The sequence below is a fragment of the Leptosomus discolor genome, chromosome 2 (genome assembly GCF_034619465.1).
Source record: "Leptosomus discolor isolate bLepDis1 chromosome 2, bLepDis1.hap2, whole genome shotgun sequence".
Lineage (NCBI taxonomy): Eukaryota > Metazoa > Chordata > Aves > Leptosomiformes > Leptosomidae > Leptosomus > Leptosomus discolor.
In genome coordinates, this window is record NC_141392.1 from 120,940,291 (window position 1) to 121,080,175 (window position 139,885).

Below are 139,885 nucleotides of genomic sequence, written 5' to 3' on the forward strand. Positions count from 1 at the left end.
ATGACCTTGAATGTGTTTCTATAGCAGAAGGCTTCACAGACCTTCTTTTCCCTCAATAAAGGAGATGTGGTCAACCTGGAGGACATGACTGTGAAGGACTCAGGAATTTCTATGTCCTCTCTCTTAGAAATCAAGCTAGAGGAAGAGTTTCCGCTCAGAGAACATGAGTGTCATCCCAGGAAGCTAATTTGAAAGCACGAAGGCAAAAAAGCTCAGACTGTAAGCTTTTTATCTTAACGGTTGCCTTCTCCATGGGCAAAAGAGCACACCCTTCCCTCTTCATCTCAATCCCCACAAAATCAAAAGGGGAAGAGGTTCAGAAGAAAGTTTCAGACAGTGCTTTTGAACCATTATCTTTCACCCTTTTCTGGCTGTTTGCCTTTAGCTGCAATTCCAATCAGACGACAAACTCCACCGAGTCTCACTTCCACAGCAGGAGACACTCTTCCCCACCCGCATTTCCCAGCGGAGGCACATCGTAAACATCTCCTCCGGACACACATCCACAGCTGACAGGCCACCACACCTCCCTTCTTTCCCTGCCGTTGCTCAACGCAGTTCATCCTTTAGCATAACCACTTTCACAAAAAGACCATGACAAATCCTTCTTACTCCCCACACCCCATGCCACATCACCCCTCAAAAGACCACGTACCACAAGACCCAACAGGCAAAACCAACATCTTACAGATGTTCCCACACTAAAGAATGCAGCCCCAGCAGAACACACTGAAGACACCTTCCTCTCCCTCCATGAAAGCCCTACAAACACGGCGCCCAACACTCCATCATCATCTCCCCAGGCACCAGGCCCACTCGGCTGGCACTGCACGAGATAGGTTATAAAACACCATGGCCACAGTGCACAGCCCATATGCTAAAGTGGCTCTCTGGAGAGATGAAATGGTGTGCCCAGCCCTGGGGAAAATGTTCCTCAACCACAGGACACTCCACCAGCTGCCCTCAGGGCTAGAAACAGGCCTGGCTGGTTTACCAGCATGGCAATAGGCACTGACTCCCTCCTGTGTCTGCCCCTGCACTGTCACTCATTCAACAGCCAGGCCAGCTGTGAATGGAGCTGACCTTTCCTATGGCTTGGAAAGTGCAAAGGACAAAAGACAAAGCTGGAGCTTGACTCCTTTGCCCAAACATAGGCATCTCCAGTCATCTGAGAAGTCCTAGGGTATCTGAGAGACATCTGCACGGGGTTGGGAGCTACAGCACACGATCTTCTGGAGACCTGAGGGTCAGCCTGGGCACTCAAGAGCATCTCAAGCGGCCTTAGGCACCTCAGGGTAGGCGGCTGAACCAGTCCCTGGAAATCTAGAAGAGAAGATGGATCAGGAGTTGTTGGTTGTGACTGCGGTTGTAGTCACCAGGTTGTGACTGCTGGTGCCTGAGTATTGTGGCTGGGTGCGAAGATGTCTCTGTTCTGTCAGCTCTTCTATCACCCAGTGACACCTCTCCCCCCTCCTCAAGAAGGGGAATTGGGAAAAGGAAAGGAGACCTCTGGGTTGAAATGCAAATAGATGTAATAAAATAATTATTGAAAAACCTAATATTAGTACTAATACTAATACTAATATAAATTACACAAACTTATACTCAGACCACATAGTAGCCACGTAGCCCTGGCTTTTGGTCCTCGTATCTTTAGCATCTGGTGAACTTGAAGCTGCTCAAGACCTTGATCCCTGTGGAGAACCTCGTACCATCGCTGGCCACGAACTAAAACAAAGTGTCTTACCGACTCTGTTCTCACCAAATTGGGTCCTGCAGTTTTCTCAAAAATGCAGCTTTCTTGAACAGAAAACGGATTCTATGATTCTATCCCAGCAAAATCAGGACAGAAGCACACCTGTAACCATGGCATTCCAGAAGGACCGGGTTTGGGTAGTGGAGGAGAACCAGAGGGGAAGGGAGGCAGACACATAAAAGGGGTCAGAAGTCAATACAAGTGCCTGCCCAGTGCTGGCGTGGCATGGAGAACTGCTTTGGGTCAAATTCAGAATTGTAAGATTGTGAAGTGAAACAGTTAAAAATCCTTTGGACATGCAAAGTGTTGGTGAGCAGAAGGATGCCTCAGGACCAGTCCCACAGCATTCCGATGAGCATAGGTGTAAAAATGGCTGGGGACACTGCTGAAAATAAGGCAGTGCTCTCAATGTCTTGGCAGCCACAGATGTCTGACAGCAGGAAGGAGGGAGCAGCTTTTCCCTTCTGCTGGGCCAGCAATGGTAGGTACAGGCTCCTAGACCCACGTGTCCACTGAAAGGTCCACATCCACGTCTGCCCTGCAGCCAGAAGCAGTAACTACACCCCACTCCCAAAGAAAAGAGAGGCCACACCAGAGGCTACAAGCCCCTATGGAGACTCCTGGCTGACTCAGGACCAGAAGCAAAAAAGGAAAAGCCACAGACCTCACCAGAGGGAGCAGAACCACAGTCCCGGGTGCTTTCAGCAGTCAGTTAGGTGCAAAGCCAATTCCTTCTCAGACAATACGGGCAATTGTGGTCATTTCTGTAGATCTCTATATTTCAGTGACTTGATTTGAACGTCTTCAGCAGCCTTCTGATATTTGAGATCTGATACATGGGAGCACACAGAGAGACAAAAGCACTTCTACCTGTTCCCTACTAATGACAGTATTTACAGTACATCACACAGCGGTGTTCTTGTGGCCATCTGCTGCTCCTGTTCATCCACACTTCACCCTGCACTTGCATCTTAGGTCTGCCAATGTCTTTGTTCTGCATTGCGAGTAGGCACTAGCATCAGACAGGCAGGGCACACTACTGCTTCCCCTGGGTTTTTTGATTTTTCTTTGGAGCGGAGGATGTATAGTTCTCCAAAGAACACGGTGGGTTTCTCTCAAAGTCTTCTTTCTTGAGTTCCCAGTCTTCATCTCTCTGGTCTAAGGGCATTCCTTTCATTGCTGCTGTCCTGCGATAGTTTCTGCTCTCCACCTCTGCTCTGGAGAAGAAAGCAAGAGAGAATCTTCAGATGCTGAGCACAGTACGCTCACACCACCGTTCATGAGCAGCCCATCCACAGGAGCGGGGAACCGTGTATTTGTGTGGACAAAACACACTGTTTTGCTGGCAATACATCAGAAAAGACCGAGGCTCATCCCAAATCCGCAGCATTCCTCCCCCCGGGTGACCAGGCACTGACTGGGAGGTGGGCTGGAGTGGGAAACCTTTGCTAAGGATCTACAGTGAGATCAAACTTTTGCCACTGGAATTGTAATTTTAACCATAAAAAGCTCTCAAAGACTGACCTTGGGAATCTGTGTGCTTTTAAATGGACTTAAGCACATTGAATGCAGTTGCACACGGTATATTAACTCACTGCAATCGCAACATTTTCAGTTTCTTTTTTTTTTTTTTCTGCTGCTCATTCAGAAGTACTAGAAATTCTTAATGCCAGAACACCAGATCTGAAGATGATGGAATTTGGGAGGACTTCTACATAGCTATTCTTTAGAGATGAACTTTTAACCTCGGAAACCATCTAAACCTAACCCAATTCAGCCCTGAAATTGGGCTAAACTTTGCATTCCAATCCAGAACTAAACGAAACTAAATTCATCCCCATTTCTGTTTTGGTTTTTTTTTTTTTCCAAATAATAGTTTGAATTGAGCAATGTCATAGAAATTAGGCTGTGCTGCAGAGGTTCAAATTTTGCATGGGAAAACATTACGTAGAAGATACCATTTTCCCCAGCCCACTATCTCCGTGTGTAAATGATTCCCAACTCTCCTCTGGTTGCTGGGGCTTTTAGCTGTGGTTTTCAATTGTCTCCATGGTTTCACCTGTGAGAGACCTGTGGATGTCAGACACTGAACCATCCTCCATCCAGGCCCTGGGATTTCCAAGTCAGCAGTGAATTAGCTCTTGGCATCTGTGTTTTACCAAAGCCCTCATTTATTTTGGTGACGTTCATATCTTTTCTATTACACAAACACAAGCCCAGATCTTCCATGAAGGACACTGCTCAATCTAACCTGAACATAGTATTCACTGTAGTTTTCCTTAGAGCCTTGAAGTATCAATGGTTTTTCATTACACTTCCCATTGCAAACAACCAAAGAAAACTAAAAATCACTTTCACCAAGTCAAAAATGTTCCTTTGAGCAGCAGAATTTGTTTTTATCATCTCAGCTACGGTTTGCTAATCACAGCTCTTAGATTTTCTTTTTCCTATTGAGTGTTATTAACTTCCTCTTTGCAGTCTTTGCACATGCCTGACATGGACACTGTCAAATATATTGGGAAACAAATCATCATTTATCAGCAGCCCTGGTTATCAGGGGAGGTCCCAGATGACTGGAGGCTTGCCAACATGACACCCATCTAGAAGAAGGGCCAGAAGGAGGATCTGGGAAACTACAGGCCCAGCAGGTTGACCACGGTACTGGGGGAGATTATGGAGTGGTTCATCTTGAGGGCACTCACATGGCATGTGCAGGACAACCAGGGACTCAGGCCCAGCCAGCATGGGTTCATGAAGGGCAGGTCCTGCTTGACCAGATGACTCTCCTTCTACAACCAGGTGACCTGCCCAGTCAATCAGGGGAAGGCTGTGGATGTCACCTACCTGGACTTTAGCAAAGCCTTTGACACCGTCGCCCACAGCATTCACCTAGGAAAGCTGGCGGCTCATGGCCTAGATTGGTGTAACAGTAAGCCGCGATAAAAAGTGGCTGGACGGCCGAGCACAGAGAGTTGTGCTGAACACAGCAAAATCCAGCTGGTGGCCGGTCACAAGTGGTGTCCCCTAGGGCTCAGTTTTGGGACCGGTCTTGTTTAACATCTTTACAGATGATCTGGATGAGGGGACGGAGTGCTCCCTCAGTAAGTTTGCCAGTGACACTAAATTGGGTGGGAGTGTTGACCTGCTCAAGGGTAGGAAGGCTCTGCAGAGGGATCTGGACAGGCTGGATCAATGGGTCAGGGCCAATGCTATGAGGTTTAACAAGGCCAAGTGCCGGGTCCTGCACTTGGGTCACAACAACGCCCCAGCAGCGCTACAGCCTTGGGGAGGAGTGGCTGGAAAGATGCCCGGCAGGAAAGGCCCTGGGGGTGCTGGTCAACAGCTGGCTGAACATGAGCCAGCAGTGTGCCCAGGTGGCCAAGAAGGCCAACAGCATCCTGGCCTGTGTCAGCAATGGTGTGGCCAGCAGCAGTAGGGAGGTGATTGTGCCCCTGTACTCGGCACTGGTGAGGCTGCATCTCGAATGCTGGGTGCAGTTTTGGGCCCCTCACTGCAAGAAGGACATTGAGGTGCTGGAGCGTGTCCAGAGAAGGGCAACAAAGCTGGTGAAGGGTCTGGAGAACAGGTCTGGTGAGGAGCAGGTGAGGGAACTGGGGTTGTTTAGTGCTCTCTACAACTACCAAAAAGGAAGATGTAGTGAGGCCAGGGTTGGACTCTTCTCTCAAGTAACTAATGACAGAACAAGAGGAAATGGCCTCAAGTTGTGCCAGCGCGGATTTAGATTGGATATTAGGAAAAATTTCTTCACCGAATGAGCGGTTAGACATTGGAACGGGCTGCCCGGGGAAGAGATGGAGTCATCATCCCTGGAAGTGTTCAGAAGCTGTATAGATGTGGTGCTTAGGGACATGGTTTGGAGGTGGGCTTGGCAGTGTTAGGATAATGGTTGGACTTGGTCATCTTAGAGATCTTTTCCAACCAAAATCATTCTATGATTCTATTCTAATCATTATCTGCTACCAAGGGCCAGAGACCTCTTTCTGTACACTTTTTAATATATGTCTGTACACATATAGGTATACACACACATATATGCCCTGGGTTTTAATAGCACAAGCCTTTGGTGCAGTTCCAACGCTCAGCACCGCACAGAAGCTGGCAGCAGGCACGGGCCATGGGTCTCTGTACTGGCTCGGCACCACCCTCGGCAGCTCTCACAGCATCCAGGGTAAAGCCCTTCTGGCGCAGAAAAAACCTGATGCAAATGATGTGTTGGTTCCTCAGAAGCAGCTGCCTTCTGGAGGCTGTTTCCTATCCTTCGCCTGCCCATGCAAAGCTCACTGAGCTGTACGGATCCTCTGTAGCAGAACATTCCTAATATTTACATGTTAATCACATTTACATTTCAATACACGCAAGATTTCCATGTTGATGCAAACAGTCCTCAGCACAGCGCAGCAGCTCAGCCCAGGCAGACAGATACGTTCACGCAGCCAGCAACACCTGGGGTCACACACGCACAGTGCAAGGGTGATGGTGGTGCTAGAGGGGCCTGAAGGGGGATTTAGGAAGGACTGGGATGCTCGTAGCCCTGTTTAGATATGCACGTCAGCCCCTCATTTGGCACAGGCTGTCGTCTTTTTAAAACCTGCCCTTTCTCTCTTTTTGCATGACAGGCAAATGTCCGAAGCGGACCGTGACGCTCTGTAACAAAATACCCCTCATATTTACATACCAACTCCACAGACACCGTGAGCAGAGGGCAGGCCCACTCTGTGCTGCACGGCATTGGTGTGCAGACACACACTTCATTTGCTGTCTGCAGCTTCTATCGGTACTGCCCATCTCCCACCAGCGCCGCACAGCACTGCCTGACCACGGACATCACCTCTGGGACCTTCTGCACACCTGAAGGAGCAGAAGGTAATGGCGATTATACTACGAACGCCAGTGCTTCCTCCTAGTGAACTCCACGTTTGCTGATGTGAGGAGCTGAAACTCTCGTGTGAGGGTGAAGGCATCCACTGTGGTTGTAAATTATAGTGGCTGGGCTACAAAAGAGGCTTCCTGAGTGCCAGTGATAAACTCTTGGCTGCCCACAGGCTGCATTATGGCTGTGAGGTGATCATACAGGCTTTGTGTGTCTTATAAAATGACCAAGGCGTGGGCATTCAAAACAACTTCCCGGTTCCTAAGTTCTCCCAGCCATGCTCCTGGCTGAGTCAGGCCAGCACGCGGCTCTGAAAGAAAATGTTTCCACCCTAAATCAGTCATCCCCCTCAGAAAACCCTCCATCAGCTGCATGAGTCACTCTAGGTGGTTCAGACTGGGGTATCAATCACTCTGTCAATCATGCTCCCACCCACCTCCACCAGTGCAGCTGCTTCTGCCTGCCATGGGCATCACCCCTCAGCATCATCCAGGCAATTCCCCTGCCCTTGCTGTCACCTCACTCCCACGGCTCTGCTGCACAGCCAAGTGCACGGCAAATGCTACAGACGCGGCAGGACTCGATAAGCCGCAGTTAATGGTGAGATTAGTGTAAAAATGACAGTGTCAAATAGGTAACAATTTCTAGAAATGATTAATCGAGGGGAACAGCCCTGCAGACATTTCACTCTCCAGGGAAGACAGTATTTACCTCTTGTGATACAGAAGCTAAGCAAGCCAAGACCTGAGAACAGTATAAAGAGAAAACCCTCCTCTGGAAAAAAAAAAAGCCTCATTCTCAGACAACTGGCAAACCTGAGCTTAACCCAGCTGGGTTAAGGTAGTAAAAAATCTATTAGCAAGGCTTAGGTATCACCTGCTTGTTGTTTAAATTTCTTTAAACTGAAGGTCTAAGGGCAATCAGAGCTGATTCTTCTGTGTGGAAGGAAGGTGGGGAATAGTGAGGGCTTGCAGCATGTCGGCTCCACAGGCAGCAAGGCCTGAGCTGTAAGGCTTCCTGGATGTGAAAGGTCCCACTAGCTTCCATATCAGCCAGAGCTTAGAAACAGGAACCTGTGCCTCCCCTAGAAGTTTTCTGGGCTCTGTACAGGGGCATTTTGCACAGTTTGGTTGTCTCTTCCTCTGTAAGGACAGCGACACTGTGTCAAGACAAAGGTAGGCATGGAGCATTTCAGCAAGAACCAACAAGTTCTAGAAGTACAGCCAAAGGACAGCAGCACCTACAGAGACGTTTACATGGGTTAATAAAAGGTGGTATTTGGTCAGCACTGGCCACCTCAGACGTTTGCCCAGTCACCATGTCTGATTTCAAACTTGGCAGCTCTTGTGCTGAACTGGCAAGCTGGAGACTTTGAGTTGAATATGTGCCTACAAAAAATTCCATGATTCATACAGTGCCAAAGCAGTCTTGAGAATGTGGCAGCGGTAAAAAAGATGGCAATTAAAGACTATGGTGGGACTGTAAATTCACAGAGATCCCAGGGGAGGAAAAGCCTTTAGGTCCTCTACAGCACCTCAAGTTCTGGTGTTCGCAGGTTTCTTGAGCAGTGTATTCAAATACCAGGTAATGTGTGGGACTACGATTTGCATTGTACAAGTTGGTTAGCCTCCAGTGGTCCCTCCCACTGCTTTAGAGAGGTGCAGGTATGGGACACAGCTCAAAGCTCTGGAGGACAGCTTCTGATCCAGAGAAACAAATTCGCAAGGATGAAAATATACATGAGCCAAATCAGTGGCTGAAAAACAGGAATGGTAATTAGGAACCCTTTAATTAGTCTCTGCATATGGTGCCACAGTGATCACCATGAACAGGTAAGGCAATAAGGAGTTTTCCAAACTTTGGAAGTAATATGTGGCCATCCTATTAACAGATCAAACCGTATAATCTGCAATAATTATGTAATAAAAGGATGGCTCTGTTCTTCACTACAAGAAAAGCCAAGTGAGATATGTACAATAACATCAACTACTAAAGAGCTGGTCTTAAGCAATTCAACCTGTGTATTCAGTATTCACCACTCTAAGGGATTAATACTTTTTAGTTCTTGCTTTAATTTCCATTGCTTACTAATCACTCTGTAATATCCTTATGAAAAAAGTGATGTCACGAAGTGGTATCAATTTTGAAAACACACCACGGCAAACCACAGAAGGCAGTGGAATAAATGAATGTCTTCCTGACGGCTTCCCTGTGACAAAGACCCATATTTGCTTATCTACTACTCATGCTTGATGGCTTTAATAGGCTTTAGACAGAAAGATAAGTAACACACTGTCCTGGGTTACAGTGTAAAATGTGCCAAAAGGAAAAAAAAAAATATTCCATTGCCATCTTCAGGAGCTGTTGAGACCAGGTGGGGCGGTGCTCCCTGCCTCCCCCCTCTGGACCATCTCCTGTCAATGGGCACAACAATGCCTTATCGCCTGACCCATAGATAACTCGCTCCTGGGCTATCTCCTGTTAATGGCCCATCAAGGATCTGCCTCACGACTCCCCATCCCATTGTGAGATGCTCCGCCCGGGGAGGGGGGGGAAGGAGCCAAGCAGTCCATGCCAAATAAAAACGGAGATTTTGAACACCCTAGCAGCCTTTCTTCCACTGGATTCCCAGAGGAGCTTTTCCCCCCACTGGAGTTCCAGAGGACAAGAGCTACCTGCCGACCACTGGACCTTCGGAGGAAGACCAGACTCTTATACCTGATTGCTGCTTCCACAGAACTACACCCATCACTTCAGGAGGACTGCAGCCAGCATCTTATCGGACTGCTACTGCCACCCTAACAGGGTGTCAGGTTGTATTCCTGACTCCGTCAGTGTAAACCAGTGGGTTGTTTGTTTTTCCCTGCCTTGTGTTATATATATATATATATATATATATATTAGTAAAGAACTGTTATTCCTATTCCCCATATCTTTGCCTGAAGGCCCGTTAATTTCAAAATTATAATAGTTTGGAGGGAAGGGGGTTGCACTCTCCATTTCAAGGGAGGCTCCTGCCTTCCTCCACAGACACCTGTCTTTTCAAACCAAGACACACACTCATATTCACTCTGGCCCTTTATATGGCAGTCAATTTAATTCCCATTGCTGGAGTCCCGTCAGCTGCCACAGTGGGACCAGCCATCGCTACTCACGTTTCTAAGAACCTGAAGCAGTCTTGGTGTCCGTAGATTTCTGCGAGCCTCTTGGGAGTGTCGCCAAAGAGGTCAGCGGCGTCCATGGCGGCATGTAAGGAATGAAGAGTGCGAAGCACCCCCAGTCTCCCCGACTCAGCAGCAAAGTGAGCTGCAGTCCAGCCCACGTCGCTCCGCAGGCAGTGCCGGGCGCCATGATCCACGAGGAGCTTGACCAGCTCTGATTGCCCTTGCGTTGGGCAGCAAAGCAGGGAGAGAAGAGGCACCTGCATTAGACTTTATATCTTCAGGCCGCACAAGACGGTCACACACAGTTGATCTTAATTCCCTCAGTCATGTTACAATGGATTTTACCCACAGCCTGGCCAGCTGATTTATCAAATAAATTACACCTATTAGAAAATACTGTTTTTTTTTCCAAATTACACTGCTTCCAGAAAGACTTTACAACAAAACCAACAATAAAATCAAAAAGCTTTCCACTAATTTCTGAATAGCATGTCTCAATTAGTCACTGACCAATAGGCTATTGACTATTTCATTGCTTCATTTTGGTTTTTAGTTCAATGCAAAATAAAATTTAAACATTAAAAAACTGGAAAACTTGTGAACAGCTTTACTAAAACAAAGCTTTGTTTGATAGGAGATAGAGAAATTACTTGTTTTCATTCACTGTCATATTTTTCTAACTCGTGGAGTTGCTCAAGGAAGCAAAGAAAGTTATTTCTGCCCCACTTCACACTGCCTTGACTGAGCTAGATCGTTCCCAATGGCACCTAGGCCATGCCAGTCTCTCATCACCATTTTCTTAAATAACTTGTTTCCCTTTGCTGCTGCCCAAATGAACAATAATCCATCAGGGCAAACGTAAAACATGTAAGTGTAAACCAGCAAATCACACACTTGATTTCTGAGCAAAGATGGGTGCCATAATGTGAGATCCCAATGTGTAACAAACACCCTTGCACGGAGGAGTACAGCTCCAGCTTCCTGTTTTACTCTGTGGACAATTATACATTATATATTGTTGCATTCATCTCTCTCTTTTCTGGTCTGCAAAGGGATATTTGACTTTTTAACAGTCATTTCTGATGGTGAAGGACCAAGTGGGAGCTGGAAACACCTCTGGTCCTGTGTTATTCATTTAACTAGGTGGCATAAAGGGAAGGAAATGTAAAACTCACTGTAATTATTTTGTTCTATTTGGTTTGATAAATCATTGGTATAAATACAGTGGGTTTGACTTTCTGCTCATTTGTGCAGGTGTACATGAGAAATAACTCCTCGGCACTGTATGAAGTCACCCCTTCGAAAAGTAATGTGGGGGACAAGCAGGCATGCTGTATGTACGTATTGTAAACTGTAAATTGTCACATGATGGGAATAAAACACTAAAAAACCACTTTGATGGTAACTCCGAAAAGTATTTTGGAGGCAAAGTTCCCATTAAAACTGGTATTTTTCTCTTTTTTGCTCATTAAAGACAAAATGTTCAGATACAAGCTATGACTATCGCCAGCATTAATTGCCCTCATAGCAAGATGTAATTACAATCAGCATCACTTCTTATGACGCTGGTTTGCAGAGGTAACAGAGCAGGCGGTGCTCTTACCTATTGCAGCAGCCCAGTGCAGTGGGGTTCTGTCATGCCAGTCGACATCCTTGTGATTTGGGTCGCAGCGCCCTGTCCTCAAAATCTCATCCACCAGGTCGTAGTCCCCCAAAGCCACAGCTGCATGGAGCTCTGTCATGCTGCACGCTTCAGAAAGGTGCCTGGTAAAAGAGTGATGGTTGTTTAGTGGGTGTTCACTGATGTATCCGCTTTCCTCAAGAGCAATTTTAACAGATCAAGCAGCATCTGGATTAAAAATGAGACATGCACTGTGAGAAATCAGGATTTATCCAAAAATAAGGAAAAAATAATGAGAGGAAAAAGAAAATTATAATTTATCTTCAAACCAGCGATCACAGACTGATGGTGACGTTTGGTTTGCAGTCATGGAAATCTGGAGCAAAGTGGAGCCCTTTATATAAAGGACTCGTAGATAAAACCACGCTGCGTTTTTCAAGGATGTTGCTAGAGAACAGCCAGCTCAGGCCAAACATTTGCCATTGGTTTGTGGGTACTCACTTACCATGGAAACTGGCTCCTCCCTGGCCAAGGCTGCAGATCTGTTCTTGGTAACGTTTCATTGCAATGAGAAAGAAATGTCTGCGCAAGTATCTTCTGACGTTCTTTGGTGCAAATAATCGAGCTATGGCATGTTTCTTAAAAATCTCATCTCCGTAGCTGTGCTTTGCACTTTCCAATCCCATACAACAGAGCCCCATCACAAAACACAAGCAGATCTTCGGCCCCTGCAAGGCTGTGGCTCTCAATAATTATACCTGTGCTAGGGGATATTTCCTAGTTGCTTTGCTGGCAGGGAATTTAAGCAGCTTGCAAAGATCACTACGCTACCCCATCATCCTGAGGATGGAAACATTGCAATGTTTTCTCCAGTCTGGCCAAATCAATGGGGAGAAAACTTAAATTCCTCTATCTACGTCTGGTCTTGAGCTAGTTAGTCCAGTACCCTTATAAAACAGCAGAGTTTTAGGATATGCTCCAACTTTTGCATTGCATTTACTTCATGGAGTAATTTTCACATATTGAAAAGAGTGTGATTTCCATGTTCAGCATGTTGGAAAGGAGCAGCATCAGAGCTTGCAGAGGCTGATGGAAGGGCAGGTTTGCAACCCTAGGGGTTACATCCTGGCAGCCAGAGGTGGATGGGGCCATTTCCCTGCTCCCACAAACATCTTAACCACGTCCCAGATCCAGGCTGGAAGGACAAACCACAATCTCTACTGCTTTCTTGTAAGAAAAAGATGAGATACAAAGGTCAGAGGGAATCACAGCCTGATTCAGCAGGTCCCCTGACTTAGGTGGTTGCACTGCGTAGACCAGATCCAAGAGAAAGACCCATACGTGACTTTTACTGAGTTTGACTCCTGCACATCCGGGAATATCTGAATATATTTTAAAATACCATAAATTTTGGAGTTCCTCAGTAGGCCACAAAAGTGTCATTGGCTTTGGCATGTTTCTGTTACTTCAACCACTCATGCACTGCCTCCTCCTCCTCATTGCCTCCTACTAACTTTGAAGAACTTGTTCCTTTAGATTAAGCAGAGGTCTTCAGAGCTGTCCTCCAAGACCTTTCAACAGCATTAAATCTATCCTGAAAATGTTACGCTTTAATGCATCCAGCCTGTCACTGAAACGAGTACTGGACAAAACGGCTGTTGTGGTTTAACCACAGCCAGCAGCTAAATACCATGCAGCAGCTTGCTCACTCCTTCCCCCTCCCGGTAGGATGGGGTGGAGAAAGGAAAAAAAAAAAGTAAAACTCGTGGGTTGAGACAACAATGATTTCATAACTAAACTAAACTAAAATATAATAATAACGACAATAAAAATTTATAATAATTGTAATGAAAAGGAATATATTAAAAAAAAAAGGGAGGAAAAAAAAACACAGGAAAAGACGAATGATGCACAATGCAACTGCTCACCACCCACTGACGGATGCCCTGCCAGTCCCTGAGCAGCAGTCAGCTCCCTGCAGCCAACTCCCCCCCAGTTTATACACTGAGCATGATGTTCTATGGTACGGAATATCCCTTTGGTTAGTTTGGGTCAGCTGTCCTGGCTGTGCTCCCTTGCAGTGTCTTGTGCACCTCCTTGCTGGCAGAACACGGGAAACTGAAAAACCCTTAGCTTAGGATAAGCACCACTCAGCAACAACTGAAACATCAGGGTGTTATCAACATTAGTATTCTCACACTAAATCCAAAACACGGCAGTATATCAGGTACTAGGATGAATAACTCTAACCCAGCCAGAAGCAGGACAAGTACAGAAAAAAATAAATAATCTTGGACCTTTTCATACAACTTTCTTACTCTTTTCCAAGGAAATGCCAACAAAATTCAAAGTTTAAAAATATAACTTAAATTTCAAGTACCTTTGTACTCTGCTAGTTTCAGATCATACCCACACATAGACATGCAAGGGGAGAGGAAAAGAAGCCACTGATCCCACCCCGGGAGCTCAGCAGCTCTCCAAGGAGACAGTCCATGGGTGCAGCTTCATAAGCAATTCAGGCCAAACCAGATTTTACCTTCTCTCCCTCCCGTGCTGGATCAATCTGTTGATGTCTCAGAAAACTAATCTTTTATTATTGGTGCTGGTTTTAGGGTTAAGTCCCTAAACTCGCCATGACCAAGGGGGGCAAAGTGGGGGGTGGGGCCTGCGGTTGATCCACCTGAAACCACTCAGGAAGCTGCACCCAAAAGTGGGACCAGCTTCCTTAGGGCATTGTTATCCCCTTCTCATCAGGCCAGAACAAAAGATTGTGATTTTTATGGAGAGACTTTGAGTAAAATGTCTCCCCTCCTCGCCCAGCCGTAAGCGCTGCCGCTCCTCCGCGGGATGCGGCAACCTGACCGGGGGGATTTTCTTGTGGGGATCCTGGTGCTTGGTCAATCCCTACGCCATCACGCTGGGCAGCGCCGTGAGGAAAGCCAGAAATTCACAGCCACATGCAAACGAGCCCGTATCTAAACCCGGCCCTGCCCTGCAAAGGAATAGCCCATTATCTAAACAGCCGCAGGGTCCTCTGGGGTGTGCAGTGGTTTTGGGGATGGCTCCATGCCAGAAACTTGTTTTCCAGGCCCGGGGAAGGTCTCTCCCAGAAAGATTGTCTCATCTGAAAACTAAGGCAAAGTTTGGTCCCTCCCCTTCGGGGAGAGCCCGGCAGTCGGTCTGCCAGCGAGACAGACGTCCTCCTGCGGGACCAGCCGCCTCTCGCCTGGCTCCCGAGGGCCGTGGGCGGCCGAAGGGTCCATCCTGCTCCTCCAGCCAGTGGGACGGGAGCGGAGGGCAGCCGGGACACCGCACACCAGGTACGTGGAGCACCGGGTGCTGCTAAAGTGGGGAAAAAGGGTCTGGGGAGGGCACAGGGAGGAGCGTCGGTGGCACGAGGGGGATTTTAAGGAGCTGCGTGGTTTCTGCGCAGCCCCTTGCTCAGCTTGCCAGTGCTCCCGCTCCCTGGCTTCAGCCTGCTCTTCCCGAAGCATATCCCAAATCCTCGAGTGCTCATGCTCCTACACTTCCTTCCTTCCAGCCCCTTATCTGGCCCCAAATCCCCATGTGTCCCTGCGGAGGGGTGGGATTCGCTCCTGGTAAGCTGCGGGGGGGGGGGGGGGGGGGGGGATACGATATGGTGGACATGCCCTGTCCTTGCTGTGTGTACGGCCAGCGTTCCACGAAAAGGTGAATTGAGTTTTCCCACAGGGAAAAGTAACCCAGCTCCTGACAGAGACATGCCCAGTGTAGGGATGGGAAGCAGCAGCTCCAGGCTGCAGCAGGGAAAACTCAGACTAGATGGAAGGGGAAAAAAAAAAAAAAAAAAAAAATCACAGCGAGGGTGATTAAACTCTGTGTCAGGCGTCCAGGATTGAGACATGCAAAACCGAGGCATATGTGCCCTGCTTTCAGCAGGGGTTTGGACAAGGTGACCTCCAGGAGTCCTTCCCAACATAAATTCTTCTGGGAGGCTGAGAGGGACGCAGACCAGGAGGTTTTGGGTGCTCTGCCAGCAGAGCATTCATCTCCCCCAAACCCAGCATCTGCAAGGGGGACACTGCACAGGGCCCTGCGCCCTGGCTGCTGTTAGAGCCAGCGGGGAGAGAGATGGTGGTTTTAGGATGTGGTTCCTGCTGGTGTGTTTTAAGCCAAATGAACTCAGATATAAGTAACAAGGTGGTGGGCTGTAACGTTAGTCAGACAAACCTGCCAGGAGAGCCTGCCTGGACTTTACCCCGTGACACGACCATCTGAGCCTCGCCAGCGGCAGCAGGTGGTGGCTCTTCAGGGTAGGAACGGAGGGCAACCCCACTGACATGATTTACAGCAGCCGAGAAGCTGTTGTGACTTACTGCTGGGGACACGTGGGATCCTCTAACGGGCAGCTCTAGGAGGAAACTGGAGATGCTCAAATCCCCAACTTCAGCCATTGTTAGTAGTTGGCCTCTCCTTTTTCTCTGCTGGGAGCCAAACACTTTATCTCTTCAAAATCTGCTAGTATCAGGGGGGAAGGGACCTTTCTGCAGTGGAGTTGTGCTTGCAGAGAAGTGAAAGGGAATGTTCCCACTGTGGGAGGTACACTTGGATTTAGCCCTTGGATCCAGAAGCTCCACAGCTTATGGGTAGTGTGAACCCAAGTGCCTCCTCCTGCTGACTCCAAAGCTGCTGCCACCCAATGTCCCCACCACACAGCAGACAGGTTTTCCACCACCCAGGTCCTGCTTCAGGCCCAAATCAGCAAGCAAAGTGTGAGAAGAGGTGTTTCAATGCCTAACACAGGGCATTTAAGAGCAGGGACCAGAACTGGGGCTCTCTGGTAAATGCTGTCATAATGCTTAGGGTTACTTTTTCTCCCAGACGCAGTGAGTGTTGAAATGTTTTTGTATCTGGGATCGGGACTAAGGTTATCCCATGCCCCGGTGATGAGAAATGGCTCTTTGGCTCAATCTCCAGTGCCAAATCAGGCAGGGGATGTACTTAAAACAGATTACTCTGAGCTTAAGGGGACAATGGTCCCATAAATTAATTCTCCATACGCTGAGGAATATTTTACTGGGGAGTGCTACTGAGACGAGCACGTGGAAATGCCCTGAGACATGACAGGGAGGCCCTGGACTAATCCAGGATGCAGAAGCATCACCCAAAAGGCTGGGAATCACCAGCTCCACCTTTGCTTATCTCAGTCTCCACATCCCATCTCGAGAGGGGGGATGCACCATCCTGCCCCAGCCTCACATGCCGCATGTGCTATCACTGAATTACTGAGGTCAGCATCACCTCTGCACTAAGCCACACCCAAATGTCGGATGGAAGCAGCCTTCAAAACAGGCAGTATGTTCATTTACTGGAAAAACAAGTGGCCCAGATCAGTGGAAAAATACACATTTGTGTTTTGGTGACAGACTCAGCCGTTTACATTCTGCTACACAAAAGGTGACAGTATGAAGGACTCTTTCCTTCAGCTCCCCCACATTCCCCAGGCTCAGCTCCCCGACTTGGGCACCCTTCAAATAAAGTACAAGACAAGGTCAGGGAGAAAAAAGAAAAAAAAAAGAAAAAACAAACAAGGAAAAACACACCCCTAAAACTGTAGGGCCTGGTAAAACCTCCCTTACCGCTGCCCACTATCCAAGTGGGAACTGCTCGCTGTTTGCTCTGACGGCTCTTGCACTGCCCAGAGCCTCCCACGGCCCCTTCCTCCCTCACTGGAGAAGCTGGCGCCTCTCAAGCCCCCAGCTGCTGTGGGGGACATTCATGGAGGCAGCAGAGATTGGGTTTTGTCAGGCATGGGGAGAGCTCACCCTGACACCAGCACCACCATCCTCTGTCCTCCTCCACCAGTAAATTCCCACAATCTTCGTGGAGATGCTGAGCCATCTGAGGAACAGCAAACCTACTGAGAAGGTGCTGGGAAGAAGCACAGCAACACCCACAACCCCATCCTGCTGCTCCCATGTGCATAAGGTCTTCCGCTTCAAGCCCCTGGAGCGCTGGAAGGGAAAGTTTGCAGGATCTGGCTGAAAAAGCACAATGCTGGATCGCCAGCTCACACGGACACTGCTGACACTGGATCCAGCCTTGGCATTTAAAACAAGCCTCTGTGTTTATCCAAGTGCCGGAGAAGGCTGTCGGAGCTGCTTCCTGCGCCCTTTCAATCCTTGGCTCTGGGGCTGCTGCGGGAACCGCCCAGCCACAGCCACAGCACGTCAGCTCCGGCAAACAGACTCAAACCCACGAACTAAAGCAAAACCACCACTGAACATGAGGAAGCCATCACTTGCCTGACTGCATTTGTGAGCAAGAACACGGGCGTGCTGCTGTCAGATGCAACTTCCACTTTCAGACTGAGATGACGCCCTGTTTATCGCATCTGAAGTGAACCCGTTTCTTGTCCGAGGCGTGTGCGGACTCCAGCTGTTAAAAATTTAGGAGCAGGACGCTCATCTCAGGTCTCAGCTACTGCACAACCAGCAGGGCCACAGACTTCCAGACTTAAGACTCACACAGACATATAAAGACACGACCATATAGATTTCTGAAAAAGCACGTAAGGATTTGGTTTCCAGCACCGCAGGAGGACAGCAGCGGTGACGGATGCTGTTATCCCACAGCATCCACAGGGAAATCAATTAGCTAGCATTGCCATAGTATAATTTAACAGCCTACAGGTTTTTGGATTGCTTCTCTCCTGCTACAGAAGATGCTGGAGGTACATAGATGAACGATGAAAACTTAGTTTAGGACAACAAAAAAAAAACAGGCTGGAGGTTTGAGATTCTCTTTTCTGCTGTTCCTTCAAGGGCTGGACAAACTGGGCAGAGCAGCAGTTTAGTATCTGTGTAGTAAAACACCCTGCACATAGCACAACACCCTGCACATAGCACATCACTGTGCTGTTACTTAAATTCCCCCAAAAGAGTAATGAAGAGTGAACGCAGCATTTTTACCTGCCCTGACTTAGGCATCTTCTGAATTTCCCAAGAAACAGTGACACTGTTCTAGATGAAAGCTGTGCAGGTGTTTAAGAAAAGTCACACTTCAGGTGCAAAATGTCTTTTCAATTTGTGTTTCTTACCATAAGCAGGGTGCACGCCCTGAGAAAAAGGATTTTAAGGTGTTACAGGTGATGTCTTACTGAAATAAAATCAAGTATAAACAGAAGTAGTTAACAGGATAAGTAAAGGAGTTTCCCCACCGCCTTTGTGTCCTCAATATCTATTATTGCTTTAAAAATTAATGCTCTGCTTAATACGTTTGGCTTGAGACTGATGGGGATTTTAATGTTTAGTTTGCATTTTAAAAACCATTTGATGACAGTTTCTGGTCCTGATTTGAGAACCCCAAAACACCCCTCACCTAAACACCTTTCCCATTCAGAAAGGCCACACTAAAGCACCCAGACGCAGAGCGGTGGCTGCAGCTGAACTCCAGCCCTTCGGACTTGGGATGTGCAGTCAGAGCTCTGCTCCTAAACCTACTGCCAATCCCTTTGCAGCCCTGATAACGGAAAGAAAGCATTTCTAGCAAAAAAACACTTTATAACTCAGTAACAGCCTTGTAGCAATCAAAAAAAAAAAAGTTACATAAAAAGTTACATTAAAAAAATTACAAAGAGGCTTACTGGAATATTTGAAAACCACAAAAAACCCTCAGAGAAACTACATCATAGAACAGCACATACATTTCTTTAGTAACTTAAAAGAACTGAAATAAAGAGCAGAAAAACAAAAAGAAACCAAAGGAGAACAAAGTTCCCAACAGCCCCAGAAGGCCTGAGGCTCCCCTCAGGTACCAATTTTTCTCCGATTATGTGCTAAATGCAGAAATTCCCCCCAGATTTGCAGCAATGGTTAGGACAGGTTTCACCCCAATGCCTCCCCAGTTAGACCCTGCTCCATAAATGATGCCCAATTGTCAGCTGGAACCCCACACAGCAAAGATTCTGAACTCTGAGTATCAAACTTCCCTCTATCACTTCACATCAAAATGAAGGTGGCTTTTTTTTTTTTTAATTCTGTTTTTGGCTAAAACTTTTACAGTTCCAGAAATGCAATACTGGACCTCCTCGTTTACTGCTAACCCCAAACAACCCCTGCATTTCCCTCCCCCCCCCCCCCCCCCCGTGTACACATTCTTCAGTATCAAGAGAAAACCCTCCCAGGGGCAGCTCCTCCGGTAACTGCACACTCACCAGCTGAAAGAGAAACCGGCTGCGCAACCTCTTGGAAAAGCAGCCGTGAAGCTGCCAAACTCAGTCCTAAACCAGCCGCTCAGCCGGGCTTAAAACCCCTTCCAGCAGCTATTATTAGCAGCCAAGCGCTTAAACCCAACTGCACCCTCTCCTGCGATCAGAGCCCTCTCAAAGCTACGGGATAGAAGCACGACGGAGCCGGGTGATGGGATGTTTCCTCGGGGCGACGGCTGTGGAAAGGACGTTTCTCGGCGGGGATGAACGGAGCCGCTAGCCGGGGAGCCAGGAGCAGAGCCATTGCCAGAAGGGAGTACGTCTGCTCCTTGCTCCCCTTCCAGGCGTGTTTGGCGGGGGGGGGGGGGGGGGGGGCGTGTAGGAACCTTGCGAGGGTGGCACCGCTGTTTGTCCATGGCCGAGGGGAGGGCAGGGCAGCGCGGCGCGGCGCGGGGAGGGCGGCGCACCCCTAGGCGGCCAGGTCGAAGTCGTCGCGCTCCTGGTTGTAGTCGAGCACCTTCTGCCGGAGGCGAGAGGCGTCCACCCAGGTGATGAAGTCCTCCACGGCGCGGGGGATGAGGAGCGCGGGGTCGGTCACCACCTCGGGCCCCACACGGACGTGTCCCTGCTCCACGAAGGTGACGGCGTGGCGCAGGTTCTGGGCCATCCGCAGCTTCACCAGCAGGCAGGGCAGGCGCCGGCGGCAGAAGGCGGCGGCCGAGAGGCTCTCGCAGACGGCCAGCGACCTCCGGCAGCTCACCAGCCCCAGCCCGTACAGCTTCTCCAGCAGCGCGGAGGCGCAGCGGGCGCGGAAGGCGGCGCTGGCCGGCCCCAGGTCGCGGAGGCGGCGGGCCAAGGCGCGGACGGTGCGGGCCAGCGCCTTGTACTGCACGTAGTCCTCCCGCCGACCCAGCCGGTAACGCCGCAGCGCCTTCACCTCGGCCAGGCTCCCCCCCGCCGCCTCCCAGCTCACCAGCTCCAGCCGCCGCAGCAGCTTCTGCTCGTGGTACTTCAGCTTCCGCACCATCTTGGCTGCCCACGCCGCTCCCGGCGAGCCCTTCCGGGGAGGAGCGGCCGCGCTCCGCCCCGCCGCCGCTTCCCCCGGCTCAGCGGGCCCGCCCCGGCCCGGCTGCCCCCACCTCCGCCTCCCCTCTCCGCCCCGGCCTGGCCGGGGGAGGAGCGAGCCCGCCCAGCATCTCTGGCGGCGTTAGGGTAGCCCCGGGTCCCTTCCACGCTGCTGCCGGGAGAGGGGGAGAGATAAAGCCCAGCCCGGCTGCCGGAGCGAGGGGCAGGGGAGGCCGCTCACTCCCGCGGCCTGGTCTGGGGATGCGGCCGCTTCCCGCCGCGCTCCGCTCATCCCCAGGGCGAGCCCGGCTCGGAGGTGACACTCCAGGTATGGGCCGGGGACGGTCAGGCCTTCCCGACAAGCCCTCCTGCCCGGGCAGCCCGCCCTTCTCTCTGCAGAGATCATAATCCAGGCTTCGTCATTCCTCTTGGAAAAATGGCTCCGGCGTTGTTTTTCTCCGTGACGTCCTGATGACCCCCCCAGATGCGTAGGGCAGTTTTGTTTACCGAGGAGCTGCTAAAACTTCCCTCTCTGCCGTCCGTACGAGGAGGAGCAGCTGTAGGTCGTAGCTTGGGACTGCCTTCGCGTCTGACACACGCCGCTCTTGGGCTTGTGCTTCCCTGTTTGTGCCCAAGAAGTGAGATCTGACCTCCCGGAGTGCCACCACAGCGTCCCCAGCTAAAGTCCCCTGCCTTTGTGTTTACTGCACAGTGTTGTCTGATCCTTGGGATCTGGGACACTGCTCCAAGGAGATTCCCCAACAGAGCAGGTGGTGAGGTTGGTGACTCGGGATTTCAGATCTCCAATTCCCTTAAGCAGATTCTTGTATCGGCTCCACCTTGAATTTCCTACTCGCACTGAATTTTTTTCAGGGTAAGTGATGTGGTCACACAGGCCCTGGCAATCTCTTGATTTGCTTTGTGTTTTTCCCCAGGTTTGTGGGTGAAGGCAGCAATGGAAATGGAGAGCAGCAGCACCGAGAAGTTTTATAGGATCCCCGAAGGGAAGGGGCCACACTCGGTTGGATGTACGGACCTGATGACAGAAAATGCAGTTGAGGTAAAGCTGTCGGTTCTTTCTCCTTTGAACTTAAGTTACAATGTTAGTGAAACAACTTGCTGTAGTTTTACAGATGAATCAAACAGAAGGTCTTGCCTGTGTGCAGGGATGCTCCATGGCTGACACCCACAGCTGAGCTGTCTGTCTTCTTCATCCCAATGTAGCGTGTGTACTGGGCACTTACCAGATGGATGTAACCTGCAAGCCTTCCCCATGGCTACTTCCTCCCTCCTCCAAATATCCTGCCTTCCTTATGTAGGATACTGCAGAGAAACTGTGTCCTCCTGGGACCCACGGGGTTCTTCCCATCCACCCCATTGCTCCCTTCTGTGTGGGGCTCCTGGGGAGCTCCACACGCAGCCTCCATGACTGTAGCTGTTCTCATCACAAAGATCCCAAGGGGATTTGGCAGGGCTGGGTGATGAGGGTAGGTTGTGTTTCAGCTGCAGGGTAAAGCATGAGATGCCTTCTCAAAATTTTATCTATGTGAAAAAGAACAGGATGTCAGTTTTGCCAGTGGTTAGCACAGAGTAAACAGCCAGCTAGTGAGCTCGCTTGTCGGTTTCCCTTTCAAATCCTCTTGCTTTTTAATTTTCCTGTGAGAATATGCCTGCATTTATACTGTGGTTTTACTCCTCGGACTAGCCAGGTATAGTGGAACTTCTGGTCAGTTTATAGTGGTTTTTCATGTTTTCCTTTACCGAGCTTACTCTGTATCAGCACAAAGAAGCAATTGGTTTCTCTTTGTAATCAGCCCGTGTGTTTTTCTTAGATAAGCATGCTGTGTAATTATAGTTTTCTCAGGCATTGATAATGAACCTCTTTCCCTTTCTGGTAAGCAGTTAGTCACCTGGGGAGGTTCACAGGGACTATTCTGAGATCAAATTAATGCCATCAGCAGTATGGATTATTTCTTCCTTAATGGCCTTTGTGTCAAAGATTGATTTAAGTTTGATGAGTAAATAGAAACAAGCTTCATTAAACAAGCTTTTGGTACACGCTGTGTATGAAACCAGTAAATTAGTATTCAAGAAATAAGACTTTATTCCAAAGCTCACGTTCTTTGTGGCCCTAGACTTAACTTGGTAAAACAAAAGTATAGCTGGAGCAAGACAGTGAATTTGAATAGTGTGTCGCAAATTCCCTTGCAAACCGGGAAGTAAGAATGCAAATTGCACACAGTTCATCTGCCGGGAGGTCTGCTTTAAGGTGTGCCGCTGCTTTAAGGTGTGCCGGCGGGTATGTTGCTGCTGTCTGCACAGGAAGAATGCTGTCAAGGGGGTATGGAGGGGCCACGTGAATGTGGAAATCTTGGGTGGTTTCCTGGAAAACCTGGAGTGCAGACAGTAAAAGAAGATTCAAACTGGTGGTATGGAACGGAGGCAGATAAAACATGGGCTAACAAAATTGTGTTTAGAAAGATGGACCACTACAGACTTGTAAACACCTTGATGAGGAGGAAGAGCAGTATGCTGCACTCCTTTGCTGTGCAGCTGCCCAAGAGCTTTACTGACAGCCTTTGGCTCAGTTTAGCCAGGAATGCTGTAGCCACATTGAGACCACGTACCTGCCTCTGCCTACATCTCCTCTGCTGGACCACACTTCCCAAAACTACTCTTGGGGTAAAATTTGTCTTGCCAGCCTAGTGGAAGAATATACTTCTAGGAGGGTCCCTTTTTCTCCCCAGTTTAGCAAGCTGAACTGGGTAAGTAACAGCTCCATGAGACTCCCTGGTGCAAGGAAAGCCATGACTGCTCCCAGCTGGAAGGGTGCAGGGGACACAGTCACCCCTGTTAAACTGATCAATCTGCATCATCGTACCATTCCCCGGAGGGAGGCAGAGGGAGGAAGGCAGAGGGGAAGACCCAGCAAGATGCAGAAATGGAGCAAATAGGTTGTGTTTGTAATGACTGACTTAATGAAATGGAGCATTTTGAATGAGCCATGGAGTAACCTAGAGAAGGTGACGTATATCTCCACCTGGCTGCCAACAGTCATGCTACTTTAAATTCATTGCAGGGACAAAAAGGGAGCGACGTAGGATTGGCATCAAAGCCTGAATAGGAGAATAATTTTCTTGTGAAGTTATCTTAATTCTTTTGAGGTGTCATTCTTGCATCTGAAGCCCTTGACGTGAATGTTTTTATCTTTTTTTTTTTCTCTGCCATACATACATAAATACCAATCTTTCTTTTTTTTTTCCTCCCCTCTTAATCCCAGGGAAGCTTCTTGCGCCTGTATTATCCATCATGCGATGCCACAGATAAAGAAGAGGCACCATGGATTCCGGATAAAGAGTACTATCAGGGACTGTCTGACTTCCTTAATATGTACCGAGTTGTAGGAGAAAGGCTTTTCCAGTACTATGTTGGTAAGACTGGTTTTGGTTTTATTCCTTGGTTAGTGCAAGGGCACGAGCTCTGTATGCAGGTTGTTGCCTCGTTGCTCCGTGAGCAGCGTGTTATTGCTGCAGGACTGAAAAATAGTTTTTCCCAGAGAAGGATATTTGTTTGGGATGGGTTTGTGTAGTGGGGCTTGATGCTGAACGTGACCCAGTTCTCAGGCAGACCCGCAGTCCCTGACTGTTATGAACAGGAGCATCTGGGCAATTTGCTGTAGGAAGAGCTTGTGTGAGCTGCGCCTGTGTGTCGGGATTTAAATCCCACAGGGAAATGTGCAAATCTGCAAGGGTCAGATGGACACTTAAGGTCCGAATACCAAAAAGACTCGGATGCCTGACTTTCCTTGAAAATCTGTTCTCGCAGAGTTTAAGAGATATGTAGGCCTTGTGCTAGGCTGTGAACGGGAGGAGAAGGAAAGTTATCTTCTGCCAAGTAGAAAGTATTTTCAGACTCAGATCTGTATTTGTCTTCTGTATTTGAAGGATGAGATTTGGTACCCTATCTTCAGGTGACTGCTCTGAAATCAGTGGTCACTAGATTATTGGGATCCCTCCCACAGGAACAAACGCTTTCTTACAATTTCAATAATAATGATACATGCTTTGATTTTTATCTAGGTTCAGTGACCTGTCCTGCAAAGTCAAATGCTGCTTTTAAGGTGGGAGAAAAATACCCACTCCTCATTTTTTCCCATGGACTTGGAGCTTTTCGGTAAATATGCAGTTTGTTGAGAAATTATTTTTGTTGTCTATGGTGACAGCAGTCTCCAAGGATGGTTCTGAACAGATTTTCAGTAGGGGGGTGAGATCCCTGTGGAGTTGAAACAGATTTGAAGTACAGGCTGCTGTGTATCAGTATGACCCCACTGAAATCAACAGCAGTAAATAAAGGCAGGGTTGATGTATTTATTTGTGTTTTCCCTTTGTATTTTAGGGGTGAAGGTGTTTACCACTCCATAGGCATGTTGTGAAGATTAGCTAGTTCATTTTTGGACAGATTTTTGAAGATGCAAAGTGTTGTATGTGCTACCTTTTAAAAATCATTAGCATTTTTTCTTCTGAATAGACAGTGAACAGTTACAAGGCCTTGCAAACAGGCTTTGGTGCCTGGCATACCAACCCCTGCTCTACTGGCTAGCAAATTCAAACAGAAGAAATACTGAATGGAGGCTAGCGCATATACAGTGTGGTCAACATGTAGAGAGCAGTGTGCTTGAGGTGGTTATGTATGCACATGTCTCACCAGAGTGTGGTTTTGATTGCAGGACGATCTATTCTGCTATTTGCATAGAGATGGCTTCTCAGGGCTTTATAGTGGCTGCTGTGGAGCACAGGTGCGTATACTGCAGGTTTTTGGGTTCTGATGGAAAGAAACTTTCTCACATCGAAAAGAATGTTATTTATTCTAAAGAAGAACTTATCGTTTTGTTTTTTTTTTAAAGAAAAACTAACGTGTCTTCTTCAGCGCTGCCCACACCCCCTGTTTCTCTAGCTCAACTCTTATCTAAGCAAAGGGAATTTGCTTACATAAGACCTTGAATGCAGAGTCCCAGGGTAGATATCGTTGGTCATTCTTCAGGCATGCTATTTTTCTCTCTCTTATTGTTAGAACTTGGAGAATGTAAAGGAGGTGGGAATTTTGGTGGGGTTATTGCATTATTTAGAAAGTCTGTCTACACTCAGTTGCGACTGCAGCAGCACTGGTTGGTAGCTGGATCTCTCGAGATAAGTGAAATCTAAAACTTCTGATGACTTCACACCCAATGGAATACAACCCCAGAAATAACCTTTTGTTGATATTACAGAGACGAATCTGCTTCAGCAACGTATTATTGTAAAAAAAAGTCCATTTCTGAACCACAGGAAGAGTCTACATCAAACATGGAGAAGGAGTGGATCTACTACAGGAAACTAAAAACTGGAGAGGAAGAGCGGTGTTTGCGCCATAAGCAGGTACTCCTCCCTGGTCTGCGCTCTAGGAAGCGAGGCGGGAGTGGTGTGTTTAGGACTAACTAGCAGGCTCTTTCCCTTGGCCGTGTCTGCAGTCGTCTGCCATGATTCAGGGGATACATAAAAACGCATCAAGTTCTATGTTACTGAAGGTGGGAAAGCCAACAACAGCTTTCTTCAGAGCATAACCTACTTCCTCAACAAAGCTTTCTCCTGAAGTTGCGCTGTCAGGCTTAGTCAGCTGTTTCTCCTCTGGTTCCACTCAACTTTTGTTTCTTCTCTGTGTCTTCAGACTTTTGCTGCCCAGCCCAGTCTTTAAGGACACGTTGCATTCGAATGTTTGCGTGGCCTTAGGCCTACTTCAGCTTTTGTTTGCTGTTGGATAGCAAGATGAATCATGGCTGCTCCGAGGGGGATGTTGCTTCCTCATCTTCACTGTACATGAACGTGGTTTATAGCAATGTGAACAGTGCAGACTTCCTGATTATAAGGAGCACCTATGCTAGATGTGATGTGGCCGCACTGACGAGCGCCTCCAAGCATAGACTTGACCTTTAAAATATGGGAGTGTTTTCTTCTGGCTAATGCAAACTCAGCCAGGGAGGTGTTTCTCTTATCTCCCTGGGCCATACAGACAGCAGTACAAGTGTAATTTCCTGTGTGCGTACAACATCCTACTTACGAGTCTAAATATGTAATGTCTGAGCTTGCAAATAACCTCCAGAAGCCGTTGTCTGCAAATTTCACTAGTGGAGAAGTCAGGAGATAAGGGATTTATTTGAAATTCAGTGATGCACAGACATTTGCTGCCTGCCTACACACTGTGGTTCCCAAGGGCGCTACTTTTCTGTGGTTCTTTTTAAAGATTTTCTTTTACTGGCAGTACCAAAGTCAAAAACACTTCTTATGCTGAACAATGAAAACCTTTATTTGCAACAGCTTCACTACAGTTTTCAAGAATGTGTATTTATATAAAATGAGACGGGCTTCTTGGCTTGCTCTTATTTAGGGTTTATCCAGTGTAAAGACTCTTTCAAAGCTATTGTGCAGATGGGGCAAGTGATGTAATGACATTTGCTCATCAAAGTGAGCAGGAGGAGGAGCAGCGAGTCAGCCTTCCTTCTAGTGGTGTAACTTCAGCCTTTACACATCCCAGCAACACCTTCTCTGAGTAGTGACAGGACGAGGGAGTTGAAGGTCTTTGGCGCATGTTACAGGGATAGATTCCTCCACGTGCAGAGGATCTACGCAAGAGTTTCAACTCTTTGGACCTCAAAAGTCAGCTTTGTTGTTGGTCAGACCTCGTCAGAGTGCTGTTTTACAGTTCCATTCTGCAGTTCAGAATAGTTGTTACTGTGTCAGACACTCTGGGGAAACAAAAACCAGACTAGGCCTTGTGTCCAAAGGGCTGGCAAGCCCAGCAGTTGTCTGATACTTCCTTCCACTGCTCGGCCCCAACTTCTCTTTCTCCCCAGGTGCAGCAAAGAGCGCAGGAGTGTATCAAAGCTCTCAATCTCATTCTTAAAATCAATTCAGGAGAGGAAGTAATGAATGTATTAAATTCAAACTTTGACTGGAATAGCCTAAAGGTGAGTGAAAGGCTGCGGCTGCATTTTGTTAAATGCCTAATAATGCTTCTGGTTTCCCTCTTCCATTGCTAAACTGGTTCCTGTAAACTATTGTGAAGATCACAGCGTAGATCTATGAACCTATTCTCAGGTCATCCCAAGCTGGATAGACAATAATGGAGCTGAAATTATGCTCTTCCTACTTCAATAGGATCTATTGCCTAAAAAATTATTCCCTTTAACAACAACAACAAAAAAAAAAAAAAAAAAAAAAAAGTTTGGACAAGAAAGTCTCTTACAGCACCTGGATTTTTTTGACAGGATTCTGTTGATACTAGCAGAATAGCTGTGATGGGACACTCTTTTGGTGGTGCTACAGTTATTGAGAGTCTCAGCAAAGAAATGAGATTCAGGTAAGTATGCAAAACCAGGCTAGAGACACTTGGCACTGGAGAGGTCCGGAGCAGGGGACCTTACCTAAGATCCCTCAACTGCTTATTAGCTTTTGAAGGAAAGTTTTGTTTGGCATGTCTTGTTTTCTCAGGTCATGCCTCTTTCTGCTGTGGGGATGTGGTAGAACATAACAGCTGTATCATACTATTATATCATGATACTGTGGGACCCTGCAGAAGCTCCTGTGCCCAGCTGCACGTGGCAATGGAGACCAACAAATGCCATAATGGATTAATTCTCTTCCCCCACAGTAGAAAACATTTTGAAACAAAATGATTCATTAACCTGTTTACCTGTTCAGTACATTGAGTTTCTCTTTCCCATGTCTCCTGCAAATGAAAGCGTGCTCCTAACTTCCGTACAAAGCTTTCTGCTGCTGTGACAACATCCAGTTGTTTGACAGGTGTGGCATTGCCCTCGATGCATGGATGCTTCCAGTCAGTGATGACATTTACCAGAACAGTGTCCAGCAACCGCTGCTTTTTATCAACTCTGAAAAATTCCAGTGGGCTGATAATATCTTAAAGATGAAGAGGCTCAGCTCCAATGACACGAACAAGAAAATGATCACTATCAAGTAAGTGTTCAGGACCCACCATTTCTGTGGTTGAAGATGAATCTTTAATCTCTTGCTGGAGCTGTTCAGTTACATGTAACTGCAGACAGAGTCACAGTCAGTACTTCCTCGTGGCCCAGGTTTTCACCACATGATTGAATCAGCAGTACGTGCCCCACAGTGGAGACAGAGACCTTTCTCAAAGCAGCTGGTAACCCTAAGATACTCTGAGATGTGCATTCCTGCCCTGGGGCACAAGTTTTGCTCCTCACGCATCATCTGTGTTCAAACACTTTAAATAGCCTTCTGGGTGCAGTTATGCACTCGCCTAGTGACAGCACTGCGTGCAGGGGAGAGGACAGCTCTGTAATCAGAAGGGCCTGTATCAGCAATGGTGTGGCCAGCAGGAGCAGGGAGGTGCTCGGCACTGGTGAGGCCGCACCTCGAATGCTGGGTGCAGTTTTGGGCCCCTCACTGCAAGAAAGACACTGAGGTGCTGGAGCGTGTCCAGAGAAGGGCAACGGAGCTGGTGAAGGGTCTGGAGAACAGGTCTGGTGAGGAGCGGCTGAGGGAACTGCGGGTGTTTAGTGTGGAGAAGAGGAGGCTGAGGGGAGACCTTATCGCTCTCTACAGCTGCCTGAGAGGAGGCTGTAGTGAGGTGGGGGTCGGTCTCTTCTGCCAAGTAACTAGCAATAGGACAAGAGCTATGCCAGGAGAGGTTTAGATTAGACATTAGGAAAAAATTTCTGGACTGAAGAGAGCGGTCAAACATCGGCACAGGCTGCCCATGGAGGTGGTGAGTCACCATCCCTGGAGGTTTTCAAAAAATGTGTAGATGTGGCCCTTGGGAACATGGTTTAGTGGGCATGGTGGTGTTAGGTTGACGGTTAGACTTGATCTTAAGAGGTCTCTTCCAACCTTAATGACTCTGTGATTCTATGATCAACCAGAGCAGAGACAACTTGAAGTTTTGCCAAGCCTACTCTTTATTGCCATTGCAATTGTAGTGACTTTCAGTGAGCATATACAGAACTTCCTCCCTTCTGTGGTTCGGACAGGATTTACTGCTAATCTTGCACACTTACGAGATTAACCTGTCTTACCTTCTGCTAAAGAAGACAGCGTAAGATGCGTGACTGTCTTTGGAGAAGCCGGTGCAACCCATGGCATCTTTTAAACCTGTTGATGATTGTTCTATCTGCAGGGGATCAGTGCATCAGAGTTTTCCTGACTTCACCTTTGTGAGCGGAGAAATCATTGGAAGATTTTTCAAATTGAAAGGAGAAATAGATCCAAATGAAGCTATTGATATAAGCAATCATGCTTCATTAGCCTTCCTGCAGAAACATTTGAGTGAGTATGTTTACATCAAAGCATGAAGTTAAATGAACACTTAATTCCTATGCAGCTTTTTTATATAACCATGCTGTTCAAAAGTGTGTCAGAAGAGTTTAAGTAGAAAAACCAGAATCTTTATCTAGAGGTTTGTTAGTTACTTTTGTAATCTAAGCAATTCAGAGGAACATTGCAGTTTTGTTCTAATACATAAAAACCCAGAGTGTCATTTTTCCCTCTAAAACATCATTCCTCCCCTACTTTGCCAAGTTGATTCATCTGTCCTATAATTTAATTTTTCAGTGTAGCTTTACAAGAAGCTGACTACCTAATTCATTACCGCTTGTTTTGGTTTTTTTTTCCCCCCCATTTTATAGGTCTTAAGAAAGACTTCGATAAGTGGGATTCTCTTGTGGATGGCATAGGACCCAATGTTATTCCTGGTACCAATATTGACTTATCTCCAGCTGAACCTGAATAAGGAATACAAAGAAGTACTGAAAATGCCACAGACATCGGGACACTAATGTTGGCCAGACATTGCTCAGACATGCAGTATCGCTGGCTGCCTACACAGCTTTTGGAGTGTGGAACAAAAAAAAAAAAGATAAGGCATTAGGTTATATTGTCATGAAAATGTAGAGAGATTTTAATTCAAATAAGTGGGATTCTCTGGAATACTGCAACAGGGTAACTTCTGCTCTTTTCGGCAGCTGGGGGGAAAAAAATATCACTTGATGGTAATTTAAATGCTCTTTCTGGTTTTGACTTGATAGAATCAAGTTTGCAGAGAGAGAGAGATTATGCTCCAGGGAATTCAACTGAAGTTCTGCTCACCAAGCTTTAAGTCAGTTTGCATCCAGCAAGCCTTTTTTGCAGTGCAAGAGAAAAGAAATCTTTAATTTGTTAAACTACTTAGTGTTTCAGTTGTGCTGTGACAACAGTTGAGAGTTGGAGCAGGATTTTGCTCCTTCTGGTCAGAGGTGCCAGTGGAAGGTCGTCTTCAAAACTGTCTTATTTAGTAAAAGCCACACTAAAAGCTGCAGGAAATAGTTTAAGATAACAGCAGAGAACGATGTTTGTTCAGGCACAGGACTTCTCCTATGAAGTTAATGCACTTATATTTAAGATCTGTGTTTACAGACACACTCAGAGGAGGTTTCCATTCCAAAAGCTGCTGATATGGTCCCTTGTGTTGTAACAACTGTAATTCCCCTTAGGCAAAGCTCAAAGCAGTGCCTCACTTGTTAATCTCTGTATGACCACTATCACTCAGTCACAGTGTTGGAGATGAAATGACAGAAGAGAGGTGTCAGTTCTACCACTTGCTTAAAAAGTGTACTTCATCCTTGATGATCACCTTGATGACTCTCATGGTTGTAATAGTCTCCAGACACTTGTCTTTGTCCAGGTACTAGCGTTGCTGTCTGTATCTGTCAGTAGAAGCAGTTGACTATGTCCTTGGCTGAAGAAGGCTCTGCTTTTTAGAGCAAAGTTCTTTAAAGCTGCCCCATGGAAGGGTGACTTCTAAATGAATAAACCTTGAAAAAGGGGGACTACCTTTAGCCATAGCCTGTTTGTTTCAAAATCAGGTTACAAACCAAACAACTGAAGCAAGCAGTTAAGTGTGTAATTAAATATTTATGTAATCTGTGATCTTAACATGAGATTGCAACAACATCTAAGACTTGTTTGTCAGAAATTAAATTCTCTCCAGCCTATCATCGTGTATTGTCTCTATTAAGGGAATCAACATGCAAGTGTTTCTCTTACTGAGTGAACACTACTGACACTAGAGATCCACTGTGATACTGAGCCAGACTATTACATTGTCAGAGATCTTGGGTTTCTAAAACGTTACAACAGTGTGAAAAATTCATACCCTCTGCATAGGAGGAAGCATGGAATAGGACTGGAAAACAGAAACTCCTTTTCAACACGTGAGGTGGAGAGTAAAAGGTGAGGTAAGCTGCAGCTGTTTTACCACAAAACCATTTGATTAGTCTGCTTCATATTTACAGGAAAAGCTTCATCTTTCATTAGTGCCATTAAGGCCATGTCATAAAAACAAGTTCTATTTTGTACATGACTGTGTGATGTTTCAGAGCATTCAGCATGGCTCACAGTGCCCTGGAGAGCTGTTTAGGGTCAAACCAGAACCATCAAAGCTACATCTAACTGCAGTACAAGGTACTCTGTACGCATACAGCATTTGGGCTTATGCACAGGGAAAGAACACAAGTCATTAACACGACCATGATCTGCATATGCCAGACAAAGCTTTATTCCAGCTTCTTCCATTGCTTTATAATGGCACCAAGTGCAAGACTTCAACCCAAAACAACTGTTTCCCTACAGACAAAAACTCCCCTGCCTGCCCCCATTAAAAAAAAAAAAAAACAAAACCAAAAAACAACAACCCTCAACTTTTCCTAGGGGAAAAAAAAAAAAAGAGAACAGACATTTAACAATGCAACTTTTCAAAAAGCAAACATCAGAAAGCAGTATTGTGCACCCCAGTAGCCTACACAGCAACTCAGAAGAAACCTGTGTTCAAGAACCACCCACCAGCAGCTAGACACAAGTTAGTGCGCACACACACTCAGTAAGGAATGCCAGTTGAGAGGCAAATTCTTATTTAACTAAAGCAAGTCAGCGATGAGAGGCCAAGCTGACAATAGCCTACCAACAAGCACTGCTCCTTGACAGGGAAGTATGGTAGTGACAGGCACTTGCTCAGTTAGGTAGAAGAAACACTCAATGCTTGGCTTGTATTCTTGTTCCCACAAAAACACATTTTCATGGGAACGTTTGTGTACACAGGTCCTTGTTCAGCTTCACGTGGTGAACGTGCCACTTGGTTTCAGGAACGTTGCAGGACATGAGAATCTTCAGTTAAATCTGAACTGCAGCCAGTTTGCTTTTCTACAGGGAAATAAAAACAGATTAGACCCATCAAGAGGTTTCCATAAACATGTATAAATGCATTAATATCTAAAGTCACAGCTCTACAAGGCTTCAGACTAAATGTCATCAACTTACTGGACCATATTAAAACTTACACAAAGTTATCATATAAGGATAAGACAGTTGAAACAATGGAACTGCCCAAGAAGATGAAGCAAGCAGTGCTCCCAGATTTCAGTTACAATTTCAAGATACTCCATCCCTCAGCGAGCTTAGCAAAGCCACTGCAGGAGTTTTTGCATCCTGTGGATCAGGTACCTTCTACTCAAACTGCCTTTCCAGACAGCAGCCCATGTGTGCAGCACGATCCAGTTCTGCACCACATGGTTGCATGACCTTAGCTCATGTTTTCTGTGCAGTTACTGAGAGGGTGCATACACCAATACTGTGCAAATTATTCAAGAACACAGACAGTGGGCAAATTTGGGCAATAATAATCAGCAACCAAAGAGGGGAAAACCCCCCTAAAATGAAGTAAAACTGTAAAAGTATTATCAAAACCAGAAACAGCAAGATCAAGAATAATTCTGCATTTGAGTGATGCAATTGTAGAAGGATTTGTGGATTCACCAGTTTAACATTTTAACCAAATTTTTATCTACTTTTTTTTGCCCAACAGGTAACTAGATCTCTCTTGCAGGCTTCATTATTTGTTACTTGTAAACCTGTCAGCTTTCAGTACAGTTGTACTGAAATACAATTACCAATTCAATCACTGAAAACACAAACATAACGCTATCTTTGCTTAAGCTCAGTTCAGTCTCCATCAGGCAACCACTGGTCAAACACAGGAACAAGTTGCCCAGAGAGGTTCTGGAGTCTCCGTCCTTGGATAGATTCCAGACCTGAAAGGAAGGTCCTAAGCAACCTCATCTAGCTGACCCTGCTTTGAGCACCTCCAAAGGTCCCTTTCAACGAGAACTGCTCTAGGATTCCATAGATTATAGAAATAGTATATAATCGGAAAGAACCTGTACTATTTTCTTTGGTACACAGAATAGGCATTCACCAGTAACACTTCAAAATTTTGAAGTACCAATAAAGATGCGCATGTGCTACTCACAAACCATCCTTACAACAACTAAGATGGTATTATTATGGGTTTAGATTCATAGACCAAGATCTATTAAGGGACTGGGGCATTCAAATCCCAAACTACAATGCTTAGTAGAGTCTGCCTAGCAGTCACTCAACCTTGCCTCAGAAATGTGAGCAAGAATAACATGCCAGTGGCCAATGTTCAAAATCCAACCAAAATCTATAACTTAGGTGTACCACCCCAGCGTGTCCAAGAGGCTCAATCCACTAGGCTGAATAAATAAATACTAAATTGATTTCTAATCAAAACAGAGTAACAGCTTTCACTGCATATATTCACCATTAAACTGACAGTACGTAAGCTAATGCTACTAAATAAGTTTCAACAGTAGTACAGTAAATACATAAGCTCAAATAAAAAAAAGTGTTTCAACTGTATTTTCTAAAATAAAGCATTTTCTAGAAAATTAGGAAGCATCCAAACACCAAGTACACAACCTCTTTGGGAGGTTTAAGGCAGTCTTACCTTGAAGTAAGGACTCCTCTGGTAAGGACTGCAAGCTTTCTCTTGCAGGGGCTATTGCCTAAACAAAAGGGAATTCTGTTAGGAAGCTGGCACTAGTGCGAATATGGTTTTCCAGTGAGGTGTTTTCTTTAATACTAGACTGACTTTTTACACCAGCACGGCTGGGCTCTGATGTACCACTGTTTTCCCCCCTTATAACTCATTACAGAAGCCTTCTGCCCACTTTTTGCTTTCATGCAGAAACTGCATGTGAAGAATGAACCGGAAATTCATTCCGTTATTGTCAGCAGCACAGCTGACGACCTGAGTTTTGGGTTCCAGACGTGAGGTTTTCATTGTTGGTACTTCATGAAGAACCTTACTATCATTTCCTAATTACTTTGTAATAGAAGTATTTTCCATTAAGTACCAGTTAGTTACGTGCTGTACTAGCATGATCTGTCAAAAGCCGTATCATCAGCATTGTTCTACAGTTCTTGATTAATAGTAGTCTTCCAGTAACGCTCCTTCCTTCAAGCTGTTTTCATTAATCTGTTCCCAGACTGAATTCACAGTCCTCAAGCTGAATGGCTGACAGTTTCTAAATCTATATAAATAGTTTACATAAATTATATCAGTTATACAATAGATTTATACAAGTTTCTAGTCTCCATAGAGATCTGTTAAAGAAGGCAGGCAAATATGACATCTTAAAGAAAAACACTGTGCTTCCAGCCATTGGCATGAACGCACACTTTAGATTCAGGCTACTTTGCCTTTCTGTTCTCATGCTGACACAGGAAGAATCACAACTAAACTCAGAGCACCCTTTCTAAAAGGCAGTACTGTCCTGCCCAGTCTACTACCACACCACCATACCTCAGATGATCCGTCAGCCCAGCCAGGAATACCGTTCCAGACATTCACAGGATCCACAGTCTCCTCACTGCCACTGGAGAGGTTCAAGACCTGTACAGACAGAGCCAAATTGTATCTAGCACAGCAGTGGATCCTGAGAATACACAGAGGAAATAAGACATAGTAGCAGGAAAACACAGCTGAGGACTCCCTGCTTTCGAGAAGGCTTTCAGTCTGGATCTTGCAAGGAAGAATAACTTAACATCTCATAAAGCTGAGTATCACTATTGAATCTGCTCAAGGCCCTCCTGGGATTCTAACCCAAGTATGGTGAGAGAGGAAGGCTGGAAATACCTACTAGATCAGAACCAGCAGGAAATGATGAACGGGGATATCACTATGTACCTGACACTAACATCCATCTGAATACAGCTGAGGTTAGCTTCAGGTACCCAAAGAATCTACTAGCAAAAGAGCTGGCTTCCATGCTCAGGCACTCCATCTTCCAAAAAGTTACTTTTATGAAATGATCTTTTGGATTTGCAACCTTAAATTACAACTTAAAGGCCCTTTTATGTAAATACAATGTTTGTGCACATGTGTACATACACACACACACTCTCCCCCTGGAGAAAGACTTCTCCGTGATCTCATAGCTTGAACAGCAGTACTACAAGACAGACCATTAGATTATAATCTACTGTTAAAGTCTCACCAACCACTAATTCAATACACATTTCACTGAAGTAGGAATAGTTGTGTATTCATTATTAATTACAGTATAATTTAAGTTTCTTCCCAAATTTCTATTGTTCTAGCACCAACTCCTCAAATCAGTAAAAGAATGCCAAGTTTCATGACCGTTCAATGGTAACACAGCTCCATAGCAGAACATTAACTTCCAGGCCAGATAGAATCACACACGTATGAGTATGTAACTCAAACTGGAGCCAGATCCTTCAACCTTCCCAGTCAGTGCAGGGGAATAAGATGTGAAGGAAACATCAAGTCTTGACATATAGCATCCACTATACTTTGAGTGGAGTTTGAGACACTGCTGTTGCTATGTAGCCTCCAAGCCCAGAATCGGCCTTTGCAATGCTAAGGCTTAAATTATGTAATAGACTTCTGTATAATATTCAAAGTTTGGAGGAAGACCAAAGAGGGACCAGATCTTAAGAATGCAGAAAGAGTATTAAAACCATACTTACCCTGGTACCTTTTTCAGATACGTCCAAAATGAGAGCCTCGCACCATTTTAGAGAAGTCCACACCACGCATTTGGAACCAACAGCAAAGCCCTTCAGATTACAGGTATACTCACTGTGTTCTAGAAAAATGATGACACATCAATAAAGCAGGAAAAACACCCAGCACACAAAAACAACCCCTCCAAAAAACTCAAATGGTTCACAACCCTGCTCCCACACTCCCCTGCCCCCTCCAAACTACTTAATAAGTATCTGAAAGTTAAAAATTTGTCATCCTGAACAGTCTTGAAAATGCATTTCATGTTCAGAAATAGCTTTCCACTCATAAAATCATTAAGCTGTCAAAGTAAGATTAGTTGCTGTTAGACTGTCACAATATCCATGAGCTACTACACTTAGTCTGATGTCCTTAGCCCAAAGTATGCTGACGTTAACACTAATATAGTAACTTATCAGGGAATAAAAGTCAGGTTTCTACAAGAAAGCTGTTCTCATGTTTGAATGTGCACATTTTGATTATTTAACTCCTTAAAATCAGGTACTTTACCTGTACTGCAGTCAGCCAAGTTCTCATTTTGCTTTTCTCGTACTTCTTCATCCCCAGGCTTACAGTCTGAAAACTGCACATCTGTATTTCCACATTCTTTAAATAAGTCAGTCAAGTCTTGTTTCCTCCATTCTTCCACACAACAGTCATCTTTCTTCTTCTGCCACTCCTTATGTTTCTCAACTTTGCAGTCACATGATTTTACAGTGCAAACAGGCCCCCGATTGGTTAAGTCTGTTGTAGGAAATGAAAATTGACTTCCACTATTTGCAGAACTCTGCAGTGCAGCGTGTTCCAACCCTAATGAGTGCTCCTCCCCATCTTCCCGAGACGGCTGCACATCAGGCAGCAGCAGTTCCAGAAGCTGCTCGATTTCGGCACCTAGCGTTGACAGCATGTCGTGGGTCTTCAGGTTCAGTAGTTTGTCGGGTCTATCACCCAATGAAGACAGCCTTAGGGGAGAAGAGTCTACTTCCATCCAATCTTCTTGTATAGCTTCTGCTTTATGAATTCCAGACAAATTCAATTCCAGTTTATTTGATTTCTCTCCCAAAGAAAGCTGGACATCAGATGGAATCGGCTCTACTGCCTTCTCTTCATTGCTAACTGAAGGCACCAAGTGCTCCCTCTCATTAAGTGATGGTAAGATTTCAAGCAATTTCAGAGCTGCCAATTCCTCCATCTCCTCATTCGCAACTGGCAGCTCAAACGATTCCCCTTCCAACACTTTCTCTCTTGCTTTACTGCCGGAAGCTGTCTGCATTTCAAGTGACTCTGTTTCCAGAGCTTCTTTTGTTTCTCCACCAAAGGAGGACTGCACTGGAAGTGCCTCCAACTCCAGTATGAACTCTTTTATATCATACAGAGAGTGCATTTTAAATTGATCCAGGTCTACTAACATCCCCGTTTCATCACTTGAAGATGACTCTACCTGAAGCACGGGCAATCTTGGCAGTTCTTGTTTGTTACCTAGGAAAAGACTGGCTGCTGAAGCACTGCCTGTCAGTTCTGCTTGCACCTCAGCATCCTCTCGAAACAGTACTTCAGATAATTCTTGTTCTGCAGCTTTCATTTCACTCCCCAAAACATGAAGACTGGAGGTTTTTGTTGGTTCTAGTAAGACATTGTTATCGCTCTCTCCTTCAGAGAGAGACATCTCTTTATCAAAGCTGCTTTGATGCTCAGCTGTTTCACATCCATCATCAGCCTTCCCAGACATACACTCAGCAGCTCCCACTGACATATTTGCTTCTACAGTAACTAAACACTCAGAAGTTATACCCAGGAAAGGTTCAGAACAAAGTAAAGCACTTCCACTTTGTTCTTGAGCTATTCCACAAACAGCAGTAGTTTCTCTTTTGAGACAACCCACATCATTGTTTGAACATCTGTTTTCCTTCAAGAGGTTCTCGAGGTTTGAGAAAGCTTTCTCACTAGTTCCCTTATTAGCCTTCCAAAAAGACTTCATCTCTTCATTAATACTCTTGCCAGAAGCTTCCAGCTTGACAACAGACAGAGGGACATCAAAAGCTTTATCTTCTTGAGTGTCTATTACTTCAGCTTCTAACAAGAGGTCTTCAGTCATATCATAAAACTTCTCTTTTGCTTCACTAAGCCATGAGCCCTCTGAGGAACTGAAACCTGACAGACAGCAAGCAAATGCTTGATTAGGTACTTCAAGCAAATCCCCTGGAATCTGTCTGACCATTGCCATACTGACAACTTCCTCACTTCCATAATCCACATGTTTCACAACTACGTTGTCACCTTCTATGCTGCTGACTTTAGCTCTGTAGAACTTGCCATCTTGACTATATTTTGCTAGACAAATGTCACCGCTTTTAATACAAGATCTGCAATCGTTCAGAGAGTCTAGTCCAAGTTTGTCAGCTTCCTCTATTTTTTCCTCTATGTAGTTCATGTCTTCTGTATCAGCACCACAACTCCAAAAGTATTCTGGACCATTTACCACTGTGACATATATTTTTACAGTCTGACCTGCCTCTGGAAACTTCCAGACAAACGATTTACAATCACTTACACAGGAACTTTCATTTTGTGCCTGAGGAGGCAAAGGCTTACACACAGGTATCACGTCACTGTTCTCTCCTCTATCAAGTATTTCCCCTGAACAAGGTGTCTCCCTACTTACAAGATCTTCATCAGCTAAATCCACTGTTATTATACCTTGATGGTCACTGAGAATAACTTCCCATTTATCCTCAACCTTCTCTACAAACTCACACGTTAACAGAACCTCACTTGTTCTCTTGGTGAAGTTAAGCACTGCGTTCTCTGCCCAGTCTGTATTTTTTCCGCATTTAAGTCCACCTAGGAAGCAGTGAATGCTTATTGCTGGAATAGATGACAAGTCTTCAGGGAGTCTGTGTGCTTGATCAACGTTAATTACTGAAGTATTACCATAATCAATATATTGTATACTTAGCAAATTGTCAGAAGTCTTCTCTTTCACTACAGCTCGATACCACAGGCTGTCTTCTGAATAAACAGCACTGATTAAGTCTCCTGCTTGAAAAAGTTGTCCACAAGGATTCTTTGCTTGTGTCCTATTGTTTAAGCTTTCTGAAATGCTGTTAAGCTGGGCCTCCTCACTTTCTAGCTGAACATAAAAATCCAGCGGATCATTTACATGAGACACACACACTAACACTTTAAGAGCTGGCACTATCTTCGGTTGCAGTAGATCAGATATATTTTCAAGCAATACACACCCGACTTCAGCATCAGATTTAGTATCTGACTGCGTATCCATCTGGATGGAAGGCAGAGACTCCTCCCCTGCTTTATTTAACAAAACTCCATCCTTTTTACTGCTCAGCACTTGATCAGATTCTAGTAATCCAGCTGCCAGATGTCCCTTCGCAGCAGGCTGGAAGAGGTTTACATCTTCTTTTCTGAAGTGCCTTTTGCTATTTCCCCCTTCTCCCTTGGCTTCAGATTTGCACGTTTGTCTTTCAAGAGGCCCACCTGCATTTAAAGAGAACTTGGCAGCCTCATTCCTTTCATTCACATCTGTATTTCGAGAGCACAAAGTTTCATTTTCTACATGCTTACACAGTCCTCCATTGTTTATTAATCTTAACTTCTCGTTCAGTTTTGCATTGATTTGAGTATTACCATCAAACAACTCAATCAACAGTTTACCATCGGATTCCTTTCCTACTACTACTGCTTTTAATTGCCTTTCTAGGACAGCTTGCTTAAACCATGTTGTAACTTCTCTGGGAACGTAAGATACATCAGATAAGGAACACTTTATGGCCTGCATTGGCAAAAGCAAGATCTCGCAAGCATCACTGGGTAAAGGAAGCAGATGATCTTTCTCTATTATCTCTGTGTTCCCAAAATCCACAAAGAACACTTCTGTATTAGGTTTTGTTTTCATAATTACGCCCCTGTACCAGTGATCATCAGTATACTTTGCTAGACACAAGCTCCCAGACTTTTGCAGGGTTTTTAAGCTGGTCATTGTTTCACTTAGGTGACCGATCTTATCGCTAAGCTGTGCTAAGACATCGGTACTTCTTTCAAGTTGGCAGTAAAACGTCCATGGATCCTCAACGTGCGTAATATAAACGTCTTCCTCACTCCCAATTTTGATACCATGCATAGAGTAATAGTAAGAATGAAGCTGAACCGAGGATACCAGAGGCTTTTGAGGAGATAAAGGTCTGGCCACACCTCTCTCTGTCAGAAACTGGCAAGCGCTCTGAAAAGGTGTCATTAAATCTACAATGTTAAACAGCTCCTTATTGTTTATCGAAGCCAAGGCAAATATTGTACATTTCATTTCAACCTGAGAAGACGAAGCATCGATAAACTCCTGAAAAGCCTGAATCGCTTCTGCATCCCAAGCAAAAGGATTCTGACCATTTGGATGGATGACGTTGTAAAGGCTGCACCTGAAAGCCTGAGCCTCTAACCTAAGAAAGCGTTCGTCAGTTGAGCGGAGGTTTGTTAGAGAGACCAGCTCTCTGTTGCCATAGTCAACATATATGACTTCTACTTTTCCTGCAGAAGGAACTTCACGAAGAATTAAAGCCCTGTACCATTTTTCATCCTCTGAGTACTGGGCTAAACATACAGAATTTGGCCAAGCATGTGGGTGGGATGAATTTTTACAATACTCCTGAATTTCAGCCATTAATATCTTAAGGTCATGGCAATTTCTACTTAACTGACACCAAAAATAACTCGGATTTTCAACATATGACACAACTACATTAACTGTACTTCCCACTTCTAATTGACCTCTAGAAGAGGAGCTTGGCTGCAATTCCACATAATTCTGTCTCCCAGAGATGGGCAGGTTTTCCTCGCCCTCATACTTCTGAGCAGGAAGAGGATCACTGCTTTCAGAATTGTGAATGGCTGCAACATGGTGCTCTTTGACCGTCACAGATGTGTAAGGATTAAGTGTTCTGCCACTTCTCTTTAGATCAGACTTTTCTCTGAGCCCCTTCTCCGCATTTATTTGGTTTTCCTCCCCAGCAGGAGCTGAGGACAAGGCCTGGCTCACTGCCTGATCAGATGATTTCTGGAGAGTCTCAGGTATTTCACACTTCTGGTGTTCAGCATACCCTCCTTGGGCCATGAGTTTACTTACGCTTTTCTCTCCTAATTTGGACTGGTCAAAAATTTCAACTGCGTATTTGTCACCCTGCACACTCAAAAAATGAACCTTTAGTCCCTTGTTCAGTACAATCTCTCTGAAGGCAGACACAGATAATTCACTCCAGCTCCCTCTCAGTGGAGAGACATCTGCCAAACAACACTTCAGAGCTAAAGCAGGTAGTTCCCTGAACTGAGGGAGCAGTTCCTTCACTGCAGACCAACCCACAGTTTCTGTATTGCCTCTGTCCACCATGTGTATTTCTACCCCACTGTCCAGTAACCTGGTGATCACTGCTCGATAAAAAACACCCTCCTTCCCACTGGCACAACAAAGGGATCCAGGCTGTAGGACCCACCCAGCACCACCCAGATTGATGGCATGGGAGTAAAAATTCCACATGCTTTGCCTCAGCTGCCTGAAGAGCTGACGATGCTCATGGAGCTGCAGCCAGAACTCAGATGGGTCTCGAAGGTAGGAGACACGTGCGTCGTGGAACACACCCAACTTCAGCTGCATACCAACTACAGGAGCAGAGGCCAAATCTCTGTCCATTAAAGCAACAGGAGGGGCTCCTGGTGGCAATTCCAAGCCTTCAGCTGTGGATTCTTCTACTTTCACCTGCTTCTGAGCCTCAGTTTTGCTGACTTGTGTATGGTTGCTGACCAGGCAGCAAGCCTGCACCCCAAAAAGGTGGTTCAAATTGATGCCATTTTCCCCATACAGGCTCACATAATAGAGATGCTCGAAGGAGTTAAAGGCTTTGATGTGAGCACTCACTCCTTTGCCTAGCACCAATGCTTTCAGTGCATCGATCTGCAATGGGGACCAGCCACAACCCTCATCTGAGACACCCTGAAGAGCACATGCATAAGTCACCACAGGCATGCGGAAACACTCAACAGGCAAATGGCGCAGGTTAGCTCTGGTCACAGTCTCAGTCCTGCCATAGTCCACAAAGATCACTAGAGCCCCTTGCTGGTCCTGCTCCCCAGCAATAAGCTCCAGCAGGAGTGCACGGTACCACTTGGCATCTACGCCACGGGCAGCACAGGGTGAGCCCACTTTGGGCAACAAATCCTGCTCCCACTGGTCGTAAGCATGGCCCATGGTATCAGAAAGGCAACGGATCTCCTGGGACATGCTCTGTAACTGGCAGTAGATGTGGCGTGGGTCAGAGACATGGGTCACTATGACAGACTCTGTCACGCCCAACTGAAGCTGTGGATAGAAGTAATTCAAGGCAGCTGACACAGGCTGATACGGGAGCAAAACACTGAGAAGCTGTGGCACTGCAGAAGTTGCAAGGGAGCACGCTGGAAGCTGCAGCTTCAGCAGGTTGCTGAAGTGGCAACAAGTCAGGCAGCGCCTGAGCACCTGGTGGAACAAACTGGGAGCAACCTGTCTGGCCAGGCCCAGGTGATGCATCTGGGCCACGAGCTGGGGCACCTCAAGCACTATGAGCTGCGGCGTCATCACCTCCTGCACCACACCAAACACCTCCTTGCCATGCAGGCAGCTAAGGAACTCCACAGCCTCCACCGTCCAGGTGGAGACTACTGCATCCTCACAGGCTGCCACTCCAGGACCCCCAGAGGGCATGACATCGGCTACAATACAGCCCAGCACCTCCGGGGGCAGGTGGAAAAGCTCCTTGCAGCCCCGTGCCAGGTAATAAGCAGACGTGACCACCGTGCAGCCCTCATCAAGCAGGAACACGCGGTAGTGCTGGCCGTGGCGACCCACCACGCAGCAGCGGTACCAAAGCCCCACCACCTCCACCAGGCCCATATCTCCAGTGGACAGCTCAGCCCCCCTGACCAACGGCCTGCTGGGATCCGGGGCGGCCGCCAGCCCCGACCTCGCCGCTGCCGCCTGGATCTCACGGCGGAGGCGGGTGTAGTCGGCACTGCGCTCACCCAGCAGCCCCCACAGCCGCACGACGGGCACCTCGGGGCGCAGGCCCACCGCGCAGACCCGCAGGGCCACGGTGGCGCCGGGGCAGGGCACCCCCGGCCCGGAGGGCACCCCCGGCCCGGAGCTCATCCCCGGCCCGGAGCTCATCCCTGCGCCGCCGCCTCCGCCACCCACACGAGGCGCAACAGCCCCCTCCGCCCCCGGCCTCATAGGGCACGCGCCCCCCACCTGACCCTCCCGGAACTTTTACGCGGCTGCCCCAGTGGTCGAGTCCATTTTGATCCCCGCGGGGGGGGGGGGGAAGGGGGAACAGGAGGTGCGGAGCGGGCTAATACATCGTGCCGTCCCTGCTAAACCGAGACTGCTCGGAGGCGGCACCAAGAGGAGGGTTATCGTCGGGGCACGCTGGAGCCGCGGGGCTCAGCTCAGAGCCCGCTGGAGCTGCCCTCTCCCAAGGTGGAGCGCTCCACGCCGGCTGTGGGGTAGTGGAACGGCCGGGGGGTGGGATGAAGGGAAGAGCCCCCCCGAGCCCGCTTAGCCTCCATTGGCTAGAGCAGGCGCCAGGGGCGGGGAGTGCGTGCAGAGCTTGGCGACTATTGGCCAGTGCGGGGGCGGCAGTGTGAGGGCGGGGTGTGGCGCTCGGGGCGGCGGCGTTCCGTGAGGGGCCGGGCGCGGTGCGAAGCTATCCGCAGCCGGGGCCGGTCGGGGGCCGCGGGTATCCCGCGCCGGACGGCTCTCCCCGGCCTCACGACAGCCAGCCTCCCAGCGGGGCGGGCTGGGCCCGCAAGGCCGCCCCTCAGCCCGCAGCGCTGCCGCAGGCCCGCCTCAGGCTCCGCTGAGGTGGAGGTCGCCCCCCCCGCCCCGTCTGTCACCATCCGGTCGGCGCCCTCCGTATGGGGCCGGCCCGTGGCAAGGGACACCGGCCTCCGCCAAATCGTGGCTGGCTGAGCCATCTGCAGCACGGGGAGGGTGACACCGGGCTGAGGGACAGCAGGGTGCGGGGCTGGCCTGTCTGCGGAGGGGGCAGCTGCAGGCAAGCGCCGCCTCTGAGGGCCTCGGGAAGCGGCAAGCGTGGGTGCTTTAGTGGCCCCCTCCAGAGAGCTCGAGCCTGGACTGTCACACTGCTCCATTTCAGCTGTTCAGCTCTGCGTGATTTCTCCTTGGTTTCGGCCCCCCTTTTCCCAGGCAGAGCTTTGAGGTTTTGGTGGGGCAGACGTCAGAGGTTTTGATGCCTTCCAGCCTTTAGGGACAATGTCAGAAGTGGAGGTGTGAGGAAGAGAAAGGCCCAGGACTTCAGTGAGCCTTTCTTAGGCCACAGGAAAGTCCAGCCAAGGAATGATGGTGCCATTCTGAGGTTAATTCTTGGCTTCTGAAACTGAAGCTGGTAAGACTACATAAATAGGGCCAAGTGCTTCACAGGGTAGAAACTTCTGCTTGAAAAATCTGGAATTACAAAACACTAAGTAGTGGTGCAAAAAGTGCAAAAAAGTTCTTATTCAAGTTATTTATTTATTTTTTTAAATACAAGATACTAGTAGTCAGCACTGTTACCCATGTCTTTAGTGTTTCACAGTCAAAACAAAAAGAGCTTTATTAAGAGTTAAACCAGTTTTTCACTACATGACTTTTAAAATTACTTTTTTTAACTCACTAGATCAGATACTTCTGCATATCCATCATCAGGATATCTGAGTAACAGGATTGCAGGAGGATGTAACTGAAGAAGCAGTTTTGACTCCTGGTTTATAATCACTGGTGATGGTGTGCAAGACAGAAAGAACTCTGGTTTCTCAGGCTGACAACTAGAAAAATAACAGTATTTCTGAACAAAAACTTCTGACCCCTTAGTAATGGTGAGATGGTTTTTTTCCAAGCTGGAATCACACACCCAAGTGCATGCAGCCACAACAGATCTACAATACAATCAAAAAGTACAAGTGCAAGCCAACATGATGCCCAAGCTGTATTTAATCAGAAACTGGCACATTGAGGATTCTAGTTGCAAAGACTAGTCTAGAAGAAATCCGGAGTAGTTACTCAGAGAGCTAAGTCTCGTGCAGTCATTTCCTTACTAGCTATTGCTAAATCAAAGCCGGCTTTGTTCTGTCTCCGTTATGATTGCTTTTATACTGCATTTTTGCCTCCTGATTGCCAAAGATAAGCCCAGTGACAAGCAGCAGCAATCCCCTTTCCTATGAAATCTGGAAAGCTTTAAGTTTAAGAAAAAAAAATCACTGATGTTGAAACGTTTTGTGGTTTTGAAGAGAACATTGTATTTCTGTTTAGATTTAAAGTGGGCAGAGTGTGTATTCCCATGGAAAAGTGGTACCTTAATGACCCAGTCTGCCACGTCAGCACTGGGACTCTCGAAAGACAAGTAGTTCAGCTCGGTCCTATGGGCAGCGTGTGTATTGAGTCCTTCGAGAGGGGCAGAGCGAGCCAGGCTTTTGATTCCCTGGGCACAGGACTGCGTTTCACTCGTGGATAATACTCAGGTGGTTGAGTGAAGAGGTCAGGCGGTCTCTGGGAAGTAGGAGGAACAAAACCCACCTTTTGTGCCAAGCAAATTTGAAATCAGGTAAATCTTTTTCAGATTCTAGCACTAGAGGCTTGGTTTGCTGAGGCGTCAGACTAATGAGAGGTAGTTCTTTATGTGCGTGCAAATGTAATAATAACCAAAATTCCCCAGTAATTTTATGGGCTGCTTAGGCACAGAGGATGTTCAGTGCTGCGTTGTTCACCCTGCTCTTGGCCCTAACAATAGGAATCATCTCTATTATCAAACAAGCAAACAGTATTATATTCTAGTTGCTTGCTAGATTTTTTGTTACCTCTGTTTGCTGCTCCAGAAAGCTGATGCTGGCTGCCAGTTGAAGTATTACTGTGATAATTTTATCCTGTGGATAACTTCCATTTCATATCGCAGCCTGGCGAGCCAATAGTATCCTTAAGACATGACTACTTCTAACCAGTGAGGACTGGATTTGGGGCAGCAACCTATACATGTGATCCTACTGCTGATCTCCTACACGGATTGGTTTCCTGTGGGGTCGGGATGTCTTGTGGAATGAGAATTCAACTTTCTGATTCATCTTTGGTTTGTGACTATTGAAGTGGCTTCGTGATTTTAAAAAGAGCTGACTCCACAGATCCGTCTGATTTGCTCATATGTAAGCCAGAATACCAGTGACCAAGGAGCCTGTGAAAGCAAACACTGAAGTTAGAGGCTTAAACCAGAAGTGACCCAATAAAAAAAAAATATATTCTTAAGGTCAATCTATTATGTCTTTCATACAAAATCAAAGTGTTGCATATGGTTAGTGCTACCCAGTCCTTCCCAAGACACTTAAAACTTTTTTTTTTAGCTTGCCAGCCCGTAAATGTTTGACTTGGAACGTTTCATACTTGGGGGCTACATCAGGCCGAATGCTTTTTTAAAAAAATGTTAAAGGCTTTTCTTGTTCTAAAAACTTAATCAGAAAAATTACACAGTTCTCATATCTTGCACCCATTTAGCTGAGATGCTCTAGTTTGGGGTTTTTTTGGCAATAGATTGGCATTTGGCAAAAGGCTGCCTTGTGCTTAAGAAACGCCTTTTCCGGCTCCTCTGAAACACCCGCTAAACACTCCCAAAATTACAAGCCTTTGGGAAATCTGAGTTGGCATACGCTCCATGGAAATTTTTACCTTAGTAGTAAACTCGCAAAGATCCCATCTATGTGCTCCGGCTCAAGGACTGAGCAACCAAGCAGAACCTTCCTACAGATTGCTCTTAGCAGAGGCTGTGGCCACTGCTGTACTCGGTTAAACTAGAGGAAGGAGGCTTTTGCCTTCGATCTAGTGCTCAGTCTGGTAAATTAAACAGTGTCAAGACCTTGAAGCCAGCTGGCAGAGTCTAGATGTAGCCATACTGTTCAGTTCTTACAGACTTTTGAAAAAAATTAAAAAAAGTGGTCACATCTGGATTTGCTATTGGGAGTTGACTCTTGCCCAAACTAAGAGTCTCCCAGGCTCCAGTGCTGCCCGGCTTAGTTGTACAGGTGCAGCTTTAACGGCTGGCAGCATGCAGGAGAAAGCTGCCGGCCTGAATCCGAGAGGGGCAGAAGTGAGACCTGGGATGGAGCAGCAACAGAGCAAAGGGAGTCCAGGGCTAGGAGCACGCAAGGAGAGTTTAGGAAGGGAGAAAGGAGGGAGCCTGCAACGGTAAAAAAAGCAAGGCAGATCACTAGCAATGAAGCAGGACAGCATTTTCCAAATTAAAGAGATGCAAGAGGCAACGTGGGGACAGTGACATTGCATGCAGTTATGTCATCCACTGCATTCAGCAGTGCTAACTGCAATTAGATAAATCAAGAGACCCAAATAGTTTGGGAAAAATGTTGACACAGAAAGAACTCTTTACAGTTTAATGCCACATTGCTCAACTGTCTTGTTAAGGGAGTTTGAAAGGCACTTACCATTCGCATCCAGGTTGGAATAAAGCCTTTGTATAGAGACATAAACCCTTCACCCTGTACAGTTTGAACCAAGCAGTCCATGGAAGACTTATACAGCAGACCTCTGGCAGTGTGCAAGGAGAACAATTACTGTTAGGATTACAAATACGCAATTAAAAAAAATCCACGCCCCACACATCCCCCCTGAAAATTAATCTGTATCAGATACATTTGAAGGAGCAAGAGCTCTTTTGTAAGCTCACAGGAGTCTCGTCAGAACTGAAGTCCATTAAGTAACTGGATATTCTCAGGTGGCCATCACAACAACCGCCCCAGACATGCAAAACTAAAGCAATAAAATGATCATCGAGTGGATGAAGAGCAAATTACAGAGTTAGCACTTCACTCCCAGTGAAGTCTTGAGTGAGACTCAAGGTTTCAGTTTTCTACAGAAAAGTTAGTCTCTGAAGTGGCTGTACCTTCCCTGCCTGTCTCTTGGCTGGTTCATTATCCGGGTTTTGACCACGTCAGCAGGAGTTCCCAGAACAGCAGCTACCAGGCCAGAACAGCAACTGTCAACAGAAAAGAGGAAACTAAGATTTATCATGACAATTTAAGCATCATGCTTCCAGTTCTAATACTATAGAATATAATTTAAAACAGTTATCATAAAATCATGAGTAATAGCTCCTAACTTAACATAAACTTGATTTAGGAGGAGGCTTGCTAATATTGCTGTTGCTCAGATGTCCTCCCAGCACCAGCTTCCCTCGCCTCTGTGTGCAGTTCTGAGGCAGGGATAAAGGACCCACAATAGGCAGTTTATGATACTGTTTATATAAAGCAGATTTCTTCCTCATTTAAGGCAGTAAACGAGCTTGTTCTGCGGAGTTTATATTGCTTATTCTTAGGGTTTGCTAAATTTAAAACTAGGTTAGATAAAATAGACATTCTATAAAAGTGAAAATTCCCGTGCTTTCACAGATGTGTGAAGTGTTTAAATGCATCAGCAAGGCACTTCAGGTGGGGGCAGTTTTGTAGCAATGGTTGCATCCTTTGTCTTTTGTACAAAGATGTCCCCTCAGGCAAAAAAAAAAAAAAAAAAAGTTGTTATAAAGGTGCATTTTATCAGCAGCGTCACGACCAAAGAATAGGGGCTTCTGCTGGCACAGAGAGGCAGATCAAGGCAGCGAGGCTGGAAATGCTCTGCAGCAGAAAAGGGGTAATCAGGGAACAGGGCACCTGGCAACACTGTGAGTCACACTGTTGTCCACAAGCGGCGTGTTCAGAAGCAGAAAGTGTTTCACTGAGTCGTAAGTGGTCAGATCTGTAAAGAGGGTAATGAGAAAAACCAGCATTGTCAGAAGTAAATGGTGTTTGTGACGTTCATTGCTGACACAGGATGGAGGCTTGGCAAGGCCTAAATCTGCAGTGCAGCCCCTCCCATTGGCACAGCTGGGGCACTCTGCCCCCAGTTCCTGCTGACCGTTGTGGCACCCAGGTCCTGCCGTTAGACGTGTGAGTACGCGCTGCCTTCTACTACCATTTTCTCTGAAAATCCTACCAAGGATAAAATGGATCCCAAATGGAAAATTCTGCAAAATAACTCATTAACCCAACCCAGAAATGCCACGATAAAGACAGCTGTACCTCTCCCACCTCTGTGCAAGTGTTCTAAAAACGTTAGAAACGTTACACGCAGAAAAAACAGATGATGTCGTGGAAGTTATAAGCAGATGTGAGTTATGGCATCAGGGCATCTGAATGAAAGACAAGTGATCTGAAAGTTCTTGGCAGATGTGGGTTACATTTCCAATGTCCTGACCTTAAAAGCCCAGCCTAGCAACCGGGGTGACCCTCCCAGCGCTTTGTAGTGCTTTACGGTCCAAACCTACCCAGTGGAGATCATTTCCCACTTGTAAGAGGGTTTGCTTGTTAAGGTTTACGTGCCGAGATTGCCCGTTAACGTTGTGTATGGAGAGACATGCCTTAGTTAATAGTAACTCTGTAGCCCTCATTTAACAGCTCCTGCTGCAAACATTATCCATCCAGTGATTCCTCTACTGCTACTTAGCAAGATGTAAGCATACACCACCTCTGATTTTCTATCTTTAGAGAGATTTTTTGGTCACGCTGCTAACATATCCCTCTGCTGATTGATGTAGGAATTAGTAGCTCTCATGACAAAGAAATTTAAGCATGCAAAATAAAAAATTGTGAAGGTGATGCTATAATGTGTGCCACTAAGCACAGAGCAAGTGTTCATGGTGGGCGCCCACGGGCAGTATCTTTTGGTCCCAAAGACATCTCCTTCCCCACTTTGTAAACAGAACCTCGGGAAGGAGAGCAAAGACTGTCCAACATATCCTAGCAGTTTTGGAGAGGCGCAGGAAAGCTCTGTCTGTGTGTGGAAGGAGTGAGTGCTTCTTGGATCAGCCGAGCACACAGGCAGCCACGTCACCTTATAACCCTCAGTCCCCGCCGGAGCTACGCTGTAGGTGTACCTGTCTGCAGCTCCAGCACACCATGCCTGGGCTGTGGACCTTGTTGATCTGAACACTGACCCATGGACTGTCAGCGTAGCTCGACCTTGGACCGTTCTTATCACCACGGACCTGCTGGTGACCACTGAGCTGTGTCTGACCCTGGTGACCCTCACCAGATCTGATGCTGGCTCAGCTTCCTGGTTTGGCCTCAGACATACCTCATCACCACCCACTTTCCTGAGGATCTGGATCTCGGTGGAACCTTGCTGGCTCTGCCCTGCTCACCTTGCTTGGGCACCAGGGAGCCGGGTCTTGGCTGGTGAGGTCCCTGCTCTGCTGGCCGTGGGACCCCCTCAGCTCCCAGCTCACCATCCCTGAGGCATAAACTGTTATTTTTAAGCAACATGATTTCCACAGGAACAAAATGCTCAAGGCACAAGTCACCTGCAGTGTGCTTCAAACAGGTCCCCAGTGTAGATAACCAAGAAATAAAGACCAGGGGAGTAGCTGACCTCTCCTTTCTTAAGGCTTAGATGCGGCCTTAAGCACTGCAGACCAAGTTGTGAAACTTACCTCCCATGTTCACCAGGGCAGCTCTCTGGACATTGGGCACCCATCCAGCCCAAAGCCCCCGTATTCCTCCTTCAGACAGGATCTTCATAAATGCGTGGTGCACTCCTCGAAACCTGAAATCAATATGCAACTGGTAAGTAGAGAGCCCAGCTACGGAGAGATCTTTGCATGTTCCTGTGCCTTGCTGCACCAGGTCCTCGCACAGGAAAGGCAATTTATACCTGCAAGGATCTGGCCCTTCGGATCCATTTTTTGATCTGTTTTTGGATCCACTTTTGACTTTCATGCCACAGTATTTTACCAAACTTACCGGTTGTACCGATAAGCAGCAATTCGGTCGCTAATGACAGACAACCTTCGCTCCCACAGCTGGAGTGCAGTGCTAAACGGACAAGACACTAAGTGGTGCCAGCAGTTTCGGATGCAAAGAGCAGCGTGTCCTGGTATTTGCAGGAGGATCTCAAGCCCTGCTACCTGCAAGTGACCCAACCCTGCCCGGTGTCTGTGCATCCTGGGTGAGCCATTTCCCCCATCCTTTCTTCCAGCTTCCCTTCCTCAGAAAGCATCCTTCCCCCCCTGCCCCCTGGCAGCGCGCTGGCATGGACGTGCTGCACATGTAGGGTGGGCGAGGGTTTGTGATCTCTGGGACCAATACACCAGAACAAGGAAGGCGAGTATAAATGGAGTAAGGAGGAATTCTCGGATCCCCAACCCTCCTGGCTGCCCAGAGCCATCCTGTGCCCCCCAGGCACTGCTGTTCCCCCAAAAGGGCTCCGACCAGCTGGGGAAAGGGGGTGGCAGAAAACAGAAGGAACCGCACCCTCGGCCACAGAGTAGTCATTAACGGGAAGAAAAAAAACAGCTTCGAGAGGAACCAACCGTAACGGCTTTCCTTCCAGCTTCCTTTTTCCTTCCGTCTGCATCTGCACCTTCACCAGATCAGTCGGGCTGGCGAAAAACTGTCCGATGGCACCCGCAGACATGCCGCCAATTACAGCTTTCCTGCCAAACAGGGAGAAAAACGCGCAGCAGAAAATCTCACAAATAGCAGTGCACGAGCTGAAGGGTTCAGCAGCACAACCCAGGCGAGACAAATGTAAATGGTTATTCCTTATAGTAACAGCCAAAGTTAAGGTACTAATTGTGACGACTGCAGGTAGTTAAGGTAGTCAATGATGCATCTGTCAATTTTAAGAAAGGGTTAAAACTTGTCTGGGGTAAAAAATCCAGTTATTATATATCACCAAGAGGCTCTGCTTCCTCTCCAGATTCCATTATGCTCCTCACTTAAGGTTTAAAGGCAGAATGGCAAGGTACACGAGTAAGGGATGGTGCTCCATGTATTGTCATCACTGAATGCCAATCTAAAACTCTAAACTACTTGCTGATATACGATTTTTTTTTTTTTTTAATCTCTCATTGCTACTAGATGTGTCATGTTAATTTTCTGGTTCTACTTACTTTAGTAGAACCTGAAATTTTGATATTATACCCCTTCCCATAGCACCAAGCATGACAAGTACTTGATCTGTATGAGATTTTATAAATCTTATCTTAAAACCAGTTATATTTTGGACCCAAGGTTTAATTTTGGAGTAAATACTTGATATGATACTATCTATGATTATAAAAGTACATTTTAACAATAAGGATTTGACAATTAGGAATTACCAATTTTTGCAACACTTCTGTAAAAATCTGCTCATTCCCCACAGACAATGACTTAGTTCTGTGGCTGTATGCCACACGCATTGTCAAAAAACAGGAGTGAAGTTTACCTGTGGCCAAACTAAGCTTGCAAACCAAGAACTTTGGTTTTGCTTTTTATAGGGATCACTTGTCTCCTGAGGAAGGATGCACAGATTTAACTTAGGCTGACGTCTGTCATACACACATGAACAAAATAGCATTGATTCCTTCACGATCTGCCTCTTCAGTAGCCAGGGCTAAGATACAACACCAAGATGGGGAAAGCTTCCTATTCCCCTTGCTTAAAATCCAATGGCATCATTTCTTGCCCAGGCAGTATGGCAAGCAGCAAAGCAGCAACGCGTTGCCATACTGCTCCTGCGCAACACCTAGCGGGGCCCATCCCTTCAGCAGCTGGACGTCTGAGCTGTACCACCCCTCACTTCTTTCCTGCAAAGCTCCAGAGGACATTTGAGCTGCCCATCGTACCTTTGGAAACGTATCATCACCCCGTGCAGAGCTAATCGAGCTCCCAGGTGACCTTGGAGCTGAGCAGGGCCCAAGCTGCAAGTCCAGCTTGGCTGAGCTGGATCTGGTTTGCACGTCTCAGGCAGCTGTAGGGTTAGTCACAGTTACTCGTGCTGGTGTCGGGTTTGTACAGTTGCTCACGGCTTCTCCAGCAGCCGTTGCACACAGCTGTAGGGTCAGCCACGACTCACCTGCGCTTCCCAACATCCCCCAGCCCACGTGGAAATAAAGGAGCTGCCACTACATCACAGGCCTTGAGTCATGGTGAACCCGCCCTGCCTCCACTGTGGTTTATCGTGTTTCTCCATCTCTTTTGTAGAGTATCCTTATTAATCATAGTCCTAGTTAAGCCTCTGAGAAATTTATTCCAATATTTCTTAGGCCTCTTCCCAGCTGAATGAAAAGGTACTGCTCTGAAACTAAAATTAGAAAGTCCGTATCAATGCTTAAACGCCTACTTTATAATTACCCTCTTTAGGGTAAGTGAGCCCTGAGGAAAAGACAGGTCTTAGGGGTGCAGGACTCCTGCAGTAAGGACAATCCCCGAACAGGCAAAAGTGTAAATATGCAACATTACCAGAAAGGAAAGCTTTCATCCTCAGCCCTGCCAAGCACAGAGTCACGGAGGTGTTCGTATGCGACCATCCGAACGCCAGAGTACACTGTGGAAAACAAAAGCAAGAGATGGTTCTTGGGTCTGACACTTCTGGAGGTCACACTGTGATAGAGAGGTCAAAAGATTGGTTGTAAAACACTGCAGAGCTCGCCTGGGTGAGCTGGTCACTGCTCTCACGTTGGTGAAAGCAAGAGGGCTGCCTGGTAGCAATGCTGGAGCCAAAACATTTTAGCACCAGAGAATCTCTCTGGCTGAGCTGAGTCTGAGTCTGCCAGGAGGCAGCATGGCTTATGCCCACATGCTGAGGAGATGTGACTGCATGGCTTCCCTCTCAGCTGGTGCCCAGCACAAAACCCCCCACAAGTGCTTTTGAGGTTTATTGCTGTCACCGTATTTCCAAGTAGAACACAGAAAGCTGTTACCTGTGGCCAAACCACTAATGCATTTCTTCCTCCTAGCGCTTGCACCCTTATCTTTTTTCCCCAGCCCGTCCCCACTTCCCTCAAATAAAAGCTACTTATTGTTCTGAGGACTCTGAGTGCCTGCTTGCACTGAAGACCTTCCTGCAGAGACAGCAGGGGAATCATGTTTTGTTTTCCCAGAAGCCAGTATAAGGCTGTGAAGGAATGGGCAAGAGGAGGAGGAGACGCTATTGAGCCAGAATCCCATCTATTTCAAAGTGGGATTGCAGGGTAGACTGAAGGAGTCCTCGCAGATATATTTAAAACACAAGAAGATACGGCAAACTCCCTCCAAAAGGCTGTTGGCCACAGAAGGCAGGACCCAAACTTATCCCATCGTGAGCAGATAATCACCTATGTGGCGGTAGACAGCCGGCGTGGCTCCTTGCCAGAGCTTCCGTAAGCCCTCCTGTTGCACGATGCCAGCCGCGGTGCGCAGCATGCCGCGGTGAGGGGCCGCCTGGCCGGTGGCAATTCCACTGCGATAGATGGCAGCTTCACCTTGGACCTGCAGCCGAGTTTTTGTGAGGTCCAGGGGAAATGTCACTAAAGAGAAAGAGGAGGCGATTTGTGGAGAACAGGAGATTCACATCCAGATCTGTTCAAAGTGCCGTTGGGCGCGGGTAACCACAATACGTTCCCGTCAAACACCAAGTCTTGCTCCCTTATTTCTTTTTTCAGGTTAGTTATGCAATACTCATACTTGCCAAGGGGCTCTGGGTTAAAAATCCTGTTCGAGTTACTCCCCCTGAATAAAGATCAGTCAAAGCTCTTAGCGAGCATGTGGCCTCTCCAATTCTGCCCAGCATAGCAGTGGCACGTGTAACAGTCAGGAACAGCCCCACAGTGGCCATCGTAATGCAGAGACACATAAAGATGAGCATCTATCCCATGAACCACCCTAAACCATGCTGCTTTTCTGATGCAGACACAAAAAATCACATTTAGCCTGTTATTTCTCTCACTGAAATAACTGGGGGCCAGGGATGATGGTCCAGCTGGATCTCAGCTTCCCGGGACTGCTCCTGAAACAGGATGAGTGCATATTTGCTGCCCCTCATTTCAGTTCTGGGCCAGAGGTGTCACCCTGGGGGTGGACCTTCCCAGGCTGTGTGAGGTGGCGAGCGCCCAGGAGCAGGCGTTGTCTTTGGTTCACTGCCTCTGCGACACACCACGCTACAGGGTCGTTCCAGAGCAGGACTCAGAGGTACTAGGGGAATGCAGTCACCTCTCAAAGCTTCAGCAGATTCGCAGTCTATTTGTGCATTAACTTTGGTATTCATGTTTAAAGATTAGCAAAGATGGAGAAGTTACAAATCATTAGAGCAACGCAACAGATTTGCTTGCGGAAATGATATAGAATATGCTGAGAAATATTCCAAATAAGTTACTGATCACAAAGTAGTGCTACACAGATGCCAGGGTGCTTCTTTCCTGCATTTCAGCAAGCATTCTACTACACTCCGTTTTTACAGACATCTCCACTGTAACCAGAAACGTAAGATTAAATTTTTCTCTGATCAACCTGCATTAGCTATGAAAAGCAAATTCCTGACAAAGTCAGCCCCTTGCTGTTAACTTAGGTAACAGATCGTCCTGCCTCTTTAGTCTTCTTCCAGAAACCCAGCAAACGCAAAGCTGAAATTAGTCACAACTGCTCTGTGTTACCGACTGCAGTAACTGCTTCGGTCTCAGAGGCAAAGATTCCAACCTGAAAAACCCCTCCCTCCAGCCACAGGCAGGTGGCATAAAATACTTTCAAGGCTTCAATTATTGAAAAGTCACAACGAGCAGAGTGGAATGAACAGATTTGCTGGAGCAGAAAAGCCAGAGTAAACACCGGGGAAGAAGGTGTCTGGGGACTGAAATTCCCCCTGCCCCCTGTAAGTAAATTTTGACCCCCTTCCCTCTCAGAAAATCACAGTGAGTTGTACCTAGTTCTGCCACAGCTGCTGCACAGGCTGACAGAGCGAATTTGCTGGCTCGGGGCCATCTCTCTGGAAGAGGTAAGCTCTTCTCTTCTTCTGCAGGTGACATCTAGCGTCTAACATGAAAGAAGGCTAACCAGCCACCCTGCGAGGGTCTGGAGCAAAAGCTTAGCTCTGTTCTGGGTCATTTAGGAGACAAATTGCTGAAGGTCATGTTTCTCCAGCGCCAGCAGGAGGAACAGCAGCAGCCCAAGTGCCTCCCGCAGAGCTGCAAGGTCCTTGTGCAGTGACGCAAGAGACTCCTGCGCAACAGGCTCCTGGGAATGTAGTCTGTCACCAAGGCTGCGCTCTGCCAGGAAACCAGCAGTGCCGGTACAGTCACACGCACAATTTTGCCCGTTATCTACCCTAAAAAAAAAAAAAAAAATCATTAATGAGACCTCAAGATTGTGCGAACACGTGTGGGGTCTGTTTGCTTGGTGGGGTGCTGTCATTGACAGCAGTGCCTCGGGAGCCCCCAACTGCGTCCCCGTGTGAAACGGCTGCACGGGCATCCGAGACACGGATGAACTGATCCAGATGTGGTTTAACACGAGCTGCATTAGCAACAGCCACACGCCGAGCAGGAATGCCAGAGTGCTGGACTGCTGGTAGCAATTCGTGTCTCCTGGGGATTAGACGCAGGGCAGTGCAGTTTGAGCAGGGGGCCTGCAAACCTGGGAAGACAGAAGCCGATCTCTGCCCATGGGAAATGTGAAAGATTTTCCTGGCGGAATGCTGAAGCCCTGTTAATTGTGTGCCAGTCCTAATTTCTCAAAGTAATGTAGGCATATTTAGGTTCTCATCATGAAAAAAAGGGTAAGGCATGTACTGTTCCAGAGGAGCTTTTCATTTATCATTAAGGCTCAGTTGAATCGTTAAGTTAATTGTTAGCCGTTAATCAGTAATCCTTAGGATTTGAGTATTTTTTAGGACATAGAAACTTGTCCCCGAACACCTCCCCCCACCCCTGTCTGAGTGCCTGACATTTTGGTGTATGGTCCCCATCGCAACAATTCAGATAAGTGAAAGGAGCATTGCAGGTGAAATTCAGCTGAAGTCAAATGACTTTATGTCCTTGCTCACCAGTAGTTGGTATTAAATTGGGTCCTTCTTTGGGTTAGAATTCATGCAGTGATAAAACAAGGTACTGACAAAACCGTGATTAAAATGGGAAGAAAGCACACTGCAGTTTAATGCAAACATGCCTGGCTGCACTGAGGGTACGAGTGGTTCAGAGCCTTGTTCTGGTCAGTTTATGCAATCTGTTGTTGGCACTTCTGTGCCTCCCTCAATAGCTGTTCTCTGGGCTTGGGTCAGCTTGTGCCACTATGTGTTAGCCTGTATATCATGGATTTGTAATTTAGGTTGGAGAGGACCTCTAGAGGTCATCTAGTGCAATCCTCTGCTCAGAGCAGGGATAACTCGAGAGTTACATCAGGTTTTCCAGGGTCTTGTTCAGTCCCCTGAAAACCTCCAAGGATGGAGATTTCACAGCCACAGCCTGCTCTGGTGCTTAACCACTTTGTGAACGTTTTTTCCTTATATTCAGCCAGAATTTCCCCACGTATGTCCATTGCCTCTCATCCCTTAGATATACACCTTGCGGGACAGTCTACTCTGTCTTCTTTACAACCATGCTTTAGGGGGTGGAAAACAACAGCTAGATCTCTCCTTAAAGTAAACCCTGCAACATTGTGGCTCCCTGTGGAGAGAGCAGCTCTCCACAGCCGTTTTTAGTCTGGGGAAATAAGTTCTTTTCTTTAGCCAAGCTGATTTGGGGATGATGGTGAGGAAAAATTATCTCTTCCCACAGGATCTTTGAAATGAGCCTGACCTGGAGGCAGACGCTTGTGTGGACAGCTCTGTGATTTGCAGAGCAGAGAAGGGCCAGTGCTCACGGAGGCCCATCAATAGCTGGAGCTTATATATCCCCAAATCCTGAGGGAGACAGCTCCGGCAGAGAGGAGCCTTCCTATGTATTTATTTCAGTTTTCAGTGAGACAGCGTTTTCTAGTTTCTGTCCAAAGCCGGTTTGATCAAAGGCTACCTATGCAGGGAGGTAGCTTGGACTTCAGATATGATGGAAACACAGCAGCAGGGTCTGGGAGGGCTGTGTGCTGCAGGAGAAAGGCAGCCAAACTGCCTCGATCCTCTCACCTGCTTCCATCAGTGGTGACTGTGTTAGTTTTCACTGGAAAGACCATTAGCTATTACCTGCCCAGGACTAGGTCCTAGTCTGAGGAAAGCTTGTTAGTGACGATCGCACCATTGTACTTGTGTCCATCTCACAATAGTGCCTTTCAGGAGTGTCTCGTGTCCTTCACCAAATCATCCCCCAGAAGCAGAAGCTAAACCAAACGTCCAAAACAAACACAAAAGCCTTTGATGAATGGCTTCACAGAGGGTTGAGGGCTTGTCTTACCTGTATACATAGATCAATTTAAACGCACTGCTCAGGCTGTGCTTGTAATGAAAATACACTCCAATATTACAAGGCTTTAGCGCTCTTACCACTTTACTGCTTCGTAGGAAAAGAAAGAATTTAATGGATAAAATAAAACCAGGAAATAAACATACAAGGAGCTGTGATAGCTAAACATGGAAATGTGATGGTATCAGAGGTAGAAGTGATTTATCTGTTTCTTGCACACAGTTTGTGAAACAGAGATCCACATCCTACTTGTTGGCATTTGGGCTTGTTCTTCTGCACCTATGACCAACGCAGGTAACATCCCAATATATTTCAGCATGACTGTTTAATGAAGGCCATAAATCTGTTTCTCACAGCTCTTAACCCCCTACTATCAGGTGTGTTTCTGCTGTGCTACTTTTACTGTACTGCCTGTCTGCACAGGTACAGAGGTTCCTGTCTGTGCACCTATTCCTGTATAGGAAGGGAGTTAAACTGGATTTGTGATAAGCACTTTTAATGGAATAATCATGTTTATAAAAAAGTAGTGTACAAATTGTGCACCATGCAAACGGTGTGGTGTTCCCATGGTGCCTATGGTTCCAATGGTAGCGATGAACTATATGCCTCTCCTAGTACAATACATAAAGCTGGTGAGTGGATAAGGCCTCTGGGTTAGTAACTATTGAAATATTATAAATATTGAAATATTATAAAAATATACACGAGGACAAGTTCAAGGACAGTCCGGCTCTATCTCTTACTCAGACACCAGCGAGGTTTTATTCTGGTGGGATTTGGAAGCACAAATATGAAGAGAATGGGGCGGAATTAAGTAGGTAGGGTTCAGGAGGAAGAACATGGGGAAACAGTTTTGCGGGCAGAGCCAGAGAGGCTGAGACTGATTAAAGAGGAAATTCATGTCTGAAGGTGGTATTTGAGTGAAGGGAGAAGTGTAAGATGTGAGGGGCAGCTGGATGCTTGTCTGTGGAACAAACAGATGAAGAGCTAGAAAGGCTGAGCAGGGCTTGTTCAACCAAGGAGCCTAAGCCTGAGGATCAGGTCCTGGGATGAGCAGCAGAAGAGATTTGGACAAAGAGCCAGAGCAAAAGAAGACAAAATCACACACACACACACACACAAACCAGTTAAGGTTGGAAGGGACCTGGACACTGGCTAGTCCAACACCCGGCTCAAAGCAGGGTCACGTAGATCAGGCTCTCAGGACCGTTTCCAGCTGGGTTTTGAGTGTCTCTCAGGATTCTCCAGCCTTTCTGGGCAACCTGTTCCAGTGTCTGACCACCATCATGATAAAAAAAATAATTTTTAGTGGAATTTGCTGTGTTGGTTTGTGCCCACTGCCTCTTGCCCTTTCACTGAGCACCACAGGAAGGAGCCTGGCTCCATCCTCTTTTCACCCTGCCTGCAGGTCTTCATGGACACTGATAAGATCCCCCTGAGCCTTCTCTTCTCCAGGCTGCAATGTCCTAGCTCTCTCAGCCTCTCCTCAAAAGACAGAGGCTCCAGCACCTTTATGAACTTCTCGGCACTTCACTGGGCTCACGCCAGTCTGTCCATGTCTCTTTTGCACTGGAGAGACTAGAACTGGACCCAGTACTCCAGATGGATCTCTTCAGCACTGAGCAGAGAGGGAGGACCACCTCCCTTGTCCTGCTGGCAACGCTCTTCCTAATGCAGCCCAGGGTGCTAATGAGTGCAAAGGCATATTTCTGTGGGGGATCTCAGCTGGACTGAGGCCCCTGGGCAGGACGACTTGTACCTTGAGAGGATTCCAGTCTACCCGTGAGAAAACAGACAGGAGCGAGAAGAGCTGCAGCTGCAAGATAAGCAAGTCCTGAGAAAGTGTCGACTACAAGACAAAGCAGAAATGTCCTTTTGGCAGAAGAGATGAGTTATAAAGAACTGTGCAAATAACAAATGATAAGACTGTATAACAATTCTGAACCGATTAGAAAGAGACACGTCTGGGAAAGAGAGTACAAATGAACAGGCAATAAAGGCTTTGGTTCTACCCGGCTTTAAAAAGATTTGTTGTTTTGTCATTTTCTCCGTCTCAACTGCGAAAAAGAGAGACACGTTGTCCCATGGTCAAGGTGGGAGGTGATGGTTCATTAAGGACTTGAACATCAGTCGATATTCTCATCCTGCTAGGGTTAAAAGAAAAGATACGGCTCGGACACAGAGAGGGAACCACTATTCCGCATGCCGGACCGGCATGTCTTTCCAATGGTAACATCCAATACGGCTTTCCATCAGAATATCCCCAAGTTAAACCAAAAAGGTGCAGGAGAGTGTGTGGTTCCAAAATCCCATTTATCCTCAGTAGAATCGTGACATCGCCACACTGGAGCCGCTTTTATTGTCAGGCTTTCTAACGGGGAAATGGAGTCGAGGAACACCGCACTTGAAGGCAGATCTCAAATGATACCTACGGAGCGCACTCTCCTGGGTAGTGTCCTATGTTCTATCCCAGGAATCAAGAGCCTTATTTTCTCACCCTTTCCAGGGATTCCTCCAGCAGATACACGTATACCTTGCAAGAGTCCTTCAAGATTTTAAATGCCATACAGTTTTGACAGTTTCGCCATTTCCTGTAGCACGTGTAATGATTTGTTTACGCTTCCATAAAGCACAAGAGCATTTAGGAGGATTCCTGTTATCAGAAAAGGGTTTAAACTGGGGCCTGCTCGAGGACCACATCCACATGGTGTTTTTCAAGTTAGGTACGTACGGCCCTGTAGTCCAGGGTAGCTGAAGGCACCAAGCCAGGGTAACTGTTTCAGTAGCAGGAGTTTCAGAATAACCTGGTATCTGTATGGGGGAAAATGTGGGATCGAAGGGACAATCTATACACTGTCATCTTTCTCGCCTTTTCACGAGAGAGGTTTTTCCAGTGACCGAGGCCGTCCAATTTCCCGGCTTCATCAAAAAGTCTGGCCACGCCAATTTAGTCAAATGGACTGTGAGATTGAAATGGGGTTCAGTCACACGGCACGTGCCAGAGGTCCTCCAACCTGGCCCAGTCATAGATCCATTCAGGGAGAGGAGACCAGCGTTCTCAGATTCCATCCCCAAAGAGTTCCGTTTCCAAACGCTAGTATGAATTTTATTTCCTTCCTGGCATTTCCAAATGTCCCTCTGGTACCCCCAGACAGACACATTTGTGGTTGGAAGCTCCAAAAGAGAGGATACATCCACCGGAAGATTAGACCTTGCTCTGAGGAGGGAGGGAGTGCTATACAAAGGCCCTGATCTGTGGGATTCCACATACGAATCCATCAAGCAGTTCCCATGCAAGATTTAGAGATCTAGGATCTACACTTCCTCGTCTCTTTACATTGGGTGGAATGTAAAAACAGGATACACAAAATTATCCACCTTCTATACAAAGCAACATTACAACACATTCTACTACTACTGCTGGAAAGTAGAGCAAAAATAAAAAGGTTCTGCCTTGTCCAAACTGGGTTTTCTGTCGCCTTACCTGTGGAATTAGAGCAGAAAGACTCGGTTCCTAGCAACTGTGTTAAAAAGAGGGCACAATCCATCTGGTGTGGATTTTGGGTTCTTTCCCATGGCCATCGGTGGCTAACCGCGAGTAAACGCCTAGAGGTGTTGTTAAGGTTAGGGGTACTCGCCCCACAGTAGGAAGATCCACCGGGACATGGGTATACTGGGGAGAGAACCCCGTACCCCTCCCCCACACCACTCCCCACTGCCACCGTTGGGGTCACAGAGCCGTGTTGTGTTGACCCGGCGCTGTCCTGGCAACGGCCCCAGTGCCTTCAGGGACGGTGCTGGGCCAGCACAGAGAGGCACTGGGGAGAGTCGAGCTCTTGCCCAGTGGCACTGACTGGCACCAGGACCCCCTTGGCAGCTTCCCGCGGGCGGGCTGGGCACTGTCCTGAGCCCCACCAGGGTGTCCCACCGGAGATCTCTCCCGGCCTCAGCAGGATGGGCCAGCTGATCTGCTGCCTTGGCTCCAGGTGAGCTCCCCCCGCAGCAGCTCGGGGACACGCCGGCACAGCCAGGCCCCGCAGCAGCCGCCTTTCTCCTGCCTGACACCATCTGCTCTGCAGGGACGGCCCTGACCCTGAGCAGCCCTGCATGCCTGTGCCGGCATCGCCCCAGCCGCTGCTCCAGCACCGCGTGCGGGTGACCCAGGGCCGCGCGACGAAGAAGAGGGACCTCCTCCTCTACAGCGGTGCCTTGGTCATCGCCAAGCCCAGGTAAGACTCGCGCAGCCCAGCTGCCTTTTCTTGCAAGCCCTGGCCCTGGCAGCAGGGCAGGGACACCCAAGGAACAGCCCCAGGCCCCAGCACCCTGCTGCTGGATGCACCCATGGCCGTGCCCGTGGCAGGTGGATGCCAGAGGGGAGCCCCCGGGCTCGGCCACCTCCACATCACTCCCTGCTGCTCCTCTCTGCAGGCGTGGCAGCGGCCCCCGCCCACAGCTCTGCCTGGCCCTGGGCCTGCTGCAGGTGCTGAGCAGCACCAGCGGGGCGGCTGGGGATGCCGCCGAGGAGGAGGAAGGCGAGCCCACCAACTCCCTTGTCCTCGTCTGGCCCTCTGGCTCCTGCCTCGTCACTTTCCGGTGAGTCTTGGTGCCACGTGCCGGGACAGGGCTGGGCAGCACCTCTGTCCTGGCGCACGGGGCTTTGTCTCGCCTCCGTGGCCGTCCCCACGGGGCAGGGCTGTGCCGGCAGCCACCTCTGCCCGCAGGCTGGGCAGCGGCGGCTGCTCAGGCTGGTTCTCCTCTCTTTCTGCAGCTCCCGGGCGCTGAAGGAGCTCTGGGTCAGCGCGCTCTGTGGGTAAGCCCTGCCTGGCACTGCAGCCTCGGGGGGCCGTGCTCCCCTCAGAGGCTTGGCTCCAGGCGTAGCAGGATGATGCGGAAACACCGCTCCCCAGCTGGGGAGAGGTGCCCCCGTGTCTGCATGGGGGCAGCTCTTGAGCGGGCAGAGCTGGTGGAGCGGCTTCGGCCAGCTCTATCCAGCCAACACTTGCCCAGCCCCATCCTCACCACTGCCGCTGCTCTCCGCTCCACTGCCAGGCAGGACGCGGCTCTTTCGGGGCACTTTGGCAGTCATCCCCAGGCTGGCAGAAAAGGGAAGAGGCGGCTTGGGGCTCACACGGCTCTTCCTCTGCCTCTTCCCCATGCACAGGCCACCAGAAGGAGTGGAGGGAGCCCAGGTGACCCAGCTGCCCTCCATCAAGCTCCTGCTGAAGGAGCTGAGGCACCGCAAGGCCGTGAGTGCCCCTCCTGTGTCCCCTCTGCCCCCACAGCCTGCTCCGGCCCAGCAGCAGCTGCGTGGCTTCTCACCTTCTGCTCTTTTCCCCTTGCCCAGGCGACGACACTACGCCCCAGCAGCCTGCAGAGGCTGGTCGAGTGCCAGGCAAAGGTGAGCGTCGCTCGGGGGGCGATCTCGCCCATCCTCACCGCTCACACGCTCTCAGGGGCTGATGCAGCTCGCTGGGGGCCCTTTTTGCTTCAGGGCTGCTTGCTGAGCACAGGGCATTTCTTGCAGGCTGGTGCAGAGCAGCCGCCATCTCCCAAGCCCGCCAGCAGCCAAGGTGGACTTGGCCACTCCTCTGGTGAGTTGAAGGAAGACGAGGGCACGGTGGCCCCTCTCTCCTCCTCTTGCAGGCAGGCACTTGTGCTGCACTGGGGCTGCTACTGCCCTGCTTGCAGGGCATGGCCATGCCCACTGCACTGCAGCAGCAGTGGGCTGATCCCCCGGTGCCCCTCCTTCCCAAATGGCACCTCTCCTGTGCACTCCCTGCCCAGGGGACAGCACTGAGAGGCTCCGGGAGCACTCGCCTGCTCCTTCTCACGCAGGGGGTTCTGCTCTCTTTTCCTTGGCAGCAGGCGGGACCCGCAGGAGGAGGAGGGGGCTGCGCTGGCCCTTTGCGCGGCGAGGAACCTCGGTCGCCGCAGAGGTGCCCGGGCCGTCGGGCTCTGGTGGCAGCGAGCGTCTCTTTGGCCGGCCCCTGGCAGCTCTCTGCAGCCAGGACGGCACGCTGCCCCAGCCCATCCAGGTAAGCGAGCCTGGCCAGCGGGGCCCCATCCCTCGGGCTCCTCTGGAGAGGTGGTGTCCCCAGCAGAGGGATCCCAAGTGGCGCTCAGGGACAAACGGGGCTCCTCCCTACAGGCTCACCCACCTCCAGGCGCCCCTGCATGCTGCCCCAGCGAAAGCACAGCTGTCCACACATGCCCCAGCCAAGCACCTGGCCTCCTCTGTCCCCTGCAGGACCTGCTGGCTCTCCTGCATGAGCATGGGCCATCCACCGAGGGCATCTTCCGACTGGCGGACAGTCAGCGTGCCGCCCGGCAGCTCAGGGAGGCCCTCGACAGCGGAGCGGAGGTCCACCTCCACAGCCAGCCTGCGCACCGCCTGGCCGTCCTCTTGAAGGTGAACCCTGCTGACCTGGAGGCCGGCAGCTCCTGGCCCTCTTGGTGCTGATGGGCACCTGCGGGAGCAGCCCCTGAAACCTGCTCACCTGCTCGCGAGCCAGAGGGCCGGGAATGCTGCCTGTGCTCCCAGCAGCAGGGCTCAAAGCCTCACCCAGAGCCCTTGGCATTACAGGACTTCCTCCGTGACATTCCCTCCAAGCTCCTCGAGGTCGAGCTCTACCAGGAGTGGATGAGTGCCCTGCAGAAGACCAGCAGGCAGGAGAGGCTGGCCGGACTGAAAGAGTAAGTGTGGCAAGCAGCCTGCCTGCTCCGCAGGGACTGGCAGAGGCCGGCACTTGCCTGCAAAGTGATGGCCTCCTTGAAGAAGCTGTGTTTTCTGCCGGCCACCTCCTGCTGATCTGGGGTGGGGTTTTAGCGGGGGAGTGGCACAGGAAAGCATTGGCCTCCTTGGAGCTCTTCCTGAAGGCATTGGGGGATGCTCCAGGAAGGGACACGTGCCAGCAGAGCAGGGAGGGAGGTGGGTGTATCTCAGTGAAGGCAGCCCCTCCGCGGGGGAGCAGGTGTGGCCAGGGAGCCTTCCCTCAGGTGTGCTTGGCTGAGAGCAGCCTGGGAGACCTGTGTTGCCAGTGCCTGCCTAAGTAACCTGGGGTTCCTGCTCCCTCAGGGTGGTCAGCAAGTTGCCCGAGGCCAACCTCCCGCTCCTCAAGAGCTTGCTGGCCCTGCTGCAAAACATCAGCAGAAATGCAGCCACCGGCAGGATGACTGCTGGCAACCTGGCCGTCTGCGTGGGGCCAAACCTCCTGAGCCCAGCCGAGGAGAACACGCTCCCCCTGGAGGTCCTGCTGCAGGCGACAGGGAAGGTACGCTGTGTTTCCCAGCCGGCTCCAGCCTGCCGGGCCCAGCCGAGCTTTGCTGTTCAGAGGTACCTGGCTGCCTCCTCTCTTCAGCAAATGCTCGTGGGGCAGCTGCAGGGAAGAGCAGCCCCACAGCCGCAGCTTTCTGCGCAGAAGGGAGCAGCAGGAGTGGGAAAGGCTGCTTGACCCGTTTCCAGCCACCCAGGTGCAAACCCATGGTTTGCTGTGTGCAGGTGACAGAGCTGGTGGAGCTCCTCATTGAACACCGCGGGGAACTCTTTGGGGAGGAGGTGGCTGGCCTTGCCGGCGCATCGACCGAGGACTCGCCGGCAGAGGTATGTCGGGGCTGCAGAGGGGGCGCAAACCGCAGAGGTACGTCAAGGCCACAGACAGCAGGACAACAAAAGCCTCCCACCTCAGGAGGCGCTACTGCTGCCGCAGGGGCCAGCAAGGGCAGGCAGCAGCCTTCGTCTCTGCAGAAGTGCAGAGCACGGCTGACGCAGGTTGGCCATGGCACTTGGGGCGGGGATCCCACCCGAACGGGCTCCGCTGAGCTGAGCAAAGCTGCCCCGGGGATCTGCCTTTCACAGCTACGGGAGCAACTGGGCAGGTAGGTCCTCGCCATCTGCTCACTTCCACATTTCCATTGCAGGTTCCTCCAGGCACTCCAGAAAGCACCGAACACCTCAAGAGCTCGTCTGAGGAGAGGAGGTAAGACGACCCAGCTCTGATTAAGAGCCAAATTGGTTCAAGTTGATCATGGCTTTACCTCTCTAACAATCCTATCGAATGGAAAGGGTGCCCAGCTCGCCACAGCGAAGAAAGCGAAGAAGGGAAGAGGAGGGAAGTGATGGGCAGCCAGACGGCAAGAGGAGAAAACTAGACAGAGAGCTCTCAGGGCTGGGCAACTGAGGAAATCCAAGCAGGCAAGAAGAACGAGGAGCCCAGGTGCGTAGCAGACCCTGCCGTCCATCTTTCAAAGTTCGGGACACTGCTCTGAGTATAGCCAACCTCTCCGAGGTGCACAGAGATGGCCCCAGACAGGAAGCACGCCCCTGCCCTTGGGAGAACCTGTACGTCAGGAGAAACAGACCACTCCAACTTTGGCAGTTTTCATTCTGCTCCTGTTGAAGCTCTGCTTCTGCAAGGCTGAGCAGACACCCCAGCAAGGTCACAAGACTCACGATTTTGAGCTCTTTGACCCACCACCTGCTGAAAGAGGCACAGGCCCGCTTTTCTCTTCGTGTCACCTGGCAATCCTAGCACTGGCTGCTGCTGTCTGAATGCCAAAGACACAGCAAGGACTTGTTCCGAGTAGCTGTAGGCACTGAGAGAGATGTTGGCACTTGTTAAAAAGCTCACGTTTCACCGGAGATTTTTGAGGGAAGAAAAAACCAACCAAACAGTAAAAAAGAAGCACGTTTGGCCTTCCAACGTGGGTTTGGAGCAACAGACAGTGCGGGATGCTGCTGCTTGGGTTTGGGAAAGGGCCACTTACTTCATGGCTCCCTAGGGGCTGCCTGCCAAGCCCTTCTGCCGGGCAAGGGGGCAGTGCACGCCTCTGTCATCTTGCGGTGCTCTGAGGCTATTGCCGGTGTTGAGAAGGGGCCAAAGCAACCCTCTAGTCACTGCCAGCAAGGGTTCTCTCTCCTGCCGCCAACGACCCCTTTCTTGGTGGACTTCCCAAAGAGCAGGGAACAAAGTCACTCCCGTTCCTTCCCCACGGTTTCATCAGTGCCTTCTGACTCTGTCCTTGTAGGTGCCGAGTTACTTTGGCTGCTTGGGTTCCCCAGACGAGCTCTGATGCCCCGTCTCCGAGGGGCGCGACGCAGCCCCAACACCACCGCACTGGAGGCGAGGAGAGGGCTACCGTGCCTTTCTGCTTGGGCCGGCACCTCTCACTCACGCACCGCTAAGCCGGAGCAGCGCTGCACTGCCCTCAGAGCCATCGCACCCCTCGCAGGAGGCCTTGCTGCTCACTCATCAGCTCCAGGAGCAAATCCCCACCAGCTGGCACATCTCCCCAGGGGGGGAGCTGGCACCTGAACTTCAGATTCTATGGAGCGTGTGACACCTGGCGGTGCGTAGCATCGGGGACAGACATGAGGGACATGCTGGACATGGGCGAAAACGTCGGATGTGGAGACCTTAGTGCGGGCTTTCTTGCCGTTTCCCTGCCATTCAGTTCCCTGCCTCTGTGGTTAAGTGAGAACTGCAGATCACCGTTGGTCCGGAGCTACTAACTGGAGTCAATGGTGCTGTTGTACACGCAGCTGCCTCTTTGCTTGTGCGTACACAGACTTGGAGTCGCTGATAAATCATTGGGATACAAAGTTGTGTCCCATTCTCTTTTCCGTAGCACGCATGTCCCAAAGTATATCGCAACCAAAGCACTTCAGAAATACAGGAATATGGAAATGCTGTTGGGAAATGATAGCAGGCATCCCAGCCATTTGCAAACAAAGCTGTCTCCAGTCTTGACTACTGGCAGAGTGATTTGCCTGTAGTAGGACTGAATGGCCAATACGTGCCTGTTCCCCTTGCCTTTGCTGCAATACATGGTATGAACTGTCTGCAGTCGTGAGCATTTCTTCATTTGTCCTTCTTTCTAAAATTGCTTACTATTTCTTGACAAAAATAAAGTGTCAAATGTATACCTGGCCAGTCTCAGTATTTGGATGGGGCCCTTCCCTTCCCTTCCCTTCCCTTCCCTTCCCTTCCCTTCCCTTCCCTTCCCTTCCCTTCCCTTCCCTTCCCTTCCCTTCCCTTCCCTTCCCTTCCCTTCCCTTCCCTTCCCTTCCCTTCCCTTCCCTTCCCTTCCCTTCCCTTCCCTTCCCTTCCCTTCCCTTCCCTTCCCTTCCCTTCCCTTCCCTTCCCTTCCCTTCCCTTCCCTTCCCTTCCCTTCCCTTCCCTTCCCTTCCCTTCCCTTCCCTTCCCTTCCCTTCCCTTCCCTTCCCTTCCCTTCCCTTCCCTTCCCTTCCCTTCCCTTCCCTTCCCTTCCCTTCCCTTCCCTTCCCTTCCCTTCCCTTCCCTTCCCTTCCCTTCCCTTCCCTTCCCTTCCCTTCCCTTCCCTTCCCTTCCCTTCCCTTCCCTTCCCTTCCCTTCCCTTCCCTTCCCTTCCCTTCCCTTCCCTTCCCTTCCCTTCCCTTCCCTTCCCTTCCCTTCCCTTCCCTTCCCTTCCCTTCCCCTCATCCCACTCGGTGGGTTTCAGGGCAGGTCAATCTTTTCAGTCATACAGAAAACACATCAATCATACACAAGACACAGACATAAATCTGCAAAACAGGTTGCTTAAGGCAAAAATGCAAACTCTCCTTCACGCCACCCCGTCACTTAAACAGCCGTTTTGCAGCCGTGGTCTTCAGCTCTGGCGGGATTGCTCCCATCTTCCTTGGGCGTGGTGATTTCAACAGAGCGAATAGAGGGGAAAAGTGAAGAAGGATTTCCAGAAATCATAGTCCTGCCTAGAGCTAACCCTACCATTAACAAGAAGAACCCGAGTCAAATAAGAAGTCCCAGATTTGTCAACCATTGTTTCCAGCCCGTATATCCCAGAGACAGAAAGATATTTGAGATGCAATCTCTTGGCTGTAAGTATTGGAATAATTCCCCAGGCTCCTTTGAAATGTCTAAGATTTCAGCTCTGGCTTGTTCTAGGATAGTAGAAGCATTATCAAGAGGAATTCAACAGTCCTCCTGCCTATCATTCAACACTCCAGAAAATCCACCTTCTTTCAAGAGTAACATGTCCAAGGCCAATCGGTTTTGTAGAGCCATTTTGGATCCCCCTTGCACCTGTTGGTTTAGCTCCTTGTGGTGATTTGGTTCTGGCCAAAATGCCAGGTGCCCACCAAAGCCACTCTATCACTCCCCCTCCTTAACTGGACAGGAGAGAGGAGAGGAAAACAAAATAACAACAGCCTTGTGGGGTTGAGATAAGGACAGGGACATCACTCAGCATTTACCGTCACGGGCAAAACAGACTCCCTTTAGGAAAAATGTCATTTATTGCCAGTGAACTCAGACAGGAGTAAGGAGAAATAAAACCAAATCTTCAAACACCTTCCCCCCACCCCTCCCTCCTTTCCCGGGCATAACTTCGATCCCGATTTTCCTCCCTCCTCCCCCCGCCAGCGGCACAGCGGGGAAAACAGGGAATGGGGGTTGGGGTCAGTTCATCACACTGTAGTTTTCTGCCGCTTCTTCCTCCTCAGGGGGACGATTCCTCTCACGTTTCCCCTGCTCCAATGTGGGGTCCCCCTCAAGGGAGAAAGTCCTCCATGACTTCTCCAACGTGAGTCTTCCCACGGGTTCAGTCCTTCATGAACTGCTCCAGCGTGGGTCTCCTCTGTGGGGTGCAGTCCTTCAGGAGCCGACTGCTCCAACATGAGCCCCCCTCGCGGGCTCTCTGGCAGCAAACCTGCTCCAGCGTGGGCTTCTCTCTCTCCACGGGCCACAGGTCCTGCCAGGAGCCTGCTCCGGTGCAGGCTTCCCACGGGGTCACAGCTTCCTTCAGGCATCCACCTACTCCGGCGTGGGGGCCCTCCACGGGGTGTAGGCAGTCATCTGCTCCACCGCCCACGGGCTGCAGGGGGACAGCCTGCCTCACCGTGGTCTTCACCACAGGCCGCATGGGAATCGCTGCTCCGGCGCCTGGAGCATCTCCTCCCCCTCCTTCTTCACTGACCTGGCTGTCTGCAGGATGTTTCTCTCACCTATTCTCACTCCTCTCACTCGCTGGAATTGTTGCTGCGCAACAACTTTTTCACTCTCTTAAATACCTTGTCATAGAGGCGAAAAACGCTGTCGCTGATGGGCTCGGCCTTGGCCAGCGGCGGGTCCGTCTTAAAGCCGGCTGGCATTGCCTATATCTGACATAGGGGAAACTTCTAGCAGCTTCGTACAGAAGCCACCCCTGTAAGCCCCCCGCGACCAAAACCTTGCCACAGAAACCTCTTACACTGTGGTTCTACAATCCCATTTATCCTCAGTAGAATCGTGACATCGCCACACTGGAGCCGCTTTTATTGTCAGGCTTTCTAACGGGGAAATGGAGTTGAGGAACACCGCACTTGAAGGCAGATCTCAAATGATACCTACGGAGCGCACTCTCCTGGGTAGTGTCCTATGTTCTATCCCAGGAATCAAGAGCCTTATTTTCTCACCCTTTCCAGGGATTCCTCCGGCAGATACACATATGCGGAGACGCGAGTTTGGAGAATCCACGAAAGACTCAATATGAGTTATATCAGGAAGCTCATTGTATTGTGCAGATGCACTTTCTTATAGAGCATAATTTTCCAAAGTCATCATGACTTGCAATTTTTCATAAACTCCAATTGTGCTATACATACATCAGTCATCTGCTTCTACCTATCACTTTACTTTTAATTCTAATGTGTTCCGCCTCACACGGATCTTAGCTTCTAATTCTTCTATTCTGTCCCTCAAGGTCGAAGCGTCCTTGAGGCCTGCTATGTTAGTTTAGACAAACTGCTCAACAGAGTTTTCCTTGTGCAGGCCCTCTAGCATTCCATGCCTGTTTTCAGCGAGCCACGCTCCCACAATTCCCCCTTTTTCGTTTTGTCCAAATAAAACTCTGTGAACGAGACTCGATATGCCTTTCTGCAGCAAATTCCATACAAAGCCTAACCCTAGCAATAGCAATATAATTACAGTAAGCCATCGTATGCCTTCTTTGATTAAGCCTAGTAACCAAGGGGAGAGATTTCCAAAGATGTTTGCAGCCATGAGTTGAACAAATTCATATCCTTCTGAATCTTTTGGCTCTGCTCCTTCAGCCACCGCAACTGCTGATGAATCGATTCTCCATGATCGCTCAGGTTGAAGCAACACAGCCCTTGGACATCTTCACACCCATGACCTTGTGCCAGAAGCAAGAAATCAATAGCCGCACGGTTCTGCAAGACCGCATGTCTTAAGCTATTTTGATCTAATAGCATCTGTTCTAGGATTGGTGTAGTTACATTCCACTGCTTTTCTGACCAGCAAGCTAATTTCTCTATTTGCTTGCCTTTTTTTGTTTGTTTGTTTGTTGTTTTTTGTTGTTGTTGTTGTGAAAAGAGGCAAAGTGCGGTTAACAAAATATCTTCTATATCATGATAACAATAACACTGCGTCTCACTCACTCACGCATTCAAATATTGATAACCAGTTTTTACACAATCACACAAGGAGCTCCTTTACACCATTCACACAAAAGACACAAGAAGACACCTGCAAACGTGATTACTACAATAGCAACCACAGCACCAAGCAGACTAACCCCATTCACGTAGTTAAATATCAGTGCGAGTGGTGAAAATACACATTGACATCAATGCCAATCGGTGCACAGTGTGAACATGTAGCAAATTACAGAAACAGACCAGAAAGAATACCTTTTTCCATAGATGGACCATGTCTACCCCTGCAGCGAGCCAGGTGAGTCAGGGAGCCCCTCCGAGAAAGGGTCCCGGGGCACGCCTAGGGAGTCCCGGTCCTCATTGGCTCCTGCAGCCGGACAGAGATTGTCGCATCTGGGTTGTCAACTGAATCTGAGAAAACTCAATAACAACTACGTGTTATCAAGCAGGTATTCTCCATTCTCCATTGCACTTCAAGAAATCTGTCAAAGGCTTTTATATCTTTTAAAGATCCCCCTTTTTCGGGGTTTGTTTGTTTGTTTTTGTTTTTTTTTTTGTTTTTGGTTTTTTTTTTTTTAGAATATCTTTACAAGGAACTTGAGAGCTCTTTCACACTGAATACTGCTTTTCAAATTACACAACTTTATAGGCAACCTGTAAATGAATCCTGAATTTCTTTGCCTGCTTTAGATAAAATGTCTCATATTTTACAGCCAGCTAACATCCAGAATAAAAATAGCATTATGAAGCTTTCTTTTTGACCAGACACATACGGATCATAAGACAGTTTAAAAAATAGTTTTAAAACAAGGACCTGCTTTGACCCTATTGCAATGACTGAAAAATTAAGCACTTTTTAAACCTGCCTGGCAAGCACAAACCTACGGCGCAATTAGAATTTGGTACGCGGTGTATCTGCGGAAGTTTGATTTACAGAGGGACTGAAACGAGTTTACATTGGCTCATAAAGCGACCCGTTGTCCCGCAATTGAAACATCTCTTTTGCTTGCCTCCCTCCTTTCTATCTATGAGGGGTTGAACAGCACTGTATACAGCAGCAGCAAGTAAGGACACGGTACCATTGGTGCGTTCTATAACTTCAAGCATCTCAGCTACTTGTGCATCTCTGGGTAGGGTACTTAAAGCTTTTCTTGTTGTATCATTAGCATTCTCAAAGGCAAACGTTTTAAAAACCTTTTCCTTCATTCCTCATCCAAATCTGGATGACTTCTAATAACCTGATATAAACAATCAATAAAAGAAGGAAAACTTTCTCGTGGACCCTGCTGAATGTTGGCAAAGGAATATACCTTTCCTGGTTCCCTGATTGAAATCATTGCTTGGTAAGCTAACTGCTGTGACAACTGTAATACCTCTCCTATAAAACCTTGTTGTAAAGACGCGCTCGCAAAAGGACCTTGGCCTGTTAGCATTTGTGCTTGTACCCCATACAACGGATCCCCTTGCTGCCTTGGTCGTGCAGCCTCCTGGTCACAGAGTTGTTGCCAGGCCTTGGAGAACATAAGCTGCTGAGAAGGGGACAAAAGAATGTTAGCAATCTGTTGTGAATCAAGTGGTAACAAAACACCTGCTGTAAAAATAGATTGTAATAATTGCTGAGTCTAACTAGATTGAAGCCCATAGTGTGATACTGCTAAACGTGCTTTTTCAAGGATTTTCCAATCAAACGGTTCCCATTTTCTACCTCCTGCCTGATCTGTAACAATAGGAAAGGCAGAAGGAAGAAAATTTCCTTCAATTAGGGCATCACGAATAACTCCTTTCCATCTTCGTCCTGCTTCTTGTTCATTTAATAGTCTATTTGACAATGAAGTAGTTGGCACAGGCATTTGCGACAAAGGCGCTGGTAGTGATGACGGTACAGCAAAAGGATTATGAGTCGCAGCGTTTTCTGGATTCTTCTTGTTGCTGTCCGCTGCGATATTGAGTTCCGATAGTTTGTTTATGAGTTGCTGTAGGACTTCATCAAGCAGTTCCTTTTTCTGCTTTTGTTTTGACATGGTCCCTGGAGAAAAAGAGTCTTCCTGTAAGCGGGTCTTTGTGACCTCGGGGATAAAGGCGGGATTCTAGGCGGGTCGTTGTGACTTCGGGATAAAGGCGGGATTCTAGGCGGGTCGTTGTGGCGTCAGGATAAAGGCGGGACTCTACTGGTTCACGTACTTGTCCCTTTTCTTTGCCCACGCCCTCTTGTAGTTTTTCTGCGTTCTCTTCCGAATCCCTTGTTACTGCGATCGGGTCGGCGCCATGATGGCGCACCTCCTCCTCTGAGAGCGAGGTCCCCGCGGAGGCCCCTCTAGCCCCCGAACTCGCGGTCTGTGTCTGACCAGGGTGAGATTCCGTAGTCGTTTCACGACGAGGCGCGCACCTCCCTTTTCTCTCCTCCTGCCTGGTAACTACGTGAGTCACCGCTTTTCCTCCGGCTGTTAAAAACTGTTAAACCAGTTTTTCACTACATGACTTTTAAAATTACTTTTTTTAACTCACTAGATCAGATACTTCTGCATATCCATCATCAGGATATCTGAGTAACAGGATTGCAGGAGGATGTAACTGAAGAAGCAGTTTTGACTCCTGGTTTATAATCACTGGTGATGGTGTGCAAGACAGAAAGAACTCTGGTTTCTCAGGCTGACAACTAGAAAAATAACAGTATTTCTGAACAAAAACTTCTGACCCCTTAGTAATGGTGAGATGGTTTTTTTCCAAGCTGGAATCACACACCCAAGTGCATGCAGCCACAACAGATCTACAATACAATCAAAAAGTACAAGTGCAAGCCAACATGATGCCCAAGCTGTATTTAAGCAGAAACTGGCACATTGAGGATTCTAGTTGCAAAGACTAGTCTAGAAGAAATCCGGAGTAGTTACTCAGAGAGCTAAGTCTCGTGCAGTCATTTCCTTACTAGCTATTGCTAAATCAAAGCCGGCTTTGTTCTGTCTCCGTTATGATTGCTTTTATACTGCATTTTTGCCTCCTGATTGCCAAAGATAAGCCCAGTGACAAGCAGCAGCAATCCCCTTTCCTATGAAATCTGGAAAGCTTTAAGTTTAAGAAAAAAAAAATCACTGATGTTGAAACGTTTTGTGGTTTTGAAGAGAACATTGTATTTCTGTTTAGATTTAAAGTGGGCAGAGTGTGTATTCCCGTGGAAAAGTGGTACCTTAATGACCCAGTCTGCCACGTCAGCACTGGGACTCTCGAAAGACAAGTAGTTCAGCTCGGTCCTATGGGCAGCGTGTGTATTGAGTCCTTCGAGAGGGGCAGAGCGAGCCAGGCTTTTGATTCCCTGGGCACAGGACTGCGTTTCACTCGTGGATAATACTCAGGTGGTTGAGTGAAGAGGTCAGGCGGTCTCTGGGAAGTAGGAGGAACAAAACCCACCTTTTGTGCCAAGCAAATTTGAAATCAGGTAAATCTTTTTCAGATTCTAGCACTAGAGGCTTGGTTTGCTGAGGCATCAGACTAATGAGAGGTAGTTCTTTATGTGCGTGCAAATGTAATAATAACCAAAATTCCCCAGTAATTTTATGGGCTGCTTGGGCACAGAGGATGTTCAGTGCTGCGTTGTTCACCCTGCTTTTGGCCCTAACAATAGGAATCATCTCTATTATCAAACAAGCAAACAGTATTATATTCTAGTTGCTTGCTAGATTTTTTGTTACCTCTGCTGCTCCAGAAAGCTGATGCTGGCTGCTCGTTGAAGTATTACTGTGATAATTTTATCCTGTGGATAACTTCCATTTCATATCGCAGCCTGGCGAGCCAATAGTATCCTTAAGACATGACTACTTCTAACCAGTGAGGACTGGATTTGGGGCAGCAACCTATACATGTGATCCTACTGCTGATCTCCTACACGAATTGGTTTCCTGTGGGGTCGGGATGTCTTGTGGAATGAGAATTCAACTTTCTGATTCATCTTTGGTTTGTGACTATTGAAGTGGCTTTGTGATTTTAAAAAGAGCTGACTCCACAGATCCGTCTGATTTGCTCATATGTAAGCCAGAATACCAGTGACCAAGGAGCCTGTGAAAGCAAACACTGAAGTTAGAGGCTTAAACCAGAAGTGACCCAATAAAAAAAAAATATATTCTTAAGGTCAATCTATCATGTCTTTCATACAAAATCAAAGTGTTGCATATGGTTAGTGCTACCCAGTCCTTCGCAAGACACTTAAAACTTTTTTTTTTAGCTTGCCAGCCCGTAAATGTTTGACTTGGAACGTTTCATACTTGGGGGCTACTTCAGGCCGAATGCTTTTTTAAAAAAATGTTAAAGGCTTTTCTTGTTCTAAAAACTTAATCAGAAAAATTACACAGTTCTCATATCTTGCACCCATTTAGCTGAGATGCTCTAGTTTGGGGTTTTTTTGGCAATAGATTGGCATTTGGCAAAAGGCCGCCTTGTGCTTAAGAAACGCCTTTTCCTGCTCCTCTGAAACACCCGCTAAACACTCCCCAAATTACAAGCCTTTGGGAAATCTGAGTTGGCATACGCTCCATGGAAATTTTTACCTCAGTAGTAAACTCGCAAAGATCCCATCTATGTGCTCCGGCTCAAGGACTGAGCAACCAAGCAGAACCTTCCTACAGATTGCTCTTAGCAGAGGCTGTGGCCACTGCTGTACTCAGTTAAACTAGAGGAAGGAGGCTTTTGCCTTCAATCTAGTGCTCAGTCTGGCAAATTAAACAGTGTCAAGACCTTGAAGCCAGCTGGCAGAGTCTAGATGTAGCCATACTGTTCAGTTCTTACAGACTTTTGAAAAAAATTTAAAAAAGTGGTCACATCTGGATTTGCTATTGGGAGTTGACTCTTGCCCAAAGTAAGAGTCTCCCAGGCTCCAGTGCTGCTCGGCTTAGTTGTACAGGTGCAGCTTTAACGGCTGGCAGCATGCAGGAGAAAGCTGCCGGCCTGAATCCGAGAGGGGCAGAAGTGAGACCTGGGATGGAGCAGCAACAGAGCAAAGGGAGTCCAGGGCTAGGAGCACGCGAGGAGAGTTTAGGAAGGGAGAAAGGAGGGAGCCTGCAACGGTAAAAAAAGCAAGGCAGATCACTAGCAATGAAGCAGGACAGCATTTTCCAAATTAACGAGATGCAAGAGGCAACGTGGGGACAGTGACATTGCATGCAGTTATGTCATCCACTGCATTCAGCAGTGCTAACTGCAATTAGATAAATCAAGAGACCCAAACAGTTTGGGAAAAATGTTGACACAGAAAGAACTCTTTACAGTTTAATGCCACATTGCTCAACTGTCTTGTTAAGGGAGTTTGAAAGGCACTTACCATTCGCATCCAGGTTGGAATAAAGCCTTTGTATAGAGACATAAACCCTTCACCCTGTACAGTTTGAACCAAGCAGTCCATGGAAGACTTATACAGCAGACCTCTGGCAGTGTGCAAGGAGAACAATTACTGTTAGGATTACAAATACACAATTAAAAAAAAAAATCCACGCCCCACACATCCCCCCTGAAAATTAATCTGTATCAGATACATTTGTAGAAGCAAGAGCTCTTTTGTAAGCTCACAGGAGTCTCGTCAGAACTGAAGTCCATTAAGTAACTGGATATTCTCAGGTGGCCATCACAACAACCGCCCCAGACATGCAAAACTAAAGCAATAAAATGATCATCGAGTGGATGAAGAGCAAATTACAGAGTTAGCACTTCACTCCCAGTGAAGTCTTGAGTGAGACTCAAGGTTTCAGTTTTCTACAGAAAAGTTGGTCTCTGAAGTGGCTGTACCTTCCCTGCCTGTCTCTTGGCTGGTTCATTATCCGGGTTTTGACCACGTCGGCAGGAGTTCCCAGAACAGCAGCTACCAGGCCAGAACAGCAACTGTCAACAGAAAAGAGGAAACTAAGATTTATCATGACAATTTAAGCATCATGCTTCCAGTTCTAATACTATAGAATATAATTTAAAACAGTTATCATAAAATCATGAGTAATAGCTCCTAACTTAACATAAACTTGATTTAGGAGGAGGCTTGCTAGTATTGCTGTTGCTCAGATGTCCTCCCAGCACCAGCTTCCCTCGCCTCTGTGTGCAGTTCTGAGGCAGGGATAAAGGACCCACAATAGGCAGTTTATGATACTGTTTATATAAAGCAGATTTCTTCCTCATTTAAGGCAGTAAACGAGCTTGTTCTGCGGAGTTTATATTGCTTATTCTTAGGGTTTGCTAAATTTAAAACTAGGTTAGATAAAATAGACATTCTATAAAAGTGAAAATTCCTGTGCTTTCACAGATGTGTGAAGTGTTTAAATGCATCAGCAAGGCACTTCAGGTGGGGGCAGTTTTGTAGCAATGGTTGCATCCTTTGTCTTTTGTACAAAGATGTCCCCTCAGGCAAAAAAAAAAAAAAAAAAAAAAAAGTTGTTATAAAGGTGCATTTTATCAGCAGCGTCACGACCAAAGAATAGGGGCTTCTGCTGGCACAGAGAGGCAGATCAAGGCAGCGAGGCTGGAAATGCTCTGCAGCAGAAAAGGGGTAATCAGGGAACAGGGCACCTGGCAACACTGTGAGTCACACTGTTGTCCACAAGCGGCGTGTTCAGAAGCAGAAAGTGTTTCACTGAGTCGTAAGTGGTCAGATCTGTAAAGAGGGTAATGAGAAAAACCAGCATTGTCAGAAGTAAATGGTGTTTGTGACGTTCATTGCTGACACAGGATGGAGGCTTGGCAAGGCCTAAATCTCCAGTGCAGCCCCTCCCATTGGCACAGCTGGGGCACTCTGCCCCCAGTTCCTGCTGACCGTTGTGGCACCCAGGTCCTGCCGTTAGACGTGTGAGTACGCGCTCCCTTCTACTACCATTTTCTCTGAAAATCCTACCAAGGATAAAATGGATCCCAAATGGAAAATTCTGCAAAATAACTCATTAACCCAACCCAGAAATGCCACGATAAAGACAGCTGTACCTCTCCCACCTCTGTGCAAGTGTTCTAAAAACGTTAGAAACGTTACACGCAGAAAAAACAGATGATGTCGTGGAAGTTATAAGCAGATGTGAGTTATGGCATCAGGGCATCTGAATGAAAGACAAGTGATCTGAAAGTTCTTGGCAGATGTGGGTTACATTTCCAATGTCCTGACCTTAAAAGCCCAGCCTAGCAACCGGGGTGACCCTCCCAGCGCTTTGTAGTGCTTTACGGTCCAAACCTACCCAGTGGAGATCATTTCCCACTTGTAAGAGGGTTTGCTTGTTAAGGTTTACGTGCCGAGATTGCCCGTTAACGTTGTGTATGGAGAGACATGCCTTAGTTAATAGTAACTCTGTAGCCCTCATTTAACAGCTCCTGCTGCAAACATTATCCATCCAGTGATTCCTCTACTGCTACTTAGCAAGATGTAAGCATACACCACCTCTGATTTTCTATCTTTAGAGAGATTTTTTGGTCACGCTGCTAACATGCCCCTCTGCTGATTGATGTAGGAATTAGTAGCTGTCGTGACAAAGAAATTTAAGCATGCAAAATAAAAAATTGTGAAGGTGATGCTCTAATGTGTGCCACTAAGCACAGAGCAAGTGTTCATGGTGGGCGCCCACGGGCAGTATCTTTTGGTCCCAAAGACATCTCCTTCCCCACTTTGTAAACAGAACCTCGGGAAGGAGAGCAAAGACTGTCCAACATATCCTAGCAGTTTTGGAGAGGCGCAGGAAAGCTCTGTCTGTGTGTGGAAGGAGTGAGTGCTTCTTGGATCAGCCGAGCACACAGGCAGCCACGTCACCTTATAACCCTCAGTCCCCGCCGGAGCTACGCTGTAGGTGTACCTGTCTGCAGCTCCAGCACACCATGCCTGGGCTGTGGACCTTGTTGATCTGAACACTGACCCATGGACTGTCAGCGTAGCTCGACCTTGGACCGTTCTTATCACCACGGACCTGCTGGTGACCACTGAGCTGTGTCTGACCCTGGTGACCCTCACCAGATCTGATGCTGGCTCAGCTTCCTGGTTTGGCCTCAGACATACCTCATCACCACCCACTTTCCTGAGGATCTGGATCTCGGTGGAACCTTGCTGGCTCTGCCCTGCTCACCTTGCTTGGGCACCAGGGAGCCGGGTCTTGGCTGGTGAGGTCCCTGCTCTGCTGGCCGTGGGACCCCCTCAGCTCCCAGCTCACCATCCCTGAGGCATAAACTGTTATTTTTAAGCAACATGATTTCCACAGGAACAAAATGCTCAAGGCACAAGTCACCTGCAGTGTGCTTCAAACAGGTCCCCAGTGTAGATAACCAAGAAACAAAGACCAGGGGAGTAGCTGACCTCTCCTTTCTTAAGGCTTAGATGCGGCCTTAAGCACTGCAGACCAAGTTGTGAAACTTACCTCCCATGTTCACCAGGGCAGCTCTCTGGACATTGGGCACCCATCCAGCCCAAAGCCCCCGTATTCCTCCTTCAGACAGGATCTTCATAAATGCGTGGTGCACTCCTCAAAACCTGAAATCAATATGCAACTGGTAAGTAGAGAGCCCAGCTACGGAGAGATCTTTGCATGTTCCTGTGCCTTGCTGCACCAGGTCCTCGCACAGGAAAGGCAATTTATACCTGCAAGGATCTGGCCCTTCGGATCCATTTTTTGATCTGTTTTTGGATCCACTTTTGACTTTCATGCCACAGTATTTTACCAAACTTACCGGTTGTACCGATAAGCAGCAATTCGGTCGCTAATGACAGACAACCTTCGCTCCCACAGCTGGAGTGCAGTGCTAAACGGACAAGACACTAAGTGGTGCCAGCAGTTTCGGATGCAAAGAGCAGCGTGTCCTGGTATTTGCAGGAGGATCTCAAGCCCTGCTACCTGCAAGTGACCCAACCCTGCCCGGTGTCTGTGCATCCTGGGTGAGCCATTTCCCCCATCCTTTCTTCCAGCTTCCCTTCCTCAGAAAGCATCCTTCCCCCCCTGCCCCCCGGCAGCGCGCTGGCATGGACGTGCTGCACATGTAGGGTGGGCGAGGGTTTGTGATCTCTGGGACAAATACACCAGAACAAGGAAGGCGAGTATAAATGGAGTAAGGAGGAATTCTCGGATCCCCAACCCTCCTGGCTGCCCAGAGCCATCCTGTGCCCCCCAGGCACTGCTGTTCCCCCAAAAGGGCTCCGACCAGCTGGGGAGAGGGGGTGGCAGAAAACAGAAGGAACCGCACCCTCGGCCACCACCCTCGGCCACAGAGTAGTCATTAACGGGAAGAAAAAAATCAGCTTTGAGAGCAACCAACCGTAACGGCTTTCCTTCCAGCTTCCTTTTTCCTTCCGTCTGCATCTGCACCTTCACCAGATCAGTCGGGCTGGCGAAAAACTGTCCGATGGCACCCGCAGACATGCCGCCAATTACAGCTTTCCTGCCAAACAGGGAGAAAAACGCGCAGCAGAAAATCTCACAAATAGCAGTGCACGAGCTGAAGGGTTCAGCAGCACAACCCAGGCGAGACAAATGTAAATGGTTATTCCTTATAGTAACAGCCAAAGTTAAGGTACTAATTGTGACGACTGCAGGTAGTTAAGGTAGTCAATGATGCATCTGTCAATTTTAAGAAAGGGTTAAAACTTGTCTGGGGTAAAAAATCCAGTTATTATACATCACCAAGAGGCTCTGCTTCCTCTCCAGATTCCATTATGCTCCTCACTTAAGGTTTAAAGGCAGAATGGCAAGGTACACGAGTAAGGGATGGTGCTCCATGTATTGTCATAACTGAATGCCAGTCTAAAACTCTAAACTACTTGCTGATATACGAAATTTTTTTTTTAATCTCTCATTGCTACTAGATGTGTCATGTTAATTTTCTGGTTCTACTTACTTTAGTAGAACCTGAAATTTTGCTATTATACCCCTTCCCATAGCACCAAGCATGACAAGTACTTGATCTGTATGAGATTTTATAAATCTTATCTTAAAACCAGTTATATTTTGGACCCAAGATTTAATTTTGGAGTAAATACTTGATATGATACTATCTATGATTATAAAAGTACATTTTAACAATAAGGATTTGACAATTAGGAATTACCAATTTTTGCAACACTTCTGTAAAAATCTGCTCATTCCCCACAGACAATGACTTAGTTCTGTGGCTGTATGCCACACGCATTGTCAAAAAACAGAAGTGAAGTTTACCTGTGGCCGAACTAAGCTTGCAAACCAAGAACTTTGGTTTTGCTTTTTATAGGGATCACTTGTCTCCTGAGGAAGGATGCACAGATTTAACTTAGGCTGACGTCTGTCATACACACATGAACAAAATAGCATTGATTCCTTCACGATCTGCCTCTTCAGTAGCCAGGGCTAAGATACAACACCAAGATGGGGAAAGCTTCCTATTCCCCTTGCTTAAAATCCAATGGCATCATTTCTTGCCCAGGCAGTATGGCAAGCAGCAAAGCAGCAACGCGTTGCCATACTGCTCCTGCGCAACACCTAGCGGGGCCCATCCTTTCAGCAGCTGGACGTCTGAGCTGTACCACCCCTCACTTCTTTCCTGCAAAGCTCCAGAGGACATTTGAGCTGCCCATCGTACCTTTGGAAACGTATCATCACCCCGTGCAGAGCTAATCGAGCTCCCAGGTGACCTTGGAGCTGAGCAGGGCCCAAGCTGCAAGTCCAGCTTGGCTGAGCTGGATCTGGTTTGCACGTCTCAGGCAGCTGTAGGGTTAGTCACAGTTACTCGTGCTGGTGTCGGGTTTGTACAGTTGCTCACGGCTTCTCCAGCAGCCGTTGCACACAGCTGTAGGGTCAGCCACGACTCACCTGCGCTTCCCAACATCCCCCAGCCCACGTGGAAATAAAGGAGCTGCCACTACATCACAGGCCTTGAGTCATGGTGAACCCGCCCTGCCTCCACTGTGGTTTATCGTGTTTCTCCATCTCTTTCGTAGAGTATCCTTATTAATCATAGTCCTAGTTAAGCCTCTGAGAAAACTATTCCAATATTTCTTAGGCCTCTTCCCAGCTGAATGAAAAGGTACTGCTCTGAAACTAAAATTAGAAAGTCCGTATCAATGCTTAAACGCCTACTTTATAATTAGCCTCTTTAGGGTAAGTGAGCCCTGAGGAAAAGACAGGTCTTAGGGGTGCAGGACTCCTGCAGTAAGGACAATCCCCGAACAGGCAAAAGTGTAAATATGCAACATTACCAGAAAGGAAAGCTTTCATCCTCAGCCCTGCCAAGCACAGAGTCATGGAGGTGTTCGTATGCGACCATCCGAACGCCAGAGTACACTGTGGAAAACAGAAGCAAGAGATGATTCTTGTGTCTGACACTTCTGGAGGTCACACTGTGATAGAGAGGTCAAAAGATTGGTTGTAAAACACTGCAGAGCTCCCCTGGGTGAGCTGGTCACTGCTCTCACGTTGGTGAAAGCAAGAGGGCTGCCTGGTAGCAATGCTGGAGCCAAAACATTTTAGCACCAGAGAATCTCTCTGGCTGAGCTGAGTCTGAGTCTGCCAGGAGGCAGCATGGCTTATGCCCACATGCTGAGGAGATGTGACTGCATGGCTTCCCTCTCAGCTGGTGCCCAGCACAAAACCCCCCACAAGTGCTTTTGAGGTTTATTGCTGTCACCGTATTTCCAAGTAGAACACAGAAAGCTGTTACCTGTGGCCAAACCACTAATGCATTTCTTCCTCCTAGCGCTTGCACCCTTATCTTTTTTCCCCAGCCCGTCCCCACTTCCCTCAAATAAAAGCTACTTAGTGTTCTGAGGACTCTGAGTGCCTGCTTGCACTGAAGACCTTCCTGCAGAGACAGCAGGGGAATCATGTTTTGTTTTCCCAGAAGCCAGTATAAGGCTGTGAAGGAATGGGCAAGAGGAGGAGGAGACGCTATTGAGCCAGAATCCCATCTATTTCAAAGTGGGATTGCAGGGTAGACTGAAGGAGTCCTCGCAGATATATTTAAAACACAAGAAGATACGGCAAACTCCCTCCAAAAGGCTGTTGGCCACAGAAGGCAGGACCCAAACTTATCCCATCGTGAGCAGATAATCACCTATGTGGCGGTAGACAGCCGGCGTGGCTCCTTGCCAGAGCTTCCGTAAGCCCTCCTGTTGCACGATGCCAGCCGCGGTGCGCAGCATGCCGCGGTGAGGGGCCGCCTGGCCGGTGGCAATTCCACTGCGATAGATGGCAGCTTCACCTTGGACCTGCAGCCGAGTTTTTGTGAGGTCCAGGGGAAATGTCATTGAAGAGAAAGAGGAGGCGATTTGTGGAGAACAGGAGAGTCACATCCAGATCTGTTCAAAGTGCCGTTGGGCGTGGGTAACCACAATACGTTCCCGTCAAACACCAAGTCTTGCTCCCTTATTTCTTTTTTCAGGTTAGTTATGCAATACTCATACTTGCCAAGGGGCTCTGGGTTAAAAATCCTGTTCCAGTTACTCCCCCTGAATAAAGATCAGTCAAAGCTCTTAGCGAGCATGTGGCCTCTCCAATTCTGCCCAGCATAGCAGTGGCATGTGTAACAGTCAGGAACAGCCCCACAGTGGCCATCGTAATGCAGACACACATACAGCTGAGCATCTATCCCATGAACCACCCTAAACCATGCTGCTTTTCTGATGCAGACACAAAAAATCACATTTAGCCTGTTATTTCTCTTACTGAAATAACTGGGGGCCAGGGATGATGGTCCAGCTGGGTCTCAGCTTCCTGGGACTGCTCCTGAAACAGGATGAGTGCATATTTGCTGCCCCTCATTTCTTACAATAGTGCCTTTCAGGAGTGTCTCGTGTCCTTCACCAAATCATCCCCCAGAAGCAGAAGCTAAATCAAATGTCCAAAACAAACACAAAAGCCTTTGATGAATGGCTTCACAGAGGGTTGAGGGCTTGTCTTACCTGTATACATAGATCACTTTAAACGCACTGCTCAGGCTGTGCTTGTAATGAAAATACACTCCAATATTACAAGGCTTTAGCGCTCTTACCACTTTACTGCTTTGTAGGAAAAGAAAGAATTTAATGGATAAAATAAAACCAGGAAATAAACATACAAGGAGCTGTGATAGCTAAACATGGAAATGTGATGGTATCAGAGGTAGAAGTGATTTATCTGTTTCTTGCACACAGTTTGTGAAATAGAGATCCACATCCTACTTGTTGGCATTTGGGCTTGTTCTTCTGCACCTATGACCAACGTAGGTAACATCCCAAAATATTTCAGCATGACTGTTTAATGAAGGCCATAAATCTGTTTCTCACAGCTCTTAACCCCCTACTATCAGGTGTGTTTCTGCTGTGCTACTTTTACTGTACTGCCTGTCTGCACAGGTACAGAGGTTCCTGTCTGTGCACCTATTCCTGTATAGGAAGGGAGTTAAACTGGATTTGTGATAAGCACTTTTAATGGAATAATCATGTTTATAAAAAAGTAGTGTACAAATTGTGCACCATGCAAACGGTGTGGTGTTCCCATGGTGCCTATGGTTCCAATGGTAGCGATGAACTATATGCCTCTCCTAGTACAATACATAAAGCTGGTGAGTGGATAAGGCCTCTGGGTTGGTAACTATTGAAATATTATAAATATTGAAATATTATAAAAATATACACGAGGACAAGTTCAAGGACAGTCCGGCTCTATCTCTTACTCAGCCACCAGCGAGGTTTTATTCTGGTGGGATTTGGAAGCACAAATATGAAGAGAAGGGGGCAGAAATAAGTAGGTAGGGTTCAGGAGGAAGAACATGGGGAAACAGTTTTGCGGGTCAAGGTGGGAGGCGATGTTTCATTAAGGACTTGAACATCGGTCGATCTTCTCGTCCTGCTAGGGTTAAAAGAAAAGATACGGCTCGGACACAGAGAGGGAACCACTATTCCGCATGCCGGACCGGCATGTCTTTCCAATGGTAACATCCAATACGGCTTTCCATCAGAATATCCCCAAGCTAAGCCAAAAAGGTGCAGGAGAGTGTGTGGTTCCAAAATCCCATTTATCCTCAGTAGAATCATGACATCGCCACACTGGAGCCGCTTTTATTGTCAGGCTTTCTAACAGGGAAATGGAGTCGAGGAACACCGCACTTGAAGGCAGATCTCAAATGATACCTACGGAGCGCACTCTCCTGGGTAGTGTCCTATGTTCTATCCCAGGAATCAAGAGCCTTATTTTCTCACCCTTTCCAGGGATTCCTCCAGCAGATACACATACACCTTGCAAGAGTCCTTCAAGATTTTAAATGCCATACAGTTTTGACAGTTTCGCCAGGTCCTGTAGCACGTGTAATGATTTGTTTACGCTTCCATAAAGCACAAGAGCATTTAGGAGGATTCCTGTTATCAGAAAAGGGTTTAAACTGGGGCCTGCTCGAGGACCACATCCACATGGTGTTTTTCAAGTTAGGTACGTATGGCCCTGTAGTCCAGGGTAGCTGAAGGCACCAAGCCAGGGTAACTGTTTCAGTAGCAGGAGTTTCAGAATAACCTGGTATCTGTATGGGGGAAAATGTGGGATCGAAGGGATAATCTATACACTGTCATCTTTCTCGCCTTTTCACGAGAGAGGTTTTTCCAGTGACCGAGGCCGTCCAATTTCCCGGCTTCATCAAAAAGTCTGGCCACGCCAATTTAGTCAAATGGACTGTGAGACTGAAATGGGGTTCAGTCACACGGCATGTGCCAGAGGTCCTCCAACCTGGCCCAGTCATAGATCCATTCAGGGAGAGGAGACCAGCGTTCTCAGATTCCATCCCCAAAGAGTTCCGTTTCCAAACGCTAGTATGAATTTTATTTCCTTCCTGGCATTTCCAAATGTCCCTCTGGTACCCCGAGACAGACACATTTGTGGTTGGAAGCTCCAAAAGAGAGGATACATCCACCGGAAGATTAGACCTTGCTCTGAGGAGGGAGGGAGTGCTATACAAAGGCCCTGATCTGTGGGATTCCACATACGAATCCATCAAGCAGTTCCCATGCAAGATTTGGAGATCTGTGATCTCCACTTCCTCCTCTCGTCTCTTTACATTGGGTGGAATATAAAAACAGGATACACAAAATTATCCACCTTCTATACAAAGCAACATTACAACACATTCTACAACTACTGCTGGAAAGTAGAGCAAAAATAAAAAGGTTCTGCCTTGTCCAAACTGGGTTTTCTGTCGCCTTACCTGTGGAACTAGAGCGGAAAGACTCGGTTCCTAGCAACTGTGTTAAAAAGAGGGCACAATCCATCTGGTGTGGATTTTGGGTTCTTTCCCATGGCCATCGGTGGCTAACTGCGAGTAAACGCCTAGAGGTGTTGTTAAGGTTAGGGGTACTCGCCCCACAGTAGGAAGATCCACCGGGACATGGGTATACTGGGGAGAGAACCCCGTGCCCCTCCCCCACACCACTCCCCACTGCGACCGTTGGGGTCACAGAGCCGTGTTGTGTTGACCCGGCGCTGTCCTGGCAACAGCCCCAGTGCCTTCAGGGACGGTGCTGGGCCAGCACAGAGAGGCACTGGGGAGAGTCGAGCTCTTGCCCAGTGGCACTGACTGGCACCAGGACCCCCTTGGCAGCTTCCCTCGGGCGGGCTGGGCACTGTCCTGAGCCCCAACAGGGTGTCCCACCGGAGATCTCTCCCGGCCTCAGCAGGATGGGCCAGCTGATCTGCTGCCTTGGCTCCAGGTGAGCTCCCCCCGCAGCAGCTCGGGGACACGCCGGCACAGCCAGGCCCCGCAGCAGCGGCCTTTCTCCTGCCTGACACCATCTGCTCTGCAGGGACGACCCTGACCCCGAGCAGCCCTGCACGCCTGTGCCGGCATCGCCCCAGCCGCTGCTCCAGCACCGCGTGCGGGTGACCCAGGGCCGCGCGACGAAGAAGAGGGACCTCCTCCTCTACAGCGGTGCCTTGGTCATCGCCAAGCCCAGGTAAGACTCGCGCAGCCCAGCTGCCTTTTCTTGCAAGCCCTGGCCCTGGCAGCAGGGCAGGGACACCCAAGGAACAGCCCCAGGCCCCAGCACCCTGCTGCTGGGTGCACCCATGGCCGTGCCCGTGGCAGGTGGATGCCAGAGGGGAGTCCCCGGGCTCGGCCACCTCCACATCACTCCCTGCTGCTCCTCTCTGCAGGCGTGGCAGCGGCCCCCGCCCACAGCTCTGCCTGGCCCTGGGCCTGCTGCAGGTGCTGAGCAGCACCAACGGGGCGGCTGGGGATGCCGCCGAGGAGGAGGAAGGCGAGCCCACCAACTCCCTTGTCCTCGTCTGGCCCTCTGGCTCCTGTCTCGTCACTTTCCGGTGAGTCTTGGTGCCACGTGCCGGGTCAGGGCTGGGCAGCACCTCTGTCCTGGCGCACGGGGCTTTGTCTCGCCTCCAAGGCCGTCCCCACGGGGCAGGGCTGTGCCGGCAGCCACCTCTGCCCGCAGGCTGGGCAGCGGCGGCTGCTCAGGCTGGTTCTCCTCTCTTTCTGCAGCTCCCGGGCGCTGAAGGAGCTCTGGGTCAGCGCGCTCTGTGGGTAAGCCCTGCCTGGCACTGCAGCCTCGGGGGGCCGTGCTCCCCTCAGAGGCTTGGCTCCAGGCGTAGCAGGATGATGCGGAAACACCGCTCCCCAGCTGGGGAGAGGTGCCCCCGTGTCTGCATGGGGGCAGCTCTTGAGCGGGCAGAGCTGGTGGAGCGGCTTCGGCCAGCTCTATCCAGCCAAAACTTGCCCAGCCCCATCCTCACCACTGCCGCTGCTCTCCGCTCCACTGCCAGGCAGGACGCGGCTCTTTCGGGGCACTTTGGCAGTCATCCCCAGGCTGGCAGAAAAGGGAAGAGGCGGCTTGGGGCTCACACGGCTCTTCCTCTGCCTCTTCCCCATGCACAGGCCACCAGAAGGAGTGGAGGGAGCCCAGGTGACCCAGCTGCCCTCCATCAAGCTCCTGCTGAAGGAGCTGAGGCACCGCAAGGCCGTGAGTGCCCCTTCTGTGTCCCCTCTGCCCCCACAGCCTGCTCCGGCCCAGCAGCAGCTGCGTGGCTTCTCACCTTCTGCTCTTTTCCCCTTGCCCAGGCGACGACACTACGCCCCAGCAGCCTGCAGAGGCTGGTCGAGTGCCAGGCAAAGGTGAGCGTCGCTCGGGGGGCGATCTCGCCCATCCTCACCGCTCACACGCTCTCAGGGGCTGATGCAGCTCGCTGGGGGCCCTTTTTGCTTCAGGGCTGCTTGCTGAGCACAGGGCGTTTCTTGCAGGCTGGTGCAGAGCAGCCGCCATCTCCCAAGCCCGCCAGCAGCCAAGGTGGACTTGGCCACTCCTCTGGTGAGTTGAAGGAAGACGAGGGCAGGGTGGCCCCTCTCTCCTCCTCTTGCAGGCAGGCACTTGTGCTGCACTGGGGCTGCTACTGCCCTGCTTGCAGGGCATGGCCATGCCCACTGCACTGCAGCAGCAGTGGGCTGATCCCCCGCTGCCCCTCCTTCCCAAATGGCACCTCTCCTGTGCACTCCCTGCCCAGGGGACAGCACTGAGAGGCTCCGGGAGCACTCGCCTGCTCCTTCTCACGCAGGGGGTTCTGCTCTCTTTTCCTCGGCAGCAGGCGGGACCCGCAGGAGGAGGAGGTGGCTGCGCTGGCCCTTTGCGCGGCGAGGAACCTCGGTCGCCGCAGAGGTGCCCGGGCCGTCGGGCTCTGGTGGCAGCGAGCGTCTCTTTGGCCGGCCCCTGGCAGCTCTCTGCAGCCAGGACGGCACGCTGCCCCAGCCCATCCAGGTAAGCGAGCCTGGCCAGCGGGGCCCCATCCCTCGGGCTCCTCTGGAGAGGTGGTGTCCCCAGCAGAGGGATCCCAAGTGGCGCTCAGGGACAAACGGGGCTCCTCCCTACAGGCTCACCCACCTCCAGGCACCCCTGCATGCTGCCCCAGCGAAAGCACAGCTGTCCACACATGCCCCAGCCAAGCACCTGTCCTCCTCTGTCCCCTGCAGGACCTGCTGGCTCTCCTGCATGAGCATGGGCCATCCACCGAGGGCATCTTCCGACTGGCGGACAGTCAGCGTGCCGCCCGTCAGCTCAGGGAGGCCCTCGACAGCGGAGCGGAGGTCCACCTCCACAGCCAGCCTGCGCACCGCCTGGCCGTCCTCTTGAAGGTGAACCCTGCTGACCTGGAGCCCGGCAGCTCCTGGCCCTCTTGGTGCTGATGGGCACCTGCGGGAGCAGCCCCTGAAACCTGCTCACCTGCTCGCGAGCCAGAGGGCCGGGAATGCTGCCTGTGCTCCCAGCAGCAGGGCTCAAAGCCTCACCCAGAGCCCTTGGCATTACAGGACTTCCTCCGTGACATTCCCTCCAAGCTCCTCGAGGTCGAGCTCTACCAGGAGTGGATGAGTGCCCTGCAGAAGACCAGCAGGCAGGAGAGGCTGGCCGGACTGAAAGAGTAAGTGTGGCAAGCAGCCTGCCTGCTCCGCAGGGACTGGCAGAGGCCGGCACTTGCCTGCAAAGTGATGGCCTCCTTGAAGAAGCTGTGTTTTCTGCCGGCCACCTCCTGCTGCTCGGGGGGGAGGTTTTAGCAGGGGAGTGGCACAGGAAAGCATTGGCCTCCTTGGAGCTCTTCCTGAAGGCAGCCCCTCCGCGGGGGAGCAGGTGTGGCCAGGGAGCCTTCCCTCAGGTGTGCTTGGCTGAGAGCAGCCTGGGAGACCTGTGTTGCCAGTGCCTGCCTAAGTAACCTGGGGTTCCTGCTCCCTCAGGGTGGTCAGCAAGTTGCCCGAGGCCAACCTCCCGCTCCTCAAGAGCTTGCTGGCCCTGCTGCAAAACATCAGCAGAAATGCAGCCACCAGCAGGATGACTGCTGGCAACCTGGCCATCTGCGTGGGGCCAAACCTCCTGAGCCCAGCCGAGGAGAACACGCTCCCCCTGGAGGTCCTGCTGCAGGCGACAGGGAAGGTACGCTGTGTTTCCCAGCCGGCTCCAGCCTGCCGGGCCCAGCCGAGCTTTGCTGTTCAGAGGTACCTGGCTGCCTCCTCTCTTCAGCAAATGCTCGTGGAGCAGCTGCAGGGAAGAGCAGCCCCACAGCCGCAGCTTTCTGCGCAGAAGGGAGCAGCAGGAGTGGGAAAGGCTGCTTGACCCGTTTCCAGCCACCCAGGTGCAAACCCATGGTTTGCTGTGTGCAGGTGACAGAGCTGGTGGAGCTCCTCATTGAACACCGCGGGGAACTCTTTGGGGAGGAGGTGGCTGGCCTTGCCGGCGCATCGACTGAGGACTCGCCGGCAGAGGTATGTCGGGGCTGCAGAGGGGGCGCAAACCGCAGAGGTACGTCAAGGCCACAGACAGCAGGACAACAAAAGCCTCCCACCTCAGGAGGCGCTACTGCTGCCGCAGGGGCCAGCAAGGACAGGCAGCAGCCTGCGTCTCTGCAGAAGTGCAGAGCACGGCTGACGCAGGTTGGCCATGGCACTTGGGGCGGGGATCCCACCCGAACGGGCTCCGCTGAGCTGAGCAAAGCCGCCCCGGGGATCTGCCTTTCAGAGCTACGGGAGCAACTGGGCAGGTAGGTCCTCGCCATCTGCTCACTTCCACATTTCCATTGCAGGTTCCTCCAGGCGCTCCAGAAAGCACCAAACACCTCAAGAGCTCGTCTGAGGAGAGGAGGTAAGACGACCCAGCTCTGATTAAGAGCCAAATTGGTTCAAGTTGATCACGGCTTTACCTCTCTAACAATCCTATCGAATGGAAAGGGTGCCCAGCTCGCCACAGCGAAGAAAGCGAAGAAGGGAAGAGGAGGGAAGTGATGGGCAGCCGGACGGCAAGAGGAGAAAACTAGACAGAGAGCTCTCAGGGCTGGGCAACTGAGGAAATCCAAGCAGGCAAGAAGAACGAGGAGCCCAGGTGCGTAGCAGACCCTGCCGTCCATCTTTCAAAGTTCGGGACACTGCTCTGAGTATAGCAAATCTCTCCGAGGTGCACAGAGATGGCCCCAGACAGGAAGCACGCCCCTGCCCTTGGGAGAACCTGTACGTCAGGAGAAACAGACCACTCCAACTTTGGCAGTTTTCATTCTGCTCCTGTTGAAGCTCTGCTTCTGCAAGGCTGAGCAGACACCCCAGCAAGGTCACAAGACTCACGATTTTGAGCTCTTTGACCCACCACCTGCTGAAAGAGGCACAGGCCCGCTTTTCTCTTCATGTCACCTGGCAATCCTAGCACTGGCTGCTGCTGTCTGAATGCCAAAGACACAGCAAGGACTTGTTCCGAGTAGCTGTAGGCACTGAGATAGATGTTGGCACTTGTTAAAAAGCTCACGTTTCAACGGAGATCTTTGAGGGAAGAAAAAACCAACCAAACAGTAAAAAAGAAGCACATTTGGCCTTCCAGCGTGGGTTTGGAGCAAGAGACAGTGCGGGATGCTGCTGCTTGGGTTTGGGAAAGGGCCACTTACTTCATGGCTCCCTAGGGGCTGCCTGCCAAGCCCTTCTGCCGGGCAAGGGGGCAGTGCACGCCTCTGTCATCTTGCGGTGCTCTGAGGCTATTGCCGGTGTTGAGAAGGGGCCGAAGCAACCCTCTAGTCGCTGCCAGCAAGGGTTCTCTCTCCTGCCACCAACGACCCCTTTCTTGGTGGACTTCCCAAAGAGCAGGGAACAAAGTCACTCCCGTTCCTTCCCCACGGTTTCATCAGTGCCTTCTGACTCTGTCCTTGTAGGTGCCGAGTTACTTTGGCTGCTTGGGTTCCCCAGACGAGCTCTGATGCCCCGTCTCCGAGGGGCACGATGCAGCCCCAACACCACCGCACTGGAGGCGAGGAGAGGGCTACTGTGCCTTTCTGCTTGGGCCGGCACCTCTCATTCACGCACCGCTAAGCCGGAGCAGCGCTGCACTGCCCTCAGAGCCATCGCACCCCTCGCAGGAGGCCTTGCTGCTCACTCATCAGCTCCAGGAGCAAATCCCCACCAGCTGGCACATCTCCCCAGGGGGGGAGCTGGCACCTGAACTTCAGATTCTATGGAGCGTGTGACACCTGGCGGTGCCTAGCATCGGGGACAGACATGAGGGACATGCTGGACATGGGCGAAAACGTCGGATGTGGAGACCTTAGTGCGGGCTTTCTTGCCGTTTCCCTGCCATTCAGTTCCCTGCCTCTGTGGTTAAGTGAGAACTGCAGATCACCGTTGGTCCGGAGCTACTAACTGGAGTCAATGGTGCTGTTGTACACGCAGCTGCCTCTTTGCTTGTGCGTACACAGACTTGGAGTCGCTGATAAATCATTGGGATACAAAGTTGTGTCCCATTCTCTTTTCCGTAGCATGCATGTCCCAAAGTATATCGCAACCAAAGCACTTCAGAAATACAGGAATATGGAAATGCTGTTGGGAAATGATAGCAGGCATCCCAGCCATTTGCAAACAAAGCTGTCTCCAGTCTTGACTACTGGCAGAGTGAACTGCCTGTAGTAGGACTGAATGGCCAATATGTGCCTGTTCCCCTTGCCTTTGCTGCAATACATGGTGTGAACTGTCTGCAGTCGTGAGCATTTCTTCATTTGTCCTTCTTTCTAAAATTGCTTACTATTTCTTGACAAAAATAAAGTGTCAAATGTATACCTGGCCAGTCTCAGTATTTGGATGGGGCCCTTCCCTTCCCTTCCCTTCCCTTCCCTTCCCTTCCCTTCCCTTCCCTTCCCTTCCCTTCCCTTCCCTTCCCTTCCCTTCCCTTCCCTTCCCTTCCCTTCCCTTCCCTTCCCTTCCCTTCCCTTCCCTTCCCTTCCCTTCCCTTCCCTTCCCTTCCCTTCCCTTCCCTTCCCTTCCCTTCCCTTCCCTTCCCTTCCCTTCCCTTCCCTTCCCTTCCCTTCCCTTCCCTTCCCTTCCCTTCCCTTCCCTTCCCTTCCCTTCCCTTCCCTTCCCTTCCCTTCCCTTCCCTTCCCTTCCCTTCCCTTCCCTTCCCTTCCCTTCCCTTCCCTTCCCTTCCCTTCCCTTCCCTTCCCTTCCCTTCCCTTCCCTTCCCTTCCCCTCCCCTCATCCCACTCGGTGGATTTCAGGGCAGGTCAATCTTTTCAGTCATACAGAAAACACATCAATCATACACAAGACACAGACATAAATCTGCAAAACAGGTTGCTTAAGGCAAAAATGCAAACTCTCCTTCACGCCACCCCGTCACTTAAACAGCCGTTTTGCAGCCGTGGTCTTCAGCTCTGGCGGGGATGCTCCGATCTTCCTTGGGCGTGGTGATTTCAACAGAGCGAATAGAGGGGAAAAGTGAAGAAGGATTTCCAGAAATCATAGTCCTGCCTAGAGCTAACCCTACCATTAACAAGAAGAACCCGAGTCAAATAAGAAGTCCCAGATTTGTCAACCATTGTTTCCAGCCCGTATATCCCAGAGACAGAAAGATATTTGAGATGCAATCTCTTGGCTGTAAGTATTGGAATAATTCCCCAGGCTCCTTTGAAATGTCTAAGACTTCAGCTCTGGCTTGTTCTAGGATAGTAGAAGCATTATCAAGAGGAATTCAACAGTCCTCCTGCCTATCATTCAACACTCCAGAAAATCCACCTTCTTTCAAGAGTAACATGTCTAATGCCAATCGGTTTTGTAGAGCCGTTTTGGATCCCCCTTGCACCTGTTGGTTTAGCTCCTTGTGGTGATTTGGTTCTGGCCAAAATGCCAGGTGCCCACCAAAGCCACTCTATCACTCCCCCTCCTTAACTGGACAGGAGAGAGGAGAGGAAAACAAAATAACAACAGCCTTGTGGGGTTGAGATAAGGACAGGGACATCACTCAGCATTTACCGTCACGGGCAAAACAGACTCCCTTTAGGAAAAATGTCATTTATTGCCAGTTAACTCAGACAGGAGTAAGGAGAAATAAAACCAAATCTTCAAACACCTTCCCCCCACCCCTCCCTCCTTTCCCGGGCATAACTTCGATCCCGATTTTCCTCCCTCCTCCCCCCGCCAGCGGCACAGCGGGGAAAACAGGGAATGGGGGTTGGGGTCAGTTCATCACACTGTAGTTTTCTGCCGCTTCTTCCTCCTCAGGGGGACGATTCCTCCCACGTTTCCCCTGCTCCAATGTGGGGTCCCCCTCACGGGAGAAAGTCCTCCATGACTTCTCCAACGTGAGTCTTCCCACGGGTTCAGTCCTTCATGAACTGCTCCAGCGTGGGTCTCCTCCATGGGGTGCAGTCCTTCAGGAGCCGACTGCTCCAACATGAGCCCCCCTCGCGGGCTCTCTGGCAGCAAACCTGCTCCAGCGTGGGCTTCTCTCTCTCCACGGGCCACAGGTCCTGCCAGGAGCCTGCTCCGGTGCAGGCTTCCCACGGGGTCACAGCTTCCTTCAGGCATCCACCTACTCCGGCGTGGGGGCCCTCCACGGGGTGTAGGCAGTCATCTGCTCCACCGCCCACGGGCTGCAGGGGGACAGCCTGCCTCACCGTGGTCTTCACCACAGGCCGCAGGGGAATCGCTACGCCGGCGCCTGGAGCGTCTCCTCCCCCTCCTTCTTCACTGACCTGGCTGTCTGCAGGATGTTTCTCTCACACATTTTCACTCCTCTCACTCGCTGCAATTACTGCTGCGCAACAACCTTTTCACTCTCTTAAATACCTTATCACAGAGGCGAAAAACGCTGTCGCTGATGGGCTCGGCCTTGGCCAGCGGCGGGTCCGTCTTAAAGCCGGCTGGCATTGCCTATATCTGACATAGGGGAAACTTCTAGCAGCTTCGTACAGAAGCCACCCCTGTAAGCCCCCCGCGACCAAAACCTTGCCACAGAAACCTCTTACACTGTGGTTCTACAATCCCATTTATCCTCAGTAGAATCGTGACATCGCCACACTGGAGCCGCTTTTATTGTCAGGCTTTCTAACGGGGAAATGGAGTCGAGGAACACCGCACTTGAAGGCAGATCTCAAATGATACCTACAGAGCGCACTCTCCTGGGTAGTGTCCTATGTTCTATCCCAGGAATCAAGAGCCTTATTTTCTCACCCTTTCCAGGGATTCCTCCAGCAGATACACATATGCGGAGACGCGAGTTTGGAGAATCCACGAAAGACTCAATATGAGTTATATCAGGAAGCTCATTTTATTGTGCAGATGTACTTTCTTATAGAGCATAATTTTCCAAAGTCATCATGACTTGCAATTTTTCATAAACTCCAATTGTGCTATACATACATCAGTCATCTGCTTCTACCTATCACTTTACTTTTAATTCTAATGTGTTCCGCCTCACACGGATCTTAGCTTCTAATTCTTCTATTCTGTCCCTCAAGGTCGAAGCGTCCTTGAGGCCTGCTATGTTAGTTTAGACAAACTGCTTAACAGAGTTTTCCTTGTGCAGGCCTTCTAGCATTCCATGCCTGTTTTCAGCGAGCCACGCTCCCACAATTCCCCCTTTTTCGTTTTGCCCAAATAAAACTCTGTGAACGAGACTCGATATGCCTTTCTGCAGCAAATTCCATACAAAGCCTAACCCTAGCAATAGCAATATAATTACAGTAAGCCATCGTATGCCTTCTTTGATTAAGCCTAGTAACCAAGGGGAGAGATTTCCAAAGATGTTTGCAGCCATGAGTTGAACAAATTCGTATCCTTCTGAATCTTTTGGCTCTGCTCCTTCAGCCACCGCAACTGCTGATGAATCGATTCTCCATGATCGCTCAGGTTGAAGCAACACAGCCCTTGGACATCTTCACACCCATGACCTTGTGCCAGAAGCAAGAAATCAATAGCCGCACGGTTCTGCAAGACCGCATGTCTTAAGCTATTTTGATCTAATAGCATCTGTTCTAGGATTGGTGTAGTTACATTCCACTGCTTTTCTGACCAGCAAGCTAATTTCTCTATTTGCTTGCCTTTTTTTGTTTGTTTGTTTGTTGTTTTTTGTTGTTGTTGTTGTGAAAAGAGGCAAAGTGCGGTTAACAAAATATCTTCTATATCATGATAACAATAACACTGCATCTCACTCACTCACGCATTCAAATATTGATAACCAGTTTTTACACAATCACACAAGGAGCTCCTTTACACCATTCACACAAAAGACACAAGAAGACACCTGCAAACGTGATTACTACAATAGCAACCACAGCACCAAGCAGACTAACCCCTTTCACGTAGTTAAATATCAGTGCGAGTGGTGAAAATACACATTGACATCAATGCCAATCGGTGCACAATGTGAAAATGTAGCAAATTACAGAAACAGACCAGAAAGAATACCTTTTTCCATAGATGGACCGTGTCTACCCCTGCAGCGAGCCAGGTGAGTCAGGGAGCCCCTCCGAGAAAGGGTCCAGGGCGCGCCTAGGGAGTCCCGGTCCTCATTGGCTCCTGCAGCCGGACAGAGATTGTCGCATCTGGGTTGTCAACTGAATCTGAGAAAACTCAATAACAACTACGTGTTATCAAGCAGGTATTCTCCATTCTCCATTGCACTTCAAGAAATCTGTCAAAGGCTTTTATATCTTTTAAAGATCCCCCTTTTTCAGGGTTTGTTTGTTTGGTTGGTTTTGGGTTTTTTTTTGGTTTTGTTTTTGGTTTTTTTTTTAGAATATCTTTACAAGGAACTTGAGAGCTCTTTCACACTGAATACTGCTTTTCAAATTACACAACTTTATAGGCAACCTGTAAATGAATCCTGAATTTCTTTGCCTGCTTTAGATAAAATGTCTCATATTTTACAGCCAGCTAACATCCAGAATAAAAATAGCATTATGAAGCTTTCTTTTTGACCAGACACATACGGATCATAAGACAGTTTAAAAAATAGTTTTAAAACAAGGACCTGCTTTGACCCTATTGCAATGACTGAAAAATTAAGCACTTTTTAAACCTGCCTGGCAAGCACAAACCTACGGCGCAATTAGAATTTGGTACGCGGTGTATCTGTGGAAGTTTGATTTACAGAGGGACTGAAACGAGTTTACATTGGCTCATAAAGCGACCCGTTGTCCCGCAATTGAAACATCTCTTTTGCTTGCCTCCCTCCTTTCTATCTATGAGGGGTTGAACAGCACTGTATACAGCAGCAGCAAGTAAGGACACGGTACCATTGGTGCGTTCTATAACTTCAAGCATCTCAGCTACTTGTGCATCTCTGGGTAGGGTACTTAAAGCTTTTCTTGTTGTATCATTAGCATTCTCAAAGGCAAACGTTTTAAAAACCTTTTCCTTCATTCCTCATCCAAATCTGGATGACTTCTAATAACCTGATATAAACAATCAATAAAAGAAGGAAAACTTTCTCGTGGACCCTGCTGAATGTTGGCAAAGGAATATACCTTTCCTGGTTCCCTGATTGAAATCATTGCTTGGTAAGCTAACTGCTGTGACAACTGTAATACCTCTCCTATAAAACCTTGTTGTAAAGACGCGCTCGCAAAAGGACCTTGGCCTGTTAGCATTTGTGCTTGTACCCCATACAACGGATCCCCTTGCTGCCTTGGTCGTGCAGCCTCCTGGTCACAGAGTTGTTGCCAGGCCTTGGAGAACATAAACTGCTGAGAAGGGGACAAAAGAATGTTAGCAATCTGTTGTGAATCAAGTGGTAACAAAACATCTGCTGTAAAAATAGATTGTAATAATTGCTGAGTCTAACTAGATTGAAGCCCATAGTGTGATACTGCTAAACGTGCTTTTTCAAGGATTTTCCAATCAAACGGTTCCCATTTTCTACCTCCTGCCTGATCTGTAACAATAGGAAAGGCAGAAGGAAGAAAATTTCCTTCAATTAGGGCATCACGAATAACTCCTTTCCATCTTCGTCCTGCTTCTTGTTCATTTAATAGTCTATTTGACAATGAAGTAGTTGGCACAGGCATTTGCGACAAAGGCACTGGTAGTGATGACGGTACAGCAAAAGGATTATGAGTCGCAGCGTTTTCTGGATTCTTCTTGTTGCTGTCCGCTGCGATATTGAGTTCTGATAGTTTGTTTATGAGTTGCTGTAGGACTTCATCAAGCAGTTCCTTTTTCTGCTTTTGTTTTGACATGGTCCCTGGAGAAAAAGAGTCTTCCTGTAAGCGGGTCTTTGTGACCTCGGGGATAAAGGCGGGATTCTAGGCGGGTCGTTGTGACTTCGGGATAAAGGCGGGATTCTAGGCGGGTCGTTGTGGCGTCAGGATAAAGGCGGGACTCTACTGGTTCACGTACTTGTCCCTTTTCTTTGCCCACGCCCTCTTGTAGTTTTTCTGCGTTCTCTTCCGAATCCCTTGTTACTGCGATCGGGTCGGCGCCATGATGGCGCACCTCCTCCTCTGAGAGCGAAGTCCCCGCGGAGGCCCCTCTAGCCCCCGAACTCGCGGTCTGTGTCTGACCAGGGTGAGATTCCGTAGTCGTTTCACGACGAGGCGCGCACCTTCCTTTTCTCTCCTCCTGCCTGGTAACTACGTGAGTCACCGCTTTTCCTCCGGCTGTTAAAAACTGTTAAACCAGTTTTTCACTACATGACTTTTAAAATTACTTTTTTTAACTCACTAGATCAGATACTTCTGCATATCCATCATCAGGATATCTGAGTAACAGGATTGCAGGAGGATGTAACTGAAGAAGCAGTTTTGACTCCTGGTTTATAATCACTGGTGATGGTGTGCAAGACAGAAAGAACTCTGGTTTCTCAGGCTGACAACTAGAAAAATAACAGTATTTCTGAACAAAAACTTCTGACCCCTTAGTAATGGTGAGATGGTTTTTTTCCAAGCTGGAATCACACACCCAAGTGCATGCAGCCACAACAGATCTACAATACAATCAAAAAGTACAAGTGCAAGCCAACACGATGCCCAAGCTGTATTTAATCAGAAACTGGCACATTGAGGATTCTAGTTGCAAAGACTAGTCTAGAAGAAATCCGGAGTAGTTACTCAGAGAGCTAAGTCTCGTGCAGTCATTTCCTTACTAGCTATTGCTAAATCAAAGCCGGCTTTGTTCTGTCTCCGTTGTGATTGCTTTTATACTGCATTTTTGCCTCCTGATTGCCAAAGATAAGCCCAGTGACAAGCAGCAGCAATCCCCTTTCCTATGAAATCTGGAAAGCTTTAAGTTTAAGAAAAAAAAATCACTGATGTTGAAACATTTTGTGATTTTGAAGAGAACATTGTATTTTCATTTAGATTTAAAGTGGGCAGAGTGTGTATTCCCGTGGAAAAGTGGTACCTTAATGACCCAGTCTGCCACGTCAGCACTGGGACTCTCGAAAGACAAGTAGTTCAGCTCGGTCCTATGGGCAGCGTGTGTATTGAGTCCTTCGAGAGGGGCAGAGCGAGCCAGGCTTTTGATTCCCTGGGCACAGGACTGCGTTTCACTCGTGGATAATACTCAGGTGGTTGAGTGAAGAGGTCAGGCGGTCTCTGGGAAGTAGGAGGAACAAAACCCACCTTTTGTGCCAAGCAAATTTGAAATCAGGTAAATCTTTTTCAGATTCTAGCACTAGAGGCTTGGTTTGCTGAGGCATCAGACTAATGAGAGGTAGTTCTTTATGTGCGTGCAAATGTAATAATAACCAAAATTCCCCAGTAATTTTATGGGCTGCTTAGGCACAGAGGATGTTCAGTGCTGCGTTGTTCACCCTGCTCTTGGCCCTAACAATAGGAATCATCTCTATTATCAAACAAGCAAACAGTATTATATTCTAGTTGCTTGCTAGAGTTTTTGTTACCTCTGTTTGCTGCTCCAGAAAGCTGATGCTGGCTGCCCGTTGAAGTATTACTGTGATAATTTTATCCTGTGGATAACTTCCATTTCATATCGCAGCCTGGCGAGCCAATAGTATCCTTAAGACATGACTACTTCTAACCAGTGAGGACTGGATTTGGGGCAGCAACCTATACATGTGATCCTACTGCTGATCTCCTACACGAATTGGTTTCCTGTGGGGTCGGGATGTCTTGTGGAATGAGAATTCAACTTTCTGATTCATCTTTGGTTTGTGACTATTGAAGTGGCTTCGTGATTTTAAAAAGAGCTGACTCCACAGATCCGTCTGATTTGCTCATATGTAAGCCAGAATACCAGTGACCAAGGAGCCTGTGAAAGCAAACACTGAAGTTAGAGGCTTAAACCAGAAGTGACCCAATAAAAAAAAAATATATTCTTAAGGTCAATCTATCATGTCTTTCATACAAAATCAAAGTGTTGCATATGGTTAGTGCTACCCAGTCCTTCGCAAGACACTTAAAACTTTTTTTTTAGCTTGCCAGCCCGTAAATGTTTGACTTGGAATGTTTCATACTTGGGGGCTACATCAGGCCGAATGCTTCTTTAAAAAAATGTTAAAGGCTTTTCTTGTTCTAAAAACTTAATCAGAAAAATTACACAGTTCTCATATCTTGCACCCATTTAGCTGAGATGCTCTAGTTTGGGGTTTTTTTGGCAATAGATTGGCATTTGGCAAAAGGCTGCCTTGTGCTTAAGAAACGCCTTTTCCTGCTCCTCTGAAACACCCGCTAAACACTCCCCAAATTACAAGCCTTTGGGAAATCTGAGTTGGCATACGCTCCATGGAAATTTTTACCTTAGTAGTAAACTCGCAAAGATCCCATCTATGTGCTCCGGCTCAAGGACTGAGCAACCAAGCAGAACCTTCCTACAGATTGCTCTTAGCAGAGGCTGTGGCCACTGCTGTACTCGGTTAAACTAGAGGAAGGAGGCTTTTGCCTTCGATCTAGTGCTCAGTCTGGTAAATTAAACAGTGTCAAGACCTTGAAGCCAGCTGGCAGAGTCTAGATGTAGCCATACTGTTCAGTTCTTACAGACTTTTGAAAAAAAAAAAAGAAGTGGTCACATCTAGATTTGCTATTGGGAGTTGACTCTTGCCCAAAGTAAGAGTCTCCCAGGCTCCAGTGCTGCTCGGCTTAGTTGTACAGGTGCAGCTTTAACGGCTGGCAGCATGCAGGAGAAAGCTGCCGGCCTGAATCCGAGAGGGGCAGAAGTGAGACCTGGGATGGAGCAGCGATAGAGCAAAGGGAGTCCAGGGCTAGGAGCACGCAAGGAGAGTTTAGGAAGGGAGAAAGGAGGGAGCCTGCAACGGTAAAAAAAGCAAGGCAGATCACTAGCAATGAAGCAGGACAGCATTTTCCAAATTAACGAGATGCAAGAGGCAACGTGGGGACAGTGACATTGCATGCAGTTATGTCATCCACTGCATTCAGCAGTGCTAACTGCAATTAGATAAATCAAGAGACCCAAAGAGTTTGGGAAAAATGTTGACACAGAAAGAACTCTTTACAGTTTAATGCCACATTGCTCAACTGTCTTGTTAAGAGAGTTTGAAAGGCACTTACCATTCGCATCCAGGTTGGAATAAAGCCTTTGTATAGAGACATAAACCCTTCACCCTGTACAGTTTGAACCAAGCAGTCCATGGAAGACTTATACAGCAGACCTCTGGCAGTGTGCAAGGAGAACAATTACTGTTAGGATTACAAATACGCAATTAAAAAAAATCCACGCCCCACACATCCCCCCTGAAAATTAATCTGTATCAGATACATTTGAAGGAGCAAGAGCTCTTTTGTAAGCTCACAGGAGTCTCGTCAGAACTGAAGTCCATTAAGTAACTGGATATTCTCAGGTGGCCATCACAACAACCGCCCCAGACATGCAAAACTAAAGCAATAAAATGATCATCGGGTGGATGAAGAGCAAATTACAGAGTTAGCACTTCACTCCCAGTGAAGTCTTGAGTGAGACTCAAGGTTTCAGTTTTCTACAGAAAAGTTGGTCTCTGAAGTGGCTGTACCTTCCCTGCCTGTCTCTTGGCTGGTTCATTATCCGGGTTTTGACCACGTCGGCAGGAGTTCCCAGAACAGCAGCTACCAGGCCAGAACAGCAACTGTCAACAGAAAAGAGGAAACTAAGATTTATCATGACAATTTAAGCATCATGCTTCCAGTTCTAATACTATAGAATATAATTTAAAACAGTTATCATAAAATCATGAGTAATAGCTCCTAACTTAACATAAACTTGATTTAGGAGGAGGCTTGCTAGTGTTGCTGTTGCTCAGATGTCCTCCCAGCACCAGCTTCCCTCGCCTCTGTGTGCAGTTCTGAGGCAGGGATAAAGGACCCACAATAGGCAGTTTATGATACTGTTTATATAAAGCAGATTTCTTCCTCATTTAAGGCAGTAAACGAGCTTGTTCTGCAGAGTTTATATTGCTTATTCTTAGGGTTTGCTAAATTTAAAACTAGGTTAGATAAAATAGACATTCTATAAAAGTGAAAATTCCTGTGCTTTCACAGATGTGTGAAGTGTTTAAATGCATCAGCAAGGCACTTCAGGTGGGGGCAGTTTTGTAGCAATGGTTGCATCCTTTGTCTTTTGTACAAAGATGTCCCCTCAGGCCAAAAAAAAAAAAAAAAAAAGTTGTTATAAAGGTGCATTTTATCAGCAGCGTCACGACCAAAGAATAGGGGCTTCTGCTGGCACAGAGAGGCAGATCAAGGCAGCGAGGCTGGAAATGCTCTGCAGCAGAAAAGGGGTAATCAGGGAACAGGGCACCTGGCAACACTGTGAGTCACACTGTTGTCCACAAGCGGCGTGTTCAGAAGCAGAAAGTGTTTCACTGAGTCGTAAGTGGTCAGATCTGTAAAGAGGGTAATGAGAAAAACCAGCATTGTCAGAAGTAAATGGTCTTTGTGACGTTCATTGCTGACACGGGATGGAGGCTTGGCAAGGCCTAAATCTCCAGTGCAGCCCCTCCCATTGGCACAGCTGGGGCACTCTGCCCCCAGTTCCTGCTGACCGTTGTGGCACCCAGGTCCTGCCGTTAGACGTGTGAGTACGCGCTCCCTTCTACTACCATTTTCTCTGAAAATCCTACCAAGGATAAAATGGATCCCAAATGGAAAATTCTGCAAAATAACTCATTAACCCAACCCAGAAATGCCACGATAAAGACAGCTGTACCTCTCCCACCTCTGTGCAAGTGTTCTAAAAACGTTAGAAACGTTACACGCAGAAAAAACAGATGATGTCGTGGAAGTTATAAGCAGATGTGAGTTATGGCATCAGGGCATCTGAATGAAAGACAAGTGATCTGAAAGTTCTTGGCAGATGTGGGTTACATTTCCAATGTCCTGACCTTAAAAGCCCAGCCTAGCAACCGGGGTGACCCTCCCAGCGCTTTGTAGTGCTTTACGGTCCAAACCTACCCAGTGGAGATCATTTCCCACTTGTAAGAGGGTTTGCTTGTTAAGGTTTACGTGCCGAGATTGCCCGTTAACGTTGTGTATGCAGAGACATGCCTTAGTTAATAGTAACTCTGTAGCCCTCATTTAACAGCTCCTGCTGCAAACATTATCCATCCAGTGATTCCTCTACTGCTACTTAGCAAGATGTAAGCATACACCACCTCTGATTTTCTATCTTTAGAGAGATTTTTTGGTCACGCTGCTAACATGCCCCTCTGCTGATTGATGTAGGAATTAGTAGCTGTCGTGACAAAGAAATTTAAGCATGCAAAATAAAAAATTGTGAAGGTGATGCTCTAATGTGTGCCACTAAGCACAGAGCAAGTGTTCATGGTGGGCGCCCACGGGCAGTATCTTTTGGTCCCAAAGACATCTCCTTCCCCACTTTGTAAACAGAACCTCGGGAAGGAGAGCAAAGACTGTCCAACATATCCTAGCAGTTTTGGAGAGGCGCAGGAAAGCTCTGTCTGTGTGTGGAAGGAGTGAGTGCTTCTTGGATCAGCCGAGCACACAGGCAGCCACGTCACCTTATAACCCTCAGTCCCCGCCGGAGCTACGCTGTAGGTGTACCTGTCTGCAGCTCCAGCACACCATGCCTGGGCTGTGGACCTTGTTGATCTGAACACTGACCCATGGACTGTCAGCGTAGCTCGACCTTGGACCGTTCTTATCACCACGGACCTGCTGGTGACCACTGAGCTGTGTCTGACCCTGGTGACCCTCACCAGATCTGATGCTGGCTCAGCTTCCTGGTTTGGCCTCAGACATACCTCATCACCACCCACTTTCCTGAGGATCTGGATCTCGGTGGAACCTTGCTGGCTCTGCCCTGCTCACCTTGCTTGGGCACCAGGGAGCCGGGTCTTGGCTGGTGAGGTCCCTGCTCTGCTGGCCGTGGGACTCCTTCAGCTCCCAGCTCACCATCCCTGAGGCATAAACTGTTATTTTTAAGCAACATGATTTCCACAGGAACAAAATGCTCAAGGCACAAGTCACCTGCAGTGTGCTTCAAACAGGTCCCCAGTGTAGATAACCAAGAAACAAAGACCAGGGGAGTAGCTGACCTCTCCTTTCTTAAGGCTTAGATGCGGCCTTAAGCACTGCAGACCAAGTTGTGAAACTTACCTCCCATGTTCACCAGGGCAGCTCTCTGGACATTGGGCACCCATCCAGCCCAAAGCCCCCGTATTCCTCCTTCAGACAGGATCTTCATAAATGCGTGGTGCACTCCTCGAAACCTGAAATCAATATGCAACTGGTAAGTAGAGAGCCCAGCTACGGAGAGATCTTTGCATGTTCCTGTGCCTTGCTGCACCAGGTCCTCGCACAGGAAAGGCAATTTATACCTGCAAGGATCTGGCCCTTCGGATCCATTTTTTGATCTGTTTTTGGATCCACTTTTGACTTTCATGCCACAGTATTTTACCAAACTTACCGGTTGTACCGATAAGCAGCAATTCGGTCGCTAATGACAGACAACCTTCGCTCCCACAGCTGGAGTGCAGTGCTAAACGGACAAGACACTAAGTGGTGCCAGCAGTTTCGGATGCAAAGAGCAGCGTGTCCTGGTATTTGCAGGAGGATCTCAAGCCCTGCTACCTGCAAGTGACCCAACCCTGCCCGGTGTCTGTGCATCCTGGGTGAGCCATTTCCCCCATCCTTTCTTCCAGCTTCCCTTCCTCAGAAAGCATCCTTCCCCCCCTGCCCCCCGGCAGCGCGCTGGCATGGACGTGCTGCACATGTAGGGTGGGCGAGGGTTTGTGATCTCTGGGACCAATACACCAGAACAAGGAAGGCGAGTATAAATGGAGTAAGGAGGAATTCTCGGATCCCCAACCCTCCTGGCTGCCCAGAGCCATCCTGTGCCCCCCAGGCACTGCTGTTCCCCCAAAAGGGCTCCGACCAGCTGGGGAGAGGGGGTGGCAGAAAACAGAAGGAACCGCACCCTCGGCCACAGAGTAGTCATTAACGGGAAGAAAAAAAACAGCTTCGAGAGCAACCAACCGTAACGGCTTTCCTTCCAGCTTCCTTTTTCCTTCCGTCTGCATCTGCACCTTCACCAGATCAGTCGGGCTGGCGAAAAACTGTCCGATGGCACCCGCAGACATGCCGCCAATTACAGCTTTCCTGCCAAACAGGGAGAAAAACGCGCAGCAGAAAATCTCACAAATAGCAGCGCACGAGCTGAAGGGTTCAGCAGCACAACCCAGGCGAGACAAATGTAAATGGTTATTCCTTATAGTAACAGCCAAAGTTAAGGTACTAATTGTGACGACTGCAGGTAGTTAAGGTAGTCAATGATGCATCTGTCAATTTTAAGAAAGGGTTAAAACTTGTCTGGGGTAAAAAATCCAGTTATTATACATCACCAAGAGGCTCTGCTTCCTCTCCAGATTCCATTATGCTCCTCACTTAAGGTTTAAAGGCAGAATGGCAAGGTACACGAGTAAGGGATGGTGCTCCATGTATTGTCATCACTGAATGCCAATCTAAAACTCTAAACTACTTGCTGATATATGATTTTTTTTTTTTTTTTAATCTCTCATTGCTACTAGATGTGTCATGTTAATTTTCTGGTTCTACTTACTTTAGTAGAACCTGAAATTTTGCTATTATACCCCTTCCCATAGCACCAAGCATGACAAGTACTTTATCTGTATGAGATTTTATAAATCTTATCTTAAAACCAGTTATATTTTGGACCCAAGATTTAATTTTGGAGTAAATACTTGATATGATACTATCTATGATTATAAAAGTACATTTTAACAATAAGGATTTGACAATTAGGAATTACCAATTTTTGCAACACTTCTGTAAAAATCTGCTCATTCCCCACAGACAATGACTTAGTTCTGTGGCTGTATGCCACACGCATTGTCAAAAAACAGAAGTGAAGTTTACCTGTGGCCGAACTAAGCTTGCAAACCAAGAACTTTGGTTTTGCTTTTTATAGGGATCACTTGTCTCCTGAGGAAGGATGCACAGATTTAACTTAGGCTGACGTCTGTCATACACACATGAACAAAATAGCATTGATTCCTTCACGATCTGCCTCTTCAGTAGCCAGGGCTAAGATACAACACCAAGATGGGGAAAGCTTCCTATTCCCCTTGCTTAAAATCCAATGGCATCATTTCTTGCCCAGGCAGTATGGCAAGCAGCAAAGCAGCAACGCGTTGCCATACTGCTCCTGCGCAACACCTAGCGGGGCCCATCCCTTCAGCAGCTGGACGTCTGAGCTGTACCACCCCTCACTTCTTTCCTGCAAAGCTCCAGAGGACATTTGAGCTGCCCATCGTACCTTTGGAAACGTATCATCACCCCGTGCAGAGCTAATCGAGCTCCCAGGTGACCTTGGAGCTGAGCAGGGCCCAAGCTGCAAGTCCAGCTTGGCTGAGCTGGATCTGGTTTGCACGTCTCAGGCAGCTGTAGGGTTAGTCACAGTTACTCGTGCTGGTGTCGGGTTTGTACAGTTGCTCACGGCTTCTCCAGCAGCCGTTGCACACAGCTGTAGGGTCAGCCACGACTCACCTGCGCTTCCCAACATCCCCCAGCCCACGTGGAAATAAAGGAGCTGCCACTACATCACAGGCCTTGAGTCATGGTGAACCCGCCCTGCCTCCACTGTGGTTTATCGTGTTTCTCCATCTCTTTCGTAGAGTATCCTTATTAATCATAGTCCTAGTTAAGCCTCTGAGAAAACTATTCCAATCTTTCTTAGGCCTCTTCCCAGCTGAATGAAAAGATACTGCTCTGAAACTAAAATTAGAAAGTCCGTATCAATGCTTAAACGCCTACTTTATAATTAGCCTCTTTAGGGTAAGTGAGCCCTGAGGAAAAGACAGGTCTTAGGGGTGCAGGACTCCTGCAGTAAGGACAATCCCCGAACAGGCAAAAGTGTAAATATGCAACATTACCAGAAAGGAAAGCCTTCATCCTCAGCCTTGCCAAGCACAGAGTCACGGAGGTGTTCGTATGCGACCATCCGAACGCCAGAGTACACTGTGGAAAACAAAAGCAAGAGATGATTCTTGGGTCTGACACTTCTGGAGGTCACACTGTGATAGAGAGGTCAAAAGATTGGTTGTAAAACACTGCAGAGCTCGCCTGGGTGAGCTGGTCACTGCTCTCACGTTGGTGAAAGCAAGAGGGCTGCCTGGTAGCAATGCTGGAGCCAAAACATTTTAGCACCAGAGAATCTCTCTGGCTGAGCTGAGTCTGAGTCTGCCAGGAGGCAGCATGGCTTATGCCCACATGCTGAGGAGATGTGACTGCATGGCTTCCCTCTCAGCTGGTGCCCAGCACAAAACCCCCCACAAGTGCTTTTGAGGTTTATTGCTGTCACCGTATTTCCAAGTAGAACACAGAAAGCTGTTACCTGTGGCCAAATCACTAATGCATTTCTTCCTCCTAGCGCTTGCACCCTTATCTTTTTTCCCCAGCCCGTCCCCACTTCCCTCAAATAAAAGCTACTTAGTGTTCTGAGGACTCTGAGTGCCTGCTTGCACTGAAGACCTTCCTGCAGAGACAGCAGGGGAATCATGTTTTGTTTTCCCAGAAGCCAGTATAAGGCTGTGAAGGAATGGGCAAGAGAAGGAGGAGACGCTATTGAGCCAGAATCCCATCTATTTCAAAGTGGGATTGCAGGGTAGACTGAAGGAGTCCTCGCAGATATATTTAAAACACAAGAAGATACGGCAAACTCCCTCCAAAAGGCTGTTGGCCACAGAAGGCAGGACCCAAACTTATCCCATCGTGAGCAGATAATCACCTATGTGGCGGTAGACAGCCGGCGTGGCTCCTTGCCAGAGCTTCCGTAAGCCCTCCTGTTGCACGATGCCAGCCGCGGTGCGCAGCATGCCGCGGTGAGGGGCCGCCTGGCCGGTGGCAATTCCACTGCGATAGATGGCAGCTTCACCTTGGACCTGCAGCCGAGTTTTTGTGAGGTCCAGGGGAAATGTCACTGAAGAGAAAGAGGAGGCGATTTGTGGAGAACAGGAGATTCACATCCAGATCTGTTCAAAGTGCCGTTGGGCGCGGGTAACCACAATACGTTCCCGTCAAACACCAAGTCTTGCTCCCTTATTTCTTTTTTCAGGTTAGTTATGCAATACTCATACTTGCCAAGGGGCTCTGGGTTAAAAATCCTGTTCCAGTTACTCCCCCTGAATAAAGATCAGTCAAAGCTCTTAGCGAGCATGTGGCCTCTCCAATTCTGCCCAGCATAGCAGTGGCACGTGTAACAGTCAGGAACAGCCCCACAGTGGCCATCGTAATGCAGACACACATACAGCTGAGCATCTATCCCATGAACCACCCTAAACCATGCTGCTTTTCTGATGCAGACACAAAAAATCACATTTAGCCTGTTATTTCTCTCACTGAAATAACTGGGGGCCAGGGATGATGGTCCAGCTGGATCTCAGCTTCCTGGGACTGCTCCTGAAACAGGATGAGTGCATATTTGCTGCCCCTCATTTCAGTTCTGGGCCAGAGGTGTCACCCTGGGGGTGGACCTTCCCAGGCTGTGTGAGGTGGCGAGCGCCCAGGAGCAGGCGTTGTCTTTGGTTCACTGCCTCTGCGACACACCACGCTACAGGGTCGTTCCAGAGCAGGACTCAGAGGTACTAGGGGAATGCAGTCACCTCTCAAAGCTTCAGCAGATTCGCAGTCTATTTGTGCATTAACTTTGCTATTCATGTTTAAAGATTAGCAAAGATGGAGAAGTTACAAATCATTAGAGCAACGCAACAGATTTGCTTGCGGAAATGATATAGAATATGCTGAGAAATATTCCAAATAAGTTACTGATCACAAAGTAGTGCTACACAGATGCCAGGGTGCTTCTTTCCTGCATTTCAGCAAGCATTCTACTACACTCCGTTTTTACAGACATCTCCACTGTAACCAGAAACGTAAGATTAAATTTTTCTCTGATCAACCTGCATTAGCTATGAAAAGCAAATTCCTGACAAAGTCAGCCCCTTGCTGTTAACTTAGGTAACAGATCGTCCTGCCTCTTTAGTCTTCTTCCAGAAACCCAGCAAACGCAAAGCTGAAATTAGTCACAACTGCTCTGTGTTACCGACTGCAGTAACTGCTTCGGTCTCAGAGGCAAAGATTCCAACCTGAAAAACCCCTCCCTCCAGCCACAGGCAGGTGGCATAAAATACTTTCAAGGCTTCAATTATTGAAAAGTCACAACGAGCAGAGTGGAATGAACAGATTTGCTGGAGCAGAAAAGCCAGAGTAAACACCGGGGAAGAAGGTGTCTGGGGACTGAAATTCCCCCTGCCCCCTGTAAGTAAATTTTGACCCCCTTCCCTCTCAGAAAATCACAGTGAGTTGTACCTAGTTCTGCCACAGCTGCTGCACAGGCTGACAGAGCGAATTTGCTGGCTCGGGGCCATCTCTCTGGAAGAGGTAAGCTCTTCTATTCTTCTGCAGGTGACATCTAGCGTCTAACATGAAAGAAGGCTAACCAGCCACCCTGCGAGGGTCTGGAGCAAAAGCTTAGCTCTGTTCTGGGTCATTTAGGAGACAAATTGCTGAAGGTCATGTTTCTCCAGCGCCAGCAGGAGGAACAGCAGCAGCCCAAGTGCCTCCCGCAGAGCTGCAAGGTCCTTGTGCAGTGACGCAAGAGACTCCTGCGCAACAGGCTCCTGGGAATGTAGTCTGTCACCAAGGCTGCGCTCTGCCAGGAAACCAGCAGTGCCGGTACAGTCACACGCACAATTTTGCCCGTTATCTACCCTAAAAAAAAAAAAAAAAAATCATTAATGAGACCTCAAGATTGTGCGAACACGTGTGGGGTCTGTTTGCTTGGTGGGGTGCTGTCATTGACAGCAGTGCCTCGGGAGCCCCCAGCTGCGTCCCCGTGTGAAACAGCTGCACGGGCATCCGAGACACGGATGAACTGATCCAGATGTGGTTTAACACGAGCTGCATTAGCAACAGCTACACGCCGAGCAGGAATGCCAGAGTGCTGGACTGCTGGTAGCAATTCGTGTCTCCTGGGGATTAGACGCAGGGCAGTGCAGTTTGAGCAGGGGGCATGCAAACCTGGGAAGACAGAAGCCGATCTCTGCCCATGGGAAATGTGAAAGATTTTCCTGGCGGAATGCTGAAGCCCTGTTAATTGTGTGCCAGTCCTAATTTCTCGAAGTAATATAGGCATATTTAGGTTCTCATCATGAAAAAAAGGGTAAGGCATGTACTGTTCCAGAGGAGCTTTTCATTTATCATTAAGGCTCAGTTGAATCGTTAATTGTTAGCCGTTAATCAGTAATCCTTAGGATTTGAGTATTTTTTAGGACATAGAAACTTGTCCCCGAACACCTCCCCCCACCCCTGTCTGAGTGCCTGACATTTTGGTGTATGGTCCCCATCGCAACAATTCAGATAAGTGAAAGGAGCATTGCAGGTGAAATTCAGCTGAAGTCAAATGACTTTATCTCGTTGCTCACCAGTAGTTGGCATTAAATTGGGTCCTTCTTTGGGTTAGAATTCATGCAGTGATAAAACAAGGTACTGACAAAACCGTGATTAAAATGGGAAGAAAGCACACTGCAGTTTAATGCAAACATGCCTGGCTGCACTGAGGTTACGAGTGGTTCAGAGCCTTGTTCTGGTCAGTTTATGCAATCTGTTGTTGGCACTTCTGTGCCTCCCTCAATAGCTGTTCTCTGGGCTTGGGTCAGCTTGTGCCACTATGTGTTAGCCTGTATATCATGGATTTGTAATTTAGGTTGGAGAGGACCTCTAGAGGTCATCTAGTGCAATCCTCTGCTCAGAGCAGGGATAACTTGAGAGTTACATCAGGTTTTCCAGGGTCTTGTTCAGTCCCCTGAAAACCTCCAAGGATGGAGATTTCACAGCCACAGCCTGCTCTGGTGCTTAACCACTTTGTGAACGTTTTTTCCTTATATTCAGCCAGAATTTCCCCACGTATGTCCATTGTCTCTCATCCCTTAGATATACACCTTGCGGGACAGTCTACTCTGTCTTCTTTACAACCATGCTTTAGGGGGTGGAAAACAACAGCTAGATCTCTCCTTAAAGTAAACCCTGTAACATTGTGGCTCCCTGTGGAGAGAGCAGCTCTCCACAGCCGTTTTTAGTCTGGGGAAATAAGTTCTTTTCTTTAGCCAAGCTGATTTGGGGATGATGGTGAGGAAAAATTATCTCTTCCCACAGGATCTTTGAAATGAGCCTGACCTGGAGGCAGACGCTTGTGTGGACAGCTCTGTGATTTGCAGAGCAGAGAAGGGCCAGTGCTCACGGAGGCCCATCAATAGCTGGAGCTTATATATCCCCAAATCCTGAGGGAGACAGCTCCGGCAGAGAGGAGCCTTCCTATGTATTTATTTCAGTTTTCAGTGAGACAGCGTTTTCTAGTTTCTGTCCAAAGCCAGTTTGATCAAAGGCTACCTATGCAGGGAGGTAGCTTGGACTTCAGATATGATGGAAACACAGCAGCAGGGTCTGGGAGGGCTGTGTGCTGCAGGAGAAAGGCAGCCAAACTGCCTCGATCCTCTCACCTGCTTCCATCAGTGGTGACTGTGTTAGTTTTCACTGGAAAGACCATTAACTATTACCTGCCCAGGACTAGGTCCTAGTCTGAGGAAAGCTTGTTAGTGACGATCGCACCATTGTACTTGTGCCCATCTCACAATAGTGCCTTTCAGGAGTGTCTCGTGTCCTTCACCAAATCATCCCCCAGAAGCAGAAGCTAAACCAAACGTCCAAAACAAACACAAAAGCCTTTGATGAATGGCTTCACAGAGGGTTGAGGGCTTGTCTTACCTGTATACATAGATCACTTTAAACGCACTGCTCAGGCTGTGCTTGTAATGAAAATACACTCCAATATTACAAGGCTTTAGCGCTCTTACCACTTTACTGCTTCGTAGGAAAAGAAAGAATTTAATGGATAAAATAAAACCAGGAAATAAACATACAAGGAGCTGTGATAGCTAAACATGGAAATGTGATGGTATCAGAGGTAGAAGTGATTTATCTGTTTCTTGCACACAGTTTGTGAAATAGAGATCCACATCCTACTTGTTGGTATTTGGGCTTGTTCTTTTGCACCTATGACCAACGCAGGTAACATCCCAATATATTTCAGCATGACTGTTTAATGAAGGCCATAAATCTGTTTCTCACAGCTCTTAACCCCCTACTATCAGGTGTGTTTCTGCTGTGCTACTTTTACTGTACTGCCTGTCTGCACAGGTACAGAGGTTCCTGTCTGTGCACCTATTCCTGTATAGGAAGGGAGTTAAACTGGATTTGTGATAAGCACTTTTAATGGAATAATCATGTTTATAAAAAAGTAGTGTACAAATTGTGCACCATGCAAACGGTGTGGTGTTCCCATGGTGCCTATGGTTCCAATGGTAGCGATGAACTATATGCCTCTCCTAGTACAATACATAAAGCTGGTGAGTGGATAAGGCCTCTGGGTTAGTAACTATTGAAATATTATAAATATTGAAATATTATAAAAATGTACACGAGGACAAGTTCAAGGACAGTCCGGCTCTATCTCTTACTCAGACACCAGCGAGGTTTTATTCTGGTGGGATTTGGAAGCACAAATATGAAGAGAAGGGGGCAGAATTAAGTAGGTAGGGTTCAGGAGGAAGAACATGGGGAAACAGTTTTGCGGGCAGAGCCAGAAAGGCTGAGACTGATTAAAGAGGAAATTCATGTCTGAAGGTGGTATTTGAGTGAAGGGAGAAGTGTAAGATGTGAGGGGCAGCTGGATGCTTGTCTGTGGAACAAACAGATGAAGAGCTAGAAAGGCTGAGCAGGGCTTGTTCAACCAAGGAGCCTAAGCCTGAGGATCAGGTCCTGGGATGAGCAGCAGAAGAGATTTGGACAAAGAGCCAGAGCAAAAGAAGACAAAATCACACACACAAACCAGTTAAGGTTGGAAGGGACTTGGACACTGGCTAGTCCAACACCCGGCTCAAAGCAGGGTCACGTAGATCAGGCTCTCAGGACCGTTTCCAGCTGGGTTTTGAGTGTCTCTCAGGATTCTCCAGCCTTTCTGGGCAACCTGTTCCAGTGTCTGACCACCATCATGATAAAAAAAATAATTTTTAGTGGAATTTGCTGTGTTGGTTTGTGCCCACTGCCTCTTGCCCTTTCACTGAGCACCACAGGAAGGAGCCTGGCTCCATCCTCTTTTCACCCTGCCTGCAGGTCTTCATGGACACTGATAAGATCCCCCTGAGCCTTCTCTTCTCCAGGCTGCAATGTCCTAGCTCTCTCAGCCTCTCCTCAAAAGACAGAGGCTCCAGCACCTTTATGAACTTCTTGGCACTTCACTGGGCTCACGCCAGTCTGTCCATGTCTCTTTTGCACTGGAGGGACTGGAACTGGACCCAGTACTCCAGATGGATCTCTTCAGCACTGAGCAGAGAGGGAGGACCACCTCCCTTGTCCTGCTGGCAACGCTCTTCCTAATGCAGCCCAGGGTGCTAATGAGTGCAAAGGCATATTTCTGTGGGGGATCTCAGCTGGACTGAGGCCCCTGGGCAGGACGACTTGTACCTTGAGAGGATTCCAGTCTACCCGTGAGAAAACAGACAGGAGCGAGAAGAGCTGCAGCTGCAAGATAAGCAAGTCCTGAGAAAGTGTCGACTACAAGACAAAGCAGAAATGTCCTTTTGGCAGAAGAGATGAGTTATAAAGAACTGTGCAAATAACAAATGATAAGATTGTATAACAATTCTGAACCGCTTAGAAAGAGACACGTCTGGGAAAGAGAGTACAAATGAACAGGCAATAAAGGCTTTGGTTCTACCCGGCTTTAAAAAGATTTGTTGTTTTGTCACTTTCTCCGTCTCAACTGCAAAAAAGAGAGACCCGTTGTCCCATGGTCAAGGTGGGAGGTGACGGTTCATTAAGGACTTGAACATCGGTCGATCTTCTCATCCTGCTAGGGTTAAAAGAAAAGATACGGCGCGGACACAGAGAGGGAACCACTGTTCCGCATGCCGGACCGGCATGTCTTTCCAATGGTAACATCCAATACGGCTTTCCATCAGAATATCCCCAAGTTAAACCAAAAAGGTGCAGGAGAGTGTGTGGTTCCAAAATCCCATTTATCCTCAGTAGAATCGTGACATTGCCACACTGGAGCCGCTTTTATTGTCAGGCTTTCTAACAGGGAAATGAAGTCGAGGAACACCGCACTTGAAGGCAGATCTCAAATGATACCTACGGAGCGCACTCTCCTGGGTAGTGTCCTATGTTCTACCCCAGGAATCAAGAGCCTTATTTTCTCACCCTTTCCAGGGATTCCTCCAGCAGATACACGTATACCTTGCAAGAGTCCTTCAAGATTTTAAATGCCATACAGTTTTGACAGTTTCGCCATTTCCTGTAGCACGTGTAATGATTTGTTTACGCTTCCATAAAGCACAAGAGCATTTAGGAGGATTCCTGTTATCAGAAAAGGGTTTAAACTGGGGCCTGCTCGAGGACCACATCCACATGGTGTTTTTCAAGTTAGGTACGTACGGCCCTGTAGTCCAGGGTAGCTGAAGGCACCAAGCCAGCGAAACTGTTTCAGTAGCAGGAGTTTCAGAATAACCTGGTATCTGTATGGGGGAAAATGTGGGATCGAAGGGATAATCTATACACTGTCATCTTTCTCGCCTTTTCACGAGAGAGGTTTTTCCAGTGACCGAGGCCGTCCAATTTCCCGGCTTCATCAAAAAGTCTGGCCACGCCAATTTAGTCAAATGGACTGTGAGACTGAAATGGGGTTCAGTCACACGGCACGTGCCAGAGGTCCTCCAACCTGGCCCAGTCATAGATCCATTCAGGGAGTGGAGACCAGCGTTCTCAGATTCCATCCCCAAAGATTTCCGTTTCCAAACGCTAGTATGAATTTTATTTCCTTCCTGGCATTTCCAAATGTCCCTCTGGTACCCCCAGACAAACTCATTTGTGGTTGGAAGCTCCAAAAGAGAGGATACATCCACCAGAAGATTAGACTTTGCTCTGAGGAGGGAGGGAGTGCTATACAAAGGCCCTGATCTGTGGGATTCCACATACGAATCCATCAAGCAGTTCCCATGCAAGATTTAGAGATCTAGGATCTACACTTCCTCGTCTCTTTACATTGGGTGGAATGTAAAAACAAGATACACAAAATTATCCACCTTCTATACAAAGCAACATTACAACACATTCTACTACTACTGCTGGAAAGTAGAGCAAAAATAAAAAGGTTCTGCCTTGTCCAAACTGGTTTTTCTGTCGCCTTACCTGTGGAATTAGAGCAGAAAGACTCGGTTCCTAGCAACTGTGTTAAAAAGAGGGCACAATCCATCTGGTGTGGATTTTGGGTTCTTTCCCATGGCCATCGGTGGCTAACCGCGAGTAAACGCCTAGAGGTGTTGTTAAGGTTAGGGGTACTCGCCCCACAGTAGGAAGATCCACCGGGACATGGGTATACTGGGGAGAGAACCCCGTACCCCTCCCCCACACCACTCCCCACTGCGACCGTTGGGGTCACAGAGCCGTGTTGTGTTGACCCGGCGCTGTCCTGGCAACGGCCCCAGTGCCTTCAGGGACGGTGCTGGGCCAGCACAGAGAGGCACTGGGGAGAGTCGAGCTCTTGCCCAGTGGCACTGACTGGCACCAGGACCCCCTTGGCAGCTTCCCTCGGGCGGGCTGGGCACTGTCCTGAGCCCCACCAGGGTGTCCCACCGGAGATCTCTCCCGGCCTCAGCAGGATGGGCCAGCTGATCTGCTGCCTTGGCTCCAGGTGAGCTCCCCCCGCAGCAGCTCGGGGACACGCCGGCACAGCCAGGCCCCGCAGCAGCCGCCTTTCTCCTGCCTGACACCATCTGCTCTGCAGGGACGACCCTGACCCCGAGCAGCCCTGCACGCCTGTGCCGGCATCGCCCCAGCCGCTGCTCCAGCACCGCGTGCGGGTGACCCAGGGCCGCGCGACGAAGAAGAGGGACCTCCTCCTCTACAGCGGTGCCTTGGTCATCGCCAAGCCCAGGTAAGACTCGCGCAGCCCAGCTGCCTTTTCTTGCAAGCCCTGGCCCTGGCAGCAGGGCAGGGACACCCAAGGAACAGCCCCAGGCCCCAGCACCCTGCTGCTGGATGCACCCATGGCCGTGCCCGTGGCAGGTGGATGCCAGAGGGGAGCCCCCGGGCTCGGTCACCTCCACATCACTCCCTGCTGCTCCTCTCTGCAGGCGTGGCAGCGGCCCCCGCCCACAGCTCTGCCTGGCCCTGGGCCTGCTGCAGGTGCTGAGCAGCACCAACGGGGCGGCTGGGGATGCCGCCGAGGAGGAGGAAGGCGAGCCCACCAACTCCCTTGTCCTCGTCTGGCCCTCTGGCTCCTGCCTCGTCACTTTCCGGTGAGTCTTGGTGCCACGTGCCGGGACAGGGCTGGGCAGCACCTCTGTCCTGGCGCACGGGGCTTTGTCTCACCTCCGTGGCCGTCCCCACGGGGCAGGGCTGTGCCGGCAGCCACCTCTGCCCGCAGGCTGGGCAGCGGCGGCTGCTCAGGCTGGTTCTCCTCTCTTTCTGCAGCTCCCGGGCGCTGAAGGAGCTCTGGGTCAGCGCGCTCTGTGGGTAAGCCCTGCCTGGCACTGCAGCCTCGGGGGGCCGTGCTCCCCTCAGAGGCTTGGCTCCAGGCGTAGCAGGATGATGCGGAAACACCGCTCCCCAGCTGGGGAGAGGTGCCCCCGTGTCTGCATGGGGGCAGCTCTTGAGCGGGCAGAGCTGGTGGAGCGGCTTCGGCCAGCTCTATCCAGCCAAAACTTGCCCAGCCCCATCCTCACCACTGCCGCTGCTCTCCGCTCCACTGCCAGGCAGGACGTGGCTCTTTCGGGGCACTTTGGCAGTCATCCCCAGGCTGGCAGAAAAGGGAAGAGGCGGCTTGGGGCTCACACGGCTCTTCCTCTGCCTCTTCCCCATGCACAGGCCACCAGAAGGAGTGGAGGGAGCCCAGGTGACCCAGCTGCCCTCCATCAAGCTCCTGCTGAAGGAGCTGAGGCACCGCAAGGCCGTGAGTGCCCCTCCTGTGTCCCCTCTGCCCCCACAGCCTGCTCCGGCCCAGCAGCAGCTGCGTGGCTTCTCACCTTCTGCTCTTTTCCCCTTGCCCAGGCGACGACACTACGCCCCAGCAGCCTGCAGAGGCTGGTCGAGTGCCAGGCAAAGGTGAGCGTCGCTCGGGGGGCGATCTCGCCCATCCTCACCGCTCACACGCTCTCAGGGGCTGATGCAGCTCGCTGGGGGCCCTTTTTGCTTCAGGGCTGCTTGCTGAGCACAGGGCATTTCTTGCAGGCTGGTGCAGAGCAGCCGCCATCTCCCAAGCCCGCCAGCAGCCAAGGTGGACTTGGCCACTCCTCTGGTGAGTTGAAGGAAGACGAGGGCAGGGTGGCCCCTCTCTCCTCCTCTTGCAGGCAGGCACTTGTGCTGCACTGGGGCTGCTACTGCCCTGCTTGCAGGGCACGGCCATGCCCACTGCACTGCAGCAGCAGTGGGCTGATCCCCCGCTGCCCCTCCTTCCCAAAGGGCACCTCTCCTGCGCACTCCCTGCCCAGGGGACAGCACTGAGAGGCTCCGGGAGCACTCGCCTGCTCCTTCTCACGCAGGGGGTTCTGCTCTCTTTTCCTTGGCAGGAGGCGGGACCCGCAGGAGGAGGAGGTGGCTGTGCTGGCCCTTTGCGCGGCGAGGAACCTCGGTCGCCGCAGAGGTGCCCGGGCCGTCGGGCTCTGGTGGCAGCGAGCGTCTCTTTGGCCGGCCCCTGGCAGCTCTCTGCAGCCAGGACGGCACGCTGCCCCAGCCCATCCAGGTAAGCGAGCCTGGCCAGAGGGGCCCCATCCCTCGGGCTCCTCTGGAGAGGTGGTGTCCCCAGCAGAGGGATCCCAAGTGGCGCTCAGGGACAAACGGGGCTCCTCCCTACAGGCTCACCCACCTCCAGGCGCCCCTGCATGCTGCCCCAGCGAAAGCACAGCTGTCCACACATGCCCCAGCCAAGCACCTGTCCTCCTCTGTCCCCTGCAGGACCTGCTGGCTCTCCTGCATGAGCATGGGCCATCCACCGAGGGCATCTTCCGACTGGCGGACAGTCAGCGTGCCGCCCGGCAGCTCAGGGAGGCCCTCGACAGCGGAGCGGAGGTCCACCTCCACAGCCAGCCTGCGCACCGCCTGGCCGTCCTCTTGAAGGTGAACCCTGCTGACCTGGAGCCCGGCAGCTCCTGGCCCTCTTGGTGCTGATGGGCACCTGCGGGAGCAGCCCCTGAAACCTGCTCACCTGCTCGCGAGCCAGAGGGCCGGGAATGCTGCCTGTGCTCCCAGCAGCAGGGCTCAAAGCCTCACCCAGAGCCCTTGGCATTACAGGACTTCCTCCGTGACATTCCCTCCAAGCTCCTCGAGGTCGAGCTCTACCAGGAGTGGATGAGTGCCCTGCAGAAGACCAGCAGGCAGGAGAGGCTGGCCGGACTGAAAGAGTAAGTGTGGCAAGCAGCCTGCCTGCTCCGCAGGGACTGGCAGAGGCCGGCACTTGCCTGCAAAGTGATGGCCTCCTTGAAGAAGCTGTGTTTTCTGCCGGCCACCTCCTGCTGCTCGGGGGGGAGGTTTTAGCGGGGGAGTGGCACAGGAAAGCATTGGCCTCCTTGGAGCTCTTCCTGAAGGCATTGGGGGATGCTCCAGGAAGGGACACGTGCCAGCAGAGCAGGGAGGGAGGTGGGTGTATCTCAGTGAAGGCAGCCCCTCCGCGGGGGAGCAGGTGTGGCCAGGGAGCCTTCCCTCAGGTGTGCTTGGCTGAGAGCAGCCTGGGAGACCTGTGTTGCCAGTGCCTGCCTAAGTAACCTGGGGTTCCTGCTCCCTCAGGGTGGTCAGCAAGTTGCCCGAGGCCAACCTCCCGCTCCTCAAGAGCTTGCTGGCCCTGCTGCAAAACATCAGCAGAAATGCAGCCACCAGCAGGATGACTGCTGGCAACCTGGCCATCTGCGTGGGGCCAAACCTCCTGAGCCCAGCCGAGGAGAACACGCTCCCCCTGGAGGTCCTGCTGCAGGCGACAGGGAAGGTACGCTGTGTTTCCCAGCCGGCTCCAGCCTGCCGGGCCCAGCCGAGCTTTGCTGTTCAGAGGTACCTGGCTGCCTCCTCTCTTCAGCAAATGCTCGTGGGGCAGCTGCAGGGAAGAGCAGCCCCACAGCCGCAGCTTTCTGCGCAGAAGGGAGCAGCAGGAGTGGGAAAGGCTGCTTGGCCCGTTTCCAGCCACCCAGGTGCAAACCCATGGTTTGCTGTGTGCAGGTGACACAGCTGGTGGAGCTCCTCATTGAACACCGCGGGGAACTCTTTGGGGAGGAGGTGGCTGGCCTTGCCGGCGCATCGACCGAGGACTCGCCGGCAGAGGTATGTCGGGGCTGCAGAGGGGGCGCAAACCGCAGAGGTACGTCAAGGCCACAGACAGCAGGACAACAAAAGCCTCCCACCTCAGGAGGCGCTACTGCTGCCGCAGGGGCCAGCAAGGGCAGGCAGCAGCCTGCGTCTCTGCAGAAGTGCAGAGCACGGCTGACGCAGGTTGGCCATGGCACTTGGGGCGGGGATCCCACCCGAACGGGCTCCGCTGAGCTGAGCAAAGCCGCCCCGGGGATCTGCCTTTCAGAGCTACGGCAGCAACTGGGCAGGTAGGTCCTCGCCATCTGCTCACTTCCACATTTCCATTGCAGGTTCCTCCAGGCGCTCCAGAAAGCACCAAACACCTCAAGAGCTCGTCTGAGGAGAGGAGGTAAGACGAGCCAGCTCTGATTAAGAGCCAAATTGGTTCAAGTTGATCATGGCTTTACCTCTCTAACAATCCTATCGAATGGAAAGGGTGCCCAGCTCGCCACAGCGAAGAAAGCGAAGAAGGGAAGAGGAGGGAAGTGATGGGCAGCCAGACGGCAAGAGGAGAAAACTAGACAGAGAGCTCTCAGGGCTGGGCAACTGAGGAAATCCAAGCAGGCAAGAAGAACGAGGAGCCCAGGTGCGTAGCAGACCCTGCCGTCCATCTTTCAAAGTTCGGGACACTGCTCTGAGTATAGCCAACCTCTCCGAGGTGCACAGAGATGGCCCCAGACAGGAAGCACGCCCCTGCCCTTGGGAGAACCTGTACGTCAGGAGAAACAGACCACTCCAACTTTGGCAGTTTTCATTCTGCTCCTGTTGAAGCTCTGCTTCTGCAAGGCTGAGCAGACACCCCAGCAAGGTCACAAGACTCACGATTTTGAGCTCTTTGACCCACCACCTGCTGAAAGAGCCACAGGCCCGCTTTTCTCTTCATGTCACCTGGCAATCCTAGCACTGGCTGCTGCTGTCTGAATGCCAAAGACACAGCAAGGACTTGTTCCGAGTAGCTGTAGGCACTGAGATAGATGTTGGCATTTGTTAAAAAGCTCACGTTTCACCGGAGATCTTTGAGGGAAGAAAAAACCAACCAAACAGTAAAAAAGAAGCACGTTTGGCCTTCCAACGTGGGTTTGGAGCAAGAGACAGTGCGGGATGCTGCTGCTTGGGTTTGGGAAAGGGCCACTTACTTCATGGCTCCCTAGGGGCTGCCTGCCAAGCCCTTCTGCCGGGCAAGGGGGCAGTGCACGCCTCTGTCATCTTGCGGTGCTCTGAGGCTATTGCCGGTGTTGAGAAGGGGCCGAAGCAACCCTCTAGTCGCTGCCAGCAAGGGTTCTCTCTCCTGCCACCAACGACCCCTTTCTTGGTGGACTTCCCAAAGAGCAGGGAACAAAGTCACTCCCGTTCCTTCCCCACGGTTTCATCAGTGCCTTCTGACTCTGTCCTTGTAGGTGCCGAGTTACTTTGGCTGCTTGGGTTCCCCAGACGAGCTCTGATGCCCCGTCTCCGAGGGGCGCGACGCAGCCCCAACACCACCGCACTGGAGGCGAGGAGAGGGCTACCGTGCCTTTCTACTTGGGCCGGCACCTCTCATTCACGCACCGCTAAGCCGGAGCAGCGCTGCACTGCCCTCAGAGCCATCGCACCCCTCGCAGGAGGCCTTGCTGCTCACTCACCAGCTCCAGGAGCAAATCCCCACCAGCTGGCACATCTCCCCAGGGGGGGAGCTGGCACCTGAACTTCAGATTCTATGGAGCGTGTGACACCTGGCGGTGCCTAGCATCGGGGACAGACATGAGGGACATGCTGGACATGGGCGAAAACGTCCGATGTGGAGACCTTAGTGCGGGCTTTCTTGCCGTTTCCCTGCCATTCAGTTCCCTGCCTCTGTGGTTAAGTGAGAACTGCAGATCACCGTTGGTCCGGAGCTACTAACTGGAGTCAATGGTGCTGTTGTACACGCAGCTGCCTCTTTGCTTGTGCGTACACAGACTTGGAGTCGCTGATAAATCATTGGGATACAAAGTTGTGTCCCATTCTCTTTTCCGTAGCACGCATGTCCCAAAGTATATCGCAACCAAAGCACTTCAGAAATACAGGAATATGGAAATGCTGTTGGGAAATGCTAGCAGGCATCCCAGCCATTTGCAAACAAAGCTGTCTCCAGTCTTGACTACTGACAGAGTGAACTGCCTGTAGTAGGACTGAATGTCCAATATGTGCCTGTTCCCCTTGCCTTTGCTGCAATACATGGTGTGAACTGTCTGCAGTTGTGAGCATTTCTTCATTTGTCCTTCTTTCTAAAATTGCTTACTATTTCTTGACAAAAAGAAAGTGTCAAATGTATACCTGGCCAGTCTCAGTATTTGGATGGGGCCCTTCCCTTCCCTTCCCTTCCCTTCCCTTCCCTTCCCTTCCCTTCCCTTCCCTTCCCTTCCCTTCCCTTCCCTTCCCTTCCCTTCCCTTCCCTTCCCTTCCCTTCCCTTCCCTTCCCTTCCCTTCCCTTCCCTTCCCTTCCCTTCCCTTCCCTTCCCTTCCCTTCCCTTCCCTTCCCTTCCCTTCCCTTCCCTTCCCTTCCCTTCCCTTCCCTTCCCTTCCCTTCCCTTCCCTTCCCTTCCCTTCCCTTCCCTTCCCTTCCCTTCCCTTCCCTTCCCTTCCCTTCCCTTCCCTTCCCTTCCCTTCCCTTCCCTTCCCTTCCCTTCCCTTCCCTTCCCTTCCCTTCCCTTCCCTTCCCTTCCCTTCCCTTCCCTTCCCCTCATCCCACTCGGTGGATTTCAGGGCAGGTCAATCTTTTCAGTCAGACGCAAAATGTATCAATCATATACAAGACACAGCCATAAATCTGCAAAACAGGTTGCTTAAGGCAAAAATGCAAACTCTCCTTCACGCCACCCCGTCACTTAAACAGCCGTTTTGCAGCCGTGGTCTTCAGCTCTGGCCGGGATGCTCCCATCTTCCTTGGGCGTGGTGATTTCAACAGAGCGAATAGAGGGGAAAAGTGAAGAAGGATTTCCAGAAATCATAGTCCTGCCTAGAGCTAACCCTACCATTAACAAGAAGAACCCGAGTCAAATAAGAAGTCCCAGATTTGTCAACCATTGTTTCCAGCCCGTATATCCCAGAGACAGAAAGATATTTGAGATGCAATCTCTTGGCTGTAAGTATTGGAATAATTCCCCAGGCTCCTTTGAAATGTCTAAGATTTCAGCTCTGGCTTGTTCTAGGATAGTAGAAGCATTATCAAGAGGAATTCAACAGTCCTCCTGCCTATCATTCAACACTCCAGAAAATCCACCTTCTTTCAAGAGTAACATGTCCAAGGCCAATCGGTTTTGTAGAGCCATTTTGGATCCCCCTTGCACCTGTTGGTTTAGCTCCTTGTGGTGATTTGGTTCTGGCCAAAATGCCAGGTGCCCACCAAAGCCACTCTATCACTCCCCCTCCTTAACTGGACAGGAGAGAGGAGAGGAAAACAAAATAACAACAGCCTTGTGGGGTTGAGATAAGGACAGGGACATCACTCAGCATTTACCGTCACGGGCAAAACAGACTCCCTTTAGGAAAAATGTCATTTATTGCCAGTTAACTCAGACAGGAGTAAGGAGAAATAAAACCAAATCTTCAAACACCTTCCCCCCACCCCTCCCTCCTTTCCCGGGCATAACTTCGATCCCGATTTTCCTCCCTCCTCCCCCCGCCAGCGGCACAGCGGGGAAAACAGGGAATGGGGGTTGGGGTCAGTTCATCACACTGTAGTTTTCTGCCGCTTCTTCCTCCTCAGGGGGACGATTCCTCCCACGTTTCCCCTGCTCCAATGTGGGGTCCCCCTCACGGGAGAAAGTCCTCCATGACTTCTCCAACGTGAGTCTTCCCACGGGTTCAGTCCTTCATGAACTGCTCCAGCGTGGGTCTCCTCCATGGTGTGCAGTCCTTCAGGAGCCGACTGCTCCAACATGAGCCCCCCTCGCGGGCTCTCTGGCAGCAAACCTGCTCCAGCGTGGGCTTCTCTCTCTCCACGGGCCACAGGTCCTGCCAGGAGCCTGCTCCGGTTCAGGCTTCCCACGGGGTCACAGCTTCCTTCAGGCATCCACCTACTCCGGCGTGGGGGCCCTCCACGGGGTGTAGGCAGTCATCTGCTCCACCGCCCACGGGCTGCAGGGGGACAGCCTGCCTCACCGTGGTCTTCACCACAGGCCGCAGGGGAATCGCTGCTCCGGCGCCTGGAGCGTCTCCTCCCCCTCCTTCTTCACTGACCTGGCTGTCTGCAGGATGTTTCTCTCACATATTCTCACTCCTCTCACTCGCTGCAATTACTGCTGCGCAACAACCTTTTCACTCTCTTAAATACCTTATCACAGAGGCGAAAAACGCTGTCGCTGATGGGCTCGGCCTTGGCCAGCAGCGGGTCCGTCTTAAAGCCGGCTGGCATTGCCTATATCTGACATAGGGGAAACTTCTAGCAGCTTCGTACAGAAGCCACCCCTGTAACCCCCCCGCGACCAAAACCTTGCCACAGAAACCTCTTACACTGTGGTTCCAAAATCCCATTTATCCTCAGTAGAATCGTGACATCGCCACACTGGAGCCGCTTTTATTGTCAGGCTTTCTAACGGGGAAATGGAGTCGAGGAACACCGCACTTGAAGGCAGATCTCAAATGATACCTACGGAGCGCACTCTCCTGGGTAGTGTCCTATGTTCTATCCCAGGAATCAAGAGCCTTATTTTCTCACCCTTTCCAGGGATTCCTCCAGCAGATACACGTACACCTTGCAAGAGTTCTTCAAGATTTTAATTGCCATACAGTTTTGACAGTTTCGCCAGTTCCTGTAGCACGTGTAATGATTTGTTTATGCTTCCATAAAGCACAAGAGCATTTAGGAGGATTCCTGTTATCAGAAAAGGGTTTAAACTGGGGCCTGCTCGAGGACCACATCCACATGGTGTTTTTCAAGTTAGGTACGTACGGCCCTGTAGTCCAGGGTAGCTGAAGGCACCAAGCCAGGGTAACTGTTTCAGTAGCAGGAGTTTCAGAATAACCTGGTATCTGTATGGGGGAAAATGTGGGATCGAAGGGATAATCTATACACTGTCATCTTTCTCGCCTTTTCACGAGAGAGGTTTTTCCAGTGACCGAGGCCGTCCAATTTCCCGGCTTCATCAAAAAGTCTGGCCACGCCAATTTAGTCAAATGGACTGTGAGATTGAAATGGGGTTCAGTCACACGGCACGTGCCAGAGGTCCTCCAACCTGGCCCAGTCATAGATCCATTCAGGGAGAGGAGACCAGCGTTCTCAGATTCCATCCCCAAAGAGTTCCGTTTCCAAACGCTAGTATGAATTTTATTTCCTTCCTGGCATTTCCAAATGTCCCTCTGGTACCCCCAGACAGACACATTTGTGGTTGGAAGCTCCAAAAGAGAGGATACATCCACCGGAAGATTAGACCTTGCTCTGAGGAGGGAGGGAGTGCTATACAAAGGCCCTGATCTATGGGATTCCACATACGAATCCATCAAGCAGTTCCCATGCAAGATTTAGAGATCTAGGATCTACACTTCCTCGTCTCTTTACATTGGGTGGAATATAAAAACAGGATACACAAAATTATCCACCTTCTATACAAAGCAACATTACAACACATTCTACTACTACTGCTGGAAAGTAGAGCAAAAATAAAAAGGTTCTGCCTTGTCCAAACTGGGTTTTCTGTCGCCTTACCTGTGGAACTAGAGCAGAAAGACTCGGTTCCTAGCAACTGTGTTAAAAAGAGGGCACAATCTATCTGGTGTGGATTTTGGGTTCTTTCCCATGGCCATCGGTGGCTAACCGCGAGTAAACGCCTAGAGGTGTTGTTAAGGTTAGGGGTACTCGCCCCACAGTAGGAAGATCCACCGGGACATGGGTATACTGGGGAGAGAACCCCGCGCCCCTCCCCCACACCACTCCCCACTGCGACCGTTGGGGTCACAGAGCCGTGTTGTGTTGACCCGGCGCTGTCCTGGCAACGGCCCCAGTGCCTTCAGGGACGGTGCTGGGCCAGCACAGAGAGGCACTGGGGAGAGTCGAGCTCTTGCCCAGTGGCACTGACTGGCACCAGGACCCCCTTGGCAGCTTCCCGCGGGCGGGCTGGGCACTGTCCTGAACTGTCCTGAGCCCCACCAGGGTGTCCCACCAGAGATCTCTCCCGGCCTCAGCAGGATGGGCCAGCTGATCTGCTGCCTTGGCTCCAGGTGAGCTCCCCCCGCAGCAGCTCGGGGACACGCCGGCACAGCCAGGCCCCGCAGCAGCCGCCTTTCTCCTGCCTGACACCATCTGCTCTGCAGGGACGACCCTGACCCCGAGCAGCCCTGCACGCCTGTGCCGGCATCGCCCCAGCCGCTGCTCCAGCACCGCGTGCGGGTGACCCAGGGCCGCGCGACGAAGAAGAGGGACCTCCTCCTCTACAGCGGTGCCTTGGTCATCGCCAAGCCCAGGTAAGACTCGCGCAGCCCAGCTGCCTTTTCTTGCAAGCCCTGGCCCTGGCAGCAGGGCAGGGACACCCAAGGAACAGCCCCAGGCCCCAGCACCCTGCTGCTGGATGCACCCATGGCCGTGCCCGTGGCAGGTGGATGCCAGAGGGGAGCCCCCGGGCTCGGCCACCTCCACATCACTCCCTGCTGCTCCTCTCTGCAGGCGTGGCAGCGGCCCCCGCCCACAGCTCTGCCTGGCCCTGGGCCTGCTGCAGGTGCTGAGCAGCACCAACGGGGCGGCTGGGGATGCCGCCGAGGAGGAGGAAGGCGAGCCCACCAACTCCCTTGTCCTCGTCTGGCCCTCTGGCTCCTGCCTCGTCACTTTCCGGTGAGTCTTGGTGCCACGTGCCGGGACAGGGCTGGGCAGCACCTCTGTCCTGGCGCACGGGGCTTTGTCTCACCTCCGTGGCCGTCCCCACGGGGCAGGGCTGTGCCGGCAGCCACCTCTGCCCGCAGGCTGGGCAGCGGCGGCTGCTCAGGCTGGTTCTCTTCTCTTTCTGCAGCTCCCGGGCGCTGAAGGAGCTCTGGGTCAGCGCGCTCCGTGGGTAAGCCCTGCCTGGCACTGCAGCCTCGGGGGGCCGTGCTCCCCTCAGAGGCTTGGCTCCAGGCGTAGCAGGATGATGCGGAAACACCGCTCCCCAGCTGGGGAGAGGTGCCCCCGTGTCTGCATGGGGGCAGCTCTTGAGCGGGCAGAGCTGGTGGAGCGGCTTCGGCCAGCTCTATCCAGCCAAAACTTGCCCAGCCCCATCCTCACCACTGCCGCTGCTCTCCGCTCCACTGCCAGGCAGGACGCGGCTCTTTCGGGGCACTTTGGCAGTCATCCCCAGGCTGGCAGAAAAGGGAAGAGGCGGCTTGGGGCTCACACGGCTCTTCCTCTGCCTCTTCCCCATGCACAGGCCACCAGAAGGCGTGGAGGGAGCCCAGGTGACCCAGCTGCCCTCCATCAAGCTCCTGCTGAAGGAGCTGAGGCACCGCAAGGCCGTGAGTGCCCCTCCTGTGTCCCCTCTGCCCCCACAGCCTGCTCCGGCCCAGCAGCAGCTGCGTGGCTTCTCACCTTCTGCTCTTTTCCCCTTGCCCAGGCGACGACACTACGCCCCAGCAGCCTGCAGAGGCTGGTCGAGTGCCAGGCAAAGGTGAGCGTCGCTCGGGGGGCGATCTCGCCCATCCTCACCGCTCACACGCTCTCAGGGGCTGATGCAGCTCGCTGGGGGCCCTTTTTGCTTCAGGGCTGCTTGCTGAGCACAGGGCGTTTCTTGCAGGCTGGTGCAGAGCAGCCGCCATCTCCCAAGCCCGCCAGCAGCCAAGGTGGACTTGGCCACTCCTCTGGTGAGTTGAAGGAAGACGAGGGCAGGGTGGCCCCTCTCTCCTCCTCTTGCAGGCAGGCACTTGTGCTGCACTGGGGCTGCTACTGCCCTGCTTGCAGGGCACGGCCATGCCCACTGCACTGCAGCAGCAGTGGGCTGATCCCCCGGTGCCCCTCCTTCCCAAATGGCACCTCTCCTGCGCACTCCCTGCCCAGGGGACAGCACTGAGAGGCTCCGGGAGCACTCGCCTGCTCCTTCTCACGCAGGGGGTTCTGCTCTCTTTTCCTTGGCAGCAGGCGGGACCCGCAGGAGGAGGAGGTGGCTGTGCTGGCCCTTTGCGCGGCGAGGAACCTCGGTCGCCGCAGAGGTGCCCGGGCCGTCGGGCTCTGGTGGCAGCGAGCGTCTCTTTGGCCGGCCCCTGGCAGCTCTCTGCAGCCAGGACGGCACGCTGCCCCAGCCCATCCAGGTAAGCGAGCCTGGCCAGCGGGGCCCCATCCCTCGGGCTCCTCTGGAGAGGTGGTGTCCCCAGCAGAGGGATCCCAAGTGGCGCTCAGGGACAAACGGGGCTCCTCCCTACAGGCTCACCCACCTCCAGGCGCCCCTGCATGCTGCCCCAGCGAAAGCACAGCTGTCCACACATGCCCCAGCCAAGCACCTGGCCTCCTCTGTCCCCTGCAGGACCTGCTGGCTCTCCTGCATGAGCATGGGCCATCCACCGAGGGCATCTTCCGACTGGCGGACAGTCAGCGTGCCGCCCGGCAGCTCAGGGAGGCCCTCGACAGCGGAGCGGAGGTCCACCTCCACAGCCAGCCTGCGCACCGCCTGGCCGTCCTCTTGAAGGTGAACCCTGCTGACCTGGAGCCCGGCAGCTCCTGGCCCTCTTGGTGCAGATGGGCACCTGCGGGAGCAGCCCCTGAAACCTGCTCACCTGCTCGCGAGCCAGAGGGCCGGGAATGCTGCCTGTGCTCCCAGCAGCAGGGCTCAAAGCCTCACCCAGAGCCCTTGGCATTACAGGACTTCCTCCGTGACATTCCCTCCAAGCTCCTCGAGGTCGAGCTCTACCAGGAGTGGATGAGTGCCCTGCAGAAGACCAGCAGGCAGGAGAGGCTGGCCGGACTGAAAGAGTAAGTGTGGCAAGCAGCCTGCCTGCTCCGCAGGGACTGGCAGAGGCCGGCACTTGCCTGCTTGAAGAAGCTGTGTTTTCTGCCGGCCACCTCCTGCTGCTCGGGGGGGAGGTTTTAGCGGGGGAGTGGCACAGGAAAGCATTGGCCTCCTTGGAGCTCTTCCTGAAGGCATTGGGGGATGCTCCAGGAAGGGACACGTGCCAGCAGAGCAGGGAGGGAGGTGGGTGTATCTCAGTGAAGGCAGCCCCTCCGCGGGGGAGCAGGTGTGGCCAGGGAGCCTTCCCTCAGGTGTGCTTGGCTGAGAGCAGCCTGGGAGACCTGTGTTGCCAGTGCCTGCCTAAGTAACCTGGGGTTCCTGCTCCCTCAGGGTGGTCAGCAAGTTGCCCGAGGCCAACCTCCCGCTCCTCAAGAGCTTGCTGGCCCTGCTGCAAAACATCAGCAGAAATGCAGCCACCAGCAGGATGACTGCTGGCAACCTGGCCATCTGCGTGGGGCCAAACCTCCTGAGCCCAGCCGAGGAGAACACGCTCCCCCTGGAGGTCCTGCTGCAGGCGACAGGGAAGGTACGCTGTGTTTCCCAGCCGGCTCCAGCCTGCCGGGCCCAGCCGAGCTTTGCTGTTCAGAGGTACCTGGCTGCCTCCTCTCTTCAGCAAATGCTCGTGGGGCAGCTGCAGGGAAGAGCAGCCCCACAGCCGCAGCTTTCTGCGCAGAAGGGAGCAGCAGGAGTGGGAAAGGCTGCTTGGCCCGTTTCCAGCCACCCAGGTGCAAACCCATGGTTTGCTGTGTGCAGGTGACACAGCTGGTGGAGCTCCTCATTGAACACCGCGGGGAACTCTTTGGGGAGGAGGTGGCTGGCCTTGCCGGCGCATCGACCGAGGACTCGCCGGCAGAGGTATGTCGGGGCTGCAGAGGGGGCGCAAACCGCAGAGGTACGTCAAGGCCACAGACAGCAGGACAACAAAAGCCTCCCACCTCAGGAGGCGCTACTGCTGCCGCAGGGGCCAGCAAGGGCAGGCAGCAGCCTGCGTCTCTGCAGAAGTGCAGAGCACGGCTGACGCAGGTTGGCCATGGCACTTGGGGCGGGGATCCCACCCGAACGGGCTCCGCTGAGCTGAGCAAAGCCGCCCCGGGGATCTGCCTTTCAGAGCTACGGCAGCAACTGGGCAGGTAGGTCCTCGCCATCTGCTCACTTCCACATTTCCATTGCAGGTTCCTCCAGGCGCTCCAGAAAGCACCAAACACCTCAAGAGCTCGTCTGAGGAGAGGAGGTAAGACGAGCCAGCTCTGATTAAGAGCCAAATTGGTTCAAGTTGATCATGGCTTTACCTCTCTAACAATCCTATCGAATGGAAAGGGTGCCCAGCTCGCCACAGCGAAGAAAGCGAAGAAGGGAAGAGGAGGGAAGTGATGGGCAGCCAGACGGCAAGAGGAGAAAACTAGACAGAGAGCTCTCAGGGCTGGGCAACTGAGGAAATCCAAGCAGGCAAGAAGAACGAGGAGCCCAGGTGCGTAGCAGACCCTGCCGTCCATCTTTCAAAGTTCAGGACACTGCTCTGAGTATAGCCAACCTCTCCGAGGTGCACAGAGATGGCCCCAGACAGGAAGCACGCCCCTGCCCTTGGGAGAACCTGTACGTCAGGAGAAACAGACCACTCCAACTTTGGCAGTTCTCATTCTGCTCCTGTTGAAGCTCTGCTTCTGCAAGGCTGAGCAGACACCCCAGCAAGGTCACAAGACTCACGATTTTGAGCTCTTTGACCCACCACCTGCTGAAAGAGCCACAGGCCCGCTTTTCTCTTCATGTCACCTGGCAATCCTAGCACTGGCTGCTGCTGTCTGAATGCCAAAGACACAGCAAGGACTTGTTCCGAGTAGCTGTAGGCACTGAGATAGATGTTGGCATTTGTTAAAAAGCTCACGTTTCACCGGAGATCTTTGAGGGAAGAAAAAACCAACCAAACAGTAAAAAAGAAGCACGTTTGGCCTTCCAACGTGGGTTTGGAGCAAGAGACAGTGCGGGATGCTGCTGCTTGGGTTTGGGAAAGGGCCACTTACTTCATGGCTCCCTAGGGGCTGCCTGCCAAGCCCTTCTGCCGGGCAAGGGGGCAGTGCACGCCTCTGTCATCTTGCGGTGCTCTGAGGCTATTGCCGGTGTTGAGAAGGGGCCGAAGCAACCCTCTAGTCGCTGCCAGCAAGGGTTCTCTCTCCTGCCACCAACGACCCCTTTCTTGGTGGACTTCCCAAAGAGCAGGGAACAAAGTCACTCCCGTTCCTTCCCCACGGTTTCATCAGTGCCTTCTGACTCTGTCCTTGTAGGTGCCGAGTTACTTTGGCTGCTTGGGTTCCCCAGACGAGCTCTGATGCCCCGTCTCCGAGGGGCGCGACGCAGCCCCAACACCACCGCACTGGAGGCGAGGAGAGGGCTACCGTGCCTTTCTGCTTGGGCCGGCACCTCTCACTCACGCACCGCTAAGCCGGAGCAGCGCTGCACTGCCCTCAGAGCCATCGCACCCCTCGCAGGAGGCCTTGCTGCTCACTCATCAGCTCCAGGAGCAAATCCCCACCAGCTGGCACATCTCCCCAGGGGGGGAGCTGGCACCTGAACTTCAGATTCTATGGAGCGTGTGACACCTGGCGGTGCGTAGCATCGGGGACAGACATGAGGGACATGCTGGACATGGGCGAAAACGTCGGATGTGGAGACCTTAGTGCGGGCTTTCTTGCCGTTTCCCTGCCATTCAGTTCCCTGCCTCTGTGGTTAAGTGAGAACTGCAGATCACCGTTGGTCCGGAGCTACTAACTGGAGTCAATGGTGCTGTTGTACACGCAGCTGCCTCTTTGCTTGTGCGTACACAGACTTGGAGTCGCTGATAAATCATTGGGATACAAAGTTGTGTCCCATTCTCTTTTCCGTAGCACGCATGTCCCAAAGTATATCGCAACCAAAGCACTTCAGAAATACAGGAATATGGAAATGCTGTTGGGAAATGATAGCAGGCATCCCAGCCATTTGCAAACAAAGCTGTCTCCAGTCTTGACTACTGGCAGAGTGATTTGCCTGTAGTAGGACTGAATGGCCAATACGTGCCTGTTCCCCTTGCCTTTGCTGCAATACATGGTATGAACTGTCTGCAGTCGTGAGCATTTCTTCATTTGTCCTTCTTTCTAAAATTGCTTACTATTTCTTGACAAAAATAAAGTGTCAAATGTATACCTGGCCAGTCTCAGTATTTGGATGGGGCCCTTCCCTTCCCTTCCCTTCCCTTCCCTTCCCTTCCCTTCCCTTCCCTTCCCTTCCCTTCCCTTCCCTTCCCTTCCCTTCCCTTCCCTTCCCTTCCCTTCCCTTCCCTTCCCTTCCCTTCCCTTCCCTTCCCTTCCCTTCCCTTCCCTTCCCTTCCCTTCCCTTCCCTTCCCTTCCCTTCCCTTCCCTTCCCTTCCCTTCCCTTCCCTTCCCTTCCCTTCCCTTCCCTTCCCTTCCCTTCCCTTCCCTTCCCTTCCCTTCCCTTCCCTTCCCTTCCCTTCCCTTCCCTTCCCTTCCCTTCCCTTCCCTTCCCTTCCCTTCCCTTCCCTTCCCTTCCCTTCCCTTCCCTTCCCTTCCCTTCCCTTCCCTTCCCTTCCCTTCCCTTCCCTTCCCTTCCCTTCCCTTCCCTTCCCTTCCCTTCCCTTCCCTTCCCCTCATCCCACTCCGTGGATTTCAGGGCAGGTCAATCTTTTCAGTCAGACGCAAAATGTATCAATCATATACAAGACACAGCCATAAATCTGCAAAACAGGTTGCTTAAGGCAAAAATGCAAACTCTCCTTCACGCCACCCCGTCACTTAAACAGCCGTTTTGCAGCCGTGGTCTTCAGCTCTGGCGGGGATGCTCCCATCTTCCTTGGGCGTGGTGATTTCAACAGAGCGAATAGAGGGGAAAAGTGAAGAAGGATTTCCAGAAATCATAGTCCTGCCTAGAGCTAACCCTACCATTAACAAGAAGAACCCGAGTCAAATAAGAAGTCCCAGATTTGTCAACCATTGTTTCCAGCCCGTATATCCCAGAGACAGAAAGATATTTGAGATGCAATCTCTTGGCTGTAAGTATTGGAATAATTCCCCAGGCTCCTTTGAAATGTCTAAGATTTCAGCTCTGGCTTGTTCTAGGATAGTAGAAGCATTATCAAGAGGAATTCAACAGTCCTCCTGCCTATCATTCAACACTCCAGAAAATCCACCTTCTTTCAAGAGTAACATGTCCAAGGCCAATCGGTTTTGTAGAGCCATTTTGGATCCCCCTTGCACCTGTTGGTTTAGCTCCTTGTGGTGATTTGGTTCTGGCCAAAATGCCAGGTGCCCACCAAAGCCACTCTATCACTCCCCCTCCTTAACTGGACAGGAGAGAGGAGAGGAAAACAAAATAACAACAGCCTTGTGGGGTTGAGATAAGGACAGGGACATCACTCAGCATTTACCGTCACGGGCAAAACAGACTCCCTTTAGGAAAAATGTCATTTATTGCCAGTTAACTCAGACAGGAGTAAGGAGAAATAAAACCAAATCTTCAAACACCTTCCCCCCACCCCTCCCTCCTTTCCCGGGCATAACTTCGATCCCGATTTTCCTCCCTCCTCCCCCCGCCAGCGGCACAGCGGGGAAAACAGGGAATGGGGGTTGGGGTCAGTTCATCACACTGTAGTTTTCTGCCGCTTCTTCCTCCTCAGGGGGACGATTCCTCCCACGTTTCCCCTGCTCCAATGTGGGGTCCCCCTCAAGGGAGAAAGTCCTCCATGACTTCTCCAACGTGAGTCTTCCCACGGGTTCAGTCCTTCATGAACTGCTCCAGCGTGGGTCTCCTCCGTGGGGTGCAGTCCTTCAGGAGCCGACTGCTCCAACATGAGCCCCCCTCGCGGGCTCTCTGGCAGCAAACCTGCTCCAGCGTGGGCTTCTCTCTCTCCACGGGCCACAGGTCCTGCCAGGAGCCTGCTCCGGTGCAGGCTTCCCACGGGGTCACAGCTTCCTTCAGGCATCCACCTACTCCGGCGTGGGGGCCCTCCACGGGGTGTAGGCAGTCATCTGCTCCACCGCCCACGGGCTGCAGGGGGACAGCCTGCCTCACCGTGGTCTTCACCACAGGCCGCATGGGAATCGCTGCTCCGGCGCCTGGAGCATCTCCTCCCCCTCCTTCTTCACTGACCTGGCTGTCTGCAGGATGTTTCTCTCACCTATTCTCACTCCTCTCACTCGCTGGAATTGTTGCTGCGCAACAACTTTTTCACTCTCTTAAATACCTTGTCACAGAGGCGAAAAACGCTGTCGCTGATGGGCTCGGCCTTGGCCAGCGGCGGGTCCGTCTTAAAGCCGGCTGGCATTGCCTATATCTGACATAGGGGAAACTTCTAGCAGCTTCATACAGAAGCCACCCCTGTAAGCCCCCCGCGACCAAAACCTTGCCACAGAAACCTCTTACACTGTGGTTCTACAATCCCATTTATCCTCAGTAGAATCGTGACATCGCCACACTGGAGCCGCTTTTATTGTCAGGCTTTCTAACGGGGAAATGGAGTCGAGGAACACCGCACTTGAAGGCAGATCTCAAATGATACCTACGGAGCGCACTCTCCTGGGTAGTGTCCTATGTTCTATCCCAGGAATCAAGAGCCTTATTTTCTCACCCTTTCCAGGGATTCCTCCAGCAGATACACGTACACCTTGCAAGAGTCCTTCAAGATTTTAAATGCCATACAGTTTTGACAGTTTCGCCATTTCCTGTAGCACGTGTAATGATTTGTTTACGCTTCCATAAAGCACAAGAGCATTTAGGAGGATTCCTGTTATCAGAAAAGGGTTTAAACTGGGGCCTGCTCGAGGACCACATCCACATGGTGTTTTTCAAGTTAGGTACGTACGGCCCTGTAGTCCAGGGTAGCTGAAGGCACCAAGCCAGGGTAACTGTTTCAGTAGCAGGAGTTTCAGAATAACCTGGTATCTGTATGGGGGAAAATGTGGGATCGAAGGGATAATCTATACACTGTCATCTTTCTCGCCTTTTCACGGAGAGGTTTTTCCAGTGACCGAGGCCGTCCAATTTCCCGGCTTCATCAAAAAGTCTGGCCACGCCAATTTAGTCAAATGGACTGTGAGACTGAAATGGGGTTCAGTCACACGGCACGTGCCAGAGGTCCTCCAACCTGGCCCAGTCATAGATCCATTCAGGGAGAGGAGACCAGCATTCTCAGATTCCATCCCCAAAGAGTTCCGTTTCCAAACGCTAGTATGAATTTTATTTCCTTCCTGGCATTTCCAAATGTCCCTCTGGTACCCCCAGACAGACACATTTGTGGTTGGAAGCTCCAAAAGAGAGGATACATCCACCGGAAGATTAGACCTTGCTCTGAGGAGGGAGGGAGTGCTATACAAAGGCCCTGATCTGTGGGATTCCACATACGAATCCATCAAGCAGTTCCCATGCAAGATTTGCCGATCTAGGATCTACACTTCCTCGTCTCTTTACATTGGGTGGAATATAAAAACAGGATACACAAAATTATCCACCTTCTAAACAAAGCAGCATTACAACACATTCTACTACTACTGCTGGAAAGTAGAGCAAAAATAAAAAGGTTCTGCCTTGTCCAAACTGGGTTTTCTGTCGCCTTACCTGTGGAATTAGAGCAGAAAGACTCGGTTCCTAGCAACTGTGTTAAAAAGAGGGCACAATCCATCTGGTGTGGATTTTGGGTTCTTTCCCATGGCCATCGGTGGCTAACCGCGAGTAAACGCCTAGAGGTGTTGTTAAGGTTAGGGGTACTCGCCCCACAGTAGGAAGATCCACCGGGACATGGGTATACTGGGGAGAGAACCCCGTACCCCTCCCCCACACCACTCCCCACTGCGACCGTTGGGGTCACAGAGCCGTGTTGTGTTGACCCGGCGCTGTCCTGGCAACGGCCCCAGTGCCTTCAGGGACGGTGCTGGGCCAGCACAGAGAGGCACTGGGGAGAGTCGAGCTCTTGCCCAGTGGCACTGACTGGCACCAGGACCCCCTTGGCAGCTTCCCTCGGGCGGGCTGGGCACTGTCCTGAGCCCCACCAGGGTGTCCCACCGGAGATCTCTCCCGGCCTCAGCAGGATGGGCCAGCTGATCTGCTGCCTTGGCTCCAGGTGAGCTCCCCCCGCAGCAGCTCGGGGACACGCCGGCACAGCCAGGCCCCGCAGCAGCCGCCTTTCTCCTGCCTGACACCATCTGCTCTGCAGGGACGACCCTGACCCCGAGCAGCCCTGCACGCCTGTGCCGGCATCGCCCCAGCCGCTGCTCCAGCACCGCGTGCGGGTGACCCAGGGCCGCGCGACGAAGAAGAGGGACCTCCTCCTCTACAGCGGTGCCTTGGTCATCGCCAAGCCCAGGTAAGACTCGCGCAGCCCAGCTGCCTTTTCTTGCAAGCCCTGGCCCTGGCAGCAGGGCAGGGACACCCAAGGAACAGCCCCAGGCCCCAGCACCCTGCTGCTGGATGCACCCATGGCCGTGCCCGTGGCAGGTGGATGCCAGAGGGGAGCCCCCGGGCTCGGCCACCTCCACATCACTCCCTGCTGCTCCTCTCTGCAGGCGTGGCAGCGGCCCCCGCCCACAGCTCTGCCTGGCCCTGGGCCTGCTGCAGGTGCTGAGCAGCACCAGCGGGGCGGCTGGGGATGCCGCCGAGGAGGAGGAAGGCGAGCCCACCAACTCCCTTGTCCTCGTCTGGCCCTCTGGCTCCTGCCTCGTCACTTTCCGGTGAGTCTTGGTGCCACGTGCCGGGACAGGGCTGGGCAGCACCTCTGTCCTGGCGCACGGGGCTTTGTCTCGCCTCCGTGGCCGTCCCCACGGGGCAGGGCTGTACCGGCAGCCACCTCTGCCCGCAGGCTGGGCAGCGGCGGCTGCTCAGGCTGGTTCTCCTCTCTTTCTGCAGCTCCCGGGCGCTGAAGGAGCTCTGGGTCAGCGCGCTCTGTGGGTAAGCCCTGCCTGGCACTGCAGCCTCGGGGGGCCGTGCTCCCCTCAGAGGCTTGGCTCCAGGCGTAGCAGGATGATGCGGAAACACCGCTCCCCAGCTGGGGAGAGGTGCCCCCGTGTCTGCATGGGGGCAGCTCTTGAGCGGGCAGAGCTGGTGGAGCGGCTTCGGCCAGCTCTATCCAGCCAACACTTGCCCAGCCCCATCCTCACCACTGCCGCTGCTCTCCGCTCCACTGCCAGGCAGGACGCGGCTCTTTCGGGGCACTTTGGCAGTCATCCCCAGGCTGGCAGAAAAGGGAAGAGGCGGCTTGGGGCTCACACGGCTCTTCCTCTGCCTCTTCCCCATGCACAGGCCACCAGAAGGAGTGGAGGGAGCCCAGGTGACCCAGCTGCCCTCCATCAAGCTCCTGCTGAAGGAGCTGAGGCACCGCAAGGCCGTGAGTGCCCCTCCTGTGTCCCCTCTGCCCCCACAGCCTGCTCCGGCCCAGCAGCAGCTGCGTGGCTTCTCACCTTCTGCTCTTTTCCCCTTGCCCAGGCGACGACACTACACCCCAGCAGCCTGCAGAGGCTGGTCGAGTGCCAGGCAAAGGTGAGCGTCGCTCGGGGGGCGATCTCGCCCATCCTCACCGCTCACACGCTCTCAGGGGCTGATGCAGCTCGCTGGGGGCCCTTTTTGCTTCAGGGCTGCTTGCTGAGCACAGGGCGTTTCTTGCAGGCTGGTGCAGAGCAGCTGCCATCTCCCAAGCCCGCCAGCAGCCAAGGTGGACTTGGCCACTCCTCTGGTGAGTTGAAGGAAGACGAGGGCAGGGTGGCCCCTCTCTCCTCCTCTTGCAGGCAGGCACTTGTGCTGCACTGGGGCTGCTACTGCCCTGCTTGCAGGGCACGGCCATGCCCACTGCACTGCAGCAGCAGTGGGCTGATCCCCCGCTGCCCCTCCTTCCCAAATGGCACCTCTCCTGCGCACTCCCTGCCCAGGGGACAGCACTGAGAGGCTCCGGGAGCACTCGCCTGCTCCTTCTCACGCAGGGGGTTCTGCTCTCTTTTCCTTGGCAGCAGGCGGGACCCGCAGGAGGAGGAGGTGGCTGTGCTGGCCCTTTGCGCGGCGAGGAACCTCGGTCGCCGCAGAGGTGCCCGGGCCGTCGGGCTCTGGTGGCAGCGAGCGTCTCTTTGGCCGGCCCCTGGCAGCTCTCTGCAGCCAGGACGGCACGCTGCCCCAGCCCATCCAGGTAAGCGAGCCTGGCCAGCGGGGCCCCATCCCTCGGGCTCCTCTGGAGAGGTGGTGTCCCCAGCAGAGGGATCCCAAGTGGCGCTCAGGGACAAACGGGGCTCCTCCCTACAGGCTCACCCACCTCCAGGCACCCCTGCATGCTGCCCCAGCGAAAGCACAGCTGTCCACACATGCCCCAGCCAAGCACCTGTCCTCCTCTGTCCCCTGCAGGACCTGCTGGCTCTCCTGCATGAGCATGGGCCATCCACCGAGGGCATCTTCCGACTGGCGGACAGTCAGCGTGCCGCCCGGCAGCTCAGGGAGGCCCTCGACAGCGGAGCGGAGGTCCACCTCCACAGCCAGCCTGCGCACCGCCTGGCCGTCCTCTTGAAGGTGAACCCTGCTGACCTGGAGCCCGGCAGCTCCTGGCCCTCTTGGTGCAGATGGGCACCTGCGGGAGCAGCCCCTGAAACCTGCTCACCTGCTCGCGAGCCAGAGGGCCGGGAATGCTGCCTGTGCTCCCAGCAGCAGGGCTCAAAGCCTCACCCAGAGCCCTTGGCATTACAGGACTTCCTCCGTGACATTCCCTCCAAGCTCCTCGAGGTCGAGCTCTACCAGGAGTGGATGAGTGCCCTGCAGAAGACCAGCAGGCAGGAGAGGCTGGCCGGACTGAAAGAGTAAGTGTGGCAAGCAGCCTGCCTGCTCCGCAGGGACTGGCAGAGGCCGGCACTTGCCTGCAAAGTGATGGCCTCCTTGAAGAAGCTGTGTTTTCTGCCGGCCACCTCCTGCTGCTCGGGGGTGAGGTTTTAGCAGGGGAGTGGCACAGGAAAGCATTGGCCTCCTTGGAGCTCTTCCTGAAGGCATTGGGGGATGCTCCAGGAAGGGACACGTGCCAGCAGAGCAGGGAGGGAGGTGGGTGTATCTCAGTGAAGGCAGCCCCTCCACGGGGGAGCAGGTGTGGCCAGGGAGCCTTCCCTCAGGTGTGCTTGGCTGAGAGCAGCCTGGGAGACCTGTGTTGC

General features: G+C 50.2%; 6 protein-coding genes and 1 pseudogene across 7 annotated transcripts; 1 reads left to right on the top strand and 6 right to left on the bottom strand.

The window, feature by feature from the left end:
- Positions 1 to 2,792: 2,792 nt before the first annotated feature.
- On the bottom strand, positions 2,793 to 11,553 carry ANKRD66 (ankyrin repeat domain 66). The gene is made up of 3 exons (XM_086461641.1): positions 11,415 to 11,553; positions 9,803 to 10,031; positions 2,793 to 2,973 (listed from the first exon to the last, which is right to left on the bottom strand). The coding sequence occupies exons 1-3, from the start codon at positions 11,551 to 11,553 to the stop codon at positions 2,793 to 2,795; spliced, it is 549 nt and encodes a 182-aa protein (XP_086317767.1).
- A 2,937-nt stretch (positions 11,554 to 14,490) lies between these two features.
- Positions 14,491 to 31,729, top strand: PLA2G7 (phospholipase A2 group VII). Of its 2 annotated transcripts, none has more exons than XM_086461643.1 (11): positions 14,491 to 14,752; positions 21,621 to 21,745; positions 23,966 to 24,116; positions 24,765 to 24,858; positions 25,412 to 25,480; positions 25,952 to 26,099; positions 27,572 to 27,685; positions 27,986 to 28,077; positions 28,521 to 28,694; positions 29,878 to 30,026; positions 30,386 to 31,729. In XM_086461643.1, the coding sequence occupies exons 1-11, from the start codon at positions 14,491 to 14,493 to the stop codon at positions 30,487 to 30,489; spliced, it is 1,482 nt and encodes a 493-aa protein (XP_086317769.1). In that variant the 3' UTR covers positions 30,490 to 31,729. The 2 variants fall into 2 exon arrangements, with proteins under 2 accessions (XP_086317769.1, XP_086317770.1); XM_086461644.1 differs by lacking the exon at positions 14,491 to 14,752 and adding an exon at positions 21,426 to 21,463.
- Positions 20,085 to 20,647, bottom strand: IMP3 (IMP U3 small nucleolar ribonucleoprotein 3). Its single transcript, XM_086461642.1, has one exon. It carries the CDS (start codon positions 20,645 to 20,647, stop codon positions 20,090 to 20,092), a length of 558 nt encoding a protein of 185 aa, XP_086317768.1. The 3' UTR covers positions 20,085 to 20,089.
- A 1,094-nt stretch (positions 31,730 to 32,823) lies between the features above and the next one.
- Positions 32,824 to 43,894, bottom strand: TDRD6 (tudor domain containing 6). The gene is made up of 5 exons (XM_086460486.1): positions 37,135 to 43,894; positions 36,588 to 36,706; positions 35,398 to 35,487; positions 34,540 to 34,597; positions 32,824 to 32,933 (listed from the first exon to the last, which is right to left on the bottom strand). Exons 1-5 carry the CDS (start codon positions 43,892 to 43,894, stop codon positions 32,872 to 32,874), a joined length of 7,089 nt encoding a protein of 2,362 aa, XP_086316612.1. The 3' UTR covers positions 32,824 to 32,871.
- Positions 43,895 to 46,811: 2,917 nt separating this feature from the next.
- LOC147416057 (mitochondrial uncoupling protein 4-like) lies at positions 46,812 to 56,510 on the bottom strand. The gene is made up of 9 exons (XM_086461645.1): positions 56,408 to 56,510; positions 54,828 to 55,019; positions 53,974 to 54,058; positions 52,059 to 52,181; positions 51,180 to 51,292; positions 49,363 to 49,447; positions 48,600 to 48,692; positions 48,142 to 48,244; positions 46,812 to 46,883 (listed from the first exon to the last, which is right to left on the bottom strand). Exons 1-9 carry the CDS (start codon positions 56,508 to 56,510, stop codon positions 46,812 to 46,814), a joined length of 969 nt encoding a protein of 322 aa, XP_086317771.1.
- A 19,753-nt stretch (positions 56,511 to 76,263) lies between these two features.
- LOC147416058 (mitochondrial uncoupling protein 4-like) lies at positions 76,264 to 84,490 on the bottom strand (annotated as a pseudogene).
- A 16,646-nt stretch (positions 84,491 to 101,136) lies between these two features.
- On the bottom strand, positions 101,137 to 109,255 carry LOC147416059 (mitochondrial uncoupling protein 4-like). The gene is made up of 8 exons (XM_086461647.1): positions 109,153 to 109,255; positions 108,299 to 108,383; positions 106,383 to 106,505; positions 105,504 to 105,616; positions 103,687 to 103,771; positions 102,923 to 103,015; positions 102,465 to 102,567; positions 101,137 to 101,208 (listed from the first exon to the last, which is right to left on the bottom strand). The coding sequence occupies exons 1-8, from the start codon at positions 109,238 to 109,240 to the stop codon at positions 101,137 to 101,139; spliced, it is 762 nt and encodes a 253-aa protein (XP_086317773.1). The 5' UTR covers positions 109,241 to 109,255.
- Positions 109,256 to 139,885: the final 30,630 nt, after the last annotated feature.

Bases quoted from the DNA above. Each gene is read 5' to 3' on its own strand.
- ANKRD66 (XM_086461641.1), bottom strand. From the start codon at position 11,553: ATGACAGAGCTCCATGCAGCTGTGGCTTTGGGGGACTACGACCTGGTG. The intron at 10,032-11,414 runs GTAAGAGCACCG...GCCCAACGCAAG, and splicing joins GCACTGGGCTGCTGCAATAG to GGCAATCAGAGCTGGTCAAG. The intron at 2,974-9,802 runs GTGAGTAGCGAT...TTTCTTCTCCAG, and splicing joins TGCTTCAGGTTCTTAGAAAC to AGCAGAGGTGGAGAGCAGAA.
- PLA2G7 (XM_086461643.1), top strand. From the start codon at position 14,491: ATGGCTCCATGCCAGAAACTTGTTTTCCAGGCCCGGGGAAGGTCTCTC. The intron at 27,686-27,985 runs GTGAGTGAAAGG...TTTTTTTGACAG, and splicing joins TTGACTGGAATAGCCTAAAG to GATTCTGTTGATACTAGCAG. The intron at 28,695-29,877 runs GTAAGTGTTCAG...TTCTATCTGCAG, and splicing joins AAGAAAATGATCACTATCAA to GGGATCAGTGCATCAGAGTT.
- IMP3 (XM_086461642.1), bottom strand. From the start codon at position 20,647: ATGGTGCGGAAGCTGAAGTACCACGAGCAGAAGCTGCTGCGGCGGCTG.
- TDRD6 (XM_086460486.1), bottom strand. From the start codon at position 43,894: ATGAGGCCGGGGGCGGAGGGGGCTGTTGCGCCTCGTGTGGGTGGCGGA. The intron at 36,707-37,134 runs GTAAAGTACCTG...TCATTTTTCTAG, and splicing joins CTTGGCTGACTGCAGTACAG to AACACAGTGAGTATACCTGT. The intron at 35,488-36,587 runs GTAAGTATGGTT...CTGTCTGTACAG, and splicing joins TATCTGAAAAAGGTACCAGG to GTCTTGAACCTCTCCAGTGG.
- LOC147416057 (XM_086461645.1), bottom strand. From the start codon at position 56,510: ATGTCACCTGCAGAAGAAGAGAAGAGCTTACCTCTTCCAGAGAGATGG. The intron at 54,059-54,827 runs GTGATTATCTGC...TGTTTTCCACAG, and splicing joins GGCTGTCTACCGCCACATAG to TGTACTCTGGCGTTCGGATG. The intron at 48,693-49,362 runs GTGCCCTGTTCC...TTCTGTTGACAG, and splicing joins GTGACTCACAGTGTTGCCAG to TTGCTGTTCTGGCCTGGTAG.
- LOC147416059 (XM_086461647.1), bottom strand. From the start codon at position 109,240: ATGCTGCGCACCGCGGCTGGCATCGTGCAACAGGAGGGCTTACGGAAG. The intron at 103,016-103,686 runs GTGCCCTGTTCC...TTCTGTTGACAG, and splicing joins GTGACTCACAGTGTTGCCAG to TTGCTGTTCTGGCCTGGTAG. The intron at 101,209-102,464 runs GTAAGTGCCTTT...TTGCTTTCACAG, and splicing joins TTCCAACCTGGATGCGAATG to GCTCCTTGGTCACTGGTATT.